This window comes from Arctopsyche grandis, chromosome 2 (assembly GCF_051622035.1).
Source record: "Arctopsyche grandis isolate Sample6627 chromosome 2, ASM5162203v2, whole genome shotgun sequence".
NCBI lineage: Eukaryota > Metazoa > Arthropoda > Insecta > Trichoptera > Hydropsychidae > Arctopsyche > Arctopsyche grandis.
In genome coordinates, this window is record NC_135356.1 from 8,982,605 (window position 1) to 9,118,041 (window position 135,437).

The 135,437-nt window shown below is 34.1% G+C and overlaps 4 protein-coding genes across 12 annotated transcripts; 2 read left to right on the forward strand and 2 right to left on the reverse strand.

Annotated features, from left to right (window-relative positions):
* Window positions 1–6,213: 6,213 nt before the first annotated feature.
* On the forward strand, window positions 6,214–16,791 carry Gk1 (Glycerol kinase 1). Of its 3 annotated transcripts, XM_077446266.1 has the most exons (11): window positions 6,291–6,386; window positions 10,009–10,240; window positions 10,311–10,499; window positions 10,582–10,732; window positions 11,180–11,190; window positions 12,089–12,223; window positions 12,451–12,699; window positions 12,774–12,943; window positions 14,681–14,816; window positions 14,903–15,786; window positions 16,138–16,791. In XM_077446266.1, exons 2-10 carry the CDS (start codon window positions 10,010–10,012, stop codon window positions 15,176–15,178), a joined length of 1,548 nt encoding a protein of 515 aa, XP_077302392.1. In that variant the 5' UTR covers window positions 6,291–6,386; window position 10,009; the 3' UTR covers window positions 15,179–15,786; window positions 16,138–16,791. The 3 variants fall into 3 exon arrangements, with proteins under 3 accessions (XP_077302391.1, XP_077302390.1, XP_077302392.1); XM_077446265.1 differs by lacking the exon at window positions 11,180–11,190 and having other exon boundaries at window positions 6,214–6,386; window positions 12,087–12,223; XM_077446264.1 differs by lacking the exon at window positions 11,180–11,190 and having other exon boundaries at window positions 6,214–6,386; window positions 12,087–12,223; window positions 14,903–16,791.
* LOC143922874 (uncharacterized) lies at window positions 13,549–36,273 on the reverse strand. 7 transcript variants are annotated; one of them, XR_013261658.1, is made up of 6 exons: window positions 36,113–36,213; window positions 30,766–30,842; window positions 27,248–27,337; window positions 27,124–27,158; window positions 25,239–27,045; window positions 13,549–13,853 (listed from the first exon to the last, which is right to left on the reverse strand). XR_013261658.1 is itself a non-coding variant. In XM_077446258.1 (5 exons), the coding sequence occupies exons 3-5, from the start codon at window positions 27,308–27,310 to the stop codon at window positions 25,338–25,340; spliced, it is 1,806 nt and encodes a 601-aa protein (XP_077302384.1). In that variant the 5' UTR covers window positions 27,311–27,337; window positions 30,766–30,842; window positions 36,102–36,273; the 3' UTR covers window positions 24,896–25,337. The 7 variants fall into 7 exon arrangements, 6 of the variants coding, with proteins under 6 accessions (XP_077302384.1, XP_077302386.1, XP_077302387.1 ...); XM_077446258.1 differs by lacking the exon at window positions 13,549–13,853 and having other exon boundaries at window positions 24,896–27,045; window positions 36,102–36,273; XM_077446261.1 differs by lacking the exon at window positions 13,549–13,853 and having other exon boundaries at window positions 24,899–27,045; window positions 36,113–36,253.
* LOC143922876 (D-3-phosphoglycerate dehydrogenase) lies at window positions 19,950–25,087 on the forward strand. Its single transcript, XM_077446267.1, has 8 exons — window positions 19,950–20,378; window positions 21,645–21,785; window positions 22,489–22,640; window positions 22,722–22,941; window positions 24,101–24,233; window positions 24,330–24,445; window positions 24,517–24,619; window positions 24,693–25,087. Exons 2-8 carry the CDS (start codon window positions 21,654–21,656, stop codon window positions 24,821–24,823), a joined length of 987 nt encoding a protein of 328 aa, XP_077302393.1. The 5' UTR covers window positions 19,950–20,378; window positions 21,645–21,653; the 3' UTR covers window positions 24,824–25,087.
* Window positions 36,274–48,311: 12,038 nt separating the features above from the next.
* On the reverse strand, window positions 48,312–120,618 carry LOC143922150 (uncharacterized). The gene is made up of 27 exons (XM_077445383.1): window positions 120,448–120,618; window positions 94,526–94,638; window positions 59,356–59,500; window positions 58,690–58,830; window positions 58,386–58,585; window positions 58,190–58,313; window positions 58,023–58,119; window positions 54,914–55,077; window positions 54,656–54,817; window positions 53,985–54,198; window positions 53,574–53,797; window positions 53,376–53,494; window positions 52,983–53,298; window positions 52,798–52,906; window positions 52,608–52,717; window positions 52,401–52,529; window positions 52,000–52,269; window positions 51,375–51,908; window positions 51,123–51,291; window positions 50,447–50,746; window positions 50,139–50,216; window positions 49,951–50,060; window positions 49,769–49,874; window positions 49,544–49,670; window positions 49,377–49,462; window positions 49,060–49,178; window positions 48,312–48,978 (listed from the first exon to the last, which is right to left on the reverse strand). Exons 4-27 carry the CDS (start codon window positions 58,777–58,779, stop codon window positions 48,694–48,696), a joined length of 4,242 nt encoding a protein of 1,413 aa, XP_077301509.1. The 5' UTR covers window positions 58,780–58,830; window positions 59,356–59,500; window positions 94,526–94,638; window positions 120,448–120,618; the 3' UTR covers window positions 48,312–48,693.
* Between the last annotated feature and the right edge of the window lie 14,819 nt (window positions 120,619–135,437).

Sequence of the window (135,437 nt, forward strand, 5' to 3'; positions counted from 1 at the left end):
AACAAAAGTTCAAGTATTTTCTGCATATCTCTGAACTATTAAATATAATAAAGTTTATTTCAGCTTCATGAGATGGGATGAGTTGGAAATAATTATATTTTTAAATAATCTATATAATATCTGTCTATCCACTATTAAAACTCCAATCATAGATCCATCTCCTAATCCTTAACGCTAAGCGTTCAACATGCTTAAGAGCTAAGCGTTCGGCATGAAAATCGGCAGTCACTATATATTTTGGATTTATGTTCCCCAGAAATCTTTCAAAAGAGCAAATGCTGAAAAATTCTCAAAAGTTGTTAGACTTTAGTAGTGATAACTGCTAATGGAACAGCGCTGGCTATACTTTCTGTCAGAACAAAAGTTATAGTGTGTTGTTGCAAATCACAGGATGACGTTGAGTCTATAAATATAATGTTATTATGGTTTGGTCTCTCTTCATTAGGGGAGTCGTGATTATTACAGTAAAGGGATTTTCTATAAATTTAATTTTGGCGCCTCCTATTCTCCCTATACATTGAATGTATATTTTCTGTAAGAAAAGAATTTTAAATTTATTATGTACATGTAGCTTTATAAAATGTTCATTGTCATAATATTCATTACCTCGATCATACTAGTCATTTTTCCACCTCTTTCATATAAAAATGCAGCATGCTGTTGAACTGCCTCCACCACATCCACTATACATTGAAATCAGTGGAACCCAATCACGGGAATGTTTATCGACTTGGGAACGATCCACCTTGAATTTGTTAGACCAGCATACAATGAAATCCATCCCGGCAAAAAGCTTTATGGATAAACCGTCATCTGATGTGGAACCCACGGGGTTATGTTTGTATTCTTTAGAAAAAATGGACATGATAGAGGAGGGGCAGTAGATGTTAGATATGCGTTCAGCTATATCAGCGGCTTCGAAGAAAAGTGACTGACTGACTGACTCATGAATGGATTATATATGTCGCGGTAGGTATGAATGCACACACGTCAAATGTCAAATGTAAAAATGTAAACAAATGTCTGTTTGTGCGAGAGTGTGTGTGAGCTATCGACGCGACACCGGTGGCGAGTATTAGTAACTAGTGTAGGACCCGTTGATTTCAACGGGTAGTTTCGAAAAGGAATTGAAACTCGAATAAAAATACAGTTAAAGATTTTGAATCGACTGGTTTCGGAAAGAAATTGATGCACGAATTACGAATGACAAATTACGAAGTGATTACGAATTACGAATTACGTTTTGTGCATCGCCGACGCCTCCGGCACCCCGGGGCCTTCGCCCCCGGTGCTTCCGTCGCTCCGGGGCCTTCGGCGCCAGCGCCGCCGACGCCTCCGGCGCCCGCAGCGCACCCAGCGCCCCCAGCGCCCCCAATGCCTTCGGCACCCCGGGGGCTTCGCCCCCAGCGCCCCCGATGCCTCCGGCACCCCGGGGGCTTCGCCCCCGGTGCTTCCGTCGCTCCGGGGCCTTCGGCGCCAGCGCCGCCGACGCCTCCGGCGCCCGCAGCGCACCCAGCGCCCCCAGCGCCCCCAATGCCTTCGGCACCCCGGGGGCTTCGCCCCCAGCGCCCCCGGTGCTTCCGTCGCTCCGGGGCCTTCGGCGCCAGCGCCGCCGACGCCTCCGGCGCCCGCAGCGCACCCAGCGCCCCCAGCGCCCCCAATGCCTTCGGCACCCCGGGGGCTTCGCCCCCAGCGCCCCCGGTGCTTCCGTCGCTCCGGGGCCTTCGGCGCCAGCGCCGCCGACGCCTCCGGCGCCCGCAGCGCACCCAGCGCCCCCAGCGCCCCCAATGCCTTCGGCACCCCGGGGGCTTCGCCCCCAGCGCCCCCGATGCCTCCGGCACCCCGGGGGCTTCGCCCCCAGCGCCGCCGACGCCTCCGGCGCCCCCAGCACCCCCGATGCCTTCGGCACCCCGGGGGCTTCGCCCCCAGCGCCCCCGGCGCCACTATGAAAATATGAAAAAAATGAAAAAATGAAAAAAATGAAAAAACTGAAAAAATGAAAAAAATGAAAAATATGAAAAAACTGAAGAAATGAAAAAAAAAAAAATTTGTTCCCCATACTGGTTGACGGTTGATCGTCCGTCACATATATACAAATATACAAATATATTTAGCGACAGTCCGTTTTTATATATAAACTAGTGTTGGGCCCGTTGATTTCAACGGGTGGTTTCGAAAAGGAATTGAAACTCGAATAAAAATAAAGTTAAAGATATTGAATCGACTGGTTTCGGAAAGAAATTGATGCACGAATTACGAAGTGATTACGAATTACGAACTACGTTTTGTGCACCTCCTGCCGCCTTTGCCCCCGATGCCTCCGTCGCTCCGGGGCCTTCGGCCCCAGCGCCGCCGACGCCTCCGGCGCCCCCGACGCCTTCGGCACCCCGGGGGCTTCGCCCCCAGCGCCGCCGACGCCTCCGGCGCCCCCAGCACCCCCGATGCCTTCGGCATCCCGGGGGCTTCGCCCCCAGCGCCGCCGACGCCTCCGGCGCCCCCGACGCCTTCGGCACCCCGGGGGCTTCGCCCCCAGCGCCGCCGACGCCTCCGGCGCCCCCAGCACCCCCGATGCCTTCGGCATCCCGGGGGCTTCGCCCCCAGCGCCGCCGACGCCTCCGGCGCCCCCGACGCCTTCGGCACCCCGGGGGCTTCGCCCCCAGCGCCGCCGACGCCTCCGGCGCCCCCAGCACCCCCGATGCCTTCGGCATCCCGGGGGCTTCGCCCCCAGCGCCGCTGACGCCTTCGGCGCCGCCAGCGCCCCCGGCAATGAAAAAAATGAAAAAACTGAAAAAATGAAAAAAATGAAAAAAATGAAAAAACTGAAAAAATGAAAAAAATGAAAAAAATGAAAAAACTGGAAAAATGAAAAAAATTAAAAAACTGAAAAAATTAAAAAAATTAAAAAACTGAAAAAATGAAAAAAATGAAAAAACTGAAAAAATGAAAAAAATGAAAAAAATGAAAAAACTGAAAAAATGAAAAAAATGAAAAAACTGAAAAAATGAAAAAAATTAAAAAACTGAAAAAATGAAAAAAATGAAAATTATGAAAAAAATTAAAAAAATTAAAAAAACTGAAAAAACCTGAAAAAAACTGAAAAATATGAAAAAACTGAAAAATATGAAAAATATGAAAAATATGAAAAATATGAAAAAAATGAAAAAAATGAAAAAAATGAAAAAAAAAAAATTTTTGTTCCCCATACTGGTTGACGGTTGATCGTCCGTCACATATATACAAATATACATACAAATATACATACAAATATACATACAAATATACAAATATATTTAGCGACAGTCCGTTTTTATATATATTATATTACGTCAATTCGGATGGGAATCAGATATGCCATCTGTCACCATACTAGTTAGTGGGGTCTTCGAAACAGTCAATATTACTTACAATATCATATTTTTGGATACAGGTAATATTGTAAGTAATATTTACTCTGTCGAAGGCCCCAATTGTTCATCCATCCAACTAATAAAAAGAATATCGTTGATAAATAAAATATATGTATTATTAAACATATATTTTATAATTTTTGAGGAGGGCTGCAGGCCGACAGTCCATTAGGACGAGTCGCCACTGGTTGTTAGGGTTAAATTTATAGAGTTAAACGTTGTGAATTCATTGTTTGATACATTTTCACTGCATGAATTGGTGAACATATATTTTCACTTGAAATATGCTTTCACTGTAACATCGATAAAAATTTCAATAGCCGATACTAAGTTTTGATTCAATGGGACGAACGGTGTTCAAAAAATCCCCAAAATACCAGACACACAATTGTACATACTGTGTCCAAACTCATCACGTTCGATGAAAACACTTATCTTATGGTGCGTACGCACCAAGCCAACGAACGGCCCACAGGCCAACTTTTAAAACCAGTAGCGTACAAAATATCGAAATAAAAATTAAATTTAAAAATTGAAATTAAATATCAAAATTAAAACTATTATTATTTTATTAAAATTAAATTCAAGTATCAAAATAAAATTATAATCATTATATTAATTTGTTTATATAATTGTCTTTGGCCAGGAAGGCGCATTGGGTTTACCTGTTAGGCCTTCTTGGTGTAAATTAAATAAAAAAATAAAAAAAAAATAAACAAAATAAAATAAATAAATAAATTAAAATTAAAATTAAATATTGAAAGTTAAAACAGAACATGCACAATTTAAATAAATTTTCGAGATTGACCTAAAATTAGATCATCAACAATCACATACAGGTAATCCTCGACTTTTGTTTGTCGAAGATATTTTGACTTACGAAGATACGCACTAAGATCGAAAAAAAATCAAAGAATTATTATTTTTACTTCCCCGTAATGCGCAGTTACTGAGACTATATCATGTATTAGTATGGGTGATCCAACGATTTTTGCTAACCCGGGGTGTTGTCGGTCACATCAAACGAATTTTTTTATTCTTCAATTGTTTCTCTCGTCGAAATAAATCAAGTAATTAAATCATTTCAGAGGTAAAATTTATCGGATAATGTGTGATTATTAATTTTATTTCGACGAAAGAAAAAAAACCCTTTGACAAATCACCGACATCCGACACCGCGTTTTTTTATGAATTGTTTTTTTTTTATCGTTCATCCACGTGGAAATACAGTAACATCTCGTGACGACTTAAACAATATTTTTTTTCGCTCGTAAGCAGAGAAATTATAATATTTCTCTGGTTTAAAATGCGAATCGTCGTAATTCAAAACATTGTTGTAATTCAAAACATCAACGATGATCTAATTTTAGCTCAATCTCGCTCTTTAGCTTGATTTTGATATTTAATTTCAATTTTAAAATTTAATTTTTATTTCGATATTTTGTACGCTACTGTGGTTAAAAAAGTTGGCCCAAAATCGTCGTTGGTTTAGTCCGTAAGCACCATTAGAGGTCACACTCTCAGACTTCGAAAAGAAAATCGAATAAATTGATCAGATCAGAGTTGTTAAAGCTTGGAATAGTCTTCTCAACAATGTAGTAAATTCTGAAAACCTTAATATTAAAAAAAAAACTAGAAGATTTTTTTAATTCTTCTTTTCCAATCTTTTCTGTACTTAAGTTTTCTTTTAGCTATTATGTTACCGTCCCAGATATTTTTATTCTCTTTCATCTTTCGGTATTTTCTTTTATTTCGTATTTTTTTCATGTTCACTTTTTTTTTCATTGATCTTATTATTGTTATGAATATTTTTGTTTTTATTTTGTTATTTATATTAAGTCCAAACCCCGTGGGTCTATCAGCTTTTCCGGCTTCCACATATATTATTTAATAAATAAATAATATTTAATTTTTGTATACCAAATACTGTGAGCAGACTTTCGTTCTAACATTTGGTGACCACTGACCACAACCGAAAAATAATCTGAGTATATTCAAAACTTAAAACACGTTTTGATGAAATTTATGGGCTTTTTTTGATAAATTTGAGGATAGATAAAATAAGCTTAAATAAATAGTCATCTCTAAATTCACATGTTAAAATTTCATAGTTTTTTGACATACATACAAACACGGGTTTGAAAAATCAAAGATGTTGAAGAGGATGATGTATGGAAGGAAGTTTTTATAAAATATGTATAAAAAACATCATAATTTTAAGAAGAATATTTGTTAATCGGCATTTGATTCTTTTTAAAAATATTTGAACTACCAATATTAGGATACATATTTTTTAAATAATGAAAAAAGAGGGGGGGGGGGGGTCATAAAAAGTAAACGGTTCGGTGATTACTGGTCACAAAGTCACTAAAATCTATGTATATAACGGAACATCTGGCAGCTGAAAAGTTCATCATACTAACGATAACTATCATACTAACGAGCACTTGAGTGCCAAATATTGCGTATTCACGATTTTAATGGCAAAAATTATCTTTGTGACCACCGCAATGTGACTAATAATCCAATTACCAGAGTAAACACCGGTTCTTTTTACATACCTCCTTTACGTTTTTTTTAATTAGCACTACACCACTGGTTAATACGTACATAAATTAAAAATACGTAAAGTGACATCTATTGAAAACATTATAAACTAATATTGAAACAAAATTTTGTTTGTATGATTTTTCATAGATGCTCTGATACACCAATCAATCAAAAAATAAACACATTTTAAGCTAAAAATTTTTTCCCACTTTGTCTTAAAATTAAATCATATGAATTTTTTTTTAATTTTTAATTCAGTAGCATAAAAAATATTGAAAATTTCAACACTTACACACACATTCAAGTGTGTACAATGTCCGCCATATTTCTGACAGTCGTTTAGTGGCTATCACACGATTAGGGTCTACTGTCACTAACATCAACCTAAACACGTGTCACCTTCAATATAAACTACAACACCATCGCCAGGTGATTACTATCCTCCAACTTTAAACCTAACTTTTAACCTAAAAACTACGTGAAATAAACTGTCATCTATCATAACAGATGTGTTATATCAGGCTCAAGGTCTTTTTTAACCGAAATCGATCCTTGACATAGAAGCCAAAAAAATACACCTTTCACCATATGTCAAAATCGTATAGCGAGACATTGGTCCTAAATATGGTTCTACCTTGCCCATTATTATGATAAATATTTTAATAATATTAAATATTATATTCACTAATTCAAAAGCAAGCATGGTCTAAGATTATTATATTTTTTTTTATACAATTTTTGATAATTTCTTAATTACGCGTCTGTTATCATTTGACGTACAATCCAAAATGTTCGACATGTCAGTATTGCCATTACATAAAAAATCGTTTAAATGTGTCATTTTTCATTTATCATTTTAAATCATTTTTCATTATTACGTATGTATGTACGGTTCGGTGATTACTAGTCAAATGTGAACCGGTCACAGGACAACCGGTCGCTCTAGATCGGTCACACGTGATCACCCGTCACACTAAAACTGGTCACGAGAAAACTGGTCACACCCTAAAATCGGTCACGAGAAAACTGGTTGACCGATTTTAGGGTGTGACCAGTTTTAGTGTGACCGATCTAGAGCGACCGGTTGTCCTGTGACTGGTTCACATATGACTAGTAGTCCATTTATCGTATGTACCTGTATTGAGTACCTAAAAACCAGTTACCCAGACACCAGGTTATATTTTGAAATATGTATATTAAGGTGACCATTCGTACTGATTTTACCTGGACTATCGGTTTTTTGGGTATCTGTTCCGGTAAGTCGTGAGATACCAGTTATACCAGTACATTTTATGTAATATTATTTTTTTATCTAATAGTTTGGTAAATATACAAAGTCTTCAGCGAAAAATATTGATGTCTCCTACAAAAATATTGGCAAATTAGTCAAATGTTGTTTCCATTTATCAGGAACAAATGCACCATCCAAAGGATTTTTTACTTTGCTGAACAATATATTGTCCAGTGATAAAACGAAATTCAATTTTGAAACCTTAAAATGTTTGCTAATCACTTAGTATAATTTTAACTAGTCTTGTGTAGAATTTTATAAAGGCCTTAAAGAAAATGAATTCATCTTTTCATAAATGTGCGTCCATGATTATTTAATCTTCGTTTAAATAATTTAAATGGTCACCCCAATGTATACAGACTTTCTGGAAATCAATTAAATTTTAATAATATTTCATAATTTAATTTTATAATTAAACATTGCGAACATAGTGAAATATATATATATATATATATATATATATATATATATATATATATATATATATATATATATATATATAAATATATATTTATTATAATTCTATAATTCTAGAACTATGTATATTAATTTAAAATTCAACTAGTCGATGTGGCCAGGCAATGTTTGAAATAGCCGGACTTCTTTTAATGGATGCTTCGGGCCCTGTAGTTAATGACGACTTTGTTAATTGACAAACAGCGATTAATAATAACTGATTAGTGTGCAATAGTAATTCCCCAAGATCAGATTCACATTAATAGTAGTTGGTAAAACTTGAAATATCATCATCATTTTTACAAAGAGTTATATAAACCCAGAATGCTTCTCATCCGGTTCCCGGAACGATGCACTAAAAGCACTAAATAGTAACGCACTTTCGAGAAGTCATAATTTTCAAAGGCGCTCAAAAGTAACTTACGAAATATAATTCCACAAAAAAAAGGTTAACATCCTCGGATAACATCCAAATACCCGTTGTAGTTTTTTTATGGAATTCTATTGCGTTAGTTCTCCTTAAACATCTTCGAAAGTTTGGTTGTCTCGATAGTGCAACTATCACGAGTGCATTTTTCCGGTCACCTTCCCATCCATAGCAGCAGCTACATCAGTCGTAATCGACAAAAGTTTATGTATTTTTTGTATTGGAAGTTCTGTTTGATATTAATATAAAAGACTTGAATGAATATTCATACATACTCTCGTTTGTCCCTTCATCGGTAAAATTGTTACCAATTATTCTGTAACAGACATATCTTGGAATCCCATTACAATAAATACACATAGCTGTGTGATATCAGTGACATCCGTCGATTCGTCGAATTGCAAGGATAGTGACCTGCGTTTATTAATATTTTATTTAATTAACTGTTTTAAATTTCTACTTGTTCTATGCATAACGGTGTTTCGCGACAGTGACAATTCTTTAATGGAAGAAATTATGTCAGATTTATTGTTTAAATTTTGAAAAAACAAAATTGAGTTTACATTATAAGCAATATCATATGGGGGATGGAAAAAATCATAAGGAAGTAATTTATATGAAAGGGAAACAAAATGTATCCACTTTTGTAAATTGACCACGGAAAAAATTGTACTGTATACATATATTATAATAATAATAATAGCTTTTATTCCAGACGATGGAGAAAATAGTGCAATCCCCAACGCCCATATAAATAATATATTTTTTTGATTTTTAAATGCTTTTTATTATTAATAAATTATGTTCACAATACATCTTATATCTATTTTAATAGCTACTGATCTACTGATCATTTTCTACTTTACAATTTTATTTTATTTGGTTAGTAATCATAGTATTATATTATTCTAATGTTAATGTACAGCATAATAGGAAAAAGAGCTCAAAAACCTATTTACAATAAATAATATATAGATAATAAAAAAGTATTGAAAAATAGTAAACAAAAAATAAATATATAAATATTACTAATAATAAATAATAATAATAATAATAATTAAATGTCTATTCAAGGCGTTCGGTGGAATAGTTCCATCCATCGAACATACAATGAAGAATGTAAATGAGAAGATGCGGCAGCAAGACGATAATTATGCGATAAAAATGTACGAAGACGTAGAGAGGCCGCTCTCATCTTGAGAATGGCTTCAAAGTGAGGCACATGCCCTTCCACAAACATTTGCGACGCGCTGCAGCTCCTAGGTAGCCCGAAAAGAGCACGGTAGCAGTTGTTGTATTGTACCTTTATCTACCTCATCGTCTCCCGCTTGTATCTGCTCCATAATTCATCAGTATAGAGGCTAGTACAAAAGGACATAAATAATTGTCTCTTAACCTCTACACTGGAGTGGAAAAACCAGCAGTCTAGCCAGCATATTTGCCCTTACACAAATAGCTCTTCTTTGTCTTTCGACGTCACGGTCATCAGAGAGATCCTCCGTCAGCAGGTGTCCCAGATACTTGACTTCCCTAACGGTTTCAAGATTACGCCCATCTAAAATAATGTTGGGGACGAAAAGAGGACCTCGACCGTATCGGAAAATCAATACCATGGCCCACTTATGAAACCGGACAAGTTTTTTTCTTGGCCACCCCTGGTATATTGAATGTTAATTTTTCCCATTTTAAATCACGTGCGTGTAATGATTTACAGCAAATAATTTTATGCTCCTAACGACACTCGTTCTTTTTTTTATCACTCTTATATGATATTTGGGTTAGATTAGATTAACAATAATTGTTCAAATATACTTACAAGTTTTCCTTTGACGGAATACTAACTTCAAAACATTACATTGATATCTATTTCTTTCTAGAATGAGTATGGGTCCTCTTGTAGGTGCTATAGATGAAGGGACATCGAGTGCCAGATTCATCTTATTTAAAGTCGGCTCGTCTGAAATAATAACATCCCACCAGATAGATTTGAGCTACATGTCGCCGCAGGAGGGATGGCTAGAACAAGATCCAGTCGAGATTGTAAATGTCGTCAACCAATGTATAGAGCAAGCATGTATAAATCTCGAAAAACTTGGAGGCCAAGTAAAGGTTTGTAACCAAGTCATATTCCATCTTCTGATATGTGCGTACATATTATTCATTATTGTTTTGCTTTCAGGATATTGTCGGAATAGGAATAACGAATCAACGTGAAACGACCGTGCTATGGGATAAAAACACTGGAAGACCGTTATATAATGCTATTTTATGGTCCGATATGCGCACTACGACAACAGTCAATTCTCTGCTGAGTTCCATACCGCTAAATCGCGATAAAGACTTAAATTGTGATCAAGACTATCTGAAGGTGATAGAAATTTGCTTATGAGTGTTTTCAAATTTCTTATACAATATATAAATTCATTATTTACTCTTTACAAAATTTACAGTCGATTTGTGGACTGCCTCTGATCTCATACTTCAGTGCTGTAAAAATACGCTGGATGATAGACAGTGTACCAGAAGTGAAGCAAGCTATTCTTGATGACACTTGCCTATTCGGAACTATTGACACCTGGCTCATGTGGAACCTCTTAGATAGTATTTACTATGATTACCTAATTTCATGTTCTCAGTAATTTCAGTGCCGAGATTATGTTTCTAGTCATTACTCGAATTTTAACCCTTTGCCCGCGGCAATAAATATAGCACACAAGCCCTGTACGCGGCACCTTTTTCGCGAATTTGGCAATCGAGTTTTCGACCTTAAATACAGATTTTAATATTTACTCAAGTAACCAGATATGATAATTAACACATAAAGTATTATTTTAAACAATAAAATACATAATATATCTCGTAGCTATGGATTAATTGTCAAATAATCATTCTTCATAATTGTATGAAGACGTGACGTCACTTAAACGAGGTTTCAGTATGGTTCCACAAAAGACTAATGTTGACTGGTATATATTCATTTTAAGCAAATTGAATAGATGGCATTCAACTCTCAGTAATATATTCAATCAATTTAGAACCTTAAAAAAGTTGAAATAGGCGTATATAAGCCTCAAAATCCCGTGCAAAGTTCAGAAATTCTATGGATGGCAGCCGCGCTACAGACTTGTCGCCCAAAGCTTCCATAGAAGACGGCCGCGGGCAAACAGTTAAATAATGCGCATTTTAGTTTTGTTCACTATCTTTTGATTTAATATGTAATTTTGAATTGAATCATTTTATACGCTGAAATATACGAAAAATTGTATTAATTCTAATCCATATACACAAGTGCATACCTGGCTTCACAGTCGAGATATGTTCGTGGAAGGCGAAATACCATACAATTCCAATGGGATCAGTTCCAATTATGTACATATTTTCAGATTTCTCATTGTTTTGTCTTGCTTTTTACTTCTTTTTACAGTTTTTTTTTTCAATTTTAAAGAGTTTTGCTATCAAACGCACAAAATCAAAACTAAATTTACTGGCTAGATTCAATATACACATTTTGACAAAGTTTTATAATATAATCGATTTCAGAATCATTACTGTTTAAAATAATAAGTCGCATCAAAGAATTTATTATACAATTCGGTCATACATATTTCCCAATGTGTGTATTTTTTGGCTGTCAATCAAAATTCAGTTATAATTTTAAAAGGTTATTATAGATACAAAGTGAATGCAGTATTTGTGTAGTTTTGTAGTAGGACATATAACTTCATACGTTCTCTTAATTGTTCTGCTGTATCTTATCTGTCTTCAACCTAATAGCTTTACTAATAATGCTTATATAAATGTATATTAATGTAAATTAACACGATTGAAAATATTCACGCCATGAAACTTCTTTGAGCTGGAATTTCCATATTCCGATCCCTTGTTCTTTAATTTCACTGTATTATTATTATATTATGCACATACTAATGCTACATTCGAAATGTCGCTTTTTCAGAGGTGCATGTAACTGATGTCTCTAACGCATCTCGCACAATGCTAATGAACATTATGACCATGGAATGGGATGACTCTCTGCTTCGCTTTTTTAACATCCCAAAGTCATTGCTGCCTGAAATAAAATCCAGCGCAGAGGTAGTAATGATTCTTAAAAAAACCTTCCTAAAATTGTTTTGTGCTTTTATATGTATTATATCATATTTAGAATATGTTTACCTTGTACAATGGTAAGATCTTGTTGTTGCTTTGTGAAATAAACATTTTGCGGACTGTATTTTTTGCTTATTGCGATTATATTTGCGTCGATCTGAACTCTAGGTTGAATCCCTGTACTTAGAATGAATTGAAGCGTTTACTTTCAGGTCTATGGCCATATCACAGATGGTCCTTTGCAATCGATACCCATATCTGGATGTGTGGGTGATCAACAAGCCGCTTTGGTGGGTCAACGCTGTCTCCGAGAAGGTGAAGCTAAATCTACTTACGGAACTGGATGTTTCATTCTTTACAACACCGGTCCAACCCCATATTTCAGTTCTCATGGATTGCTGACAACAGTCGCTTATCAAATCGGTGCAAAGGGAAAACCAATCTATGCACTCGAAGGCTCTGTACGTCTGTCTTGTTATGGCTAAACATGTGGAATGTATTACAGTTTTGATTTACTCTGTGTCATAACTTTCAGGCTGCCGTCGCAGGATCTGCTTTCGATTGGCTTCGGGATAATTTGCAAATAATCGTAGATGTGGCCGAATCGCAGGTCATGGCTGAGAATGTTTCCGAACATGGTAGCTGCGTCTTCGTTCCGGCATTCAGCGGCCTCTTCGCTCCATATTGGCAGCACGACGCTAGAGGGTGAATATATACAGTATACTCCCGATAATTCGTGCTAATTGTGGGAAAGGATAACACGAATAATTTAAAAACGCTTGAAATGCGTTAAAATATTTTTAATTGATTTAAATTCAATTGATAATTTCTTCTTCACATATATGTTCATTTGTAGGCAGCGGCATAGATTTTTAGTTCCATTAATACTAACCACCGAGAGGTTGCCAGGTTCTCTCCTGTGGGTTGACTGATTGAAAAGAATTCATTCTGAGTATTATCTGTAGTGCTGTTGGTCAAGTCGGTCGTTTCCAATTTATCTAATTTCATTGTTGAAACGGTTTCTCATAAAATTGGCTGAAAAACTATCCTACTCATTGTGACACCACTATTTGTGTATGATTTCAAAAATGTATACAAATATGTATGTACAAGTTTAATACCAGAGGCTACCTTAAGAGGGCTGTACATCCGAAACCTTAATTTTGTTGCCGTTCCTTTCTTCGATATACATATATATTGAGTGAATGCGACAATATATATATTGAGTGAATGCGACAGTTTCGCTTCGACCAGATAAATACATATTTTAAATCGACAAAATCGAGGTTTCGTATTCTTCTATTTCCTCTTCCAAAACTGGACCAATTTAAAAATAAATCATCATCGGTATGAGAAAAATATTTTCTGTGCAACTATGCGCGTATTTTTTTTTTAAATCGACCGTTAAATAAGCACGCCGGACTCTTTTCGTGGGTGTAAAAAAGAGTCGATTTTATAGATGTTTGGTAGCTCCTAGCTCATAAAAAATAAAACGATAGATGCATCCCAATAGTGGATATCCATAGAATATTAAAAAATAATTTCTCTAGTGCCATAATTGAGGAAGGGAGAAGTCTAATACGTTTGTATGGAAAAGGCACTGGTGTCCAGCCCTCTTAATACAGCATCTTGAGATATAAAAAGTTAGTCCATCCGCTATGCCACCTTTGCTAAAGTATAAATAAAGCTTCTTCCTCGTTTGCTCAATGCTGAGCACCGTGGTTATTGATGCCGTCTGGAATTTTAAGGACGTTACGCCACCACTCCTTCAAGTTCTGTGCCAAGTTGAAGTCAGTTCTTTGGTCTGACCATCTCTTGGGATACCGTCCTTCCCTCCAGCGTTACGGTGACTACCAGCCTCTTCAGACTCTCCATATTCTTCTTGGCCATATGACCAAAGTAGGAAAAAACCATTTCCTACAGAGTTGTGAAGAGTCTTTCTTAGACTGCCAGCTCTCTAAGAATCCGCATACATCGTCAACATCACATTTCGAATACATCTAGAATGTCCCTTTCTCTCTTTTTCAGGGTCCATGTCTCGATAAATAAATATGTATATCGAAATCCCTGATACCTAGTCGTGAATCATGTTCTAACCACTTCTTAATGATCATTATTTTCATGACCTTGTAAATTTGCCATTTATTCACATTTTAAGAATCCAATAAACCTCTTTCTAGATTTAGAAATGTTTCCTTTCACAATAGAATGAGCTAACCTATGACGGGTTAGTATGGTAATATTTTATTAATGAAATATGACATGGTTTGCATAAAATTTTTGCTACCATAAGGCAGTCATTTGTTTTCAGTATGTTTTATTTTATTCAAAATACTAAAACAAGTATTTTTCCCGAATTTTTTGAATGCCTTACATACTGTCCTTCCAAAATATGTCAAATACCATTATTATATTAAAACATTGTATATTTATTTTACTTAGGGTTATATGTGGAATGACCGAAGATACCGAAGCTGGTCATATTGTGAGAGCCACTATGGAAGCTATCTGTTATCAGGTTAAAGATATAATACTCGCTATGAACAAAGACTGCGGAATAACCGTGAAGAATTTGAAAGTATGCCTTTCTTTGCACGTTTACACATGAAATTAGGTTCTATTTAAATATTTTTGCTATACAATATTTGTGATTTGTACGTGTAGGTGGATGGTGGTGTGACGGCGAATAGTTTACTTATGCAGATGCAAGCCAACCTCGGTGGATTCAGTGTCACCAAAGGTGGTCTTGCCCAAAGCACGGCCTTCGGCGCCGCTCTTGTAGCTCAATGGGGTGTCGGCCTCGGCGATGAAAAAAGCAACCTGATAGTCAAAGACGGAGAAACGTTCCTACCTCGGCTAACGAAAGAACTCCGAGAAAAGAAGTACGACGAATGGAAGTTGGCCATTTCCAAATCGCAAAATTGGACTACCAACAATTAATTAATTAATTAACCAACAATTAAGCGTCACGTCGATGTTGAACAAATATATTATTTTTTTTATAGTTGCATTAAATAAAAACATTAAATTGCATATTTATAGAATAATTCGTAAAGAGACTTGTAGAGTGACCTTGTACCTTTGGCTTCGGGGCGCACACACGGGATATATTTTTAGGGGTGGTCCAACCTAAGAAGACAGAGGTTTGGGATTAGCTTAAACGATAGCATGAGGACAATCGAATTTGAATATTTATTTTCTTTAACCCTTTGAATGCTGATCGTCGTTTTGCTGACAAGTCCATCGGCCGATAGGCGTTGTATTTTGAGCATGTACAAAGTAAACAAGAATACTACCCGCTAAACCTCGCCATGTAGAATTGAAAAATGCATTGAAAATGGGTCGTGTAATCCGTGTCATTCATTTGTCAACGTTTATAAAGACGCGTTTGCACCGGATTTCTGAATTTATAACCATAGCAGAATTACCCGATGGAAATCTCTAACTGCCGAGTATTTTAGATTGTGAGCATTTAACAACAATGAAGAAGATGGAACTAGTTTTGGAAAAATACATTCATCAATACACTTTATTTTATATAGCAAGGGGTGCAGCTCACGGGATCGAATGTGAAATGCACGAAAAAACAAATATCGGAAGGCAAAGATCGAAAATCGAAAGATCTTAAGTCGAAAGATCAAAAAAAAGGGTGCATGGTAAACGGTACATACTCACTTAATTTGCGCGAGCAGGATACAAGAAGAACAGGCTTTTCCTCCCGTATTCTGCGCGCGCATATTAACACCTGTTCCTCTTGTTCCTGTTGTATCCTCCTCGCGCAAATTAAGTGAGTATGTACCGTTTACCATGCACCCTTTTTTTTTGATCTTACGACTTAAGATCATTCGATTTTCGATATTTTTTGTTACGTGCATTTGACATTCGATCCCGTGGGTTAGACCCTGTTGCAAGATATATTAGAGAGTCTAAAAACACCTTTACAAAACTCGAAATCCTCAGAATTGGATTTCTAAATAATTCTAGTTGGAAATGCTGGCGAAATTTTCAGCGTTGCGGGCTTTCAACAGAAAAGATGTCAGCACTCAAAGGGTTAAACAAAAATTAATAATATATTGATCAATTCTAATGGACTGCTCCCTTGTGGCTTAATTTGAAAAACTTTAGCTGTTAATAAAATGCAATATTTTAATAGACTTAAACGATGCACTATTGTTATAAACGAAAATTTTGATAGTAAATCATAGATATATGTATTTAGATATAACATAGATGAGGCATTGCAAATAAATTTGCTAGGAGAAAGCGGACCAAACAACGGGAGAGGGGGGGGGGGGGGGTGCAAGGGTATGAATGAAAAGAAAACCTTGTAAATTGGGAAGGAAGGCAAAAATGACAATCGACTTAGAAGCCAGCTACCTACTGAAAGAGTGCACTTTTTTGCGTGCACTCTTCAAAAGGGAGACAATTTTTCGAGCGTCAGGCTCCATCTATGTGAATCAGGGATATCATCAATAAAAACTTGTTAAATTGTTACTAGGATTTATGAAGTTTATCACTTTTTTCTTTTTATTTATGTTTGTCTTTGTCTAGGTGTTGTTCAAATGGGCTTTTCCCCTTTCGTATGTATTTTATAATTATTAAACATAAATTTTGATTAAAAATTTCGATGTTTATACAAATTTCTCATTGATAATTAAACAATAATGATGTATGGATAGAAGATTTATAAATTATGCTGACGATATTTTTAATCTTCCTAAAATGTGTTCTACATTGCCTTCAACATTATTTTTACGAAATATATACATCATGTAGATATATTTTTAAACGAGCATTTTTATTTTCTCAGATAATCCTGTTAACCTATAAACGTATCTTATTTTATTCATCAGTCAAAAATACACAACTAAAATTTGAAACATGATAAAACAATTTTTACTTCTAATGAATTCGATTTGTGCTTTGAACTCTTGATATAATATCTTACATATGTATGTTTGAACCTTGAATTGATCCTAACTTTTATCAGAAAAAAAGTCGAATGTTCAAATTATCAGAATAGTGATAGCGAACTAAATTCATATGGGTTTTCGAATCGTTATCGTATATTATTACTAAATTGTATGTAGACATCTGTACATGCTTCGATTCGAGAATCTTGCCTGATAATTGTTTTAAGCTATAGTAAAAAACAGGTTCAATTGGTTTCAACTTGTAATGTCGACTTGCAGAGTGAACAGGTTACAGTCGTTTGTATGTAAGCACAATACATTCAGAATATAATATATGTAAATTATACACAAATATGTATATACATACGTACATATGACCGTATGTATCAGATAAGATATTAACCAAATTTTTTAAAATCATTTAATAATAAATAATTTAAATTACACACAAGATAACCTTTAAAACTTTGATACTTTGAGATAAATTAAAATTATTCGTAAACATCATTAGTGAAAAATTTAATTTTGATACGAATACAATTTTACGAGACTATAAAGACTGACAATATATCCTCGCAATAGTTATTTATCGTATTATCAGGAATTTACCTTCATATTTAATCATCTATAGTTTATTTACTCTCGATATACAATATTTTAAATGGAGAAATTTTTAACCCATTAAAAATTTCAACTACATATAAATGTATCAAAACACTATTTTGATTGTATATGTATATACATTCGTTTCCATCGATTTTACCGATTATATTTCAAAATCATCGTAAAATGTTATAATGATACAAAAAAATATAATTTCCATAGCTGATATTTGTTACATCATGTCTAAAGCATACAGATATGTTTAGCCAGCAGTTTGGCTTAGTGATAGCGTATATATTTAGCATCACTGAGGTCATAGGTTCGTGTCCTCGCCACTGCCGGTTAGATTTGGGGGTTTTGTGACTCCAAATCGATCGTTTCTCTATCAGAGTTTGCCAATTTTATCTGATCATTGCTGAAACGGTTCCTGAAAATTGGTATTAAATCTAATCCTGTTGTCACAAAAATCTGCCTGTGTATAATTTGTATTAATTATACACAGTAATCTGAAATCCATAGATGTCACTATGATTATTATTTCTGATTAATTGTTATATTCTATATATTCTGATTGTATATGTATGTATTACTGTATTTCTGATTTCTGATTGTTTATGTATTTCATTAACGTACACCCGTCGCATTGGAGCAAATCTGTAATGGCGAGTGTGTATTGATTTGTGACAATAAAATAAAATATATATGTACAGCCGTGGACAAATGTATTAGGCCACTTGTAAAAAATACTTTTCATCCAAAATACGTATTTTGAAACAATACAAGAAAATCAGAGAGCAGCGGCTTCTTTCAGTTCTTCTTTCTGATCCTGCAACCCTGTAATCCAGCTTCCATCAAATGTCTTATTACGGTAAGTGAAGAAAATTTTGAATTTCATTCCCTTTTCACTTCTCCAGTTAGCTCAGAAGGTCTATTTTTGGGATTTTAAAAGACATGGTCGTTAAACTGAAATTTCGACAGTGCTCTCTTCTACATTCTTCCTGTTTTTGAAAAATTTTTCATAGAACCAATCTCACTGTATCCATTTAATATCGAAGCGATAATTTGGATGGAAATTTTATCTACCTTGACCTTTGAAAATGTTTTAAAATAATCTGCCCTGTTCTCTTCACTCAATTCCCGTGTTTTTGGCATTTTTCAATAAAAGAAGATGCACTTCATTTAAAAAAAAAACAGTAACCTTAACGTTCGAAACACTGATTTGTGACAAAAAGGACAATTTCGTGGTTTTTTTTTTTAATAATAAGCAACCCAAAGAAGAGAAAATAGTGTTAAACAATAGAGGAATTCTTAGTATGCTTAGTGGCTGTTTCAAATACCCGAATATTTTCAGTCAAAGCATTTTTTTCAAGTGATCTATTATAACATTTGTCCACGGCTGTATATATTCAAAATTTATGATAATGAATGAATGACAAAACTGACGATTAGATTTGTTGTGTACATTCTTACTTATCAGCGCGAGGAAATTCAATGGTTTACATAATATTTGTGTGAGGTTGCTTATAAGATTTTTACGAAAAACTTTTCATTTAGGCAGAGTAATTTCTTTGTAAAAACGTATCTAATTAAAAAAAAATTGTCTTCTTGTACATTTGTTTCATAGTAGTATTATTGTAAAGTCTGAAACTTTTCTGATAATCTTTTTAAAAAATAATCACTAGCGAATGGACTCTTATTTTTATTTTTATTTTATTTATTGAAAAATCAACAGACAACAAGATGTAGACATGCATAAAAACAAAGAGTAAATATATAATATATATAAAATCCGAGTCCAATTACAGATTTTTACAAAGATAATTAAATGAAAAAGGTAAATACAAGATAAACAAATGAAAAGGAAAAGAATGAAAGCTATAACACGACTAAATAGCACATTGCATTACTAAACTAAAGTATTAAAATATTGCTGGTACTATATCTGCGCCCGTTGCAGATATATTACCTGCAAGTAGCCAATAATTCGCAGATATAGTACCTGCAAATAGCCAATTATCCGCAGACACAGTACCTGCAAATAGCCACAACCATTAAAATATTGGAAAAAGGTTATAAAACAGAATAGAAGAAGAAATGGATCAATTGGTCAAGATTCTCTTGATGTTAGTCCTGAATTGATGTAGGGAAATACTGAACAGATCAACCTTATCAAACCTCAATAATAAAAATTCCAGCCCGAAATTATACAACCCTTTATTAGGCAGTTTGAAACACTTTTTCCCACTCAATAAAATGTTTATAAATCGAAAAATCGTCGTAAAAACGGGAAAATACATTAAATATTTTCGATTATTCCTAAAATTGCTAACTAAATTCTCAGAGGATTCCAACTTACTTTCATGAAAAACGTTTATCAGTCAAACAATGACTACACGAATAAAAAAAAATCTAAGCTATCACTAGAAACGAAGACAAAAATATATTCTGTATGCGTGTATCGTATCGAGATCAATCTTCTGCGCAACCCAATTCAACTGGATCGGGCAAAGGTCTACAGTTTGAGAGCTACTGAACCAACAACATGGGCTCTCATATACGTGGCGTTGACGAAATTAGTATAGAAACGACTGTCGTCGCAAGAAGGCTTCTGTGTCTACTCACGTGTAAGAAATTCAGCTAGCGTACTTTTTTATAAATGTATTTTTAAATTACATACCTATATTTTTGCGCAATTTAAAATACAAAACATAATTTCATTACGTTCACAAAAAATACCATTACGACTTTTATAAATTATTTACAACCATTTTTTGGAATAACTTTTGGAAAAAATTATCAAACATATTAATTTAAGTATTTTTTGTTGATTTAATAAAAACACTTTCAACTTTTGTTAAAAAAATATATTTTATTTGTAACTTTTCATAAAAAAAAAACTATTTTTGCCGGTTTCATCTTGTTCTTTTAGCCATTCAATGACCTGTTGCGATTAAATATAACTAGTTCTTATAGCATCAATCAGGTTCTGGATCGAAATTCAATTCTTTTACCTGCATCGTTCAGGCTGCTGTGGAATCCTTGAATCTTAAAAAAAATATATACACAAAATAAAACAAACCGGTTACGTAAAGAGAATGCAACAAAATCAACACACATGCACTACGAAATGTGAGTTGCTCCGCCACAGAAAAATGTCGTGAAAAAATAGTTATTTTATATGTTTGACTTATTTAATATTAATGCTATACAAGCTAGAGTAATTATTGCAAATTTGTTTTTCGATGATTAATTTTATTGAAAATTTACGATTGTGATTATGAATTTTTATTTTGATGTATTTATTTTGTCTTTTTGTTTTTTGTTATATATTATATTTTTTTTATTATTTCATAATTTTTATCATATTATTATTCTTATTATTTTGATATTTTTATTATACTGTTATTTCTATTTTTTTTTTTTCTTTTTGTTTTCTTTAACTATCTTACTCTATTATCATTTTTGTTTCTTATTTTAAATGTTTGAGCTTTTCTTTTTTTTACCTATATGTGAAAATTATTAATGGTTTACTTAACATAATTATATTTTTTTACTATCAATCTATGTAACTTAATAAACTGTAAATTTTCCAAATAAATAAATAAATATATCTAACAGTCGGTTCTAATCTTTATACTTTTCTGAAATAATACAAATCAACTTTTTAATCGTTGTATGACCCAGTAACTGTTATAAATTTTGATTGTTGTAAATACAAAGCGCACTTCTATGTACATTTTTTCAATCTTATACTAACCAAATAGCTTATTGCGATTGGCGATTTAATTAAAATAACAATAAATTTATCAACACAGCAGCGAAACTGTTGGATTGTTTACTCTGCATGTTTCTAATTTTTCCAGGTAAATATGTTGTTTTATTAATTACAGTGATTGAAGATGATTCCCATTATGTCAGTGTTGATTTCTGATGCTGTTGATAGCAGATGTGCCGACAAATTGGAAGAAAATGGAATTGCAGTCACCATCAAGACTAAAATGCCCAAGGCTGAACTTCTAGAAGAAATTAAAGTATAAATATAATGCGTATATAATTATTTCAATCATTTACAAATTATACTTTGTACTCGTTTGAATGATTTGACTTGTTGATAATTGTGAAAAATAGATAACAAATGTTCCAATTTTAACATATATTTATTTCATCATGATTAGGTATATTCCATGATGATGATAAGTTGCGATTAGAACGTCCTAGTTGTTTGAACGCCAGTATTGTTGACGTTGAAATGTAACAGTTGTTTGTTTAAGTGTTCTTCTCTGATGCAATGATATACTGATGTTTCGTACATATTTGAAAATATGCTATGAATGCGTACAAATGAATATATAGAAATCAATCAAATGACTTTATTTCTAAAATAAACAGTTAAATAGGAGATTTCCATTTACGTATTGATTATAAATTTGAGTAATTAATTTTACATTATGAGATTTCAGTATTAATTCTTCCATTATTGCTTTTCTCCAATCTCACAATCTGCATCCACTGTATTTTGCATACATACCAATTACTTTAATTTATGTCCATGATCGGTTTTTTTTCTTTCTTCTACACTTCATTGTATTTACTAACACACTTTGGAAACCAAATGAAAAATTTCAATGCATTCGAAGTAGTAAATATGTCTGCGTTTCAACAGAAATGTTTAAAAATATAGTAAAAAATGTTGTTAATTATGAGTGAATTATTTACTAATATATGTAATTCCAGTATCATGACGCTTTGATCGTAAGATCCAGTACTCAAGTGACTCGTGAGGTTATAGAATCCGGAAGCAAACTCAAAGTTGTAGGTCGAGCCGGAGCCGGCGTTGACAACATTGATGTCAATGCGGCTACCGAAAACAATGTATTGGTGTTAAAGTAAATGAATACTTTAGTTTTACTCCCTCAAATTCATATCTACTATACCAATTACAAAACATAATCGCTTTTTGACTTTAGTACACCTGGAGGCAACGCTATCAGTGCGTGCGAGTTGACTTGCGGCCTGATTAGTTCACTGGCTAGACACATTCCACAAGGAGCTGCCAGCTTGAAATCGGGTCTCTGGGAAAGAACCAAGTTTCAAGGGTCAGAACTCGATGGAAAAACACTCGCTGTACTCGGACTTGGACGGGTTGGAAAAGAAGTCGCCATCAGAATGAACGCTTTTGGAATGAGGGTATGTACAAATGTATTATATTTTCAATGCTTTATTTTCAATACTTATACAAATTGAATTATTCTTGTATTGTTATAATGACTTAAAAATTTATCAGATAACTCATAAACTCATAAATATAGAGATATATGTACAAGTCGTAGTATTTCCTATTTTATTTACAAGATTTTTATTATTTTTCATTCAACTTGACTGCACATATGAATGTATATATGTACATACATATATATGCAGGGCGAATTTTTCTCATATCAGTTTCAGGAAAATACATATATATCATATTTTCGTTCAATTTTAATAAAGTTATCTAAAATATAAGCTTTAGGACCTTTCAACTTCCATTATTCATTTTTTTACTTAAATGGCATACATATTTTTTTAACTACAATAGTTTTGTATGCAAATCATATATATAATATCGCGGTCTCCGTCACGGGCCTGAATGTGAAACGCCCGAAAATGCAAATATCGGAAGGCAAAGATCGAAAATCAAAAGATCTTAAGTCGAAAGATCAAAAAAAAGCGTGCATGGTAAACGGTACATACTCACTTAATTTGCGCGAGCAGGATACAACAGGAACAAGAGGAACAGGCTTTTCCTCCCGTATTAATGTGCGCGCGCAGAATACAGGAGGAAAAGCCTGTTCCTCTTGTTCCTGTTGTATCCTGCTCGCGCAAATTAAGTGAGTATGTACCGTTTACCATGCACCCTTTTTTATCTTTCGACTTAAGAACTTTTGATTTTCGATCTTTGCCTTCCGATATTTGCGTTTTCGGGCGTTTCACATTCGGACCCGTGAGGTAGACCCATAATATCGTTATTCTGTGTGTCTGTGTAAGATAACGCTTTCAATAGGAAAAAAATTCAACCGCGTGCGAATCGAATACAGGACATTTCTTTTAATTTTTATATTTAATTACTTAATATGCCAACAGCCATGCGATGATATTTCATCGGGTACAACACTAGTTATAAATAACTACACAGTTGATGACACTAATTTACTAAATAAAAATCTTTTAAAGGCTAATAAACTTTATTTCAATTTATTTTCTACCTTCTCTATAAAAAATGTGATAGGATTCGAAATACCAATAGAATGAAAATTTCCATACGAAATTGAAACGAATCTAATATGCATATTAAAAAATATTTCAGATCATTGGATACGATCCAATAGTATCAGCTGAAGACGCGAAAGCATACAATACAGAAAAAATGGAATTGGTCGACATATGGCCTTTAGCCGACTACATTACCGTACATACACCACTCATGGATTCTACGAGAAGTCAGTATATATTATATATTTAAATCGCATATATAATCATACACACATATAAGAATTCTTACTATTTTAAATATGTGTGTAACATTTTAATTCCAGACTTGATAAGTGCTAAAGTTCTTAGCAAGTGCAAGAAGGGTATATTCATCGTTAACGTCGGCAGAGGTGGTTTAGTAAACGAATCCGACCTTTTGGAAGGACTAAAGAGCGACCATGTATTGACTCAATGAACTTTTCAATCTTAAACAATATGAAATAAAGTTTAATATAACATTTCTGTATTTAGGTCGGTGGAGCAGCGTTGGATGTTTTCGAACAAGAACCACCGACAGATGCAATCACTCTCGAGCTGATTCAGCATCCTCGAGTTATAGCGACTCCTCATTTGGGTAATAAGGAGACTTAAATTTAAATTTGTATGATGCCATTTGTGATATTGATTAATTTCTGTTTACTGTATAGGTGCTTCCACTGCGGAAGCGCAAGTGAGAGTCGCCGTAGAAGTTGCAGAGCAGTTTATTGCATTGTCCGATGCAACAAAGACAGCTGTAGTGCAGATTTGTGCCGTCAATCCAACTATTTTGTCATCTTGAAAATGTACCCAGTGAAAACATGTTTTTATCGTCTGGCTAAATAATTCAAATGTTCCATTAAATAACAGCACTCGTGCAATAAAAAGATATGAGACTTTTATTTACACTTTTTATACCTATTTACAAAATAAAATTCATAATGTATACAGATAATGTGTATTTTATATATCGATTCATCGTTTAAATTGATAGAACTTGGAACGTTCGTATTATGAATAAAAAATGCACACAAATAAAATATTATCAAATTATAAATGCATCATTAAAAATATTCTTTAAATCGAAAATAACAATGAGTAAATAGCAAATTAACAATTACCATTCAAAACTATGTTTTTATTAATATAATATTTAGTAATTTTTCATAGCACTTAAAATTCAATATATTGCTAATTAACTAATTGAAGTTTATTGCATTAATATAATAACTTAATAATCTTGTATCGATAAAAACATTAGGTGTTAAATTAAACCAAACAATTGGGAATTATTTTAATGTCAAAAAACGACATAACTATTTTTTAATTTCAGATTCAATTTTATTTGTGTGTGAATTTGATTCTTTGTCCGAATCATCCGAGTCTTTTTCTGAAGTTGTATTCTCTTGTATAATTTTTAGTAAATTTGAATGTTGAACGTTGCCAGATTTACGTTTTGGTTTGCATTCGGGGCTTGAAAGATGACTACTATTTGAATTAGCATCAACTGGCAAAGCAGTGTTTGGTATATCTTTTTTGTTCTTATCAGCTAATTTGTCGTGTGCGTCGTAAAACTGTTGAAACGTTTCCAACAGATCGTTGTGAGCACTAAAATCTAGACCCTTTGAAGTTCCAATAACAGATTTATCTATTGCATCCATCACTGATTGGATCGGTTGCCTTTCCGTCGCGTGTTTCGTTTCTTCAGGTTTGGATATTGTTGATTGGATGATTTGTTTTTCTGCTGAATGGTTTTTTTCTTCAGGTTTGGATATTGTTGATTGGATGAGTTGCTTTTCTGCTGCATGGTTTTTTTCTTCAGGTTTGGATACTATCGGCAAACTTGCTGGGTGGACTTTCATTTCAGATACGGATTGTTTTACCGGTGCAGGCTTATCAAAGTGTTGAGATTCACTTTCTAGTAAAGCGTTTGTGTAAAATATATTCGATTTTAACGAAGAAATATTGTCGGAGATTCCCGGGTAAAATTCTTTGTCGTTTTGGAAAAAACTGTCAGATCCTCTACGTCCCAGCTGAGTATTGAATTGGACTTCTGTAGATTTCGGTACAGAATATATACTTTCTGCTTTTGAATCAAAGAAATCGTCTATGCTTTCACGTCTTTCTGCGATATTTCTCATATAGCCAACTTCGTCATTTTCTTCTACTATAGGTACAGTAGTTGAGGATTCCTTGGGTTTAATTTGTGTCCTAAGTAACGACGGACTGTTAAGAGTGTATCGAGGTTGTACAGGCGATTTCAAAGGCATTCCATGATGCTCTGTGATGTCCAACCCCCAATCGTTTAGTCCGTCCCATGAGTCATCACTGTCACTATTGTGTCCATTGAGTTGTAACTGCTCCAATAGCTGCTTAGGAGGAAGTCCGCTGAAATTCTTACATCTCCTCAGATAATTTTCTAACCTAGCAGCTGTTGTATCTGAAAGTGTTATCTTGCTGTCCGTCGGTAGAGAAATAACTGAAATCTGCCTCTGAGGTACCTTGGTGAACTCATTTTTCGTAGTTTTCGCGATGTTCTTTTCTTGGTTCTGCTTCAGCTCATCAATATCAGGTAGAGAGACTGTCGATAAGAACTTGGGCCTTGCTGGTGGAATCTTCTCCACTTCAGACTTCGTAACGGCCTTTGTGACATTGATGCAATGATTGTGAATAACTTTGCCGTTGACGATATTTGTGACATGGTGATGCGTTCCATCACATATATGAACCGGCTCTTTTCTAGGGACTATTATTGGCTCTTCAACCGGAATACGGTCTTCATAATTGTTTGTAAATGTTTTATCTGCCGTGTTAGCATTGGCAACCAATTTCACATGTTGTTTCTCTAATGTGTTTGTTTTACTTTTGTGCTTCCTTGGAGGGGGAACCGGAGGGTTCTTTATTATTTGATTTTCTATTTCTAGTAGCGACTCTGGTACTTGAAGCTGCACTTCTGTCCAGTCTGAAGTTTTTTTAGTAGGTGAAGACTTATCGGTATTGCTTACAGTAGACGTATCCAAATTTCTATAACAAAAAAAAATGAAATTAATAAAAGTAATCATAAATGTCTTGTATATCATATAATGCAATACAAATCCCGACTTGTTTTTTTGTTTTTTTGAACCACCGGGACACATCTGAAACATTAAATTGATCAATTTTAATAAAGTACACTTCTAAACATAAATTAAGTATGTACATAAACTTAAAATAAAACATGAAATACCCTGTATCCAAATAAACTCTTTCCTCCTTCTTCATTTTTACTTCTTCCAAGAAGGCCTCCCATCTTCGAACATCAATCGCCAAAATTTACCTAACAAAAGAAGAAAAAACAAATCAATTTAATAATCGTAGAATAAACTTCATACTAAATAAAATAGTATATTTGTTGGCAGAATTTTATAATTAGCATATTTAACTAAATAACTAAAACTTTATATGTATATTTATAAACATTCTGAAAATTCTAAGCCCCAATATCATACCTATGTAAAAGTATATTATTTTGGCACTCAAGATTGGGTGCATTTTGTGCAATTTGACCAAATATCAAAGCAATATTATGTTTATCAAATAATAATACAATCAATAGCCTACCAATAAATGCGTTATCGTACATTAGAAGGTGAGAATTTTGAACAGAATTAACCCAAAGGTCAAATATATCACAATGCCTATGAAACTAACCACAAAGTAGTGACGCCAGCATGAGAGTCGTTTTCAACGCGATGGACAAATATGAAATTTGCTGTTTATCTTTGTAAGATGTTGGAGAACGAGATTTATTTTAGAATATTGAACAGAACGCTTTTTTACTTTACGACGCTATTTAGAAAGTCCACTTGGAAACTCGGTTCGTATAAACATTGCGTGCCGGTCGTTGTTTATCTTACGAGTTGACCTCTAATTGAATTGTCACGTCTGAAAATGTCTTCAGGTTTGCTGAACGAGCCGCGTTAATCACTAATGAAAACTTTACAGTGTGTACTTATTTAGTCGTTCTACCTTATGGAATCAACGTTATGTAGTAAAATATGGATAAATAGTCCACGGAAACGTCGATAAATAATCCTCGGATCTTTATTTTCCAATAAAAAAAATGACCTGCATGAATGGAAACCCACTAACTAACGATTCTTTTAAGCCTTCAAATGAAACCTTTAATAAACGTATTGTTCATATTGTATTTTTCGCCGTAAGAAAGTTTTGCTTCACGCTCCGAGCGCCCTTCAGATTTTGCGCCCTTGGCAAATTTCCCATTCCCAATGCCTTGGTACGGTTCTGTATACATATGTATGTATATCAGCCACTCACCATCCACTGCTGAATGAAGGCCTCTCCAACACGCTCCCATTCGTCTCTGTTTTGCGTAACTCTCGTCCAAATCACCCCACACTTTTTCCTAATTTCGTCTACCTATCTTCCCTGCGGTCTTCCTTTTATCCTTTTGCATTCTCACTGGTCCACCTTTCGTCCATTCTTTAGCCACGTAGCCTGCCCATTGCCATCTCAATCTCTGTACTCTATCCACTATGTCCAGTACCCTCGTCATACTACTCACCAACGTGTTACGTTTCCTATCTTTCCTCGTTATGCTGAGCATACAGCGTTCCATACTTCTTTGAGTGCATTGGACTTTGCGTAATATCTTGGCGTTCCATGTCCAAATTTCACATCCACACGCCATTACTGGCAAAGCACATTGATCAAAGATCTTTTTCTTCAGACAGAGTGGTATTTTTTTGATTTAAAAACAACATTCATTCGTCCAAATGCACTCCACTTCTAATTTCACACGTCTCTTCATTTATTCTTCTGTACTGCCGGACATGTCTATTATTTGACCTAAATATAAATAATTATTTACTACTTCTACATAAATATTATAAAAAAGTCAAAAGGTTCCATATAAAAAAAATTAAAAAAAAATTATCTCATAGTATTCTAGATCATAGATAATTTTTTGGAAGAATCGCTAAGAACAAATTTTTGTCAAGACAAGAGCAATTTTTTTATTTCAATATAGAGTATGTAAGATTATTTAAGCTTCTAGACTAAATTTCTCCATTATACATAGAAAATATACCTCAATATCAAATAGCATTAAAATTTCACAATTCCATACATGGTATGCACTTCTGACATGTTGCTAAAAATACATATACATATGACTATTGAATCGTTTGAGCTTGCGCATTGAACTTTTGAATATATCAAAAATATTTATTGCATAATGAGTAATACAAACGTAGTAAACAGGTTCGTTCGCGTTAAATACCTACAAAATTACGATCTGCTCTCGAATTCAATTACTGTGACTAGAGGTGTCATCGAATGGCATACAAAACTTTCTCTCGCGACGTGTTTTGACGATAAACAAACGCGAGATCACCGGAAGTGCTCCGGATGCACCCACGTGAAGAGATAGACAGTTAATCACGTGAAGAGATATGATGTTTTGCACAAAACATGCATGTTTTGTGCAATGGGAAGTGTGTATGTACCTAAATGTGAATCACTGTCTATCTCTTCACGTGGGTGCATCCGGAGCACTTCCGGTGATCTCAGGTTTGTCTATCGTCGAAATAGGTCGCGAGAGAAAGTTTTTTATGCGATTCAATGACACTTCTAGTCACTGTAAGGGCGAAATCACCCCAAGAGGTACGCGGCACATGGCATTTTTTCGCACGTATCTAAAAGAAACCACGTACCGCGTGCCTTTCTGTGTGATTTCGCCCTTATGCGTATCGACCAGTTCGTACGGGAACGGTTGCGAGATAAACCGATCATCAGTACGATCTCCGAGCTGGGCCACTGCTGACATGGCTACTCTCTTGACCTCGAATCCACATGTTTTCGATTTTGGTTTGACCAGTTTCGGGGGCGTTAGTTACGTCATCGTCATGGGCGCGCTCCAATGAATAATAAACGTACCTGCATAGTTGGATGTTTCCAAATTTGAAAATAAAATCCTTATCGAAACGCTCCAAATCCAAAGTATACTATCTTTGAAGAGTTTTAGATGAGTTATAAAAATTTAAATAAATCTATCACTGTTCTGTTTCTCGGTTCTAATGAACAACTCCAATATGTTATTTGAATAGATGTTTAAACATTCTATTAACATACACATATTATAGCAAAGAAATTGTATTTTGTAGTTGAAAATGTAAGATAAAATATGTACCTAAACAATAAATTAGGAATATTCCTATATTGTACATCTTCACAAATGGGCAGTTTCTTATCAAAACTAACCGATATCATCTGATATCACTATGAATAATGAGGAATCAATTGCTTTTTAGTTACCAATTGAATCCACTGGAGAAATATCTTTGTCGAGATACTACATATGTATCTTAAATGGCAAACGACTAAATTTAGTATTCTAAATAGTTTTAAAAAGATTGACTTTAATTTAATGTCTCACCATTGTATTATAATACTAAAATGGCAATCAAATAGTTAGAAACAATAATGGGACACTTCATTGAAAACGTGTTTCAACTTTAAAATAAGTTTGTATACTTGAATTATTTAATTCAAATATAAATAAAATACAAACTATTAGAAGTGAATAAACATAAATATGAATAGAATAGAATGGCAAGTGCTACTTGACCCAAAAAATATTGCACCGATGAAAGGTGAATTTAGTTGTACCTACGTCATTATAGTGGAAGAGTTTTTACTTCTAACTTTGAGATATATTAATACAAATAAAACAATACAACTCACATCAAAATTGTGCTCATAAATAATGCGGAAAATTGGCCTGCAGTTTTCTTTCCCTTTCCTATTCTCATTCAGTGAATCTGTTGAAAATATACAAAATAACATTTGAAAAAAAACTTGATCTCAGTCGCATACAAATAGCATACATATGTATTACCAATACAATCGCAAGCAATTAAACACCAAAGATGTAATTATGTTTATGGTATATAATTTGGTGATCCGACAAAACTGCGCTAGAAATTGCCCCGCCGACAAACCCGCGCATTAAAATGCCGCGCAGAATAATCCGGTCAATGCCGCGCAAAACAAGACTGCATATTAATTTTAATTAAATAAAACAGATAATTTTTTAGGAGATAGGAGGATAGGAGAAAAAAAGTCTATTTGAAAAATAATTGAGAAGCACGGGTACGTCAGATTCATTATCTTCAACTTTATGCAAAAATGCAACTATTTTAAGTACTGCAAATATTGAACAAAGCATTGGACGTACTAAACTAAAACTACAAACATCATAAAGCTTTATGACTAGGGTGACCATAGACCATATTTCTCAGGATTCAAAATGGGACGCTCCGCAAAAAATTATCGTCGCCCCCCCCCCCCCCCCCCCCATGCAAAACAAATGTGTTGCACATCCAAAAAATTAAAAGTTTTCCTTTAAATAACCATTAATATTGTCAAGGAATTATATTTTTTTGAAAATGTACATTTCTTGTATACAAGGAAAATACAAACAAGATAAAATTTTATATGTGATGTTCATGTGCCGTAGGCTGATTTTTTTCTGAAACGTTTAAAATAACTACAAATTTTACAAAATGATATTCTCGGTTTCTTTTAATTGCAAAAATTATGTGCAACTGAAAGTCGAAAGATTTTTTTAATTTTCATTTCTTCTTTTGTTGAGTAATATCATTTTTAGCAGAGCGTACATTTCTTTAAAAAAAGAAAATTAAATATGTTATAATATTGTACATGTTATATGGTTATTTAAAAATAATTATAATGACAATAATAGCAAATGGGACAAATCAAACAAACGAAAACGACGGTACGAACGCAAAGAACGTAACGTCAAAAACGTGTACGTCACCCTATTTATGACGGTCTCGCGAAAGTTTCAATTTTACCTTTTGTCAGCATTTACTTTATATTCCGGCGTTTTTGATACCTTTGAAAAAAAATATTTTCAATTATTTTCATGGGCAATCGGAAACTTCCACAAAAGTGAAAAATAAATCCACCAATTAGGCTCTTGCAAAACTTTGTTTTGTTAATATTGCGCCCACGTCAGTCTGATGTCTAAATCATGAGTCAGTTTTAATTTTTATTAAATATATATAAAAATCGATATATCTGTCTGTCATGTACATATGCGGGAATTGCATGCGTTATTGTAGCATCACAACGCATGCCGGGTTCAACTGGTTGGATATCAAATATAATATATAGGAAGTTACTTTTGTCCTGCGCGGCTATGTCGGCACGGCATTATCGTTTGCGGCATTGTTGTTTGTGGCATTGCCGTTCGCGGCATTTTCGGCGCGGCTTTGTCGGGATGCCTATATTTTATTAAACGCGATTTTTTCGCAGATAGCAAACTTTCAAAATCTTATCAGTCATGTAATTCAGACGTACACATGTACATTTGTTCAGGGACATGTCGCATAATTACTATCAATGATCCATGCAAAGTCACACAGCGAAACGGTTGACGCGCAAACAATACGGTACGTAGAACGAAATGACCCGGTTTACGTTAACCGATTCAACCTTTTCTCGTCTCGGCGTTACCTCACCGAACGCAAATAAATATCTTTCCTATATGAATCACACGTTTCAATACATTATGTATACCCACATAAATAAATGCCGTGATGCGCTTATGAGTCAAATTTTATACTTATCCTCACACGGAGTGGACAAAATAAAAACATATTACGCGCGGAATGGTTGGCGATCGCCGCCATTCAAAATGGTCCAATTCCTCATCGCATACCGTTGTACAAATCTAAACCGATTTACTAAAATGATCAGATACGAATGTAAAACAGCCGGTTACATCAGGACCGTACCAAGGTAAAAGCAATTACCAGAGCTTATACTAAAAAAAAAATTCGCTTAATTTCAATACGTAAATATGGCATTACTAAATCGCAGATTGTGATAAATCGTATAAATTAGTCGCAAGGTAAATGTATTGTGAACTTTGACCGAAATAGAAGCACACTTGTGTGTACCGTTCTGATTGTGATTAAATTTAAATAAAGTGAAAAAAAAGTAGTTACGAGAACAGTGTGACTGTTCTCGTACCATCATTCACAATACCAAAAATAATCATTTGTGAGCGCAAGAAATAAAATTTGCATTCACCGCTAAATTTTGTCACACAAAATATAATATGTATATTGGGGTGACCGGAAAAATGCACTCGAGATAGTTGCACTCACGAGACATCCAAACTTTCAAAGATGCTCAAGGAGAATTAACGCAATAGAATTCCACAAAAAACCTTCATGGGATATTTGTATGTTATTCTATTGCATAAATTCTTTTTGAGCCCCTTTTAAAATTAGGACTTCTCGAAACTGCGCCACTATTCAGTGCAATTTAGTGCATCTTTCCGGGAACCTGTATATTGATAGGCTAAATTTAACATTAAAATTTAAAAAAAATACAATATACACCATTATCATTATTTACAGCCATTCACCATCCACTGCTGGATTGAAAGCCTCTACAACATGCTTGCATAAGTCTCTATTTAGCGCAAACAATTTACATCAATATATTATGATCGATTTTTAAATATAGGTTTTTCATTCCAAATTGATCCTTTTCATTTTGAATTGACATTGAAAAGGGCTGAATTTACAATGAAAAAGGTTTAATTTGAAATAAAAAAGGGTCAATTCGAAATGAAATCGGGTCAATTTGAAATGAAAAACTTGTATGTATTCAAATAATATAAGTTGCTTCATAAATGGTGGCACATGATTAAGTGCTTTTTAAATCTCCCCAGCCCTTCATTGCCACGTTACAATGTTAGTTACAAGTGTAACAAATGGCATGCATTTTACAAGTCAACATTTGCTTTCAGGTGCAAATAGAATTTGTACAAAAACAAGAAGCATGATGAAAAACGATCGCTTAAGATAATCAAATTTTAAATTGGAATCATTATTTGTGATTTTATTCTTTATCCAACCCTGTTTTTATTGAAGTAATAAAAAAAACCTTCCAATATATAAGTAATTATCACTAAGAACTAAAATTATCTCCATCAATGTAGTAAATTTTTTTAATTTATTTCAATGCTAAAATACCAAAGACATCATTGGGAGGGTTGGGGGGGGGGGGGGGTAAGAGGGCTTTTAAAAGATCAGGAACATGCATGTCATTTGATGAATCTAAATCAAATCGAATAGCAGAAACTGCAACAAGTTCAGAATATCGATCGGAAGCTTCTTCCAAAAGAAAAGGTTTTATTAAAAAGCAATCACAAATTTACTAACTTTTGCCCCCCCCCCCCTCCATCTAGGAAAAGCTGAAATGACGTCTCTTTAAAATACATACTGAAATTTTCCCAAATTTCAGTAAACCGGTGATTTTTCCGCTAATTGTAAACCCTAGATAAAGATTAGATTTCATCAACTTTCTAATGAGAATGCATTTACATACAGGTTCTTCATTCCAAATTGAATCTCTTTAATTTCAAATTAACCCTTTTTCATTTCAAATTAACCCCTTTTCAGTGAATTTGAGATGAAAAAGGGTCAATTCGAAATTTTATTTCACATAGATATATACCAGGAAGGCTTGACAGGAAGACCCCAATGCGCCTTCCTAGACAATTAATTGCAAGCAATGCAGCATTTTTATCACATAAATCACTGTATTTCGAGAAGCTAAAGAACACGAAATTAATTAATTAATCAATCAAGACATCTATGGATTTTTAGACTTTTACATAAATTTTTACAAATTGTATATATGTAAATTAATACAGAAGATTTGTGACAAAAATTAATTAATTGATTAATCCATCGAGACATTTATGGATTTAGATTTGTACATAATTTTTACAAATTGTACATATGTACATTGAATACAGAAGATTTGTGACAGCAGGTAAGATAATTTTTTTGCCAATTTTGAGGAACCGTTTCAACAATGATCAGATAAAATTGGCAAACTCTGATAAGAAACGATCGACTTGGAGTCACAAATATCCAAGTCTAACCAGTAGTATAGCGGGATCGAACCCAATAATCACTTGGTGCTAAACATGCTACCACTGAGCCATACTGCTGGCTAAAATAAAAGGCTTAATTTTAAATGAAAAAGAGTCAATTTAAAATGAATAATGGTCAATTTGAAATGAAAAAGGGTCAATTTGAAATGATATATATATATATATATATATATATATATATATATATATATATATATATATATATATATATATCAGTGGCGTGCGGTAAAACTCTCTCTCCCCCTGTCGTACTTACACACTTAATTTGCGCGAGCAGGATACAACAGGAACGAGAGGAACAGGCTTTTCCTCCCGTATCCTACGCGCGCACATTAAACAAAGCTGTATGACAAAAAGAGAGATAATTTCACCGCATGCCACTGATATATATTACATATACATACATAGTACCGTTTACCATGCACCCTTTTTTTTGATCTTTCGATTTTCGATATTTGGTTTTTCGACTTTTTCACTTTCGGTGCCGTGAGGTAGACCCATAAGCATACATATATTAAAATACAGAAATATATACATAGCAGTCTAAAAAAGGTTCTCCAAAAAAATATGTACATATATACATGTATGTATGTATGATAGTAAAAGTTAATCTAAATACTTAAAGCATTCAGAATTTCCGTGAATGTAAATAAACAGATATAAATTCAGACATATGTACAGAGACACAGAACGATTTTTTTTATTGCGTGAATATTATAGTCAGAGATCCACTGGTTTACCATCGCGCATCTACCTCGTGGCCTTGTTGACCTATGCGGTAAAACTTTGATACACACAGGTATGTATACAACATCACATACAAGTTACCTACATACATACATACATACATACATACATATCACCAACAGAAAAAGTATACACATGTAATTAAAAAAAAATACAAAACAAAGGCACTATGACACACATTGTACAAAAAATTCGCTTATGCAAAATTACTTTTAAAAAAAAAAGTTGTTTTTTTTTTTGTAAACCGCTATATTATATGCAAGGGTCGCTATTAGAACGAAGTTGCAGGGTTAGACAGTGGCGGGGCGGGTTGGAATTAAATCAAATTTACTTAAAGAGTACTTGCGAACTTTTCAGAGTCCCGCGTAGAGTGCGTTCGTTGCGTGCCAAGCCCGCGGTCGACTGTGCCCGTCCGACACGGACGAACTCCAAAAGGCTACTGCAGGCTGATGTCACCGCGTTCCGTCAGCATTGCATTGGTCCAAATTGATCGTTTCAAAGGCGTGACTTGAGTGAGTCCATGGTGGAGGGGGGGCCACCGTTTTGCCGCTTTGGGTCAACGATAATGTGTCGATCTGTCGATAGATGGTAATAGTTGACAGGTTACAACCAGGGACCCGAACCATCTTTTTCGTTCCGGTTCGGTAAAAAAATATATATCGGTCAGTTCCGGTTTTCAGTTTTCTTAGTCTTTTTTTAAAGATTAGCAAGTTAATGTAAATACAAACGGTGGCCTGTAAATACCAGCCGTGCCCTGAATTAACTCGACTTTTACCTGATGAAATACTCCGACATATACTGCCTGGTTCGCATATAATTTCGGACGGTTGGGCAGCGTACATCGTACATAACAAAAATTCAATTGATGACTGGCTTACCTCGAGAAAATAAACGAATTTTTGTATTAATCCACAAGAATAGTCGAAATGTGATTTTTCTAAGTGGAATTTTATTTAATTCTCATATAAAGACAATTTAATATATTATCCCTATTAATTCAATTCCGAATCGTGTAAATACGAGTAAATACTAATACGAGCTTTTAGCTCGAAATTTAAAATTAAAATTCAGCACACTTCCAATGAACCTTTTTAAACGAAAACAAAAAATAGTGTGGCCAGAACACTATCCCAATAAACATGTTTCAATAGAAAAAAAACGCAATATAAAATAGTATTGCCAGTGGGAAAAAATCCCAAGTGGAAATACGTACTTTTGACTTTTGATTTGAACTGGACGACTACTTAGAGAGATTTGAAAGCTGAAAAGTACTACAAATGAAAGGTAATATATCCGACTATAGATTCCTATATCCATTTTGAACAGGAAATTGACAGATTTTGAGACATCGATCGAACACAAAGATATAGAAAGATATATATATATATATATATATATATATATATATATATATATATATATATATATATATATATATATATATATATATATATATATATATATATATATATATATATATATATATATATATATATATATATATATATATACAGTGGCGGACTGGCCATACAAGCGAACATGCCCGATGGCATGGGGGCCCCACTATCTTTTAGAAAATATGGGCCCTCAGTAAAATTAAATAACTTTTTAACTACTTCACGTGTGTAAAAATTTATAGGATATTGCACTTTGGGACATAAATTTTGGGTATTTCAACAAAACAAATTTCTTACGACATACACAAACAACTAATACCAGCTTTAACAGCGCAAGGATCGGTTAACTTTTTTTATTAGGCTCGAAATGTAAGTTTCAACATTTACGTGGGCCCTTTTGCCGGGCCCATTTCCAACCTCAAGATTATGTATATACCAATATCTATGTAACGACTACCTACTGAAATAAAAATGGGAATAAACGAATTTCTGTGAATAATATAAACTGAATTGCTTAAATCAATTTTGATAGGACAATTCATTATCAACCAGCGATTTAAATTTACTTCATACTTTCAAAATAACATTTGATTATACATACTTCGACGATATAGTAAGATTTAAATACACAATTTTAAATAGTGGAAGAAAAATCCGGTAAACTGCCAACAGGAGTAAAATGTCACTTTCAATCAACGGGTGTTCACGAAATTTTATATATCAAGCATTAGGTTTATTATTATAGATATGAAATGTCAGTTCAATACGTCGAAAAGTTTCCGAGAAAAAAATAAAAATACCTCGATCTTATAGGGTAAAAGTACTACTTCCGGTTGAGATAAAAATAATTTTATATATACGAATACATATATAAAATAATAGAAAGATACAGAAACACACACTCAGACACACAGAGCCGCATTTTTCTATATTATGTAAACGTGATCAGTAGAGGTAGGATAGTCACAGTGCTATCCATTGTTCCATTGTTGTAAATCCTTTGTAAAAAAGGTTCGGCAAACCTTTAACAATGCATTTACAACCTTTGAACAATACGCGGCACCTTCTGGGTCCGGTGACTAGTGATCAGTGATCGATTCTGAGTTCGAATTTTCGCTTGTTGTTATTACGTACATATGTACATAGGTAAAGTGAAAAGACAATCGGTAGAAATTAAGTTAATTGATAGTTTTTTAGTGACTCAGTTTGATGGTCTATTTATTTTGTTGACCATGTGAAGATTTTTGGAAAAAATTTTTCGCCTGCGGCGCTTTTTACATAATATTTTTTTATAATGATTTTTTCAAAAATTAGTTATAAAATATGAAAAAAATAAGGGTATTTTTGAAAAAATATTATATAAAAAGCTAAAATTTTCATATTTTATAACTCAATAGGGGGTATGCAAAGAATATTTTCCATTTTTATTCCGATATAAAAAAGATTTTTTAAAAAAATATTCAATTTTGCATTCTTACCTAGGACAAGGGTTAAAACTAAATATACAATGTAATTTATGGATCTATGGGCTTTTGCCATTTTTCTTGTACCTAAATTTGTTTATTCCATTTTTTAAAATTCCATTTATTTTTTACCCTTGATTTTTAGCGTGATGGAAAGAAGACAATTTTGTTATATGGGGGGGAGGGGGGACAAATTTTTGTAACCCCGGGGGCCCCCTTTGACTCCTGGCATGCACTGATTTCAGTCCCAGTCCGCCACTGTATATATATATATATATATATAAATATATATATATATATATATATATATATATATATATATATATATATATATATATATATATATATATATATATATATATATATACAAAAAAGGCGACAAAAGCGATATCAAAAACTACCGACCCATTAGTTTACTTTCAGCGGTCTACAAGCTCTTCACGAAGGTTATTACAGAAAGGCTGAAGAATATCCTCGACGAGAACCAACCTATAGAGCAGGCAGGGTTTAGGGCAAATTTCAGCACAATGGACCACCTCCAAGTAGTTGGCGAACTAATCGAGCGCGCCAACGAATATCAACGGCCATTGTGCCTAGGTTTCGTCGATTGTGAGAAAGCCTTCGATACAGTTAGTCATAATTCAGTACTTAACGCTCTACAAACACAGGGAGTGCCGGAACCCTATGTGGGACTGTTAGCTGCAATATATAAGAATGCCACAGCTTCGGTTAAAATTTTTTCAGGTACAGACAGATTTAGCATAGGAAAAGGAGTAAGACAAGGAGATACAATCTCGCCCAAGTTATTCAATGCGGTGCTTGCGGGAGTTTTCAGGAACTTGGATTGGGATACAGCCGGAGTGAGCATCAATGGTCGCTTCTTGAGTCACGTTCGGTTCGCAGACGATATAGTTTTAATAGCTCGTGATTCAGCTGACCTACTTAACAGACTAACACAGCTGGACAGGGAAAGTAGAAAAGTAGGATTAAAAATTAACGTAGATAAGACTAAACTAATGTTCAATAGATATTGCATGCCTGATATATTGCGCACTTTTGATAGCCAATTTGTAATGTGTTCATTGATATATATATATGATATATATGATAATTGTAAAAAATTACAAAAATTGTACTATTCAATGCGTTAGTGCGAGGTCACATCGAGTATGCTGCCCTCTGGAGAAAGTCTGAAATGGCAGTCAGTAATAAAATATTTAGGAGTAACGTTCGATAAAAGATTGAGATGGGCACCTCACATTGAGGGAGCGAAATGCAAGGCGATGCGGGGTATATCCTCAATATATCCAATATTTAATCCCCATAGTTCTTTATCAACTCAAAATAAAATAAAATTATATCGCGCGCTCATATTACCATTATTAACCTATATGGAATAACGCCTCGAATATTAACCTTTCCAAGCTCCAAGTAATACAAAATAAATCCCTAAAAATAATTTATAATACACCCATATATACTAACTTGAAAAAACTGCATGCCATATATAATATTCCTTTTGGTACAGACATTACTAAGAAACTAACCAGTAGATTTTATGACTAATAACCATATTAACACACTTGTGCTGAGTCTCGGTGATTACAACAACACGTCTATACACTTCAGGTATAACACACAGATTACCTAAACACAATCTGCTTTAGGTCATCGAAATTTAAAGAGTCTTTAATTAATATTATGTATTACCCGGCTTCGCTCAGTATTTATAATATAAACCGCTTAAACATGACTAATCTAATAGTAAACATTTTACTAAAAAAAAAAAAAAAATTACAAAAAAAATTAAAAAAAAAAAAATCTAATTTTTTTTTGCCTTCTAGGGCTTCGCCCTTAGCGCCCCCTGAGCCTTTGCCATGCGGCTACGCGTCCTTCGGGGCCCCATGCGGCTGAGCTCCGTAAGGCTGCGCCCCATAAGGCTGCGCCCCATAAGGCTGCGCCCCATAAGACTGCGCCCCATAAGGCTGCGCCCCCTTCAGGGCCCCATGCGGCTGAGCCCCATGAGGCTGCGCCCCGTGAGGCCGCGCCTTCCTGCGCCCCCTTCAGGGCCCCATGCGGCTGAGCTCCATAAGGCTGCGCCCCATAAGGCTGCGCCCCCTTTGGGGTCCCATGGGCTGCGCCCCTCTGCGCTCCCTTCGGGGCCCCATGTGGCTGAGCCCCATAAGACTGCGCCCCCGCGGGGGTGAATCCATTGAATCGAAAAAAGTCAAATCGGCGCTATGAATCGAAAAAAAAATAAATCGAATAATTTGTTCGATGACGGCTGCGCCCCCCTGGGCCCCCTTCGGAGCCCCATAAGGCTGCGCCCCCTTCAGGGCCCCATGGGGCTGCGCCACCGCAGGGGTGAATCCATTGAATCGAAAAAAATCAAATCGGCGCCTATGAATCGAAAAAAAAAATAAACCAAATCACGTGTTCGATGACGTCACCGATCTACGGACGACGAACCAAGGATACATATAGGATACATATATACATACATACAAAGTCTCTTTCCAAATTATATATTAGATTAGATTAGATTAGATGTATTATATATGAACATTTATAAGGATTGTAAATGGGTTTTTGAGCTCTTTTTCCTATTATGCTGTAGCTGTTTACTGCTGTAGTATGCTGTTAACATTAGAATAATATAATACTGTGATTACTAACCAAATGAAATTAAATTGTAAAATAGAAAATGATCAGTAGATCAGTAGCTATTAAAATAGATATAAGATGTATTGTGAACATAATTTCGTAATAATAAAAAGCATTTAAAAATCAAAAAACATCGAGTATGCTAGTATAGTTTGCAATCCATTCTATAGCCGTCATTCACAGCGCATTGAATCAATTCAACGCTCGTTTACGAAACACTTAGCATTTACTTCACCTGAAATATCACACAGATGTCCCTATGACCAACGTTTAAAATTTTTTAAAATGCAGTCCCTAAAATCGCGCCGTACCTTGCTTGATTTAACTTTCCTCCACAAATCAATTAATAACGAAATTGATAGTACTGACATCCTAAATAATATATCGCTTTCTATACCCTATATACCTAATGTGACCATTTATTTTTGTCCTCAAAACGGGACATCTACCAATTTTTACGTAATAGTATGTGTATTCAAGAAAATGCGTATTTTTCAGTTTTTATTTATTAATACAAAGAACAGGAATGTTGATGAAGAATAGAAAAGAACAGGAATGTTGATGAAGAATAGAAAAGAACAGGAATGAATAATATAAATATAAAAAAAATATGTTGTTTTATATTTTTCTGATGAACAAAGTATTACTGGGTTTGCTTTTAAATAAGAATGAAATTCTTGACAGGATTTCTTAAAATTGATTTTAATTAACAACATCGCTTTAAGATCTGCGACTTGCAATTGCGTTTTTTCGGTCGTTCACAACTTGTTCATCTGTGAAAAGACTATTTCTAAGCGAATTAAGACTGGAAACATTTTTTAAATTGTTACCGTGTGTTGCTCTCTTTTTGAAAACGGGACATTTCGACGTCCCGAAGCTGTGCTTGGGGACAACGGGACAGGCTACCTAAAAACGGGATGGTCCCGTTCAAAACGGGACGTATGGTCACTTTATATATACCCCTCAACTAAAACCTTCCATATCCCTGTCTGTAACACTAACCTCGAATTAAATGCACCTATTGCAAGATTATGTAGAACCTATAATGAAGTAAACTCTGAACGATGTAATATAGATATTTTCAATGATTCCATTATGATGTTTAGGAAGAAATTATTATTGTAATCGAAAAATATGTCTTAATTGTTCTATTGTATTCTAGATTAATTGTTTAACATTTTAAAAATACATTTGGAATATACTTAAGTAATGTTGTGCACACCTATAATTGATGTATACATATACCAGAATCATAAATGTGTAAAGACTATATTGTGTTATGTATGTATGTACATTGTTGGTGAGCCTTTTTAAATAAAATAAATAAATAATGAGTTCATTGACAACTTGCGAGCTTTACATATAATTGTATTTAAATCGGAATTATTAATAGAATATTTGATTAGTATGTAATTGTAAAGTGTGCCACACATTTTATTCCGATGAGATGAGGAAAAGAGCAGTTCTCAATGGAAGCATATTTGCTTCATAATTAACATTCCGGTTTTCTTCGTCTATTTCGGTTTCCAACAAGTTGACAAATTTGATCATAACAACTTCGAATTTTCGCATGATCACAAAACTTCATCTTTTGTTACTACGTACTATAAAGTAATGAAACCCAACGAAATAAAATTTTTAAATAAATATCAGTAATTTAAGTATTTAATTTAAGCATTACATTTATTATAATTACCGAATTTTATCATAAATAATGGTTTGACAAGTGTATGCATAAAATTACATAAGTCGAAATCGAACGCCATTTTTAGGTATTCGATGTCGTAGTGAAGTATTTCTATTGATATAATCAACTCTCCCTTAAAATGAAATGAAACCAAACCTTATATTAAAATCAATACATTTTCAACGGAGAAGTCGTATAAGGGTAGTTTTCCCCCTCTGCCAACCCTTATTGGGCGCGTCGACATGTCCTCCGATTGGCCAGTCACAAGCGTGTAACCGCCCCCTTGATCCCGCCCTCACGAATGAACTTTCAAATCCATATATTATACTTATACCTTTTATTTATTTTAAATGCATTTACACGCATGCATTTCCGTATAAGGGCATTGAAACGTACACATGAGACGTTGTAATTGAAAGCGGCGGAAGTCCAATTTTCAGTTCCGAAAACATTATTTCTGTTTGACTCGATTAACAAATTGCTATCACTTCTTTTAATTCGATATGTCCAGAATCTCGGGAAAGCAAAATAGACGTATTACAGTAGGCCGCCAGTGTTTTTAAATATTGTTAAACGCCAAACATTATATTTAATATTTTGCGAGATATTTCTCGAAATAAAGAAAAGTGGACTTACGCCACTTTCAAATATAATAGTTCATATATACATATGTACAAACGCATTGTACGATTGATTACTATCACTATTTTCATTGCACAAAAATGATTCATAAATTTGTGGTCGTTTAAATTATTACTCACATGGCTAGGATTTGCAGAATTGAGTGTTTACATCCGATTGGATTACCTTTTTTCACCGCAATCATTTTTAAGTACATACTTATTTGACGTAATTTAATTCTTGGTGTTTAATAATGTGTAGTATTGATGTAAAATGCTATTTTTACATAAATATTACATATAAATTACTCAGCAGTGATTAATCACAACCGTCTCAGAAACGTGTGATAAATTATTTTTTTCCGAATACTTCGATACCATTGAATTATTCAGGGGGATAGAAAAACATTGTCTTTTGTTTTAAACTCTTCATTGCCTAAAAATTATAACTTAGAGCAGTCTTGAATAATGAAATATGGAGCCAAAACTTGACATATGTTCCTACTTGTGGGATCTCAAAAAGCGGTCTTCGTCACGGACCCGAATGTGAAACGCCCGAAAACGCAAATATCGGAAGGCAAAGATCGAAAATCGAAAGATCTTAAGTCGAAATATCAAAAAAAAGGGTGCATGGTAAACGGTACATACTCACTTAATTTGCGCGAGAAGGATACAACAGGAACAAGAGGAACAGGCTTTTCCTCCCGTATTCTGCGCGCGCACATTAATACGGGAGGAAAAGCCTGTTCCTCTTGTTCCTGTTGTATCCTGCTCGCGCAAATTAAGTGAGTATGTACCGTTTACCATGCACCCTTTTTTTGATCTTTCGACTTAAGATCTTTCGATTTTCGATCTTTGCCTTCCGATATTTGCGTTTTCGGGCGTTTCACATTCGGGTCCGTGAGTTAGACCCATTGACATACAGTTGACAATGATCGATAACGATGATTCTAATATTTGAAGAAATGGAGCATGAATTTTCTTGTTAAAACTTAGACGTTCTTTGTGTGTTTTATGATTACAGTTTACTCATTTTCCGACACTTGCAAGAATTACGCAACGTTTTTCCAAAGTAATATGCTCAAGTGGTTCGTGATATAAAACTGATTTTATCAGTAAATCTTATCATTAAAGTCGTAGTCAATTTGTGTGCAGTTGATATGCACATATATAATATCAGATAATTTAAGTACAATACTTTTCACTTGTGTATGTAAACAGTAAAACTATATCACATCTTCGAAGGTGCTGTCAAGAGAAAGTTAAAGATACTTCTGTAGGAAGAGTTGTTGTCTATGAACGTTGATAGACAATAGAAATTTCAAAAACTCCTCGAATTTATTTTAATCAATCAACTAAAGAGCAAAAGCACGCATTTCAAAGGACTTATATTTTAAAATACTTTCCTCTTGATTTGGGTTTCAAAATATACACGCGTATTTCCCTCTTATTAGGCAAAGACTATAAAATTAGTTAGAATCCCATCGGTTAATCTTTTTGGTGTGTTCAGCATTTACTGAAGAATGCTCTTGAATTTGTATTATAAAGGCGCAAACACACAGAATCGTGCGGCACGGCATACCTAGGTAGACTCCAGCTGAAAATGAGCGTGTCTTTATACAATTGCTAAAGATTTGTTCATACTATCCAGTGCACGGAAAAGACCACTTCTATTCAGTGGTGGATCAAGTAAATGGGGGGCCCCAAGCGTATTTGAAACTTGAGGGCTCCACTTCAGGAAAAAAAATGCATATTAAGTAATTAAATAACAAAATTTCTTTAAAGATGTTGAGAATTGGTTAGTCATCGAAAGATCAATGTACTAGAGGTGGGATCGGGGGGACAAAAACACTATACTTTCATGAATGAACTTGAAAACGTTCAGTCTCTCTTGTCGTCTGGTCGTGTTCAGAACTAAACGTTTCGGTTTTGTCTGTTTTTCTGGTTAATTTTTATTGTGATTAAAATTTTCAAAATATATTTCTCAGACAATATTTAGTACAAGGTAAGATTTTTGCACTACAAAACCGGTGAAATACCATTTAATGCCAAAGATATGTAAGTATATATGGTTCAGTGATTATTGCCCACAAAGTGCTCGCCCAAAAGTCACTAAAATCTCTATAACGGAACATCTGGCAGTAGAAAAGTCCATCATACTAACGATAACTATCATAATAACGAGAATTCGAGTGCCAAATATTCCGTATCCGCGATTTTCATGGTAAAAAATGTCTTTTGGGCAATCGCAATGCGTAATCCAATTACCGTGTATATGAATCAAGAATTGGTTTCTTTTGGGACATCATCATAATCTACAGCCATTCACCATCCACTGCTGGATGAAGGCCTCTCCAACACACTTCCACTCATCTCTGTTTTGCGCAACTCTCATCCATGTCACCCCGCACATTTTCCTAATTCCCTGCGGTCTTCCTTTTACCCTTTTGTATTCTCTCGGGTACCATTCAAGCACTTATTTTGTCCATTCTTCTAGCCACGCGGCCCACTTTTGGGACATAAAGGGCAATAAGTCATTCGACTTTTGAAAATAAAAGCTTTTGTCACCGTTTTCGTAACGATTGATTTGAAATTTACATATACTTTTATGTTGGTACTATCTCAGTAAGTTATGGTAGTTCTGTCTCAAACAATATTTCATTGTTAATTTTTATTTTAAGTAAGCACTTACATTCTACGTGAAATCAAACAAACATTTTTCGTTTTCCAACTAAAATAGATCTGTTTATATTCACTGTTTATATAAGCAATGCGATAGAATCTTGATAAAACTTGCACATTCAGATTTTCTTATATGGCGAATCTTGCTTGCGAGCTGCTAACAAGTACTAATATGTATTTATTCGCCTCACTTTGCATAATGAAGATAAAAAAACGATTCTAACTGGCGTCGATAAGTGTTAAATAAATATCATATATTTATGTATGTATATCACTATCAGTCTTATTCAATTCACACGAGTCTAATATCGAAATTATAGACAAAGAAGCAGTGTGATGAAGAATTTGACACAATCAGAACATAAATTTCCATGAGAATTTTCACATGCAGATATTGTGGTGGAACACGTTTTTTCTTGCCGAATCAATTTGCTTAAAGAGCTCTAGTTTTGTGTATGATTTTTATATAGTATTTCGACTCGAATGAACGTTCTTGTAAAGCGTCAATATGAATATGTTACCAGGAATAAAAATAATAACAGGAAAAATGTAATGAAACGATCGTTTATCATAAGATAATATATTTTTATGAGATTGTTTAAATGACTCATTGGCAGTTGTAATTAAAAATATTTAAAATGTATAAAGTATATAATATTTCTAAAAATGGAGTGTGAAAAATTTAACAAAGTAAAAAAACATGCATGTGATTATATATGTACACAGTAGTCACAGAACTAACAGTATCTTTTCAAATTAACACGCACCCCGATCGGTCAATCCATTAATGATCGTTGGCAGCATTTCCATAAATTTAAATATTATTTTTAAAAATTGTTTCATTAAAAGATGTTACGCCTATGAAGACTCGTGGAATTCTCATTATTTACATATACAAATCTATAATATAACGCAATATTTTTAGTCTCAATTATCATGAGTATATAGTATACAATATATATATATATATTAATGTATTAAACATATATGAGCCATTTTGAAAGTTTAAACATGAATGACGCTCACATGCATCTACCATTTAAAACCCAGCAATGATGTTAAATATACAATTTTGATTGCCGATAATATTATGCACTATTGAAATTCAACAGGGAAGGAATTTGTGACTTAAAATTTTAGGTTGATCCATACTTATACAATATGATTTTTATACCGAAAATATATATGATTTTTATGCTGAAAATTCGAGTTAATTCCGAAAAAAATATTTATTCCATTTATATTTTTTTTAATTTCATCATCTTGATAACACTTTTAAGATAAAATTGACAAATATACGAGTATGTACCGTAATTGCTTATACATATAGTATAAGATACTTTTTGTGGATTGTCAATCATATACAAAACATATTCAAAATAAAAAAGGCTCACATATACAATATATGAATTAGCGTAGTGCCCATTGACATTTATCGGGTGATTCAAATAAATCTTTTGAACACCCAGAACTCTTCACATACACGTGCACAAGTTTTTATATATCTTATATTATATTATGAGAACAAAATAATACCCCAAAAATACAGGAAAATAACTTTTACTATAATGGTGAATATTTTAAAATTTACCTACATATTTATTCTTACAATTAAAAATCTTAATACTAAGAAAATAAAACTTTTTAAGGTCAAAACTAATACAACGTTAGTTTTTTAAATGACCTATAATTTCAATGTGTACAATATTTAGAAAAATTTATGCAAAATTTGATAACGGCTTAAAAATATTATGACAAATTTAAAAAACAAAAAAATATTATGCTAAGTCATTTTAAGTATTATGCTAAGTCAATCTTGCTAATTTTCCAGATACATTATGTATAAAATATTTTTATGTAGCAACCATAAATAATTATTAATATTAAAAAACTAGAATAAACGAAAATTTCATAAAATTATCTCATTATTAATATATTTTAGTGTGTAAGTAAACCAAATTGATTATATAAACTTAAATATAAATCATTACTATTATTATATACATAAAAGATTTAAAATTATTTTTTGCCAGCTGCATTTAAAAAATATATAGAGATAAATTGATTATGCAAATAACAAATCGAGTTTAGATATTACTAATCTTGAAACAGTATAAAAAACATTAAAATTTCAAACAGTTTATGAAGTTGATTTGCACTTGGTTTACATATTATTTCCCAGAGTTAAATTAATGATAGTGGATGGGAAAGATATATAAAAATGAGTAAACAGTTCAAATTATCAGAGGCAAAAATCAACAGCACAAATATTGTTTAAACACTATTAACTACTACGTCTATTGTTAAAAAACAGGTAAAAACATATCAATATATATAAATTTCATTTCCAATGTTCGCCAACAGGCAAATATGATCCTTAATTTCATAATTGTAAACAATTTAACACCCTTCACTCGTATTTAACTTTCTTCGGCGAAGTGCTGATGTCGAATGAATCTCTTCGTTTGATATCGTCAGAGCTGGAAGATTCTTTGGATAGCACCTTATCCGGTCTGAGAGTATCTATGCTGGCGACAATTTTCAGAGCGGGTCCAAGTTTCATGGACATAGCCATCACGAGATGTTCGGGCTTTATAAGAACCAAAGCTTCACCGTCCACTTCTTGCACCGCAAAATCATCGGCGTATATTGCGCATCCTGGTATGTTCTTCACGAAATCGCAAACTTCGCTCACCTGCAAAAAAACCAATAAAGATCATTGTAGAAATGATATTTTCAGTCAATACAAGCATTTCGGGAGAAATTGTCTACTTACGCCCCACTGAAGTGTGCATGATTGTGGCAGGTTGTTTGCGTCATTACCGTTCATGTGACTCTCTTCTGGCACATTTGACGTTACAACGCCGTTTTCATATTTTATAGACGATTTCGAACCTAAAAGAGACATGTGTGATAATTACGCTATTTTTGTTATTTATACACAACTTTAAAAACTGATTGACGATTTACTAATTTGTTTCAACAAGGAAAGTTTAAATCTTCACTAGGCAAAGATCTGATCTCATCATTTGGAAAGTCTTTGAATCAAAAATTTGAAATGATACTTTTTACATTAAAATTAATATTTAATACCTTCTGATGATTCGGAATCTGATACCGAAGAAGCTACAGATGGAGACGATAAGCTCGATGGTTTCGGTGATAGGGGCTTACGTGATCTGAAAAAAATATTACGAAAATTGTCAAAATCTGGTCAGATTTTTTTGCAAATAGATGGATTTCAATAAACTTTACTATACCTGGGAGTGGTGGCGCATTTCTTTGTACTCTTTGCTTCTTTGTCGAAACAATCCATTTTTTCAGTTTCAGTGGGAGAATGCTGGCTTGTTGATGGGACCATATTAGAATCAGTAGACATTTTCCTCTCTAAAAATTAAATAAGAAAATATACGAAAATTATAACACTTGTCGACAATTTGTTATTGCAATAATTCAGGTATCATTAAATAGCATAAAATTTGTACCAAAAAATCGAAAAAGATTCTTACTTCTGCTTTTTCCGTCACCAAAGACCTTTTCATTTTCCTTGTCTTGTTTATCTGAGGACCAACTACGCAACGATTTGCTTACCTACAATCAAATCATATTAAAAATGTATACAATGGTTTTAAAATATTTTATTGACAAAAAAGCAGCATAAACTAACAGCAAATGGCTCTGCGGCTTCTTGAATTACAAAACCGTCAATCACATGAGTCAAAACATTCGGCCTAACTTTAGCTTGTGGAAGAAGTTTTTCAGCAGCTGAATGCAAGGCTGTAATAGATAAGAAATATTCATAATTAAAAATAATACAGAGAGAAAATACAGAGATTTAGTTAAATAAACACTTACACATATGAGGTGCTTTGACTGGAAGCGTCTTAGTTTGAGAGGGTTTAGTAGTCGTTGCTTTGGATACTGTGGAACTACCTAAAATTCAAAACGGAAGGCGTAAAATAATAAAATCAAAAGTGAATACATATTATAAATTAATGCGCGATAGCAAGATTTAAATAGCGTCAAATCGTTACATTTAATCATTAGCTCGCGGGCTGGAAACGATTCGTAATATATACTCCCGACTAAATGACAATGTTAGTACAGATTACAAACTACTCCTAAAGAATGATTTCCGTTTATTCAATAAAATGATGAAATACCCTTTAAAAGATGATTAAACGGAGCGTTGTTCGACTTCGGTTTGAGCTTAGCTTGTGTGCTGCTGACAACTGTTGTGTCTTGAGTTTGCAATGAGAAATGAGTTGAAGTTAGAGTGGTGGTGGTCATCTCCTGTTTCATGCTCACGTTAGTGACACTAACAGAGGATTGGGGAGGCTGACCAGCTCCATTAAATACAATCAAAGGAGGCTGAGACTGAGAATCATTCGTTATCGGAGACATTCTAGCAGAAGTGGAATTAATAACATTTTCTTGAGTGGTAGTGGCAATTTTTGAAATATCTGAAAGCATAAATGTTTATCTATTACTAAATTGAAAGGCAACAATCGTTATTGTCACGAGGCATCGGTGAAATATAATGGTGGATACCAGACGAAAGTTAATATAAATCGAAAAAAATAATACTTTTTGTATCGCGAATAAGAAAAAAGCGAACTGTCTTAATTTTGATTCATTCCAAAAATACAAGCCATTTTCTACCGTCTCAGGAGCACGATTATGCTTCACGTACAACCATTGAAAGTTCACAATATTTAATTCATATTATATTTTCAGTGAATAGTGACGTGACAATATGTATGTGTATGAGTCAAAAACACATGCAAAAGATGCACACGAAACACAACTAAAATGGTATTAGCTGTGATAGTTACTCACCGGTCACATTGTTCTGTGTTGATACAGATACTTCAGACTGTGTGGCGGCAACCATTTTCAATGGAGTTTTCATTCCAGGTGGGGTTGGTAAACTGTGATTCAGATTAGAACCTGGAATATTGCCTTGTATGGATGTGCTTATTTGCATTTGTTGCTGAGCACTTGTTTCCTGCATAAAAATATAAATCGTTATTACAAATTTTGGAATTGAGATTGTTCTAAAAACGTATGTAAAAATAACAAAAAAAATACCTTTGATTGTTCAGTTTTTATGGGTTCAAGTGCAGTATTATTTGAAGAAATTGCAACGACAGGTTGAACTAATTGGTTTTGTACAGATTGTTCAATTTGCATGGTTTGTTGTTGCTGAGCCTGTTGATTTTGCTGCTGTATTTGTTGCTGCTGTTGTGATTGTTGTTGCTGTTGCTGCTGTTGTTGTTGCTGCTGTTGCTGTTGATGCTGCTGTTGTTGCTGCTGCTGTACTTGTTGCTGTTGTTGTTGTTGCTGCTGCTGTTGTTGCATTTGTTGCGTCGATTGAGAATGTTGTGGCTGAGTTTGTTGAATTTGGGCTTGTTGCTGTATTTGCTGTTGAAGTTGTTGGTGGGGTTGGGGTGAAGGAGTTTGATTGGGTTGTGACAAGGTCAATGTTGGTTGAGCAACACCCATAGCATTTTGTAAACCATTTGAAGGAGACAAAACTTGCTGCAATTGTTGTCCCAACACATTTATGGGATTTTGGGGTGGATGAAGAGTTCCTTGAGGCGATCCCAATGCATTTTGGGGTATCTAAACATTATAAAGCACAGATAATAATCATTTAAACCAACAATATACATACATAGTATACAAAGTATACAAATTGTGTGATATCCTTTACCTGAGATGATAAAATTGCTCCAGGCACTTGCATAAGGGAGTTTTGTTGCGATTGCAATAAATTTTGTTGAGATTGAATCTGGTTTGAATTATTTTGATTCAGTTGTTGATCAATAATTTGTTGCTGGGTAAGTTGATTTTGTCCAATATTATTTTGCTGAGTTAGGCCAGTTATCGGACTTGTCTGCACTAAGCCTGCTGAAGTTTGAATAAGTTGACTAGCCTGGACCATTGTAGCGTTTTGTACTTGCAACGCATTTTGTCCCAAGGCCTGTAAATAAATATGTGTTACAAAATTTACTATTGACTATTGACTATCATGAATATTATAATACAACATTGTTGTATTTTTAATAAAATATTTAATTAATGTCTGACTTGAAAATAATTGTTGTTTTGAACCTGTGAAGACAATGACTGGGAGAGCATTTGTTGAGCTTGTTGAGAACCGCCTAAGCCGCCAGATGGACTTCCAGGTACAGTTGGTGTAAGCTGTCCAATAATGGTTCCAGGTGGAGCCATAGCAGTCAACTGAAATAATTGAACAAATTATAAGCTCTAGATGTAAATCAGAAGGACTACAAGTAGACCTTGTTTCTAAATACTGACAGGATTTAATTGCTGTACCATTGAAATAGGTTGGGAAATAGAACCCACTGGCATTCCTTGATTCATCGAAACAACTGGCATCCCGGTTTGTTGCATAGGAAGCGTCATGCCTAAAATAATAATAATACATTATTTAAAAGAATAATACATTATATAAAATAATATTCAATTATAAAAAGCGACAACCTACCTAGCATAGATTTCGTTTGAAGGTGTTGGTTTTGATTTTGCTGATTTTGTTGTTGATAATGTTGGGCAACCGCTATTTGTTGTTGAGTGTGTTGTTGAATCATATGTTGCTAATAATACAAATTAAATTAAAAAGTAATACTAAAATATTTATTAAACATATAAATCTTGTCATTAGATATTAACCTGGTGTTGCAAAACAGCTTGGTGTTGTTGAATAAGAACAGCTTGTTGCTGTTGCTGTTGTTGTTGCTGCTGCTGCTGTTGCTGCTGCTGTTGCTGTTGTTGCTGCTGCTGTTGTTGTTGTTGTTGCTGCTGTTGTTGCTGTTGTTGTTGCTGCTGCTGCTGCTGCTGTTGTTGTTGGGTTTGTTGTTGTGGTTGCTGTTGTTGTGCTTGTTGTTGTTGTTGTTGAATAGCTTTGTTATTCAACTGTTGAGCTTTATCTGGAGTCATTGTTTCAGTAAGAGTAGTCATCTGACCAGCAGAGTTCATGACGAGCATTCTAATGAAAAATGAAAAATTGTTAAAATTACAGTAAAACATTTGGAATTTTATTTTAAAAATTGAATGTCCACATACGGTTGTTTCACAGATGGTTGTTTATTCGTTTGGTTTGCAGCATCTTGTTTCTGTGCAGTCGCGGGAGGACAAGCACGTACGGCAGGTTTACCCCGAGGTTTCCCTTGCTTACCAGCAACCTAAAAAATTAAACAAATATTTAAATGTCTACTAATGTGGAAGATTTCTTGTAATTTCGGCAAATTTGATGTATCAAACCTGATTTTGAAGTTGACCTGCACCAGTTTGAGTGGAGACGCTACTCGCAGTCATAGTACTAGCAGGACGGATATTCGAAGAAGGCACAATGTTCGACAAAGGACGTGGCCCTTTGGTGTTCAAATTGTCGGATGGGGCACGAGGTTTCGGCGTGGTCGGACCTGCAGGCTGTTGAACTGTTTGCATTCCACACGGCAAATTCAATGCCGCTGAAAACACCAATGCTAATAATATTACGGTAAAAGTCAATTCATGTGGCGAATAAAGTCTATCGATATATGAAACATGCAAATAACACTTAAAAAAACTATGTATGTATTTAAAATCTAATAATTTGAATGCAATACAAATTTAAATCTAATAAGCGTCTAAGAATATTATAATCTAGAATATAATATGAAAAATATTTACAATTATGGGAAGCCGTTGGTATTGTAGAGGTAGTCGAAGGTTGGGGCGAATGTTGAATGAACATTCCTTGCGGAGTCCCATCGGGTTGACCAGTTCCTCTGATGAAGATCTGATTCGGCGCGATAAGCTGCGATGCTTGTATTCCACCAGCCCACATCTGGGGAATTGTTCCACTCAGCTGCCACGGTGCAAACTGAACTGCCTGTCCTCCAGCCTGAAATAAACATACCAAATAAGTTCATACTATAAATCAAAAGACATAAGCTATAACTTGTCAATACCAGTCTTTATATCGATTTGGGGATGGTTAGTTTCGAAGACATCAGTTCTGGATTTTGACTAAATGAGAAGCCAAATCTAAACGGGAAATGAAGCATCTTAGAAATGGTGGGTGAGATGAGAAGAGTTTGTGAATGAAATATGAATTTAATAAAGACTTTTGTTGTTGACACGTTTTAATCGTGGTCGTAATCAAGCGTGGCTCGTGCATAGGGACCCCAACTAAATTGGTTTTGTATAAACGAGCAGAAGCCTAAAGAGCACTGGTCGTAATTGAAATTATTAAAGCTTCACTTTGAAATATCAAAATTGTTTAAAATTGTCTTTGAATACTATGAAAACACTTTCGGAGTATGTGTATTTGTATTTGATAAGTTATAGAAAAAAATTACCTGTAAAGGATTCAAAATTTGAGCATTAGGTTGACCTCCAAGAACCGCTTGGGATACTTGAACGCATTGCTGTTGTTGACCATTTTGACCGTTACCCGCTGTGGATCCCATCCCGACGGCACCAACTTTCTGCATCTGAACTTTTTGTCCACCCATTGGTGACTGGCGAAAATACAAAAGCGTTAAAAGAAATTCTTGTCTGGCTTTTCCGTATGTGTTTACAAATATTTCAAGCAAAATTTTTCAACATTTGCAAACCTTGTGCATTTCTCCAGCTTTAGATTGACCGGGTATACCGGTTGTGACTTGAGAATGTGCAGGGAGACTCTGCTGCGAGCTAATTACACTTAACGGTGATAAAACTAATGTTTGATTTTGGGAAGCCGATTGTGTTGGGATCGTAGTGTAGCCCGGAAACGAAGCTAAAAATAATATAAATTCAAATTTATACATAGCACTGAAAAATAATAAATTAAAAATTAAAAGTTCATAGGAAAATTGAGAATGACGCTCCCCTTATGTGATTTTATTTTAATATTAAATACACACTTTGTTTATTGGTATGTTAGAATACAAATACAAGTTAATTTTATTTTTTTAATTGAACATGCAAACGTGCAATATATCATACATATGTATATAAGTATCAATAGACATCCACATTTATTTAAATATACTCGGATGCAGTGGCGGCTCGTGATAATTTTTAGTGGCGGGGCTGCACTGAAAAGATGTCTAAAAAATGTCACCATAATTATTCTATCATATCATAACAGGACAAAATAAGCACAATTTTTGGCGTACGACCACTTACATGTGGATTTAAGTATTATTGAAAAAAAAACTAGCAAAATTCACCACCCATTAAAGGGGTGCGTCCAAACGCGATGAAGATTTCGAAAAATACGCTGGTACTCCAGTAAGATTGCTAAAAAAAATTCGTGCTTGCTGGTTTCACAACGCGGATTAAAAAAAACCCCAAAACCTTTCAAAAACTTAACCCCCTAATTCGTAACGAAAAACATTAACCTGTTGACAGTGCATCGATACATCGGTTGTTTCATCTGCCATAACAGCTAGATTTTTTGAATTATCTGTTTCATCGTGTCCCCTCATTGGCATTTCAAATTTACGGCAAAATTTAACGCAATCAATAATTTTAAATAAAACATCCCGATTTTTTTTGACGTTTTCGTTATGCTTATCTATTTCCCGCCGACAAGCTTCGCTTAAATGGGTTTTTATGTTAGCCGATCCCAAAATCGTGAGATTACACACATTTTTTAAGTGTTTGACACTTCCCTCGTGTTTTTAAATTTATCGTTTAAATGTTTTAAGTCAATAACTCCTGTTTTCGTCCAAGATGCTTCGCCTGGCGACTCGCCTCCAAACAAAAGACACGGATAACAAAATAACGCGTTTTTTTCTGTACATCTCGTTAACCAATTGTATTTTTTATAAATGTCTGGATTAAATTTTCGCGAGTAACTAAAAGATCTACTAGTTGCAGGCTGTGAAATAATTAAATTGGGCGTGAGGCAGCCTAATGCTTTTATAGCGACTTTTTCGGTAAGTTCTAGTCGCGAAAAGTGCAAATTTTGTAAATATTTTACTGAATTCTTTTGTTGTTCCATTTTTAAAAGAAAAAAAATCTTAATATATTTAAATAAAAATTACGAGAAAAAGTTAAACAGATTTGAAAAAAGTTTGCTGTTATCAAAATGAAAACGACTCACCGAAGATTTGATGAGGGCTTGTACACAATCAATTAAGAGTAACGAAAACGAATAAAGCTGTGATCGTGTGATTCAACTTATCAAATGTAAGATCAAGCGCGCGAAATCTGACAACTGACAGATGTCGTTTAACAGGCGAAGGCTGCCGACTGTCCAGCCCAAAAAGGCAGAGTGAGTGAAAGAGAAAGAGCTATCTGCAGTTGCAAATAGCTCTTTCTCTTTCTCGTTCCGAAGCCCCGGGCTGCGCGGCGTTCAGCGCGGCGCTGTAACACTTTACAGCCAGTACAGCAACATTTTAATTCATCTGACACCATACAAGTTAGTGGGGTCTTCGAAACGGTCAAAATTACTTACAATATCACCCTTTTGGATATGAGTGATATAGTAAGTAATATTTACTCTGTCGAAGGCCCCAATACTTCATCCATCCAACTAATAAAAAAAATATCATTAATAAATAAAATATTAAATGTATTATTAAACATATATCTTAGAATTTTATAGGAGGGTCTGCAGCCCGGCAGCCCATTAGGACGAGCCGCCACTGCTCAGATGTTTGTAGAACGAACATTGTCGTGAGTTTCATCAGAAATGTAAATCCTTTTGTGTATTTAAAAGACTGAATGCGTAATTTATTATTTAAATAGTACAAACATGATAATATGTGTTTCACCTGGTACAAACTGGTAGTGGTAAAAAAATGGTATTATGAAGCATAAGTAGGTGAATATGAATAATGAATTTAAAAATAATTATATAAGTTTATTTTATGAATGTAGCTAAAATGTATATATTATTTAATGCTGATAAGGTCATTGACATAAAGTTAATTTATATAAAATTGAAATGGTTGTTTAAATTACTGAAAAGGTATATTTTTTTATTTTACAGGACGAGCACATACGTAATTGTTTTTCATGCACTTTTATCTCGATAAGTGTTAATTTCAAAACAACTTGAAATTAGATAAACGAGCACGAATACATAACCAAAAATAAATTTGAAAAAAAAAAAAACAAAACAAAAGATGTGATAATTTTTAGCATTTTTTTTCCTAGACAAAGCTAATGACAAAATAAATTTGGACCAAGTTACAAACCTCAAATAAAAAAAGCAATTCGAAATTAACATGAAACTAAAATTGTCGATAAAAAGACAACCATGCTATAATCAAATACCATAAACATACACTTTCACCAAACAAAATCGACACCGAAATAAAAGAATCACATTGTAAATAAATCATTATTTATTATAAACAGATAACGCAAATGAAATCAAACACGTTCTGAAGCAACAAATATCTCTTTTTTCCTAATTAATTAAAAAACATTATATATCATTTGCCAAATAAGAATTTATAAAAACCTTGATCCTGATACGTTAGACCTGAAAAATTTACTAAACAAATCAATGCCAGTACAGTTCTTTTAACATATCTTTAAGAGCGATTCTAACGTTACGTTATTTCTAATACATATAATTTTCCAAAAAAATTACACTGCTATCAGAAGACTTTCAAAAGTATACTTGAAAATGTAGTTTATTTTATAATCAGTGAAGAATTATTTTGATTATATGATTTTAGTCGAATCCTCGCTATCAATTAATAATAATAAGATTTCACTTACATGTTTGGCCAGCTTGCAAAACTTGTTTTCCCTGAGCAGTTGTCAACATGTGAGGAGCAAGTTGTCCTCCAGGAAACGGTTTTCCAGCAGCAATAACCTAAAAAAAACATTCCAATTTAATGCAAAATTTTCATACTAACATTTCAATACCCATTTAAAAAAAATACCTGAATCTGTTGCGGATTTAAACTGGGATGAATAGGCATCAGAATCTGTCCTTGGGTATTGCACAAATGCTGTAAATAAGGTTGCTGAATCAGCTGCACTCTACCTTGACTCCAATCAGCCGCACTGAAACAGAACATGTCGATTATAAAATCCATTTTAATTCCAAATTTTAGTTCGATCGATCGATATATCTACCTGATTTGTTGAGGATGTTGTCCAGGTGGGAGGCCTTGTATGGAAGCCATGTTAGGGAACCCCGTAGCTGAGGTTTGCTGGTGCTGCACAGGCGGCAAGCAAGACGGCGGAGCCATGTTGGTCATCCCGGCCGATGAAACCGGTGTTTGTAAATTACCCTGTTGATTTTGTTGCTGCGGCGATTGCTGTTGAGTCACAACCTGGTTTGCAATCATACACATTTAAATTCGTATGATTCACAAGTTCACGGTTTAAAATATTAGAAGAGTGAAAAGAAAAATGATAGGTATACATATGAAATAACCTGGTGCGTGGAGGACCCCATCGAGTTCGGGACTGATGCCACAACTGTTTGATGCTGTTGGGTTTGCGTTGTATCATGTTGAGCAGTCATTTTTATCGGGGTTTAAAAGTAATTTCAGTCTTATTAACTTCAGATATATAACTGGAAACAAAAATTATATATAAATATATAAATTGTATAATGCTGCAACAATGTTAAACGATGAGCAAATATGTATATACTAAGTGCATGCTAATAGAGCTCTTTGAAAAGCCGAGTAAGTAAGAAATAAATTTTATTTATTTGATTAAAGGTAAAGCAAGTATCCCACATGTACATACGGTATGCAGTATGCAGTGAAAGAGTAAATAACCTTTATCAGTCTGCATGTTTCAACGAGTAAACATAATATATGGATATGCTTCCATGGCTTTAAACATGATACAAAAAGAGTTCCAACAAAACTGAATCACTTATTATGATCAATCAATAGAAAGCTATTTCATATTAAATGAATGCTTCTTTCTATGTATTTTTTTGAATCAACTAGAAACTTTAAAATACATATTAAAAGTAGAATCTTAAATGTCAAATAATTATATCAATGAAAGATCCATACAATATTGGGTAGCAGCAACTTGTTTCATCAAAATATTATATGTATATAAACATAAAAGTAATACTCACCACTTATTCCTAAATTTATTAAATGTATTTATCCAGAACTAATTACACAAACGTCAGTTTATCTGTAATTCCATTCTATTATTAATCAAGTCGTTCAGAAACGAATGCATGAAAGTTTTTCAACGACCCAATCATTATACAAAATCTGCAACAAACAAAACGTGACAATAAGATAAAGAGGGACAATTAAATTATAGATACAACATGAAAATCACGGGTCAAATCAATACCTTGAATCGAAAACGCAAAAATCGATTAGAAAATTATCTATCTACATATGTATGTAGGTTTAAAAGTATTTAAATAACGCGCAAACACACAGTTAATTAAGTGATATATAAGGACGGGTAACGGTCGGGATTATCGAGGTGTGGAGGTTTCAATTACATCAGCACAAATGTAAAATTCAATACTGACACTTGAGACAGTCATTAAAATCACTCTGATTGGGTAGATATCAAATACAATCAACGTGCATGTACCGTGTGATACATTTTATATGTTCAAAACGAAGCAATCGTTTTCAACGGTCAAAGGATGTGGGATATTATTCATGAGGAACTGATAAAGAAGGTTTAATTAATTTTAGCAGATAACAAAAGCAAAATGCTAAACGCATAAAGCACTCCGTAATATGTACATAGGTTGAAAAATTCCAAAAACGAAGACTCATAATCTACACTCACATATTCGAATTTGTACAAAAAATTAGATTTGGAATATTCTTAGCACACACTGATTTGATACCATGTAGATTAAGCTGAGAAGAATTTCACAATATGAACCATTTTAATAATACTCTTTTGTATGGAACTCATGGAATCATTTAAATGAAAAAGCCTACCGATTGGAACTCGGATATGTATAATACAATAGAAGCTTTTACAATACATTAATCTACATCTCCATCCTCAAAAAGCCGTCACTTTCAGAGAAACTCTCTACAACAGGTGGAAAAAGGATTTTGTACTACTTTCGCAATATTGCCAGCAAGGATGTGGAGGGTCTAGAGAAGCTGGTAGTCACCAGAACACTTGAGCGAGAGGACGGCCTCCCATAAGATAGGTAGATCGAATTAAAGAACTGAAGGGATTGTCCCTAAGCTGCTTTCAACTTGTCACAGTAGTGGAGCCAGATTGTCCACATTTAGTACGTCTTTAAAGAAATTGATTCATTTCATTGACTATTGGCGAACTTTAAAACCTTTATTTGTTTTGTATTTTATACTGAAAATGTGATTTATCGATAAAAACGAATTTAAAAAGAAAATTTAATTTTTATTATTGAAAATTTTTTCCTGAAAATGAGATGTGTTCTCGAAAATAAGGGCGAAAACACACCGGATAGTAGGTGGTACGTGTTTTTTTTTAAATAACGCATAAAAAACGCAGCACCCTTAGCCCATATACATGGTACAGAGACCTAGTTTTCGGTGATATTTTATCCTTGCTTGATACTCTGCACGTGCAACTACATCAGAATTCGGTTTAGAGAACACACCCTGTCACAGCGAGGAGCAAACGGACATGTCGTTCCGTACCACTCGGTGACTTTATATTTACTTATTAATTAATTTATCCCAGAAAACTTTATGACTCAAACGTATTTATTTAATCTAAAAACATGGGTCATATTTGCTGAGTATATATAGCCTTCACATAAACTGAACTGAAATTGCAACCATATACATAAACACATTTTACAACAATAGGTATGTACATATTTTACAACTAAAATTACGAAAACAAGTTACGTACATACATATTACGTACGTACATACCTTCGAATATAGACAGCGATTTTCCGACATTCGACAACTTGACAAAGATTTTTTTGCACAAAGTAAAAAGCATACTTAAGTCTGATTAAATTATACACAACGACATAACATTATACAAAAAAAATATATGGAAAGTTGCCAAAGTCGGAAAATAGCACACAAAGGTTGGATCCTTTATGTTTAAATACAAAAAAAAAATCCGCACCGGAAAAACACGTCTATCGCAAAGTGGACTATGCAAGCACATTTCGCAAATTAAAAAGTCGCAGCACAAACTCAAAGTTGCATACAGCATCGCAGCAACGGAATGAAACAAACATTCACCCCCAAACTAGACGTATATATAACTAAACCTCCCCTACTATGATATAAGGGTACATACACACACGTATGCACGCATTTGAACCACCCCTAGTTAAGGGATTTCTCGCTATACATATATATTGCAAGAAACTCCCCTATACCAAAACGGCAATGTAAACGCACATATATATACACGCATACATACATATATAAATTATATAAAAAAAAATTCAAAACAATAACATGTTCAATTGTATAAAATAAAAATCGCAAATTATTCAAATAACCTATTGATATATTTACATGTGTGGTAGTGTTGTTATCAATTCTGCTGTCAGACAAGCGATCAACACAGACGTGCGTCTCGGCCGACGTCTGCCGGCAATCTAACTAGTGGTCTAGCGGGTGGCAACACTGGCCGCGCAGCAATCCGCCACCCCCGCAAAATTAATTAAATAAAACTTTCCCCCCCTCATAAAGTAAGAAACGGCTTGAATGAGAAATGCCTAAACAATAGACGATTTTTATCAAATATACGTCAAGTAAATAAACGTCAAACTTATATACATCGAAATACACAGGAGACAAAAATAATTATACACAATTTATGTTCGCAAGCAGATTCCTATACATAATTATATCTAAATACAATCAAAATGGAAAAAAAACGCAATTATAAATCAATTCACAGCTAAAATAATGAAAAAAAATATATTTTTAATAATGAACGTAATTTTCCATCACAATTATTGAATGTTTTTTTAACGCGTAATTATATCATGAGTGATTATCAAATGCTTTTCACGAAAAAAATGGTTCAATATTGTCAATTTCTAGCGAAACCCATACTTCTTTGCTTTCTTGATTTGAACACTAATGAAGCGGTCTATTGTTATTTGAAAAGCATCCATAGCCCGCCTAAGTCTAGTGATTATGAAATATCGGCTTCGATGGACGCTTTTCGCAGAAAAACGGTTCAGTACTGACAATTTCTAAGAAAAACCATATTTTTTTGCTCTCTTGATTTGAGCACTAATAGAGCAGTCTATTGTTATTTGAAAAACATCTATTGACCGCCTAAGACTAGTGATTATCAAATATCGGCCTTGATGGACGCTTTTCGCAGAAAAACGGTTCAGTACTGACAATTTCTAAGAAAAACCATATTTTTTTGCTCTCTTGATTTGAGCACTAATAGAGCAGTCTATTGTTATTTGAAAAACATCTATTGACCGCCTAAGATTAGTGATTATCAAATATCGGCTTCGATGGATGCTTTTCATATAAAAACGGTTCAGTGCTGTCAATTTCTAATAAAAACCAAGCTTTTTTACTCTCTTGATTTGAACACTAATGGAGCGGTTTATTTTAATTTGAAAAGTTTCTATCGACCGCCTAAGACTAGTGATTATTAGAGGTAGGATATTCACAGTGCTATCCATTGTTCCATTGTTGTAAATCCTTTGTAAAAAAGGTTCGGCAAACCTTTAACAATGAATTTACAACATTTTAATAATACGCGGCACGCTCTGGGTCCGGGCTTTAGTAATTATCTACGGGGAATTCGGGCTGAATTAAGACGCAGTCACACATAGTGGCACGCAGTACGTGTTTTTTTTAGATAGTTTTGCACATGTAAAAAACCGCTAGCACACTTCTCACACCCTGAAGTGTTTTCGGTGATTCGTATTTTTGAAGAAACGTAGGAGAAACTTGTCGAAATAATAAGTTCGTAATAATTAACAATTACATGAAGACGCGCCTTTCCCAAATGGAAACCAAGAGCATGTGCACGGCGTACGATTACGTGTGTTTGCGTCTTTAGGCTTTCCCACTGTTCGTCACATTTAAAATAGAACAAGATGTTGTTTTTTTTTTTTGAAAAATTCAAACTATTTTTAATAAATATTACAGTAAATATACATATGTTTATATAAGACGATTTGATTCGTGATTTCACTTTCAGAAACTACTTATTATTGAAAAGATATATGGCGAAGTATAGTTTATACAGTATCATAGATACATCTATGGACAAAATCGTTAATTACATAGGTACATGCGTTTTATAATATCAGCAAATTCAAGGTGCTATAAACTCGAATTTGCGAAAGATGTAAAATACGAATAATATGATATCAAAATGTCATTATATATGATATATTTTGCGAAGTATATACCCTCCTAATGGACGAATCTCTGTTCGCTTTCATCCCCTCTCACGGAATTATATATTATAGAAGCTCGTATTTGCCAAGGGAGGAGGGCTCCGACTAATATCAACCCTAAGTACTTATGTACTGTAGGAAGGGGATAGACGGGCTCTAGGCGACTAAAAAACTCTACAGTACATACTATAATACCAACGAGGAACAGATAATCGATGGTTCAAACATTTCCACCAACTGAAAGGGAAACAGTCCACAGCATCGTAAGCTCTGTCGTGTGTTAAAAACAAGGGATTTAGTCATCAGCAAAGACAGGCTAGTCATTGTTAATTTCTTTGGAAAAAAGTGTTTCTACAAGCTTTTCTTGCTCTCTTGCTTTGATACTGATGGAACAGTATATTGTTATTTTACAATTAGCCCGACGAGAAGCCTATCTTTAGTCATCAGTCTTTTGATTCCGAGTATGTGGGAGTTAAAGCAAAAATAAAATCAGAATAACTCAAAACACCTTTCGAACCACTGGCAAGCATTTCTATAAAAGGAAAAAATGGAAGCCAAAAGCATTCATTCGGCATTGGACGGCTTGTTGAGAACCATGACGATTTGAAACGGATGGGGAAGGAAGAGAGGGAGGTAGAGGGACATGGCCGACGAGGGACCATATTGAAATTCGTATTTAAAACATCGGCAATAATAAAATGCCGGCTGCCCTGTCCGAGGAGGGGTGGTTTTTTTTTTAAACCACCAAAACGAGACAAAAGCTGCAGCAGCGTGGTAGTGGCAATGGGTAGCTACAATAGAATTGTAGTAGGGGCAAAAACAAAACTCGAAAGACCCCACAGTGCGTATTCATTAAAATTATCTCCCCCTTTGGATTTTCGGGTTTGAGCGTGCGCCAGCAGTTGCCAAGCGAAAACAGCCCCAATGGCACACCGGTCCGCCTACGGGGTAAGCCTTTACCAGTGGGGAAGGTTCCCCTCGTTGTAGCAGATGAGCTCTGAGCTCCAGCCCCTCCTCTGCCTCCTGTGACCGATCGGAGACTTTCCCCCAGCTTTGGGGTGCCCCCTCGACACACAATGGACGAGGGTGCGAGCGCATGCACCGAGGGGAAGAGAGAAACCTAGGCATACGTAGGGGAGACAGGATAAAAAAAAGACAGAAAGAAAGAACGAATGAAAAAAAAAGAAAAATAGAACCCTCCATCTAAATGCACGTTGGAGGGGTGCTGCTGCTGCTGCTGCATTGTAAGCGCTCGACATTCTGACGATGCATCTTGAGCGTACGGAATTGGAAGCAACGACAAAAAAATGCATATTTGATGTGTGTAGTAGACGCGGGGCACGTCAAAGCATCATTTCGTCTCCATTTTGTTCCAAGCGACGTTTTGGTAACAGCTGTTGTATTGTATGTTCGTGGAATGCTCAAAAATAAGCATACGTACCACCTCCCAGAGTTCATGTTTACGAGTCCTTTGTATCAGACGGCACAAATTTAGAAAAACCGAAAGGAAATACATATACATATATAGATACATACTCATTTACTCGGCTAACAGATCCTACGGATGTGTTACATATAATATGGATTATAAACATATACAAGATGCTGAATTTGCAATGAGAGGGTCACGTAGATAGAAGAACGGAAGATGGATGAGAAATGCGCTCGAATAGTACCTAAGAGAATGACATGATGATACAAGTGTCCGATTAGATGGATGAGAGTTGCTCAAAACAAAGACGATGCGGGTTGGAGAGGCCTAAATCCAGCAGTGGTTTGTGAATGGCTGTAGATGACGATGATCAGTAAAGATCGACGTTCGGAAGATGCTCTTCGCACAGAAAATGGTTCATAATATTGTCAATTTCTTAAAAACAGCCATGCTTTTTTGCTCTCTTCTTTTGAATACTGATGGAGCGGTCTATTGTTATTTGAAAAGCACCCATGATCAGACGTAGGCAATTGTAAAGTAGCATTCCATCAGTGTTCAAAGAAAGAGAGCGAAAAATCTTGTAAAACGTTTTTCCTAGGAAGTTAACAATAGTGACCCGAACCTTAGCCTAAGGGCGCAGACACACAATGAGGTACGCGGACAGTTTTGATGATGATCTGATCTATGATATGGTAATCCAAGCTATAAAAAACCCCCTAGATTGTTTTCGGCGATATTTTAACCTTGGATTGACGTAGTGATCGATAACGGTGATTTCCACATTTGAAGAAATGTAGAAGATTGTCGAAATAATAAGATGAGGATACGCCCATCACAGCTGAAGTCTACTTGATCAAGCCGTGGCGTACGATTCGATGACGTAGGCGGATGTTGATGATACAAAATGTGGAAAAAGTCTCTTTACAACTTATTTTTTATATATAATACATATTTAAATCACTCATTTCAATTATTTGACTTTTTTACATCATGTGTGAAAAATTAAATCAGTGAAACATTATATTGAATGCTCGTACAATTTCCATATCTGTGATATCATATTTAGTCTTCATCGATGGTTCTTATCTCTAACCGTTTTTGCTGTGTTGTGTTTGATGATCGAATTTGTTTATAGCTTATGCACAGTGTTGATGCTAATGAGCCAGTTCTAATCTCATAAAATATTTTAAATCATCTATTTGTGCGTATTGACGACAGATTGATTATTTTGCAGCAACGAAGCTATACATTTTATGCGTAATGAGATCGTGTGCGGTAAATGAATCGATGACTTTATATTTATCCGTGAAATATTAAAAATGAAAATGATTCAGAAACAAAAATAATTCGTTTTTATTTTTCAATAATAAAAGGACTTGCCGCAATCTGTATTTACTATGATAGAGTCGAATGTATTTTCAGTTGTAATATATTCCAACTGACGATTTCAGTCATTCACATTTCAACTAGTAAATTATATCTCTATAAGCGCAAATACACTTTCAATAATGTGTGCCAGTTGTAATATAACAGTTGAATTTTGACAGCTCCGATGTTTTCACGAATGTTTTAGAATTCAATAATGCGTTAATATTTGCGAGGTATTACGAATAATGGTAATGGAGTACCGCATTACGAAAACTCCAAGAATGTGTTCAAAACAAAAATGTGACTTTCCAACTCAATTTACTAGTCAAGTGACGTTTTAACGAAAACCTAACTTCTCCATCTAACCTGGTACCAACTAATAGTGTACATATGTATATATACACATAAATGCAAGTACCTATAAACATATTATGGATGATGAGAGTACTTTTTACGACATGATGAATATATAACCAGTTATGGGCATTGGTATGGCGTCATTGGATTGCAAGCAGACAGTGCTTTTGAAGTGTAAATATGATGACGGTCGAAAGATTGGATTCATTCATACACATATCACGTTTTGAGACAATCGTTGCGAAAATCTGGAAAATCGTCCAACGATATGTCACATTCGCTAAAGCATAGTTATTGTCCGCTTGAACTTAAGTTAAACATCAACGGCAAAAAATATACGTATTATTATATCAGTCAGTAGTGAAAAACGGTCACTGCCAATGGTATTTCTATAGGTAGTGATAGGTAGTGAAGTTTAGTTCGATATATGTAATATCAAAAATGAACATTTACTGCATTTGAAACGCAATGTTTGAAAGTTTGTTTGTATATGTCTTTAGATTTACATAAAGTTTGTTTATATATTTAAATGGTACGTACTTATTTTAGTACTTATAAGTTATAAGCGTTTTTGCATACACACTTTCATACATACACACCTTGAGTGTTTCATCATATTTTACCACGTTTTGAAATAGACAACGAGACGGCAAAATCGGCGAAAATTTTAACCCAAGCAGAGCTTTGTACATTCGAATGATCATTGAAACAAACGAGCGGTTAATTTTTTTATGTTTATGAATGAGATGTACTTAAATCTTCAAACACGTTTCTTATAGCTTTTGGTGAATTGAAGGTTCATTTTTCTTCTTTTCATGTACATATGTAAGTACTTACATATACGAATATATAAACCAGTATTTTTTTCGTCGTCCAATACACTTGTTACTTGATCAAAGCGGGCATTATTATCCCGCCGAGTAGCCTTTAAATTTTATTAACGAGCGAATAATTAAAATTTGCATAATTATCGGAAACTGTCGTCTAACGCGTTCTCGGAACACCGATGACCCCACTAGTGTGGAGAGAAAGATACGCACTATCGTTTAAGATAAAATATATATATATATATATATATATATATATATATATATATATATATATATATATATATATATATATATATATATATTATCTTTAGCGGTCAATTCAATATGATTTATAGTATGTCACATTGTGATCCATCACAGCAGGTCATAATCGTTGTGTATTACATATTTATAAATTATAACACGAAATACTAATGAGTCATTTATATAATTTGACACGCAAATATGTATATTTATTATGTATATTATATAATATAATAGGGAAAAGACCATTGATGTATAATACACTAGATCCGTGTTATACTTGTCTCCCTATTGGCGCATGCAAAATACATGGCGCATGCACAGTGTCTCTTAGTAGGTAGGCAGGTATCGCTGCATCGTAGGGAAAAAAACCCAACTTCCCCGGTAGTTAAACCCCCCGCACCCCTCAGTGAGTGAAGACAAGATCTCCGACCAAAATAACACGTCTGGGCCCATCTAGTGTATATATGCATGTACATTACAATGGAAAAGACTTTATTATTTTGTTTCTTATTTTCAAAAAAAAATCAAGCTCTTTTTAAGGTTGAGAAATTTGAACTTGTTTCGTTATTATTATATCTTAACCGATGAACTATTAGTTCCAATAACTATTAGTTCTAATAAGTATCCGATGAACTATTAGTTATTATCCGATGAACTATTAGTTCTAATAACTAATAAGTATCATAAATTTCAGGGCTGCGGAATCGGTGTCGAAGTCGCGGAGTCGTAGCAAGCGGAGTTGGAGTCGTAAAAAATCCACCGACTTAGACTCCTTTTACTTATTTTCTTTAATTACTACTAGAATGTGTCAACTAGTCTCTAATTTTAAAAAATATTGTTAAACTAAAGCGGTTATAAAAGAAAAGTCGTAAAAAATAAAGCGACTCCGACTCACTTTTACTATTTCTTTTATAAATGGTATTATGGTATGTGTCAACTAGAATCTCTAATTTTTTTCAAGTAAATCCAATAATGAATTGAAATTTAAAAACTACTTTATAAAAATCATGAAATTATATTACATTATAAATAAAGTCGTTAAATTGCACGTATTTTGATGTGTTTTAACCAAAACCGATTGTTTCCTCCATCTAATACTTTTTTTATTCTCATTTTTATTGTTATTTTTTGTATTAAATTGAATTTTTTGTGTATGAAATTCATACACATACCCTATGAATGCATTTACTTTTTATTTATACCTATTTCATTACCAATAATGTCAATTTTTAGTGTTATTTCCTTTAATTTTTTATATTTTGAAAATTGCTATTATTTTTATCACTAACAATTTTATAAGCTGATAAGAATAGTCGATAGTCTTACTTAAATCGTTCAAGTTGGAGTCGGATTCGGTATATTTTGAAGCGACAAACCCAAATGAAACACACACAAATTACCAAAACACAATTTGGTTTAAATCGTAGACTTTAAAGAGTCTTTAGTCAAAAATAACAAACACATGTATAATATGTATTATGCACACGTTTTTTTTTCCAATTATGACTTTAACACTAATATTAAAATAGCACGATAAACAAGAGGAAAATAATGTGTAAAACAAATAATGATCACCGGATGAGAAGCTATTAATTAATCTTATATGAGGAATAACGCTTTTAAAATTCAAAATTATTGTTTTCGAAAAGTGGATTTATAACGTAAAAGTCACAATATACACTACTTTCAATGTCCAAAATCGATAGTAACAACACATTTCGCTCGGAATAGACCATTAATTGATTTCAATAATTCACAATATTTATTAGACGTTCGAACACACGGAGTGCAACGTGTTAACTGCAACGGCATGCAATGTGTATGGTTTTTTGTGTCGACTACATCAGTGGGCCACTGGGTACGACTATCAGCTGATACCCCATACTTATAGATGTAATATAATACATGCATATATACGACTAAGTATATATGTATGCATGCGCCCGCAGTCGCATACATATGCATATGTATCTTCAGGTAGTAGCGATCGGATGCCCTCAAACTCAGCCAACAAATATTTCGAATTTTATTATTTTTAATTAATGGTTGGATTAATGAAGGGAGAATATGGCTCTTTTCAACGAGTGGTTGCGATAAAGTCTTAGGAAAGTTTAAAAGAAAGCGATGTCCAAAGGTTTAGGTTAGGTTAGGGTTTGGGATCCGATAGTAAAGGTGCAGACGCACGTGGTGGTACGCGGCATGTGTTTTTTTATTAGAAAGTTTTGCACGTGAAAAAAATGCGGGCATGCCTAGTCTGTGCCGTTGCGATCTTCCCAAAACTCACCCCGTGGAATGTTTTATGTGATATTTTATTTCTGTATTGACAGTGATCGATAATTGTGATTCCCATATTTGAAGAAATGTGGAAATAATAAGATCATACGAATTAAAAATGACGGGAAGACACGCCAATGAGCGAAAACACACAGCGATGCACGTGGCACGTGGTTTTATTTAGATACTTTTAAACATATTTTATTTTATCCACGGAATGCTACAAATTTGCAACAGTTCCTTTAATATATGTATTTTTGTTCGAATGAGTTACAGTCGAAATAAAATAAAATATTTTTTCTATTCAGGTACTAAGGAAAATGATCTATTCCAAAGACCGTCTACGGTCTAATTTAGAATACCATGATATAATATAATGAATTCAATTTTTCTAAATTTGAAATTGTAGATTCCCATAGTAGACGAACAAACATTCATCTTTGTATTAATTTTAAATACATTATTACCCTTGTATGATTTCTTTCATATTCCCTATTATATTATACAAAAAAGTTAGCGTAAAAGTATATACAGCCATGAATTTTAGCTAGATGATTAGCGTACGACTGAAAATAATAATACGCATGATTTGAAGGATTTCTTCGGTGCTGATTGGATATGATTCAGATATTTATGACTCCAAGTCAATCAGAGTTTTTCAATTTATCTGATTCCATTGTTGAAGCAGTTCCTTACAAATTGGTTATACCTTTATTCGTCACCATTGTCTGATGGAATATAGCTTCAAATTTATATATAATATATAAATATATGTATATGAATGTAGCAACCTGTCATGGCACTATTATAAAAATGAAATGTTTTATTTACACAAGCTTTTTTATTTTTAGAATTTTTGTTCCACTTCTTAACGAAATTTGACTAATTTTTGATAACATTCTTGGTTACATAAATAATGACAAAAAAACACACACATAAACAATGATAACGCAATGTCAATAAACTGTTATGTAATGAAATATATAAATCAAATATGTATATGTAAATATTTAATGTAAACTTCTTCTTATCCGTTTTAATTTCAAATTTAAACATACATTATATTATAAATCATTAATAAGCTTACTATTAATATGCATATATAGGTATATGGGCGAAAACACACAGCGATGCACGTGGCACGTGGTTTTTTTTTTAGATACTTTTAAACATTCGAAAAAAATGGGCCGTGTCTTGCACATATTCATGGAACGCCCGGCACGCTCCGCCCTAAAATGACCCCTGGAGTGTTTTCGGTAAAATTGTATTGTTGCTTGACAATGATCGATAACGGTGAAAATTTGAAGAAATGTAGGAGAACTTGTCGACGTTCCACGTGCCACACGTTTTTGACGTTTTCGCCCTATAGCACGACTAGCTACATTGATTATTATTATTAAAACAATGGAATATTTTTATTTGGTGTTTTTTTTTAATATAACGAACAAATGGACAAAAATCTTTATAAAACTTAAATACATAAAGAACAATGTATGAATTTTCGTCGTTAAATTTCAATTGTCCAAAGGCATGCAGCGATCATTCCAACAGTTACCTAAGTGCAAAATATTACAATCGCTTGACAATCATTGGACCATTGTCATCGGACATAACTCAAATGTTCAAAAGGATAAGTTTGAGAGCCACAGACTCACACTAGGGGGTGAACAAACACACAAACGCACACGAAGGCAGTCGACGCGCAAACACGAGATGAAAGTACAAATCCCATGTACAAAAACCCAAGAGATGAACGCAAACGAACAAGGATCCTGTAAGCCCAAACATTATATAAAATACACCAAGTCTTTCTAATTTACCTATAAGAAAAGAAAACACGAACCGAACGAAATGATCCCGAGTGACCTGAAGCTGCCTTTTTTGGAAGCGATCTCACACGAAGATCCGAAATAGGACGACCGGGTGTTAAGCGAGCACTTTTCGCCGTATTAACCTCGTTAAAGTGTCGTCGCTAAATAATATTATCTTGAACGCCATTTGCGAAACGACCCTAACGAGTGAATCAGATGTATGTAGGTGTTAAAACGCGTACACGTAAGAAAAATACGCTCGGCGGGTTTGTTGCACTCGCTGAAATATACAAAAACAAACCCATCCCATGCGCAGAACACGTCTAGACCAAACGTCACGTTCAACTTGGATACTTTTTTAAGTCAGAAGCTCGAATTTATCCGATGAACATCAATTACACGCAGAAGTGTCTCACCTGGAAGGATTCGTTTCACACGGTAGCGTGAACACGCGCGGATAATCCGATCCGCGTGAATCGATGTATAAATTAGTCATTGTTAATAACGCGTCGAGACGTTTCGAATATCTATTTAACGATGCCAGTCTCCTTCGGTTCAATGCGAATATCGCTGAAAAATATTACCTTCGGAGAATGTTCTAGCAGTCTGTTTACGGAAACGTCTGAAGAAAATACCTGGCTGTCGTTTTATATGATTTGTTTTTGTGTAACTCAATTCTAAGTATTTTATTTGGATTTTTTTCATCAAAAAGCGTAGGAGTGGTCGTATTCGCTTCACCAAAGTCTTCGTCGTGTTGTATCGGTCTCCGTTACCCCGCATGACTGCTCCAATATTCACATTGAACTTGGGACAAAAATACTGAAATTTGGACCATTATCAGTTATCACTAGAGATAGGCGCGGGATCGTGGCATTAGGACAAAAAATGGGACCGAACGAAAAAAATGGGAATTTTAGAGACCGAACTAGGCAACTACTTAATTTTTTTTCACAGAATTATTATAATTTATAAAACTCTTCTATCACTTACTCTCGCTCTCAGCCTCTCCCGCACAACAACTTCATATGTTTATCTGACACGTGTTTAACCATTTGATCCCAATCTATGGTATCAATTTATGATATTTTAGATATATAAAGTAGGTAAATTAATTAAGATATTTTTACATATGAGTACAATATATGTACACACAAAAACATATACTTATCATAAAAATTTATCACTGATAAATTTTAGTTGATCGGCAGTGGATTTGCTGCCATAAAATAGCAATACACCTCTCCATTGTTTGTGAAAGCAGGAGAGCAAAAAAAAAAATGGTTGACAATAGAAATTGACAATAGTGAACCATTTTTTTTAGCCGTCGAGCATCTTGTCCGTCGGTCCTTAATTAGAACATTTTTTGAGAAATTTTGATTCTTAAAATGCTAGCACTACTTTCTACAATGTAGTTATGTAGTTTAGAAATTAAAGTTTTGATGTTTGAAATAATTTTAAATAAAAGTTGAAAATGAATAACTTTTGTCAACGCCTGGGCCATCGACATATATATTTTTTTTGTTTGCTTGTTCGCTATGTAAACCAACAGTCTTCAATTTAAAACCAACAAATTGAATAAACATTGTATTTATTTCATCAGTAACTTCGTTTGATTTGGTCAGTAAATGTATGATCGGTCACTGACTGCATTTGTTAAAAAATACTCCAAACAATAAACGGGTTAATTTGCATCACTAAAGTTACTGACCATTTAATTTGTTGCCTAGCTCGAAATTTGTTGTATACTAGCTCGAAATTCCTTTATTTCTTAAACTTTTATCCAACTTTCGTCTACCCAAGCAACGCCAGTCAATTCACCTAGTTTTAAATATACACATTTTAATTCCTGCCTTTTTAAAAGTGCACTATTTCTTACATTTCCTGATATATATGTAAATTCCTAAGCTGGTTGGAAATTTATCTATCAAGATTTTGGAAAATATTTTTTTTTTTTAATTGAATTTTAAACATTAAAGCTGGATTTTTAATACTTCGATACAAAAGTAAGTACATTTTAAGTGAGAGAGAGAGAGAGAGAAAAATCATCGACAGGAATGTCTCGTCCAACAGTGAATGCTTTTAGGTACCTAAGTGTGGTATTGATCGCCTGTTTGCAAGAGCCCTACGTACGTATATTGTATGTATGTAGTAGGTAAAAGCAAAACCACAAAAGCAGCAAAATCCCACAAAAAATCAGGTATAAAGATAAAGATAATTTTAACTCATAGAATGTCGTCACGTTGAAACTACTTTCATAGCAAGCAGGTAGTCGGGTTGATTGAAAATAGTATACAACGCTATATGGTTTCGTTAAAATTTTCAAACACATTTCAAAGTACTGACAATTATCTACATTTATAGACTATTTGAGAATTGAATTCAGTCTTCAAGTAAAATTCCCGTACGTTTGAATAAGAAATATTGTGTCGCTAATGAATAATGTATGTATGTGAAATTTCATACGAATATAAGAAACATGTAAGAAAAGTTACGCACGGTGGTGAAAATGACGTAAGTGTTCTGCATCCAAGAGGATGACGTAAATATGTAGTTCATCGTTATTATCCAGCAGAGGAAATTGTCATCGAAGAGACTCCTTACGATGTTATGTGCGCAAACTAATTACAAAGATAAAAAAAAAAACAGAAACGGAATTAATCTATATATATAGTAGATATTCAAGTTGTAAATTCGACGACACTTTTCGGTGATTTATCCAGAAAGATTAGACAATCCGAAATATTTACATAGTAGCAGAAGTATATTTGAAGCTGGAGACGAGTGGGTTACAGATGTGGCATCCGAGAACGTGGTAATTACTTTTAATAATTTATTATGTGTCGTCAGTAATACTTTAATAGAATAAATAAATATAGTAAATAAATACAAAAAACAACGCTTTAAGCGTATTGTTAAAATATTAAGATTTACGAAAATTTGTTTATTTTAATAAAACTAGTTGCCTCGTGTACGTATTTGTGTAAGTACTTGATAAAGAGTAAGCATCATATGAATAAGTCAGTGGAAATCTTCCCGTTTTTAACGCACAACCTTACTTACGTGTGTGCAATCGGAATATAATGGGACTATGTGACGTCATATCGAGTCCCCTTGTTTCCTGCTCGTGCACACATCTCATTTATTGTAAATAGGTTTTTGAGCTCTTTATCGTATTATGCTGTAGATTAACATTAGAATAATATAATACTATGATTACTAACCAAATTAAATTAAATTGTAAAATAGAAAACGATCAGTAGATCAGTAGCTATTAAAATAGATATATAAGATGTATTGTGAACATAATTTCGTAATAATAAAAAGCATTTAAATATCAACACATCTCATTTCACGGACGCACGCTCATATTTTTATATACATATTGTATTAATGATTCTCTGTAAATTTTTTGCTTTTATCGACCAGTGATTAATTTAAAGAGGTCATATTGTTATAGAAGAGATGTCGCTAGCTATCAAAAATAACTGTAAATGAATTTTTTCCAACACTATTTCCAAAAGAATTTACTGAATTCATCGGGTGAATGATAAAATTTAGTGCTATTTACTAAATTTATAGTGTAAATGATTTGATTTAGTGCCATCTCGTTAAATATTGAAATCTGATTGATGAGCAATTCAGATCAGCTAGGTGAGTGACAATTGGTCTATTAGTATTGTAATGGAGGATTACATCGCCGGTCGAAGACTTTAGCTTATCGATCGCGAGTGGAGAGGAAAGGGCGCTTTAGGGTAAAAGGGGGGCTGGGAGGAAATGAAGGTGGGTGGAGGCCAGGCCCGTCCTTTGAGGAATTTAGGTATTACACTATTACAGGCATATAAGATATAAGCTCACTAGCGGCTAATTGGCCTAGCCGCTAGTGCGGAGCGCGGCAATAATGTCCGCCTACGGCTTACTGGTTCATTTAATTAAAACCGATAAACTAAAAACTAATAATAATAAGTAAAAATAATCCCTAGATTTACACGGCACTCGCTTTGCGCGATTCAGTTAAAAAAATCAATAAATTAGTCACTTCCATTGGAAGGATTGTTTAAGACAGGAAGTAAATTATTGTGTGATTTGGTCTTGAGTCATACATATGTATGTGGGTGATACAAAACAGTCAGCTCTCAAATAGTAGGCATTAACATAATTTGCAATTTGCAAACCCTTCTGCTTTGCATGGTCATTTGACAGCTGAAGTCAATTTAGAGTAATTGGTATTTAAAGATGCAATTTCACTGCCAACGACGTGACGTTATAGGATCGCGCAAATGTACGTAAATCTTACAGCGTTCAGAGTTTTTTTTTTTGCACTTAATTCTTTTGGTTATTACTAGATTGCGGATAGACACCGTGCTTTTTCTAGGAATCGGGGCGGTTTAGCTCTATTTACAAAGCTAGAGTAAAAAAAAAAAAACGTTTGGCGAACCTTTAACAATGCATTTACAACAATTGAACAATACGCGGCACCCTCTAGGTCCGGGCTTTAGTTATTACTAGTCACCGGACCCAGAAGGTGCCGCATATTGTTCAAAGGTTGTAAATGCATTGTTAAAGGTTTGCCGAACCTTTTTTACAAAGGTTTTACAACAATGGAACAATGGATAGCACTGTGACTATCCTACCTCTAGTTATTACACACTCCGGTCAATGTGTCAATGACCTGTACTGTACCTAGCAACGTCGAGTTATCGGTATCGTATATTTATTCATAGCGTACAGACACGTGACGCAAGATAGTTGATTATACCTAATTCGGTATACAGATGATTTACACATCAATGAGAAGCATGATCGGTATCATAGAGAGGAAGATTAAAAAATATCACTGCTATTATATTAATCATCATTTACAGCCAGTCGCCATCCACCGCTGGATGAAAGCCTCTCCAATACGCTTCCATTTGTCTCTGTTTTGAGCATCGCGGAATTTTACGCTTTGCATGACGGAGTCTACATCCCCACCACTAGTGGGGGCTCGTCATATGCTCCATCTCTATGGCACAGTCCATAGTTGCATGTGTGCGAGAAGTGTTTCCAAGGAGCGCAAGCGCTCCTTGGAAACACTGCTCACACACGTGCAACTATGGACTGTGCGATAGAGATGCAACATATGACGAGCCGCCACTGCCCACCACATAGACCTATGTAGGTTAACATCGATTGAAACAAAAGTATTCGGATATTTGTGACTCCAAGTCGATCGCTACCTGTCAGAGTTTACCAATTTATCTTATTGTATTGTTGGAACGATTCTTATAATAAAAATTGGCAAAACCATCCTACCAACTGTCATCACTATTTGAATATGATTTCAAATTTATAATTTTGTATATTTAAAAGTCTAATACCATTATTCTCGATCCGGAGCAATCCGTAATGGCATCATGAGAAAATATTTTTTTTGTAAATAAAAAAAAAAAAAAAGATTTAATTTAGTTAGTAATTAAAAACCAATTTAATTTAGGAGATACTCGAAAAAAATGTTTAAATAACCATATTAAATCTCATCGCTTATTTGAGGAGTATTTTTGTTTTACAAAAAGTTCAATATGAAATATGGTCAATACTAATAAATCAAAAGAAATGTTGGTTAAATTAGATTTTAATTCTCAAAAATTTTAGGCGCTCGTTGATTTTCAATAATCCTACGTACAAATTATGTGAATTTATAACACAATGTGAACTTTTACCTCATTACTAGAGATCGGCGTTGCGTTTCCATTTCCCAAGAAAAAGGGTTTACTATTGTCAATTACTATTGTCCTACAAAGCTAGAGAGCAAACAAAAAATGTTGACAATATAAATTGACAATGGTGAACCCATTTTTTAGAAACCGACGGCCGTCCCTTAGTCATTACTAGTCACCGGAGCCAGAGGGGGGCCGTGTATTGTTCAAAGGTTGTAAATGCATTGTTAAAGGTTTGCCGAACAATGGATAGCACTGTGACTATCCTACCTCTACTCATTATCAAGCTTCGGCACGACAGTGCTATTTTCCAGAAAATAAGGTTTGCCTATAACATAAAATAAGGTTTGCCTATTTGCTCTCTAACTTTGTCAACCCACAAAGTTAGAGAGTAAAAAAAAGGTTAACAATAGAAATTGACAACAGTGAACCAATTTTGCATGCTGAGGCCGATCTCTATTCATTACTAAAGAGCGGACCAACTTTGCGCCGTTCTTTGTTCATTGTTCATTTTTATGATGAACCTTTTTTATGCTCCCTAGCTTTGTAGTTTGCCCTGTTTCCTGGAAAATAGACCCAAAATGCCCTATTTCCTAGAAAAAGCAAGCTTTCGGTCCTACCTCTATTCATTACACACAAAAAAATTACAAAATTTTGCCCATGCGGTAAAATTTCTGCACGTTGAAAAGGTCTTACGGTGAAATGTCCGGACACGCTATAACCCTCTAACAGCGGGGCAAGCGAGCAGAAAGTATTCGTACACTACCAAATTGAGTGCTGCATAACCCAACTTAGATGAGATCCACGGTTATTATGTGCACTACATCTTCACCATAGATATAGAATGCATAGATACGCCCTGACGCTCTAAGCCGATCACCCTTTTGGGGCACGCAAACCCAAAGGAAAGTAAAGTGCATGCACACTCTCTCTCAGTAGCTAGTTAGTTTCTAAGTCGGAAGGTCGATTGAAGTTTTTCGAAAATGCCAACGTATTCATTGTAATTGTGTTACAATTACTCAATAAAACATAAAAAGGCGGATGGCATCACATATCAAAAGTAAGAATTAATATATAATGTCTTCAATAATAGTATAATGAAATATCGGCGCGATGTATGTAGTGTTGTATGCAGTGATTGAACAGCGGTCGACAACCTCTGCCACAGATGTCTCTAAATGCACACGTATGTATATCGTGTTGGCACTGAAGGAAATTCAGAAATCGACATTAAGTTTAAAACTACAAACAATGAACTAAATATTAAAGTTTCAGCTTTAAAATTGATCCTTGTGGAAGTTACTAATATTTAAATATTGTAATAGTTAATGATGGTTTTATTATAGTTACATACATTTGTAGTTTAATATAGTGTGTATAGCTAAATATTTTTTTCTTAATATGGCTTTATTAGTTTGGTTTACTGTCACGCGGAGTGTCCAATAAAATAAAGTTATAAATAAAATAAAACTTCAGTGCATGTACATACATATATACATAAACTGGTTGCTAACCACTGCCGACCGCTGCGTCGAACTTTTTTTTCACCACTTCCCCGCTAGTTAAACCCCCCGCACCCCTCAGTTAATGGCGACAAGATCTCCAACGAAATTTGTATGTAAAGGCATATCTATGTATTCTATATCTATGATCTTCACCTAACAGTGGACGGCGAAAGACTGACGTGGACGATGATGAGTCATCATTAGAGGTAGGATGGTCACAGTGCTATCCATTTTTCGGCAAACCTTTAACAATGCATTTACAACCTTTGAACAATACACGGCCCCCTCAGGCTCCGGTGACTAGTCATAATCGATGACGATGAAACCAATCATTACGACACGAATATGTGTTCATCGGCGGCCCTGGCAGACAGCTGGGGGAGGGTTGGGGTGTCGGCCTTACATCGAGACGCGGCACAGCAAGGCACGGCGAGGGTTAATGTGCCGTTACCCTTGAAAAGTGCATGTCCCAGGGCAATGGGGTGGGAGAGGGGAAAACGGCAATCAATACACAGAGGCGGTCCTGCCCTTCCAAGCGCCTCTCCGCAGCATCCACCCCCTCTTTGGGAGCAAGGGCGCAGGCGCGAGTGGCCCCCGCGAGTGGTTCACTGCACCACTGCCAGGTACAACCCAGATACAAGTACGTGAATGTTGGATGTTTTTATGCACACCTCTGCTGGCGAATGTCAACCCTGGGGCGACGGGCACTTAGGGGCGTTTTTGGCATGCGGCTTTGACGAACTAAGGCGGAAGAGGGTTCGCAGCCGACAAATCCCGATATGAATTACAGTCACAAGGATGTACCCTCCTCCCACTTTGAACCCGCTCTCGTAATTCTCCACGAGCTTCCCTAACTATGGTTAGTGTGCGAAAGCAGAAGCTACAAAAGTACGAAGAATGTACACGTGTACTGATATATATTTTAATATTTGTAGGTACTCGTTCTATTCACTTGCAATGAAAACCAAACACAACTTACATTTACAAAGTCTAAGTGTAAGTTTCATAAAATCGTAAGATCATCACATGGCCACAAATATGTACAGATCTTTTAGCTGATGGAGTCTTATCTATTAACCACTTAATCGCCATAAACGCACCGGTGCGCGCTCCTTCGTATTTAAGGCACAAATTTTGGTTTCTTCACAGTGACATCTTAAAATATCATGTGATACTAATGAAATTGAAAAAAGTCAATATTTTTCGTTAGTTTGTGATATATTCAAGAGGTAGTGTCAAAGGTTGGCACTAAACACATAATAAAATAATCAAATCGGTTTCGACAAACACGTGGCGATTAAGTGGTTAATAACTTGAGGATGCGTGTAAATTGTATATCGGCAGAAACATCGTTCGGCCAGCAGTAAATATTGTCTCGTTTTATTACATGGTACACGTGTAGGTAGAAAAATCAATTAATTACTTTAATATTTTAATATAAAAAATAAAAAAATTGCATTTAAAAAAAAAGACAACATAAATTTAAATCACAAATCTCCATATAAGTCAGAACGTCCTCCGAATCCACGTTGGTACATCATCGCCGAATCATCAACAAAGTTTATTATAAGTGTCTAATTAGTCACCGAACCATTAAAACTTCTGTTTCTGCCGGTATACACAATCGTCACGCCACAAAATGCACGCATTTGTTAGCAACACGTATGTATTGGTAGCAGTGTTTTTACACGATGAGACTTCGTCAAATGAAAGATCTGTACGTAACATAACTTTTTTCTACCTACATTCTATGTAAATCTAAATCAATTGGGTTGGATACGTAGAGAAACAAAAAAAAAATCAACATTTATACACTAGTAGCCACAGTGTAGTGTTCTGGTAGAGGCTATTGCATACCAGTAGAGAGATCGTGGGTTCAAGTCCCGCTAAATACGCTGCTGGCGAGATCTTGTGGTTATTAAAAATACAAACTACTAGAGTCTTTTAGATTTTTCTAGCTTAATTGTTGTGATGGATCCAATAAATAGAGATCCTCTCCCTCAGTTTTTCGCAAATTCGAATTATTAGCACCTCGAATTTGTTGAATCTTATAAAATGCTACCTACATATTACATGTACTTCTTGCAAATTTGCTGTGTATCAAAAAAAATCTTGATGGCCTATATATGTCTCTATTGTATGTATGTATGAAAAATCTTTAGTACTAATGTACCAGAATAATCTAACCATATTTGGGGTAATTCCTGTCATTAGCACATATGATGTATGTATGTATGTAACCAGGCGTAGATACATGTACATATGTAGATACTAGTGAAATGGACTCAACTTGGATAACAACGACCCAGGCCAACTATCAATATAAAATCGTGTATTTACTTACAGCTCACTCTTTATGCATACATACATACTACTAGTGTCTGGCGCACTTAAAAAGTGAGTACTGTCTAAAAAACTGTAAGCTAATAGACCACGCATGCGCAGTGTAACTGTGACGTAAATCCACTAAAACGGTTACCCCTTTATATGTATGGATATATAAATACTAAAGGGCGGACGAAAGTTAAAAAAAACCTTCAAAGAGCATTTTTTTATTGTACCGTCTCCCCTCTTAATTGACACCTCTGATGCTACATATAAAGGTCCACTTATATCTATACGGAAAATTCCTGTAGACACGCGACGAAGAAATATCATCAATTCATTATCTATGGACGTATTCATATATGTGAACACGTCCATAGGCAATGTACTAACGATATTTATCCATCGTGCGTCTGCAAACATTTGCTGTATATCATAAACTAGTGGTTTTACCCGGCTTCGCTTGGTAATTGGAATATAAACAGCTTAAACATGGCTAATCTAATAGTAAACATTCATTTGTATTTTTATTAAATTTATTTGAATCGAAAAAAAAAATTCAACGATATCGTATCGCCGTCATAGAAACTTTGATTTGTTTTCGATGCTACCACCAAAACCTTACATACTGACAAAAGTGACAAAGTCTCTTTCGAAATTATATATAAGATAGATGCGAGGATATCGATTGATATGTAAGTTTCATTTCATCACAATTCACTGCTGGATGAAGGCCTCTCCAAAAAGCTTCCATTCTTTTCAATTTTGTGCAACTCTCATCCGTTTCCCAATATACGTTTCCCATTTTCGTCTACCCATCTTCTTTACAGCCTTCCGTTCATCCTTTTACATTCTTTCAGGTACCATTCTAACACTTATATTTAGTCACCGGAGCCTGAGGGGGCCGTGTATTGTTCAAAGGTTGTAAATGCATTGTTAAAGGTTTGCCGAACAATGGATAGCACTGTGACTATCCTACCTCTACTTATATTGTCTAGCACTTGTCCCAACCATTGCTATTTCAATCTCCTCACTCACTCCACTATGTATATCCACTACCCTTGTCAGACTTCTCACCCACGTATTCCGTTTCCTATCTCTTTTCGTTATGCCTAGCATACAGCGTTCCATGCTTTGAGTGCATTGGACTTTGTGTAGTATCTTGACATCCGATTTCCAAGTTTATTGTATGAAAAATGGTGACTAAGCAAAACGGTGTCTACCTACATATATATAGGTAATAAGTACTTAATACACAGTAGTAGCACTTTAATTACGATTGAGAGGTTTCCAGTGCGAACAACTTGAAAATTTTACTAAAATATTTCTTATATGTATGTATGTATACTAGAATGAATCCATATATACAGTCTCTTATCTCTTATTTTTCAATTAGTTCATGAATTATTATATTTACATACTAACATATACATATACAGTTTATAATGCGAGAAAAATTGGTTCGGTTTGATCAACTTGTCAATTGATATATGTAAATAAACAACGACAGTTGTTTGCTTATACAAAGTTATTCGTTATAAGAGATAAATAATCACAGCATCTTGAAGCTAACTGCGGAGATGATGTTACGAATATACACATATTTTTATGCTAGAAATGTATTCATACATAATTTGTATGATTTGTGTATTCATACATAATTTGTATGATTTATGTATTCATACATAATTTGTATGATTTTTCTATCATTGAATCAGGTTTTTTGTATTATATGTACATATCTTATTTTCTGATTGTACGAGTAATGATGGCACGTATGTACGTAAAATACAACAAGAGAGTAAATTAGTGACTAATGAACAACAACACTCATCATAGCAATATTGACTCAAATTGAATTTCACAAATGAGCAAATAATGATTTACAGAAAACCTTATACATAAATCTGTTCACAAAAGATATATTATACTTTAGTCAAGCACCATCAATCGGCCGTTGTAGCTGGCAACAATGGGATATAAAAATTCTCAACGTTCCGTACTAAAATACGATAGATGAGACACGAAGGACTTCAACGTACGAAACTAGTCGTAAAATTAGCCGAGAATGAGTTACAACTTTAGCAAAAACTTTAGCAAACGTAAAATACAATTCGCAATGAACTTTTGACCCTAGAATGTGTGACATGAACTTCGTTGTGTGAAAACATACGTACCTAGATATGTGTTTTCATGAAGTGAACGTACGCGCGTATGTATGCAAGTATAAACCGCGTGCAGAGTGAAGCGACGCAGCACGATAGAAATACATATTCCATTTAAAAATAAGTATGGTTATTATTAATAACCATACCGTTTCATATAAAGATATTTGAGAAACCGTTTTTGGATTCTCTCAATCTTCAATGAATGAGTTATATGGGTAGGATTCCATATAATGGAAGAAAATTCTAGAATGCTACGTACTAAAGATTCATAAAGAATTTTAAGCACTAACGCACTCTGGAAAGGTTTACTTACTCGTAGTAAAAATGCCAGCATTTTTGTGGCTCGCAAACAAATATTGTCTATGTGTCGTTTAAATTGAAAATTATTTGAGAACAAGACCCCCAAATCACAAAATTCATCCACAAACTTTAATTCAACACCACTTAGGCGATAGGGACAAATCAAGCGACTTGAAGATCTTGTCACATTGAGAACACAGCATTTTTGAATGCTAAAAGATAATTTATTTTCGACAGACCAACTTGACAGTGCATCTACATAAGTCCAACTGGAGAAGGGCTGCGTCACTATGAGACTTAACTGTCTTAAAAAGTTTAAGGTCATCAGCGAATAAAAGATAGTCTGAATACTTAATTATTTTTGAGATGTCATTAATGTAAATTAAAAAGAATAATGTCCCTAAGTTGAACCCCTGATGTACCCCAGAATGTGAAATAAACTCACTTGAGGAATTGGGGTGATAATAGACAAATTGCCTCCGATTTTCAAAGTAATTTTGTATAAGTTGCATCAAGCCATTTGATAAACCAAAATTTCTTAACTTAACAAACAAAACATCATCATGGTCCACCATATCAAAGGCCTTCATGAAATCAGTATATACTACATCAACTTGATTTCAATATATATAGTCAAACATAGCAACGTGCATTGCAGACATCGTATAAAATGTTACGATCAACAAACGTTTATACAACAATCATCCACAAAGACACATATATGGAGAGAAACCGGGCGAACCTTGAAATATAACATAATAACTCAAGATTTCGCGAGAGAAATCGAAAGGGTAAGCCAATTTTGCAGGAATCTTTTCAATGAAAATCAGAAAAATTGGCAAACTCTGATAAGAAACGACCGACTTGGTCACAAACCAAGGTCTGGCAGCAACCAGTGTGACTCGAACTCATAACCACACTGATCATAGCAAGTTCTGCTAACCACTAGTCCATGCTGCTGGTTATATACAATATTATATCTGAGCCAAAAGTGAGTATTGGAATCAATAGTCACATGTTTTTTATATTAAATGTGATTTTTTATTGCTTTAAAATACGTATAATTAATTATAAAGCGAATTTTAAGTCCAAGAAAGACATTTTTTTCTCGTTATATTATGTATCCATTAGGTCAGTTTTATATTTCACTGCGTTTACAAGGATTGGTTTTCAATAACGATATTTTTTCAACATACTAATTCAAGTGGTCATCATCATCATCATCATCTACAGCCATTCACCACCCACTTCTGAATGAAGGTCTCTGTTTTGCACCACTCTCATCCATCTCATCCCACAAATTTTCCTAATTTCGTCTACCCATCTTCCCTGTGGTTTTCCTGTTACTCTTTTGCATTCTCTCGGTTACCATTCTAGCACTTCTTTTGTCCACCTTTCGTCCATTCTTCTAGCCACGTGGCCCGCCCATTGACATTTCAACCTCTTAACTCTATCCACTATATCCACTACTCTTGTCATACTTTTCACCCACGTATTTCGTTCTCTTTCTTTCCTCGTTATGCCAATCATACAACCTCCCATACTTCTTTGAGTGCATTGGACTTTGTGTAACAACTTGGCGTACAATGTTTCAACGTTTCACATCCACACGTCATCAAAACCACAAGGCAAAACACATTGATTGAAGATCTTTTTATTCAGGCAAAGTGACATTTTTGATTTAAAAACCGCATTCATTCGTCCAAATGCACTCCATGTTAATTTTATAGGTCTCTTTATTTCTTATTCTTTACTACCGGACATGTCAATTATTTGATTTTAATACAAATAATTTACTACTTCTACTATTTTATCATCTAATGAAATGCTATCATCAGGCATGCAAAATAGTAATACTACATTTTGAGTTAAATACTGCAGAAGCCAAAAATCGATAAAAATCACGCATTTTTTAAACGCTCCCATCTCATAAATGAGAGGAAACAAACAAAAATCATTGTCATATTCGAACTCAGTAGGTCAAAATTAATAAAAATTGATCGTTCTCCGCTCTGTTATTTTTTTGTTGATCAGTGTATCGAAAATGAAAGCAGAAATTATTTTTGTGCCATATCCGTTCAGCGAATGTGGCTAACGATAGCGGCACGGAACTCCGTTGAAGTTTTCCCATAACACAAACTTTCCAGCAAAGTTACTCGATGAGTTGCAGCAGTATAAAATATATCACTTCTGATAAGAACAGCTATGTATGTATATGAAAAAATTGAGAAGTTAAAAATAAATCCCGATAAATTTCAAGGATTAATCCCCCCCCCCCCCCCGCAAGCGGTATGCGTAATATTTCGAGAGGCAATTTATTACTCACTTGCAAACATACGATTAAATTGATTACGTTGGAATACATATATGCAGATATGGATGTATGCAGAATATAATTGCGCACTAACGAGTTGACCAAGTTTTCATTCATCTCGCAAATTATTTAATGTTTATAACGAGCATCGTTACGATAGGTAACCCTTGACGACCTGTATTTATACGACTTCTTTGTTCAAGTATATTTAAGTGGATTTAAAATTGTTTGGAAATGGTGAAGATAGCTACAGCGTAGCTCACTGTTAGAACTAGTAGAGAAGTCGTCGGTTCAAGTCTCGCCCGGAACCGAGTAATTATTCCATTCATATAGGCTGTTGGCGATATCTGTGTGGTTATTAAAACCCAGATCGACCATCTCCTGCTAGAGTTGACGATTAGATATTTAGCTTAATTGTTGTGACGGACCCAATAAATAGGCATCCCCTCCCATCTTGTTGATTAATATAAATATGCTCCCTCCATACTATGTAAAATGTATTCTCGCAAATTCGCTGCATATCGAATTTGTTGATTCTTGATTATACCAATTTGTCTATAGATGACTCATGTTAATTAATTTATTTTTATATTTATATAAGGAAGTCGTAATAGGTAACCTCAATGTGCCTTCCTGGCCAGAAACATTTGATATAATTATTATTAGTATTATACAAAATAAATACATATCAATTAACATCCACGAAGACATTTATGGTTAAATTTGTAAATTTGCAGCATTTTATACAATTCAGCGGAATTCGAGATTGCTGAAAAGTCGAGATTTTGCGAAAAAGTGGAAGTTTCAATGAAAATCAGATAAATTGACAAACTCTAAGAGGCAACGATCAACCTGGAGTCACAAATCCAAGGTCTGGTAAGCAGAAACTAGTGGGATTTGAACCACTTTGTTCAAAGCATTATATGCTTACCCCTACTATATTCTGCTGATTGTTCTATTTTATGTAATGTTTAGAATTTTACAAAAAAATCTGATGACAAGTGTCGCCTTGGAGCAGTCTGTCACGGTACCTATGGTAAAAATATATGAATAATTAAGAAATATATGGCAATTAAGAAAAAATAAATAAAACCCATTATTAATTTGTATTTCCGATTGACGTCAGCAATTTTTTTTATGTAAGTGGAAACATTTCTTGTACGTCAAAAAACACATCTTTAGACATCGGATGGTCATTAGAGCAATGGCAAATAGTAAAACGCCGTTTCAATAGTGTTCAAAGCAAGGGTATTTCAAAAAGTTAATAATAGCAAAACCCTCTTGCCCTAATTATCCTCCTATATGTGTATAGTATACGTCATATTATTTATCAGTTAAAAATACACACGTAAAACCCTCAAAGGAAAATATAATATGTCTCTTAACTGTCAACTTCTCGTCTAAAAAGTTGCTTGTTACGATCGAGAGTGGCTTGGCATAGCAGGCGAAGCTATGAGCGATTTATCGAGCAACTGATTGCTCGACTTATATTCTGAGAATCTTTTATCGAATGAAAATGATTTTATTTTATCAAATGCGATTTTCGGATCACTATTTTGTCATTTTACTTGTGTATTTGTGACGTCAAATTAACTATATAATATTTTGAAATTGTTTGAAAAAAATATTATAAATTGGATTTGAACTAATCAAAGAACGCTATTAAACGGACCGACTAGATAATATAAGTTAACGCGTTTAATCAAAAAAAAAAATACAGGATTTTGATAATTAATTTGACATTTTCAATTTATTGAATAAATTAATAATATATGAATAATATTTACATATAAGAATGTATTAAAATAGCCCATACGAAAATATTTCATCGGGCCTATCACGAATATTGTGTAATTACGGCGAACTTTTTAAAATAAAAGTTGATTAACTAATTAAAAAAAAACTTTGAGCAAAAGTCAAAGCTCAAACAATGGTCCATTGTTTAACATTTTTATATGGAATCCTTTAAAGACGGTGTATTATACTCTTTTATGAAAGTTTGTGAACATGTTTTATTTGTGAAATACGTTTACATTTGTGGAAAAAAAATGTTTTTCATCTGTTTTCACGATGATTTGATTTTACATTTGTATTATTGTGAATAATGTATTATTATGAATTTGTGTAAATTGGAAGACAAGTTGCCCGAAGTTAAAAAATAATCTATGGGAATCTGCAGGGCAATGGATTGACGAATTGCTGTGACAAATTGATCCGTAAGTGGATTCTTTGATAAGACAAGGCGTGAAAGAACCCCTTCTCTCGACAGTCATCTCACTTATGTATGAAGGGGTAGATGTTGGTGTTGATAGTTCATACTATCACAGTATCATTAACAACCTAGAGTTCATAATTTGATTAAAGTTTTAATTTATGGTCAAAGTTTTTACTACACTCAAAAGTTTTCCCGTGGGATAATCTCCGCAGACCGGTCAATAGAGCGATAGTTGAAAGCCACAAAAAAACTTCTATATATACTGATCGCTCTTAATGTTTCCGCTTGGTAGAGAATTTACCGTCATCAATTGAAAATTTATTTAATTAAATAATTAATGTTTCTATTGCTGTTTTATATTTTTTACATGTAGGTAGGTAGGTAGGTAGTTTTACCATTTTTCGTATTAAACAATTAAATATAAATATATTTAAAAAGCATTAGGATCGAACACATGACCGACGACACATTTATTTTCATTTTTTTTATTTAATAACTTGATATGCCAACACCCATGAAATGATATGTCATCGGGTGCAACGCTGGTTTGAACATTATTTCAAAAATTTTATTATCTACTAGCTGAACCCGAAATGCGTTGCAATGCCAGAATAAGGCATGCAATTCCCGTTCCCGTTTCGAGTGACGGTTGGAGCTCTACTAACGTCTCTTCAAACCAACTGGTATCGTGGTTACCAACTAACACATTTCCTTGACTACACAATGGCGTTTCAAACTTTCGCGTCGCTAAAATCGTAATTACGAATATTATTATTAAGAGGTTTTTTACCGTTTTTTTTTCACAGTAATCTTCCCAGACATGCATACAACAAATCCTGAAATTCCATCGTAATCGGTTGAGGGGTTTAGGAGTCTCTACGAGACAGACAGACAGACAATTTTATATTATATTTTTTTATATATATATATATATATATATATATATATATATATATATATATATATATATATATATATATATATATATATATATATATATATATATATATATATATATATATATATATATATATATATATATATATATATATATATATATATATATATATATATATATATATATATATATATATATATATATATATATATATATATATATATATATATATATATATATATATATATATATATATATATATATATATATATATATATATATATATATATATATATATATATATATATATATATATATATATATATATATATATATATATATATATATATATATATATATATATATATATATATATATATATATATATATATATATATATATATATATATATATATATATATATATATATATATATATATATATATATATATATATATATATATATATATATATATATATATATATATATATATATATATATATATATATATATATATATATATATATATATATATATATATATATATATATATATATATATATATATATATATATATATATATATATATATATATATATATATATATAAAAAAATATAATATAAAATTGTCTGTCTGTCTGTCTCGTAGAGACTCCTAAACCCCTCAACCGATTACGATGGAATTTCAGGATTTGTTGTATGCATGTCTGGGAAGATTACTGTGAAAAAAAAACGGTAAAAAACCTCTTAATAATAATATTCGTAATTACGATTTTAGCGACGCGAAAGTTTGAAACGCCATTGTGTAGTCAAGGAAATGTGTTAGTTGGTAACCACGATACCAGTTGGTTTGAAGAGACGTTAGTAGAGCTCCAACCGTCACTCGAAACGGGAACGGGAACGGGGATATATATATATATATATATATATATATATATATATATATATATATATATATATATATATATATATATATATATATATATATATATATATATATATATATATATATATATATATATATATATATATATATATATATATATATATATATATATATATATATATATATATATATATAGATATATATATATATATATATATATATATATATATATATATATATATATATATATATATATATATATATATATATATATATATATATAGGCTATCTATATATATATATATATATATAGATAGCCGGTCTCCGTGACGAGACAGAATGTTAAATTACAGAAAACGCAAATATCGGAAGGCAAAGATCGAAAATCGAAAGATCTTAAGTCGAAAGATCAAAAAAAAGGTGCATGGTAAACGGTACATACTCACTTAATTTGCGCGAGCATGATACAACAGGAACAAGAGGAACAGGCTTTTCCTCCCGTATTAATGTGCGCGCGCAGAATACGGGAGGAAAAGCATGTTCCTCTTGTTCCTGTTGTATCCTGCTCGCGCAAATTAAGTGAGTATGTACCGTTTACCATGCACCCTTTTTTTTGATCTTTCGATCTTTGCCTTCCGATATTTGTGTTTTCTGTAATTTAACATTCTGGCTCGTCATGTAGACCCATAGATAACATATGCATGTAGATGTCTCGCTTATTTTCTTATATGTATTATTTGAATTATGCTTATATGTATGTCTGGTAATTTTCTTATATATAGTATTTGTATTATGCTTATACATATGAGTATTCTGTTATGTCACTGGTCAATATGCAAATTAATAAAATAAAATATGTATGCACATACATTCATATTTTTGTATGTGATATATAATTCTCGTCGTTGAAAACACTCGAATGCCCGGGGCTGTATAGAATTGACTGCTCAGGTATTGTGAATTTAATATTACCTGGAAAATACGTATGCTTATTGTGAAGGAAAACATTTATTTTCAGCCGTTGCTAACCAATCAATCCGTTAGTTACACCCTTGAAACAACCTCGATTATTCCATTATAATTATCCACACAAACGTACGTATGTACAAGTATACACAGGCACATATTAAACACCATCTTCAAACTGGGATCGTTAAAATGTGGACCGAGACAGAATATAGACATTCCCTGTTTCGGTTATCGACTTTAGTATTGACTGAGGTAGTCTTAATAAATAATATTTACATAGACGACTACCACTATATATTATGCATACGGACAACTTTGCCATCAACTTGAGCAATATATTCACATACTTGTGTGTAATACGAAAGTGGAAGTGAGCGTTTTCAACTTTTGAGACGATACACCTGTTGCTCCAAGTGGAACGGTCCAAATATTACTTAAAAACTACGCGGAAGAAAATTGTATCGCATCATTCGTGAAAATTCAAGTAGAGTGAGGCGAAATGTCTCCAAGTACAACAAATTCACTATACATGATAAAAGTCTAAGTGATTCATTATTACTGAATGATGATCAAAGATAAGCTTCTCGTCAGGATTGTAAAATAGCAATAGACGGTTCCATCAGTGTTCAAAGCAAGAGTGCACTCACTTGTAGTGACCATAGGTATTGGCGATTATACCTTTTTTCCAATATGTGAGCCGTTATATATTGGAAAATATTAAATACAAGTTTTTGCGTTTAACGATATTTAAAAATACTGGTGGCCTGTAATACGTTTAGAGCGAAAACACACAACAGTGGTATGGGACGTCACGTATAAGGCTTCTCGCTGTGCACGTGCAGAATGCATGTTTGGGAGGTCGCACGTGTATGCATTCGAAAAGTTTTTCCTACTTTTCTTCAAATATGGGGTTCGCCATTATCGATCACTGTCAAGGAAGGAAAAATAAAAGGATAAAATATCACCGAAAACACTCCAGGGGGTAACATGAATATGGGCTAGGTGCTCCGTTTTTTTCGAATGTTTAAAAGTATCTAAAAAAAAAACACGTATCATGTACTCTGCTATTCCGAGATTATTCCGAGACATATCGAATTAAAAGAAGTGAACAATTTGGGATTTAAGTCAAACAGAAAGTGTTTTTGGAACTGAGAGTTGGACTTCCGCCACTTTCAAATATATCGGCTCATATAATATAATGGTAGATTAGGTAAAATTTTTGAATGAGGCGCAATTCTAAGGACACAGACACACAGATTCACGCGGCATGTGTTTTTAAAACATAGTTTTGCACGTGTAAAACACGCCTGATCTATGCCAGGCCAAAATTCACATATTGGAGTGCTATCATTAGACTGCGGATAGACACAGTGCTTTTTCCAGGAATCGGGACGGTTTGGCTGTATTTACAAAGCTAGAGTACAAAAAAGAAGGTTGGGCGAACCTTTTACAACAATTGAACAATAGCATTTACAACAATTGAGCAATAAACGGCGCACTGTGGATCCGGCCTTTAGTTATCAGTAGAGTACGGATAGCCAAGGTGCCGCTTATTGTTCAATTGTTGTAAATTCTTTGTAAAAAAGGTTCGACAAACCTTTAACAATGCATTTACAACATTTGAACAATAAACGGCACCTTGGTTATCCGGGCTCTAGTTATCAGTGGTGTATTTTCCTCGTATTGACAGTGATCGATAACGGTGATTCCCATATTTGAAAAAATGTAGGAACAACTTATGTATGTCATTGTTAATTCGTACGAAATAATAAGATCATAAGAATAAACAATGCCATGAGTACACGCCCACTCACAGCTAGAGTCTACCTAGGCATGCCATGCCGTGCCGTACGATTAAGTGTGTCCGCGCCTTAGTGCTGCAACATTTACAACAATATTTCGGGCGATTTACGACTTTCCCATTTTCTTGTTTATCCAGTCAAAACGGATCACAAGAAATTCTCCCCTAAATTACATTTATATAATGTGTATGTATGTTGGTTTTATCTATATTTATATATGTATGCTATTTTTTATTTATATATATATATATATATATATATGTATATATATATATATGAGTAATTTATCTTTATTTATGTGTATTGATGTGTTTATGTGTATATGCATGTATGTTTGTATGTTTATGGATGTATGTAATGTATGTGTATATGTATATGTATATGTGTATGTATGTATATGTATGTATGTATGTGTGGGTATATATATATATATATATATATGTATATGTATATATATATGTATATATATATATATATATATATATATATATATATATATATATGTATGTGTATATGTATATATGTATGTATATGTATATATGTATATATATGTGTGTATGTATATGTATATATGTATATGTATGTGTGTATGTATATATATATATGTAGGTGTGTATGTATGTATATGTATATATGTGTATTTTTATATTTATGAATGTATGTATCTGTATTTGTGTATACGTGTAAGAATTTGTGTATATATGGATGGTATACATATATGTTTATATAATTGTCTTTGGCCAGGAAGGTGCATTGGGTTTACCTGTTAGGCCTTCTTGGTGTAAATTAAATGAAAAAATAAAAAAATAAAAAAATAAAAATAAATAAAAATAAAATAAAATAAAATTTACATATGTATATATCTATACAAAATGTTTTCACCAAAATATATTTAAAAAAAAACCCACGAAAACGTGATCTATTTTGAATTAAGATTAGTCATTATCTCAAGATGTACATAACATAAGTTATGAAACTTTTCGAAATATTAAAATAATTTGGCGACAACGCTTTTTTTTCTATTAAAGGTAAATGAATAATATTATTTGCACATTTGTACATATGAACTTTTTAAGATAAGCTTATTTATTTATGTACATATGTATGTAGGCATCCAAAGTAAATAAATACCGATTTGAATGAAAATACATGTGTATTTCCTATTAAATAAAAAGAACGACAATATGCTTGTACTTGAGACCAATTTACATATGTAAACTCTTGTCTATAGGGTCGATATTGGTATGAATTGTCGCAAGTTGCTAATTAAAATAGTTAAATAACGACATCACTTATTTACATACGTGAATGTTTTTACGGAAGTCTTTTTTGTATTTATTTACAAACAGGTACTATAGGAAAATTTTTCTCAAAGATAAAGTTAGAAAATTCGACTGATTCAAACTCGGAATCGATCACTGATCATGTTTTCATGGTCTAAGTTGATGTTAAAAACGAATTTATATACTTTTATATACAAAAATTCGCGCATAGGTTTCACACAAAAAAATCAGTTAAATACCTTCATGAAAAATTTAGGGTCATGATTGTTTTTATGCTGTCGATCTGGTCCGTAATGTCTCCGACGAATCCACACACTAATGACGAAGATATACGATGAAAGTCAATTGAATCCTGAAATAAACGTGAAACTTTCCGTTACTTGCGTGTAGGAGAAAAATATCGCAAGCACGCAAAAAAATCGCATCAAAAATATTATACCAAGTTTGTACACATTATATTATTAGCAAGATAATAATATATAATATAAAAATTTGTAAACATCGCAATAGTCAAGAAAACAAAAGTTCAAATGCAACAACATAATATTCAATCAAATAGTGATTTGTACATACATATATAAATATACAAAACAGCTATATCAATTATACTTAATATTTAAGGTCAATTCATACTGGCACAGCACATACCGGCAACCGCACTTAAATAGCAGTACGAAAAGGATTCTTTAGTACATTCTATATGGACACATTCATATGTTCCGAAATTTGTACGCGGCGTAGATGTAACAGCAGTAGCCGACACAATCTATTCATATTATACAACAGTATGTCATCCTAATGTATCGAGCAAAACCGGTTTACGCATGAAGTGCACTATTTTCGGAAACGTCATATTGTGACAATATTGACTCGACGATACGACGCAAGCAACTGTATTGTATATGTAAGCCGATTTTGCCTTGCACTCGGCTAAACTTGTCTAAGCGTGTGGTGCTGTATAATATGAATAAAAGTATGTAGTATTTTCCGTGCAGTTCTGTGCCGGGCTGTTGCTATGCAGTGCGGGATAGTATAAATATACCGTTATACGTATTTTAATGTCATCTTATTACTAGAAAGTAAGTGAAATGTGGATATTAATTTCCATTGTTCCATTTTTTTACGTACATATACACTTTATACTTTTCAGGGTATGAAAGTTATACCGTGTATATGATCAATTATACTCGAAGTATCTTTCTTACGAATAGCAATCGTACATTTTTCTGCCTACTGTCCAGCTACATTTCTGGAATGAAGAGTTTGATGTAAAATCACAAGACTTTTTTTTAGATAGTTTTGCATATGTAAAAAACGCTAGCACGCCTGAGCTATTCCAGGCCAAAATTCTCCCCCTGGAGTGTTTTTGGTGATATATATTCCGTGTATTGACAGCGATAGATAACGGTGATTCCCATAATTAAAGGTATGTATGAAAAACTTATCGAAATAATAAGATTGTATGAATTAACATTGCCATAAGACACGCCCATTCACAACTGCAGACAACCTAGGCATGCCGTGCCGTACGATTCTGTGTATCTGCGCCTATAAAGCTTCAGTGAACCAGATCTAAAAGCACTCTCGATTCTCCGTCAACGATATAACGAACACTCTCACGTTAAATGTGTAATTGTAATTTGCGTAATAGTATACAATTGAGAATGATGTAACGGTTTATAAATTACATATCTATCTGAAATATATATACACAATATACATATGCATATGTATGTATGTATGTATTTATATTCATGATTATATCGCATAAGGTTTCTTGCTACAGCATCTGCGGACAAGCAAAGTGACGCAGGCATACAATATTATACATACATACATGCATGTACATATGTAAATAGGTAACGAAAATATTATTTCTCCTCGATACTAGAATTTCATGTTTATGTTGTTTTGCAAAGGAAGCCTGTGAACGTTAATGTTCGATGTATTCAATAGATACATTTTTCCCTTCGACATTATGTCAACTTGTCAGAGAAAATGAAGCATCTCTCTGGTATACCGTATTGTTCCTTTTTGGTACGTGTATACAAACAATAGATCCAGCGCTCTTAAGAGGGCTGTACACCTGAAACCTTTATTTTGTTACCGTTCCTTTCTTCGATATATATATTGAGTGAATGCGACAATATATATCAATATATATATTGAGTGAATGCGACAGTTGCGCTTCGACCAGATAAAACGTATTTTAAATTGACAAAATCGAGGTTTCGTATTCTCCTATTTACTTCTCCAAAACTGGACCAATTTTTAAAAAAAAAAAACATTATCGGTATGAGAAAGATACTTTCTGTGCATCTATCGGCGTATTTTTTTTAAATCGACCGTTAAATAAGCACGCTGGACTCGTTTCGTGGGTGTAAAAAACAGGCGATTTTATAGATGTTTGGCGGCTCCTAGCTCCTATAAAAAATAAAACGATAGATGCACCGAAATGGTGGATATCCATAGCATATTAAAAAATAATTTCTCTAGTGCCATAATTGAGGAAGGGAGAAGTATAGTACGTTTGTATGGACAAGGCGCTGCTGTCCAGCCCTCTTAAAAGACAGTGTTCGAATGACCAATATTAAACAGTCACTACGTAGATAATTTAAAATTATTATACATGCGTGTTTTTAGACGATAAAAGTAATTGTCAACGTTATGTTATGGACAGCAAAACTTACAGTAATATTATTAAAGACCTTGCATTGAATTATATTGTAATAATATTATATAGTTAAATAAGAAATAATTAAAAAAAAATAAAGAAATTATTTTACGTCCTTGCAATGTTACAAGAGAACTGTCAAACTGACAGAAGGCTCACTACTAGAAGTAGGATAGTCACAGTGCTATCCATTGTTCCATTGTTGTAAATCCTTTGTAAAAAAGGTTCGGCAAATCTTTAACAATGCATTTACAACCTTTGAACAATACGCGGCACCTTCGGGGTCCGGTGACTAATCATAAGTTATTACTAGAGGTAGGATAGTCACAGTGCTATGCATTGTTCGGCAAACCTTTAACAATGGATTTACAACCTTTGAACAATACACGACCCCCTCAGGCTCCGGTGACTAGTTATTACCTAAGTGTTTTAAGGATTATAAAATAAGAAATAGAGATATCCATAGTTATTATCCTACAAATAAGAACAATTTAGTTAAGGAATAGTAAGGAAAAAGAAGACAGCTGGTGTTGTCTTTAACAGGGGTGTGCTCATGTACAATGCCTTCCCTGAGTGCGTCAGGTCTTTTAAGACCGTGGATGCATTTTTGCGAGGTGCGAGGAGAAACGTATGTGAAGGACAGTGCATATACATTTTAGAGTTAAGTAATTTAAAATTAGCTAAATTACTAAAATTATACAAATAAATACTGCCTACCTAAACGAAGAATACAAGAACGACCTCAGTCAAAAAGCCACGACTCCACGAATCGGACTCCGATTCCATAGCCCTAAATAGAAATCAGGTTACAACGAAATGTCATTATCAGAAGTTGGACTTTCACTTTCAAGTATGCTACTGGTATGCACCGAGCATGATTCTAGGATTGAAAATGTATAATACCGTAACTTTGAAAACATTTTAGCATTTCAAAAGTTATAGACGCGTACCACAGCGTCACAGCAACTCTATACAAGAATATAGAATGGGAAACCATAGCACATTTCGTCTGCGACCTGCAAGGGTGTTTTTATCGATTTTGTACAGCAGCGGGAGACAGAAAAAAAAACCAACCCCATTTCAAGCCGGACTCGTTAGGATTAGTCCAGGGCAGTTCGAGATTCGATCCCATTTATAATGCCGATAATGAAAGAACGAGACACGTCCTGGTGCACTCGGCGAGTGCAACGCTACTCGCCAGTTCACCGACCCCCAAATCGTGCGTGGTCAAAATGCACTTGAACGGAAATTTCAGCAACACTGTAGTTACAATTGTCAACACGTGCTAAATTTTTCATTCGAAACATTATAATATGTACATACATATACGCATATATATATTAGAATGAACAAAAAATATCTATTTTTTGACTACTCTACTAAAACTCAATGGCTACGTCCACACTATCGATATCTACACCCGATATTTGCGAATTTTTCCATAACCAGTTCCTAAATAGCAACCACAGGTTGCAATATGGGAACTGGATATGGAAAATTCGAGAATATCGGGTGTAGATATCGGTAGTGTGGACGTAGCCAATAATGCTCACGAACATGATATACATACATGTATTTTGACATGTAATGAGTTCTTTCTTAGATTGTGAATAGATTTTTGAGCTTTTTTTATTATGCTGTTTGTGTACATATGTATATATGGTGGCTAGATTTAGAAAATATGAATACGGGACATCTCGATGAGAATATTTTGGTAATAAATATATAATAATGAACCAATGCCATTGATGTCTTTTTATTATATTTTTTTTGCATTGTGCACAGGCAATGTGAATAAATAACTGCACAATTTTAATAATCCATTTTTTTTTGTTTTTCTATCTCGACAATGAAGAAACAATTGGTCTACTATTTGTTAATGCAATTAATTTTTGAGTATTTCAAAATACAAAACACGAACAAAAAGTAAAAATCAAATTCTATCGACAGCTATACGCACGAACAATGTTATTTTTCTTGACCAGAATGCAATGCGAAACTGAAACAAAATATGATTGGCCATCGCGGGTCGAACGGGGTCAAACTTTTGTACATGCATAAGTACCAAATACCATCATGAATTGAAAACACTGTGCGACAACCCCTGCTACTCAGCTCTTCCACTGCGGAAGCCGCTATAGCAGCTCCGTCATATTTAGATGTTCCACTTCCCAATTCATCGTGCAAAATCAAAGAGTTTATTGCAGTGCATCTCAATATCACTACTGCTTTACTCAATTCAACCAGGAAGGTCGACTGTCTCGACATTATACTGTTAGAGAATATTGACTTAATTAAGAGGTCTTTTTCGTTTTCTTTTTATTCTTTTGTAAGATATAAGCTCTTTATTCTTTATTCTTTTATAAGATATACTCGGCCGTTTTTTGAACTCTATTGAGGTGGTTTTTCTTGATAACATCCAATTAAAAACTTTATATTAGTTTAAAGGTTTTATACCAGTTTCTCAAATAATTCAAGCGAGTTTAATAAAAACTTGTAACTTCATCACAAAATTTTCTGAAATATTTTATGAATATTGTTTTTTACTAACAATTTACTCGAATACGGGACATTGAACTATCCGGACGACCTGTATCGGGACAGTGGGACAAAATGTTAAAAAACAGATCATGTCCCGCAAATACTGGTCACCATAATACATACACTACAATTAAAATAATTTATACTATTAATAATAACAAGTAATGTATAATAATAAAAAGGTTCAGGAGCTAATAAAATATGCCAAAGATGTATTTTGAACACGCGTTTTATATACACGCTTTTTAATATTATGTCAAATTGTTCGAGCGAATGAATTATAAAAAATAAGGTGGAATTTTTTTCAGAAAAGTTATTACCGTCTTTTTTAAAGCCGTCTCTTATAAAACCGTCTACGGCTTCTCGAGAGATTTCCAAATTCCGGCCAGAATTCGTTTGCGAATCAGACAAAAACGTCTGGCCCGCAAACGAATCTCTACAAAAACTTCAAAAACATAAATTTCAGTAAATTTATATACACATAATAGAATGAAAGAAAAGATTATGTGAATGAATGAATGAATGAAAAATTTAAATATGTATTTAAAATTTTGTTAAAAAATTTAAAAAATGAGGATCACCATATAAGTAAGAGTACAATGAGATTAGATATATTAAACAAACAGATATATTAACCAGCTATATGGCTCGGCGGTTGCGTTTATGTTTAGCACCGAGAGGTTACCAGGTTCGATCCCATGCTGATCTTTAATACTGCTAGTCAGACTAGGATATTTGTGACTCCGAGTCGATCGTTTATTATCAGAGTTTGCCAATGTATCTGATTTCAATGTTGAAACGGTTCCTCCATCAAATTAGCAAAAATCATCCTACCCGCTATGCCACAAATATCTGAATTTGATTTATGTACAATATGTAAAAAAGTATGTACAAGTGTAAATCCATAGATGGCTCTATGGATTAATTCATTGTTAATTTCGTGTTCTTCAGCCTGTCGAAATACAGCGTTTTATGTAATAAAAACGCTGCAATATTTGTAGTTGTCTAGGAAGGCGCATTGGGGTCTACCTGTTAGGCCTTCCTGGTATATTCGACATAAACTGCCTGGTTCGCATATAATTTCGGACGGTTGGGCAGCGTACGGAAATATTCCAAATTCCGGTAAAAGTGGCTATAATTTCATGGATCCAAATGATAGTGAAATACGTACGCAAAATGTGAAAAATATGAGGATACGTGTGAAAAGAAAGATGAGGGCTCAATTTGGCACAACGCGTGCCCATTTTGATTCATATTTAGATGAATTTGTATTGAAACACAAACGATTGCGTGTATATATCCCATTCGCAATTTGTGGAATATTTCCGTACGCTGTATATGTCTGAGTGTTTCATCAGGTATAAGTCGAGTTAATTCAGGGTACTTTTACCTTAAAAATAGTAAATTAAATTTCACTCCCATATAAAAATGTGTCTGATATTTTTATGTAAAACAACATCCATTTAATATTCACCACCGTGAAAGTCTTTACGTATGTATGTGCTTTCAAGAACGAGGGGGGGGGGGAAACTTTATTCGTCCTTGAAAATCAATCTACCGATATCTGTCTCTTTCTATAGAATTTGAGCCTGGAGAGCTGGATTTGTTTCAAAACTTCGGCTGTTCCAATACTGTGCCGTCTAAGCGAAAACATCCGAGATACAGTAAACAAACATGTGCCACTTTCGAACATTAATTTTAATGACAGTGTGTGGACAAGCATTTTCAGCAATCGAGCGCCACCAAGCGTCGATCGGATCGATGACGATCATCGGGCAAGGCACTGGTACCACGAGGATGCCAGACACTAAATTAACTCTTATGTTTGGGGATTAGAATCAAGGCACCAAACAACGAATCAGGGATTGGGATTTTGTTGCGGTCGACCACTATACCTGTCGACATCGGCCTTGAAGCCGTGCAGGTTCAGAGACCGCGACCACCACTTCATTGGACCAGTGATCTCGAACCTGCGGTATATGATCTCTTACTTGTCCATTTTGGATTATAGTGAATCTTCGTATGTGGAAATTCTTTAACCAAAATAGCTACACGGCTATACGGCAGGCCTGTTAAACTTTTTAAGGTCAATGGAATAATACAAAACAACTTTTGGGTACCTCGAGGGTGGCAAAACATATATTTTTGAGATAATTAACCATTGTCATATAAAATATTTGTCAATATTTAGAATATTCTCATACTTTTATTTTATTTTAGATGCGGGTCCATGAAAATATTGGTCTTAGATCTAATGGGCAGAAAAAGTTGTCGGGAATAAAATTCTCTAGGCAGAAGGAGACAGAATTTAAAATTTTCTAGAATAGGGGGGGGTCTACCTCACGGGCCGGCATGAGAAATGCCGGAAAACGCAAATATCGGAAAGCAAAGATCGAAAATCGAAAGATCTTAAGTCGAAAGATCAAAAAAAAGGGTGCATGGTAAGCGGTACATACTCACTTAATTTGCGCGAGCAGGATAGATCTGATGGACAGAAAAAGTTGTCGGGAATGAAATTCTCTATGCAGAAGGTGACAAAATTTAAAATCTTCTAGAATAGGGGGGATTGTGAATTTCACCCTTCGAAATCATTAAGGAGTGTTTCAATGGAAATTAACATATCCTAGAAGCAAGAGAGGTGAAATAAAGCATAAAGCATAAAGACGTCTTGTATATCTAATATATAATTTCGAAAGAGACTTTGTAAGTATGTATGTTTGTTTGGTTCGTAGAATCCGTGACGTTCAATTTAATAAAAAAACAAATGAATATTCAAATAATCTAATATATAATTTCGAAAGAGATTTTATAAGTATGTATGTTTGTTTGGTTCGTAGAATCTGTGACGTTCAATTTAATCAAAAAACAAATTAATATTCAAATAAATTTAATAAAATGTTTACTATTAGATTGGCCATGTTGAAGCGGTTTATATTACAAATACCGAGCGAAGCCGGGTAAAGACACTAGTAGACTATATTTAAATATATATGAACTTTATTTTAGTAAAATTTAATTTGAATTTGTAATATTCATAATATTCTACAAACTTTCGATTGGGAAAATCGCATTGAGACAAAATGTGATTTAAAATTTTCAACTTAATCAAAGAGTAAAAATATTGAGGCAATTTTTATATGTGAAAGGAGATAAAACTTCTGACGAATGGAATTTTATTTTTGTTATTAATTTAAATGGTAGGCATTTCACACATCAATAACATAACCTACCATTACACATAGACATACACATTTTCCAAAAACAATTAAAACACGACCATATAAATATTTAACTAAAATAACAAACACAAAGCAAAAATGTGCAGTGTCACTGGAGTGAGCGACTTGGCAACTCAACGGACACACTCTCGCCTCTTTTCCCTTTTGTAGCCGTAAAAAAAAGTGTACAAAGCTGTTATGAGACAATGACCAACAGCTGATTTAACTGTATGAGAAACGCGCGTGATCTCTCACTACAAATATAAATTCATTATATTATATACATATGTACGTACATACACACAATACTCAAATATATGTAGTGGGGAAATTTATTCACGAGCGAAAAGTTAAATTTTCGAATCTTATTATAATTAATAACTATAAGACATACAATTCGCAATAGCAGAAATTAGCTGGGGTCACAAACCGTTCAAGATTTGCATCTCATCGAGTGAATATTGAATATTCAAAGACCGTTAAGTAGTAGATGATTTATTACGAGTAGTAAATGCGTTTATGCTGTACGAGATGGTTCATTTTGTACGAGGATAAAAATTAATGCAAATTCTTCATGTCGAATGGTTTATGTACATCGTAATTTGTACGATTTGTAAAAGTCGAACTAATTGATTTTTTTTTGTACCTACATAAATAAAATATGCGCTTTCACAATAAACTACAATATAATATGTACCGATTGTAGAGCTCAACTGGTTAACGAATTCGACTCCACTAGCCAAATTTAGGTTACTAGAGGGCGATGAGATATATTTTCTTTACTGGCAAACACCATAAGGAACGGTTTCAATGACACCATATCGATTTGTATTTCACATAAAGAAAAACATGTGACAATAATTGTGTATAGGTGTATTTTTAAATCGGTATTAAAGTTTGTTAACGCTAGACGAACAAAAATTAAATTGAAAAAATAAAAAATTTACATGTTCAAACAAAAGTATCGCAAATTGTAATTAAATGTTAAAAGTACTTTCGTATGATACCATTATTCTCAAATACGCAATTTACAGTTTGAAATCCTGCTAGAAGTTTAGCAGCTCCGTAGTTCGTACAAGTTTTAATTAAATACTGCACTAAAGCCGTACAAATACATCTGCAATTAAATTTAATGTCGCAGGCTATAAACTGCATGGCTCAAAACTTCATTTACAAATTGAAAGAAAGTTTCAAATGAAACCTTAAAAAGTATCGAATGCCATTGCACCCGTCACCTGTCGCGCAAGGTGAGTTAAAACTGATACTATATGTATGTATGTGTGTACTCCAAAAATGTATTCAATTTATGTATATGGTAATATGTTTAAAATACTTAGATTATTAATGTATGCGTATACATTTAAAACCTGCATGAGTGCATCTATATGTTAAAGTTAAACCCATTTCATAAAATTTCTATCATGAAAATTTTAAAAAATGTCCACGAATTAATCAGTGTAGTAAAACACTTTTTTTGATCTTCAGTAAGATAAAAGTTCTACTTCCGGTTGTTGGATTTTGTTAGTATTTTTTCTATTTCTTAAAATCACTATGAATAGTATATCAAGAAGATACAACATAGTTAAAAGGTCAAAATAAAACTTTTAAAAAAAATACTACTTCCAGTTTACAAATCCTATTCAACACTTTATAAACGATTTATGTACATAAATAAAGAATACAAATATAAATTTTCAGCTCGACACGTTCATTGATATGGAAAAAAATCGTATGGTGATAACATTTTTTTACTTTTCTAAGAAAAAAATATCCTACTTCTGGTTTTTTATTCATATGATATAGATACAAAGATTATACCGGAATATTCTCATAAAGTGTGCATATATTTAAAAAAAAAAAACGAAAAAATAGTTCACTTCCGAATATGCTACTTCAATTGAAAAGTTTTCATCAAAACTAAAACTAAAAATAAGGAGTGAAAGTACTTCCGGCTGAGGTAAAAATATTGAAAAATTATAGTGTGTTATATTCATCATACTTATTTTATTACACGTAAACTTGTTTTAGTCCAATCCGTTTAGGTAATGATTGAATGCAAAAACTAATAATTAAAATCTGACGAAGCGAGAGGGTGGCAGAAGGGCAAATAAATACGGTAGCTTACCATTAGATGTGAATATATATTGTTTTGATTTGATGTGAATATATATTGTTGACCAAACTCCGCAAAATGTTTCAAAACGATCGGAAGAATGTAGGATATCAAATCCAAATGCTGTCAGACGAAAGAGCGAAGTGAAATATAAAAGAGGCTTATAAAAGGGGGAGATCTACATATAAGGGCGAAATCACACAACGGTGCATGTGGCACGTGGTTTTTTTTTATTTTTTTATTTTTAAATGCTTTTTATTATTACGAAATTATTTTCACAATACATCTTATATCTATTTTAATAGCTACTGACCATTTTATATTTTACAATTTTAATTTAATTTGGTTAGTAATCACAGTATTATATTATTCTAATGTTAATCTAAAGCATAATAGGAAAAAGAGCTCAAAAACCTATTTACAATCCTTATAAATGTTCATAATACATCTAATACATAATATTAATTAAAGACTCTCTAAAGTCGATGACCTAAAGCAGATTGTGTTTAGGTAATCTGTGTTTATACCTGAAGGGTATAGACATTTTGTGTTTTTTTTTTTTTTTTTTTTTTTTAGATAGTTTTAAACATATAGAAAAATCTGACGTTCGTGGCACACGGTGGACTGCGACGTTTCAAAACGACACTTTCGACCTATGTCGTTGTAATTGTATGGTAGTATTTACCCTTGCTTAACAGTAATCTATATACTAATATACGAATATGGAATACACCGTTATCGATCACTGTCAAGTCAAGCAAGGATACAATTTTACCGAAAATGGTTCAGAGTTGTTTTGGTATAGATCACTGTCAAGCAAGGATAAATACTACCATACAATTTCAACGATATAGGTCGAATGTGTCGTTTTGAAAGGACTATCCCATGCATGCGTGCCATGAACGTCACATTTTTTCTATATGTTTAAAATAATCTAAAAAAAACCATGTGCCACATTCAACGCTGTGTGATTTCGCCCTAAGGCGAGATACCACACCGGCAGTGATGTAGGGCTAAATAAAAAAGTACCAGGTCGGTGTTTAATTTTTACGACCCCCCCTCGCTTTTTTCGTTACTTAAAAAATATGTATCCTAATATTGGTAGTACAAATATTTATAAAAAATCAAATGCTAACTAACTTGAAAAGTCATTTAATGTGGTCTGAATAAGGCTTATTATTTTTTGCAATATAATATAATATGCAGTTCTGAAAATTGTCAGATGATTCGATTTCGGCATCATTCGAAGTGTCTATAATTTTTTCAAACGGTTGTTGTTGGGCTGTTTTTAAAATATTTTCTGCACTCAAATGAGCATTTGAGTGAGGATACACGGTTGTAGTCACCAAATGTAAAAACGAGAGTGTGCTCACAATATTTGGTATAAAAATTTTTATATGAAATATAAGCAAAAATATTTTTTAATTGTACTCGAAAAACAATTTTTATATTAAAGTACCAGGGCGGCGACCCGACTCAAAAAGAAGTAACAGGGCAGCGACCCGACCCGACTACACAACTGCACACCGGTCGGATGAAAAAAAAAAATAGGACGTAACGATAAACTAAATTTAAAATTTATATATAAGCTAGATAAGAATCTATTACCCAAATATTTTAATAATCATATAGTTATGAATAGAGATATACATAATTATAAAACTAGAAATAGGAATAAATTAATTATAGGTATAGTTAAGAAAGTTAAAACTGTAGGAGGTGTTTTCCACAGAGGTGATCAAATATATATAGTGCCCTTCCTGAGAGCATTAGAGGTGCTAGTAACATTGGTGCTTTCTTGAGGGGTGTTAATGAACGTAATTATATATGTAAGTTTAGATGATACAGCTTGCTTCACAAGTAGCAAAAAATCAGACACTATTCTTAAAAATCTTGAATTTGCAATTAAAACAATGACTGAACACTTCACTAAGTGGAAAATTCAAATTAATCAAACCAAAACAGACGCCATATTCTTTAGTGTTAGAAAGCATAAGCCAAGTTCAGATCTGAAAATCCCCTCTGGAGAAAGTCTGAAATGGCAGTCAATAATAAAATATTTAGGAGTAACGTTTGATAAAAGAATGAGATGGGCACCTCACATTGAGGCAGCGAAATGCAAGGCGATGCGAGGTATATCCTCAATATATCCAATATGTAATCGCCATAGTTCTTTATCAACGCTAAATAAAATAAAATTATATCGCGCGCTCATATTACCATTATTAACCTATGCTTCACCTGTATGGAATAACGCCTCGAATACTAACCTTTCCAAGCTCCAAGTAATACAAAATAAATCCCTAAAAATAATTTATAATACACCCATATATACTAACCTGAAAAAACTGCATGCCATATATAATATTCCGTTTGTTACAGACATTACTAACAAACTAACCAGTAGATTCTATGACAGAATCACTAATAACCATACTAACACACTTGTGAAGAGTCTCGGTGATTACAACAAAATGTCTATACCCTTCAGGTATAACACACAGATTACCTAAACACAATCTGCTTTAGGTCATCGACTTTAGAGAGTCTTTAATTAATATTATGTATTAGATGTATTATGAACATTTATAAGGATTGTAAATAGGTTTTTGAGCTCTTTTTCCTATTATTCTTTAGATTAACATTAGAATAATATAATACTGTGATTACTAACCAAATTAAATTAAAATTGTAAAATATAAAATGGTCAGTAGCTATTAAAATAGATATAAGATGTATTGTGAACATAATTTCGTAATAATAAAAAGCATTTAAAAATCAAAAATATTTTGTTATAGTATAGTTGTTAGTTTAAGTTTTAAATTGTTAATTGTAAATAATTCATTAGCAATTTGCTATTTAATAAATAAATAAACATTTCAGTACTTCATACCAAGTTTCAGTTCGATAGGATTAGCAGTGTTCGAATTTTCTCACACAACACATACACATATTATAGCACACACATTAAAAAAAAAACCACTAACACTTTTGAATTCTGACAGAAGAATGCAAGGAATTGCGATTTTTTTAAAAAACTTTCAAGAAATTATTATTTTCACGGTACGGGCGTAACAGTCGTATCGATTCGTTGCATAAAAATAGCACGCGCGATCGCGACGATCGGGCAAATTGTACGCACGCCACGCGCGCGTTGCTATGAACACTCGATCTGAGGACGCGCACGCGAGACAGAGACGCGACGAGAGCGCGCGCATGCGAGACAGAGATGCAGTGCGCGTCAGCTGTGCAGATAACGGGGGACTAGGGGTGCGAGAGGGACGCACGATATATCAACCCCGTCATAGGGATTTCAATAGAGTGATGGCAGACCATCAACCACGACGCCAACAACACAAGTGCGCGGCTACCTAACCTGTTCTTTAAGTTCCATTGCGTCCAATTGGCCTAAAATAACACTAGTGTCCCCAGTGTTGATTATTTTTTCCTCCTCCCTTTAGAAACGCACATGCACATACATGCGCACATATAGAAACGCATCGGTTGATTTCGACGCGATCGATCGGTATTGTTAACGTTGTCATTATTGTCCCGTTACGCAGATGTGACACGGTCGGATATGATAAGTGAGCGCTTTGGTTTTGTGATAAGTAGAGGTAGGTGCCTACCCAATCCATACCACATGTGACGTTCACGATCGACGTTTACCAATTTGGAAAATGTACACACGGTGTGTATGGGTCGGTTTATGTGTGTAGTTGATGTTTTGCCAAATGTAAATGTTTACATTTGTTGTTGTTGTTGTTGTTGTTGTTGAATACTGCACGCTTTATTGAACGTTTAAATCGTGACTCGATCATGTCAGCGATGATTTGACGACTATGACAAAATTTTGTGATCACTAGAAATTTCGAACTTGGAATCGCTCATTGGTCATGTTGACATGATTGTTAAAAATGTGTGTTTTGGAGATAATTCGAACACCGTTAATCCTATCAAACCGACACTCAATATCAATTATTGAAATGTTTACCAACCCTCTGCAAATTTTTTTAAAAAATTCAGAAGTGGTAACCTCCCATTATAGGTTTGTTTTTTATATGTTTGTGGATTCAATTATCTCCTAAACCGATCTATGGATTAATTAAGCTGAAACTTTTTCGCACGTGATAGGTATGATGAATTTCATACAATATTATTTGTTAAATATTTTTATCTCAACCGGAAGTAGTTCTTTTACTCTAGAGTTTAGAGTTTTCCCTGTAATATTTCAACATATAGAACTGAAATTTCATAACAATAAGTTTCAGCTTAATATCAAGTAATAATTTATTGAATATCCGAGAACCACGATATATGTAAATTGTCATGACAAACCGTCTCAAATTGGAAAGCTTCCCTTTTTTGTTAACATTATTAGAAAAAAATGTTATAACCGTAAAAACAGTTACTATCAATAGATAAAAAAGAGTTGAAATCATTATTCAAGACAATTTATAACCGTGAAGTACCTAACCAAACAATATCTTATTTTAAATGGCATATATTGGTGTTTTTATTGTACATTTTACTTATATATTTATGACATGAACTATTCCTATTAAGTCTACATACGTTTACATTTTTTCTATTATATGTATATGTGCTAATTTATGACAGCATTCAACCCAAGACAGATTGTGATAAAAAAATCGATATTTTCCACTATTTGCGAATTCCGGTATCCTACATCATATATATGTATAATAATAATACACAATCAAACCACTATTTTCTATTCAACTCTCATTCTGCCCCACAAAATCATGTATTTTTTCAACTTACTAAAAGAAATACATATCTATTGAATAAACATGAAAATCTAGTTTTAAATTTCACCGCACAAAACAAGTACCTACTTACGGATTCAATCTTAAAAATTTACAACATTCAACGTTTCAAAACACACGACCAAAGTACTTACAAAATTTAAATTCAAACTCGCCTCTTTATCATCGCATCTTTCGTGAGTATTTTCACAGAAATCCCATACACGTTTACAACCACAATACACACATACAGAACCAACCCTACCCAGGAAACAGATTATCCCGTCGCATCCCTGCGAGTTTCGCCGTACAGGGTGAGGTATCGTCAAATACGTCCGATCGATTCAATAATAAATATAAGCATGAACTGCAGATACTCATTATATTATGTGATTTTATAATACATACGTATACTCAAGTATGTGAGCCAGTACGGAAAGGAAACGGGTAAATATTTTAGTATTTCAGTGGCGTACCACGCAACATCGATCGCTTCCTGTCAGTTTGGTACATCCGTCCAGGGTTCGCTACCCCTGATACTGGGCCCCAGAGACATACATAGTGGAAACATGGATATACTCTTTGTGTGCCAGAGTTCACACACATGTACATATGCGTCTGTACATCTCATTCCATTTCGGAATGCGAATCTCAACCAGTGCTTAAAATTGTAAACTTATATGTAGGTGCTTCCGCGTGTTGCACATAGAACTACTTGAGAAGTGTCACGCTATTTACATAAGCAACAATGAAAAAAATACGTACTTAGTTGTGATTACGCGACACACATACTGATAAGAAAGTGCGTAACGCGTCAGTTCAGTTTCCGAAATATCGACAGTAAATTGTATAGAAGAGGGCGAATCTTGTTTTAATCATATTTGGGGACCGCGCATACTACAAATTTTAATCATTTATGAGTATGTACATATATGGCTACTTATTGTTTGCGCTTTTTATAAGTGAAAATTTTATCATTTCTTTTTAAATAACGGTTAACAACAACAATTGGTTGTTCTAAAACATTGACTATCTTTGTCTAACACCCAAAAAAATTAAGCCGATCTAGTATGAGGCTTACCCCGCACTCAACTCGCATTGCATTTTGATAAAAAAATATATAGCATTGTACGTGCGTAGCGGTCGGTAGGATTTGACTTTAATTTTTTATTAGTTTTGAGTTCGTGCTTCGTATTTTGAAATATTTACATTAATAAAATTTTAATATAGAATATGTTGATATTATTCATTTATATTTACGGAATACGTATATATTTTGTATTGATGGAAATTCATATTTTTTAGACGGTAAAAGTAATTATCAACGTCAAGTTATGGACACCAAAACTTACAGTTATATTATTAAAGAGATTGCATTGAATTATATTGTAAAAGTATTATATAGTTAAATAAGAAATAATTAAAAAAATAGGGAAATTATTTTACGTCCTTAAAATGGTACAACACATTGCATGAATGCAACAGCATTGACTATAACACTTGCAGTCGATTGACTATAACACTTGCCGCACTGTGATGTCTAGCGAGTGACCAGGAATTATATTTTATTTTATTTCGCCAAATACATATAATGAATACAGAGTCTTCATATTTTATGTATTCCTCATCAAAACCTCCATGATTCGAATTGTCATTACGAAATAAAAAAATAGATGAATATTAACAGAAATAAGCCGCTTTGACACGTGCCTCATAGATTCCAGAGAGGGGGGATTCAGTACGCTACATTCAACATTCAACATGAGAATGATATCTGGCTTGGAATGACGGCTCTGTTTCAGCAACTATTTTTAATTTCTTGAATTAATTTAATATTATTCGACGTTTTTAATACATGAGAAAATGATTTTTATAGCTAATTAGAATAATTAAACTCGCAGATTTTGCATTATTTTAACTTCAAACACATATTTTTAATTGAACGCTTGGCGTCCAGCATAGTGGTTAGCGGATTTTTTTTAGCGCACAGGCGAGTGTTAAGCAAACGTATCACGTTTTATTTTCCTTTCTTACTGAACTGCCTTACCATGATAGACTAGCGATAGTACCTGTATATGCACACACAAATGCATTCATATTGGTATTATAATAATATTTAATTTCGCCAGCTTAGTGGCGAATAAATGATTGAAAATTTTACAAACTTTTAAGGCGAAAACACAGAGATGAACGGAACGGCACGCGGTCTTGGCTTCAAGTCAAGAATGGGCGTTCCTAGTTCACTATTAATTCGTACGATCTTATTATTTCGACAAATTTCTTCTACACTTATTCAAATATGGGATTTGCCGTTACCGATCGCTATCAAGCTTATATCAATAAAAGGACAAAATAACACCGAAAACACCCCAGGGGGTGATTTTGGGACAGGGTTTAACCCTTTGAGTGCTGACGTATTTTTTGTTGAAAGCCCGCCGCCACGCTGATAATCTTAGAAATCCAATAGAAAGCAGATATAAAAATTGTAGCTAATCCAAACAAACCCTAGATAACTACCGCCGGGAAATCTGAGTGCTGTAAACTAGACTCTCTAATATATCTTGCAACAATATAACATAAACAAAAGAAGTCTATTAATGAATGTATTTTCCAAAACTAGTTCCATCTTCTTAATTGTTGTTAAAATGTAATGCTCACAATCTAAATGCCAAGCCACAATCTAAAATACTCAGCAGTTAGGAATTTCCATCGGGAAATTCTGCTATGGTTATAAATTCTGAAATTCCGGTGTAAACCAGTCTTTATAAACGTTGAAAAATTATAGACGTGGATTACATGATCCATGTTCAATGCATTTTTTTTTTCAATGCTACCTGGATAGGCTTCAAGGGGTAGTATTCTTGTTTACTTTGTACATGCTCAAAATACAACGCCTGTCGGCATTTTTCAGGCTCGTGGACTTGTTGGCAAAACGCCAATCGGCGTTGGTCAGCATTCAAAGGGTTAAAAGTATCTAAAAAAAAAAACCATGTGCCACGTCCCTTTCTGTGTGATTTCGCCCTCAGTCCCCTCGTTGTGAAGTTACGCCACGCTATCGCATGCGAAAGCAACGCCACAGTTTCTCAAGATAAATAATCTCAAGATCTATAACGATATGTTTTTTACCCAAATGCATTTTATCGACACTAAAATCAAATTGAATTATATAACGAATTCCTCATTTGAAATTCAATCGATATCAACATTGGCCGAAGCTTAATTGCCTACAGCCATACACCATACTTATTTATACACATGCGTGTGTGTTTGAGACCCGAAAGAGTTAACTCTCAAGGGCGAACCGCAAGTCCGTTAGTACCTACATATGTGAAATAATAAAGCCACCAACCACAGCCAGGAGGAATGACCTGACAACGTTCGCGGAGCAAACTTTCATCCCACTGCAAAACTTGTACGAACGAGCTCTTATATACTCGTATATTTTATACATGGTAGGGCGTTTGATAAAATTTGAATTCGAGTTTAAGTCAAAAACTTTGTTCGATTTTTTCTCTAACCAAAATCTATCAACAGAGTAAAAATATTGAAACTTTTCCACAAAAAAAAAGTATAAACTATCTAACAAAAACTTGCCCCTACAGTAGGGCTGCCATAATAGTCGAGATGTCGACCAGGACATTTGGGAATTGAATGATAAATGGTAAAATTGAAATCCCAAGCTTGAACCATTGAACCATTGAAAATATTAAGCAACTTGTGATTATTTTAAGATTACTGAAATATGTTTCAACTGATGCGGCGTCACTGAAAAATTCATTTTTTTGTAATTTCCTGTCAAATTAAATATATCAATTATTAAAAAAACTTCAAAATGGTCAATTTTTCATTCAAAATGGGGAAAGATATCTTTGTATTTATTATTTGTCTTAAAAATTCTGGTTTGTCGCATCCATTCAATATTGAAATTTGTAATGACGATTATGGCGCCCCCATATTTTGAAGCCTGCGACCGTTGGTCCCTTTGCACCACTCGGTGTATACGATTAAGTAAAGGCGCTCTTCCACCGAATACGTTGACGCAGACGTATCGTTTTTGCCCATACGTCGCGTTGACGTATGTTCTGTCGCGGTCGTCAGTTGCGATACGTCTGCGTCAACGTATTCGGTGGAATGGCGGCTTTATTGCAGATCACACGGTGAAATTACCGTAAACCAAGCACAGAGACACCAAATTAGCACACTTCTTTGAACCCTACCGGTCCTTGCACCTCACATTCTCACATTTCCTTAGTAGTTTTTAGATAAATAGAATACAGGGACAACTGACTCGTGGACTGGGGATACAGATCTACCGGGACCGGTCTACCGTCCCGGTATGGAAGCCCTACACTATAGTAGTCGAATGGTCCGAGTTCGATGCGTTATTATTTAGCCAAATGACCGAAAATATAATTGTGTACATCATTCATTAGTTCAATACAATGTACTTGCTCATAAGTTCAATCGAATGTGTTTGAATTGCATCGACATTGTCCAACTACGTAATTACCGTCGATAACGACCGAGTTCACTCGTGTGAATTCGAAATATAAAATTGCATCATGAATCTTTCATTTGCCGACGTCGTAACTACGCCACCTAAAAAATTCTGACAAATAAAAATAATAGCATATAGAAAACCGCGCAAATATGTGTACATATTGGTAAACGTGCGCGTTTATACATTAGACCGGACATGTTTGATACATTGGGTATGTGTTATCGGGGTCCGTGTTCTCAGTGGGAAGTCGCAGGCGTTGTCGGAATCTGTGTTCTCGGGGTCCGTGTTACCGGGGGGCCGACTATTGAGTTGTTTTATTGCATCGACAAGTACCTATCTAAGGAGTTAATATCACAATAAACATTCGCATGCGCATGTGTACTCGACAGAGCTACTTGAGCTGCGCTGCGCATGCGCATGACTGAACTCCGCATGCGCGGTGGCATATGCGAAGTCACATACAAATACACTCATTCACTCATTTGCACGTTGGCGAACGGGAACGAACGCCGTACAATCTATTTGTATCTTAGAATCCATTTCATTTTTCATTATTGATATTCATAATTAGTAATTCTGCAGATGAATTATCATTACCTCTCCGTATATATACCTACTTCTATATTATATATTTTTTTGTTTTGATTAATTTATCTCATAAGCCTCTCTGGACTGAAACTTACCTGAACTAAAAACCATATATTTTTTAAATACGTATAGGAAGAATTGATTTACAAACGTTTTCATGCGCAGAAATATTGCATTGCACGTTAAAACTGACGCTTTCAAAAAGGAGAGTAAAAGGCGACTCTTAGGGCGAAAACACAGCGATGCACGTGGTTTTTTGTTAGATAAATACATTTTTTGTTAGATACAACGCATTCGGTAATTAACATATAAGATATATATATATATATATATATATATATATATATATATATATATATATATATATATATATATATATATATATATATATATATATATATATATATATATATATATATATATATATATATATATATATATATATATATATATATATATATATATATATATATATATATATATATATATATATATATATATCTTATATGTTAATTACCTAATGCGTGCGTGTGCAAGAGGTACTCCCTGTTAACACCATGCTCCGTCTCTCGTTCTCCACTTGGAATCGTATATCGTGGAAAGAGACGCGGCATATCACTTCGTTCATATGATCGACCGACAAAAACAAAATAATTTTCAAAAAAAAAAAAATTTAAATTATTAATTCCATTGATCCGAATTGTGATATTTTACCTAGTGCACACAGACTACTAGTTTATATATAACTTTATTTTAATTCGTGTATCAATTCCTTTCCCAAACCACCCGTTGAAATATTAACGGACACACCACTAGTCTCATATATAAAATAGGTTTGTAAACAACGAGAAGGGATCGAAATAGGAACGTGTGGGTGTGAGATACACGGGGTATCGGAGCGAAAAAATAGGAGTGGGCGAATCTACAATATGCATACGTAGTATACAAATGATAATGAGAGGATGTGTATTGTACACCAAAGATATAGTTTATCCAGAGCAGTGAGTTTCTAAATTTCATATTAATTTAACCGACCAAAAACTTGATTGTCCAGTTTACATCGACCAAAGATTCCAGAAAGGTCTGCTCTTATATACTAATAAAATTTAACTGCTCAACCAAAAATTCAATAGAATTTCATCATAGACAACAACTCTTCTCATCTTTGTAAAAAAATTGTAAAATTCGTTAAAAATCCAGTGACTACGACTTCGATTTTTAAATAAATAATTAATTACTAACAAAGACTAAAGCTTAGACCGCACTGCACTGCAGCCAAATATTGTTTCTGTGAAATTGTGTGAGATAAATAGCACTACAAGTGACGCTTCAGAGTTGCCTTTAGTACCAACTCTGACGTGCTGCGCTGCTTCGCTGCAGCGCAGTCGCCTAGTGTGTTCCGACTTTGTCATATGTTTGCGAAGAGTTACTCTCCAAAACCTAATGTATGCAGATCTAAAACGCATTGTTTCTATTTTTGCTTTTTTCTCACGTTTTAGATATCCAATTAGCCTATGTATATTCAATAAGCCCTCTAGTCGTGCATAACACAAGTCAGGCTTCGAACCGGAACTGAACCGAAAACCGGAAAACCCGACAAGCACATATGTATGTATACGAAATAAATATGCTATTTTCTTTTTTCATTTAAAACATTGTCAAGTTAATTCAAGACGCAAACAAATCTTTCACGATCGTTTGACGCATCTTTACATATTTCTCATAGTTATAATCAGTGAGCGGCGCTAGGATGCGCCAGCTCGAAATAAATGGGTTTCTTTTATTAATTACTATTGTTAATCCTTTTTTTTTGCTCTCTAGAGCAGCGGTTTCCAAACTGGGAGGCGCGGACTATTGCCAGGGGAGGCGCCAAAACTTTTTAATAAAAGAATAATTTTCATACCATAATATCTACAAATAAATAAAACTTCATATCGTTGCTTAACAGTAAAAATTCAATGCATGAATGTTTATTTTTATTTTCCTTTCATTATTATATATACATTTAATTCCTATAAAAAATTATCCGGAGAGGAAGATTTTAAAAATTGCGCCTTTGCAAACGCTCTGTTTTAGCTAAAGATGACCATTTAATTGCATATGTTCGATATGTCGCGGATAATAATATATTAGAAGATATATTATTTTGCAAACACATTCTTGGGAAGACCACATCCATTGAAATTTTTAATATAATAGACAGACAATTTAATATAAAAATAAATATATGTACGTGTTCGTATAAATTTATGTTATAGCAAAACCTTTTTATTATTCTGTCTATTGTAGAGTTCAGTATTTTATTTTTTAATAAAGGTTTATTATTTAAAACGTGTCTATATTATTATATCTATTAAAAAATAAAAGGTAGGGAGGCGCGAAAAAAAAATTTTTTTTTAGGGAGGCGTAGTAGCATAAAGTTTGGAAACCGCTGCTCTAGAGAGCAAAAATAAGGTTAATAGAAATTAACAATAGGATCCGGTTTCAGCGCATTTTCGTGCCTATCTCTAGTTAAATCTATAATTAAAGCCCGGACGCAGAAGGTGCCGCGTATTGTTCAAATGTTGTAAATGCATTGTTAAAGGTTTGCCGAACCTTTTTTACAAAGGATTTACAACAATGGAACAATGAGCGGCACCTTGGCTATCCTACCTCTAGTTATAATATACTAGTGTTTTACCCGGCTTCGCTCGGTATTTGTAATATAAACCGCTTAAACGTGGCCAATCTAATAGTAAACACTTTATTAAATTTATTTGAATATTCATTTGTTTTCCTACGAACCAACAATAGTTACATACAAAGTCTCTTTCTAAATTATATATTAGAAGAAGATATTATATGATTTTATAAATTTACGGCTATACTATGCGGTGCAACATAACCATTGGCTTCGGAGCGTGGCACCGGGCTATCATACAAGTACCATAAATCGTTCCAAATTGTGGTAGAAAATAATTTTTAAATACAAATAAAAAAAATTTAAATTAATCGAAAACCGATATAATCATTATTTTTTTCCGGAACCGAGCCGATATATATATATTTTGACTTGAACCGAAACGGAATAAAATTAAGGTTCGAAGCCCTGAATATATGTAAGTACATATACTAATTTTTATTAAAAAAATCGATTAAATCCACAATACTATATCACAAACATAGATGACGCTATCCAAATTGGTTTAACGCCAATAGACGATCGGCATCATCCACAAATGGATGGCGAAACTTCCTATTCAAATGTCTTTCAAAAATCGTTTTCTTTTTGTTTCGTAGAGTCAGCCGATTTGGCATCTGTAAGGCCCATACTATTCCATTATATGCGTGTCACATGGGAGAGAGTATGGGAATGGCATGGCTATGTGTATACAATGGAACCCCTCGGCCATACAATTATATGTATGCAATTTATATACGTATATATATTTACACACACACACACACATGCATTGCCGCACATGCCACCCACACGGTGAATAAAAAAAACTACAGATGTGTATGTGTACACACATGGATGTGTTTGTCGGAAACGCCCAGCACGCCGATAAAGCGCGCGCAACGGATGGGAGCAATATGCGAGCCATTTTGAACCTAAAGACACGTGGGAATACGGGCGTTTATTGCCCACGCGTACGACCACGTTCTATCATAGGCCCGCGTAGCACCGAAACGCCGACAGGTGGGGTTGCCGAACGAACGGTGAAAATATCGAGTGAACGTACGCTCCGCAAGCGAGTTTAGCCTTTACGACCTCGTCCGTCTACAATTACGATCGCATACTAATCTTACGACGAGCGTAAAGGAGGAATTTGATTGCGCGAAGGAAGCCGGTGGTCACAAACACCACGCGATCTCACTTATGAGCGCTCAACATTATACTTACGTTATTCCTATGTTGTATGAAAAGAGCTAGCGACCATATTTAACATATTTACGCGCGTGTATATATATATATATATATATACATTCTCAAACGCTTTAGAGTGAATTATATGTGTATTGAGAAAAGTCATTATTATTTTGATTCATATCTTAATATAATACATATATGCGAAAATTTTATAAATGGTTTAATTTAAAAAAAATTATGCATGCTTGATATATTAAACGTATTGGACTTCTCCCTTCCTCAATTATGGCATTAGAGAAATTAATATTTTTTAATATGCTATGGATATCCACCATAAACCTCTTAAACGTTGCCGTTTGTTTATCAAAATAGAATGAAAAAGTATACACTCCTCAAAATATTTTGATGATGAAACCTATCATGAACTTCGTATCCATTTTCGGGAGAATGATATGTAGCGTAATTGACTTCACACTGTCTTCTTAACCCTAACAATTTAATGATCGCTATAGACGTCATGCGATAAATACCAGTGATGTAAAAGGTGTGATTTACTATTTAAAAATACTTTAGGTGTCAATTGAATGAATATTACAGTATATATTTAGTATCGAAAACTCGATTTAAAAATTCGCTAAAAAAGTACCGCGACAGTTAATCCGGGGAAAAGGTTAAAAACATGATTCTATACAGAAATTTTAAGTCTTATTTTATAATTTTCATAAGCGCCTCGTGACGGATACGATATTAATACTTTTTTTCATACTTGAAACAAGATCGCGTTTCGCATACCATGGGGCGAGCGAGACAGCATGAGACGCGGCGCGCGCTATGGTGGAGAAGAAGCGAAGTAGTGTTTTGTTTCGATTCCCATGTAAAACAATGTTTTTCTACAAACAAGAATATTCATGCACCGGGCCATTAACTTTCATTAATTATACTTACTCTCAGTTCGATTTGGTGCAATCGCTTCTATAAAGTTATCTATATATTCTGTGATGTAGTACGAGTATGTTTATTACATTTGGGGGATGATTCGACCCTTTGACCCTCTCCCTCGGGTGCAGACTCGAACGCGAGACGACATTCAAGCATTTTAATACCAAATTTATGCATCTCATCGGCATGATTACACACGCTTAAAATAAATTATATATAATTTACCGCCCACAAGTCGACAAAAATAAAAATTAACAAAAAATTAACTACCCTCGATAACAATATATTGTAATAAAAAAAAATACAAAACGGCCGGATAGACAGCCGACAGCGAGGAAAAAAAATAAAGGTGTTCGTATAATAATAAAATTTCGTGTATAAAAACGAACGCGGTCTCGTCTACCTGGCATAGGGTCTAAATGACCCTGAAGCTGTCCTATCCTATGTCATGGGAAGACACACGAAATGTTTTTCATTATTTTATGTGCCTTTTTTTCTTTTGGGTCGCCCTCGGCAATCTATCCCCCTTCCACACATCTCAACGGGCATTTTACACACGCGGTGTTCGTGTCTCGCTCGCACGCATCGAAACGACACGCGCCAGAACGAAACAGCAACACTCACACTAATAAAAGAGGGCCGACAATACGCCAAACCACCATATTGAATTCAAAGGAAACTGTGCGCGCGCACACAAAAAAAAAGAGCCCCCAACTATTATACTTACATTTATATTTTTTTTTTGTTGTAATAAATAAAATAAAACAATTCGCACAACAGCAATGATGTATGCATGTAATAAAATTGGCAATTGCGCTCAAATTGTATGTTCTGTGAAAAAATATAAATGATACGTAAAATCGTACGCATGGTAAATGTTGATGTATGTCAATAGACGCGTGGTGCCATCTATGGGTCGCCGCTCTCTATGTTGGTAGAATAGGACCGTGTCCAATGTCACTTACCTTGGGTGTTTCCAGCATCCTAAATGAGTTCCTCGGTAATACTATAGCACGAAATAATTCGACATAGGTGAAGTCATACTAATGTGGAGTCGCTATTGTCAGTGGCAAGCAATGGCTGCCGATTGAAGAGTGAGGCAGAAGACAATCGTGCGCGCGCCACGGCGCCGAGGAACTGAAACGAGGGGAGAAGACGTGCACACGCAGCCGGCTCGAGGCTTTCGATTGGTCGAGACGGGGACCAATCAGAGAGCGGCGCACGCTACGAATCGTATGCAGGACGCCACGACGCCTGCGCGCTCTCTTCCGTCCGCAAGGCTTCTGACGCGGACCGAAACCAATTATGTGTTAATACAAAGTGCGGCCAATCGGTAAAGCGCATGGGGGCGCCGGCTGGGCGACTTTGTCCCGCCGCCAAGGGGGACTCCCCTCTCCCCCGCCCACCCACTCGTCTCCCCTATCTCCGATTGACACCCACCACCAGCCTCATTGTTCACCGAGGTAAATGTATCGCCCAACAGAGCTATTAATTTGGTGTTTTCATCTAGCAGTATAGAGGACGCTGGGGTCATCGAAAGCTTACCATCTGTACCTATGTACATACCTATGCAAGGCCGCGCCTACCATGTGTACAAATGTGTGCAAACCACACAAGCGGCTGAAATATGAGAGTCGAAAAAATGATATTGTTTGGGTAAAAGTGAAAACCCTCGACAGGGCGGAGACCGCTAGGTCGGAAGGGAGGCTCCGTCGACCCGCTCCATCCTGTGATTGGCTAGTCTTCGCGATGCCAATAGTATTGCCGTGCCCTGAATTAGCTCGACTTTTACCTGATGAAATACTCGGACATATACTGCCTGGTTCACATATAATTTCGGACGGTTGGGCAGCGTACGGAAATATTCCACATGCTGCGAATGGAATATACACGCATTCGTTTGTGGTTCAATACAGATGCATCTAAATATGAATCAAAACGGGCACGCATTGTGCCAAATTGACGCGTCATCTTTCTTTTCACAAATGTGGATGCGTGGATGAAGCGTCAATTTGGCACAATGCGTGCCCGTTTTGATTCATATTTAGATGCATCTGTATTGAACCACAAACGAATGCGTGCATATTCCATTCGCAGCATGTGGAATATTTCCGTACGCTGCCCAACCTTCCGAAATTATATGTGAACCAGGCAGTATATGTCTGAGTATTTCATCAGGTAAAAGTCGAGTTAATTCAGGGCACGGCAATACTATTGGCATCGCGGAGAGTAGCCAATCACAGGATGGAGCGGGTCGACCGAGCCTCCCTTCCGACCGGTCTCCGTGACGGGCCGGAATGTGAAATTACCGAAAACGCAAATATCAGAAGGCAAAGATCGAAAATCGAAAGATCTTAAGTCGAAAGATCAAAAAAAAGGGTGCATGGTAAACGGTACATACTCACTTAATTTGTGCGAGCAGGATACAACACGAACAAGAGGAACAGACTTTTCCTCCCGTATTAATGAGCGCGCGCAGATTGACTGTCTTCTTCGGACCTCAGTTGCTTATGTCGATAATGTAGTGATGGTGGTGACAATGATAATGAGTTACCAGTCTCCGTCGCTGCGATGCGCCAGCGCCAAATGAATGGGATCCTTTTGTCAATTTATATTATTATCTTTAAAAAAAAAAGGTTATAGGTTAAAGGTTAGGAAAACAGAAACCCATTTATTTCAGCGCAGACGCATCACAACGCTAGAGACTGATAATGACATCAGATGCGGCCCAAAATGGTTAACTTCATCACCAAGTGTTTCATTGAATATGAAAAATAACTACATATCTAATAAATATCTAATAACAAGTCTACATATACTCGTTGGATATCCTACATTGAAATCTATATAATTTTAGAATGGTTATTATTAAAAATATAATATTTTATTTAAAAAAAATTTGCCCGCGGCGTAACCAAAAGCATTTAAATAGATTTTTAATGTAAATAATATGAAATGAAGGGTAATCAGTTTTTTTTTTACCTACAGCGCATGCAATGTTGTATTTTCAAAATTCTAAAATAAGTCCCCCCCCTAATAAAAAAAGGTTCATAATTATTGTTTTCCCGACTTGGAGGGGCCTCAAAAGTGCAATAGCCTATAGTCTTTCTTAATCTAAATCTGGCTCTGTCTGGATATCATTATTTTTCAATACTTTTGCGCACTACATCAAAAAGATTGTGCTGTATTGAAAGTGTTTGTATTTTGCATGCGCTTCTCCATCCGCTACTTGCATCCGCTACGTAATCCCCGATTATGTAAAAAATCATCAATAAGGAACGAATACTCATACGATGACAAATTACAATACAATACTCCAAAAGTGGTGAATACAAAAAGGTTTCTCTACGAAGTTAACAAAAATCAAAAGCATATTGTTTAATAATCCCAAGAAGATTTTGGAAAAAAACGATTAAAAACAGTGAATCAAATTTTCATAATTATTTGAAAAAATCAAAAAAAAAAGAAATTTTTATTTTCAAAGTTTTAAAACATGCCCCACCTCCCCTACAAAAAATTTCCAGATTTTTTTCAGCGCCCTGGTTCGCTGTCTACGTCCCTGCTCATTAGGTTGTGGAATCGGAGTCGGAGTTGTGAAGTCGTGACCTTTTGGCCGGAGTCGAAGTCGTAGAGATAATTTTTATTTATTTATGAATTAGTGGTCTATATGCACACTTTTGTTCACTTGATAAAAAAAAAATGTTAAAAGTCGGAATTCTCGAGAGAGTGGACCCTTTAGGCTCGGAAGCGAGGCTCGTTCGATCTGCTCTTTCCTATGATTGGCTACTTTTTGCGATGCCAATAGTATTGCCGTGCCCTGAATTAACTCGACTTTTACCTGATGAAATACTCCGACATGTACTGCTTGGTTCGCATATAATTTCGCACGTTTGGGCAACGTACGGCAATATTCCACATATTGCGAATGGAATATACACGCATTCGTTTGTGGTTCAATACAAATTCATCTAAATATGAATCAAAATGGGCACGGGTTGTGCCAAATTGACGCCTTATCTTTCTTTTCACACGCATCCACATATTTTCCACATTTTGCGTATGTATTTTATTATCATTTGGATCCACGAAATTATAACCACTTTTACCGGAATTCGAAATATTTCCGTACGCTGCCCAACCGTCCGAAATTATATGCGAACCAGACAGTATATATCGGAGTATTTCATCAGGTAAAAGTCGAGTTAATTCAGGGCACGGAAATACTAGAGTACTCGCAAAGAGCAAAAAATGACAGGAAGGAGCGGGTCGAGAGCGCCTCGCTTCCGAGCCTAGAGGGTCCGCCCTGTCGAGAATTCCAACTTTTACCAAAATAATTTTTGAAATCTATGACATGAAAAGATCAATCACTCCTGAGCCAATTCGATTCGATTCGAACTAATATTCAATACTACGAATCTAAGAAGAGCGATACTATATATAAAAACGGACTGTCGCTAAACATATATATTTGTATATATGTATGTGACGGACGATCAACCGTCGACCAGTATGGGGAACAAATTTTTTTTCATATTTTTCATTTTTTTCATTTTTTTTCAGTTTTTTCAGCTTTTTTCATATTTCTCATTTTTTTCAGCTTTTTTCATATTTTTCAGTTTTTTTCATATTTCTCATTTTTTTCATATTTTTCATTTTTTTTCAGTTTTTTCCCGCTTTTTTCATATTTTTCATTTTTTTTCATATTTTTCATTTTTTTCATATTTTTCATTTTTTTCATATTTTTCATTTTTTTCAGTTTTTTTCATATTTTTCATTTTTTTCAGTTTTTTTCATATTTTTGTGCTACGGGCGCCAGAGGCGTCCGGAGCACTGGGGGCGAAGGCCCCGGGGGCAAAGGCCCCGGGGTGCCGGAGGCATCGGGGACGCCGGGGGCGAAGGCCCCGGGGTGCCGAAAGCAACGGGGGCGCCGGAGGCGTCGGCGGCGCTGGGGGCGAAGGCCCTGGTGCCGAAGGCATCGAGTGCGCTGGGGGCAAAGGCGTCGAGACGTCGGCGATGCACAAAACATAATTCGTTATTCGTATTCACTTCGTAATTTGTCAATCGTAACTTCTAATTCGTGCATCAATTTCCTTCCGAAACCAGTCGATTCAATATCTTTAACTTTATTTTTATTCGAGTTTCAATTCCTTTTTGAAACCACCCGTTGAAATCAACGGGCCCAACACTAGTTCTATATAATTCGAGTTTGAAGTGACGTAGGTAAACACGAATGCAAGCTCGTACAACAAATTGGCCAATATGGCGGCGTTGAAGAGAATTACAAAAAAACAAAACAACAAAAAAAATAAAAAAAACAAAACAACAAACGTCAGTTGACAGAATGCGCATGCGCATTGTCGTTGTAGCCTCTACATCAGTGCTACTCAAACTATGGTCCGCGGCCCAGTACGTGTATCGGCGGTAGCCGGTCCGTGCACAAAGAAGTAAAATATTAAAACATAATATTATGATAACATTGCATCATCTCAAGACAAGCCCTAAAAACTCGAGATTATTCGGGATACTATGCCAAGGTATAGGCGCGGATTATAAAAGACTACACTGTTTGTTAAATGACGACTTTTTTTGATTCAGACAATATGATATATGACTTTTCTTATAGATTTATGCCCAGTGAACACGAATCCGGTAGTAAAAAATGTTGATTGGCTCAAGATTCTGAGATATATGTGTTTTTTAAATAGCGCGATTTTTCTATATCTTGGTGTTGTTCGGTCGATGTCTCAAAACATGTCAATTTCATGTTCAAAATGAATATTGGATTCTATAGTCGGATATTTTATCTTTTATTTGTAGTACCTTTCAGCTTTCAAATCTCTCTAAATAGTCGTCCAGTCAAATCAAAAGTCTAAAGTACTTATTTTCACTTGGGATTTTTTACCACTGTTAATACTATTTTATATTGAGTACTTTCTATTGAAACATGTTTTTTGGGATAGTGTTCTGGTCACACTATTTTTATTTTCGTTTAAAAGGGTTAATTGGAAATGTGCTGAATTTTAAATCGGTAAATTTGCGAGCTAAAAGCTCGTACTAGTATTTACCCGTATTTATCTAATAACTAGAGGTCGGAATCTGAAGGGGCCGGACACGTGCCGCCTATTGTTCAACTGTTGTAAATCCTTTGTAAAAAAGGTTCGGCAAACCATTAACAATGCATTTACAATCTTTGAACAATAAACAGCCCCTTCAGATTCCGGACACTACTAATAACAAACAAGCTCATGTTTCATTCGTTTTTTTTTTCATTTTTCATATTTGTCTTAGTGCATATATGATTTATAGATATTGTACGTCTTTGAATTCAATAAAATAAATTTTACTACTTATATTTAATATTATTTTTATTTGTAATATGAACAAATTTTCACTCATATTCATATATAATTTTTCGGTCTCCGTGACGAGCCAGAATGTTAAATTACAGAAACGCAAATATCGGAAGGCAAAGATCGAAAATCGAAAGATCTTAAGTCGAAAGATCAAAAAAAAGGGTGCATGGTAAACGGTACATACTCACGTACATACTGACTTAATTTGCGCGAGCAGGATACAATAGGAACAAGAGGAACAGGCTTTTCCTCCCGTATTATTGTGCGCGCGCAGAAAATGCACCCTTTTTTTTGATCTTTCGACTTAAGATCTTTCGATTTTCGATCTTTGCCTTCCGATGTTTGTGTTTTCTGTAATCTAACGTAGACCCATAATTTTTTTATTTAAAAATATGGTGCTGGTCCATGAGAGTTACGTAAAAATAAATGCTGGTCCGCCAACTGAAAAAGTTGGAGTAGCACTGCTCTACATACATATGCACCTACATATATCGTTAAGCATTAGTAAAAAGTGTACCGAAATAAGCCTTTTATATAATAGGATACATACATGAAGCCAATAAAATTTACATATTTGACGTAACGGACTTGTTAAATATCGATCTGTATTCAATTTTGCCTAAACATGGACAAAAGACAAAGTTATAAACACTGCATTTCAGATCTGCATATATGTATGTATGTATGTTTAACAGTGGCGTAGCTACGGCCCATCAAAGCATCACGGCCCATGCTCGACAAGGGCCCAAATTTTTGAATACTCAATACGAAAAATATATTATTATCCATCCAAATATATCGAATATTGAAACAGAACAGAACAGAAAATGACAAAATACTTTCTCACATATTCCAACAAACGCCAAGTAAGTATGGTATTTATACTATTTGATAAATATTTGATGCTATTTTTGTATAAGCTAAGCTGCGTATGACACATTTAGTTATACGGTCAGTTACAAATGAGAGTAAATTTATTTTATAACATTATTGACAAGTTAAAAATAATATCAATTTTTGCGTCAGGGCCCAAAATTTCTAGCTACGCCACTGTGTATGTGTGTATGGATATTGCGTATTGTGATTGGTATAAAATTCCCGTGCAGTCACGTTCGTTGGTAGCATATTACATACATATATGTACATATGTACATACATATTGCGAAGGATATTTGTGACGTCTACATCATTCGATCGTTTTCTATACGAGTTTGCCAATTGATCTGATTTAGAATTTGACTCAAAATTTGACTATACCATTTTCTATGATTACAACCACTATCTGATTATGAATTCCAACTTATATATGTAATAAATTTATACAGATATGTATAAGTTGAAGACTATCCTCGAAGAAAACCAACCTATAGAACAGGCTTAAGGCAAATTTCACCACGATGGACCAGTCACCAAGTAGTCAGTGAACTAATTGAGCTCTCTAACGAAATAATTAAGAATTATGAAACACAGAGAACTAGAACCCAAATGTGGTAATGTAATATACAATGTATATGTATAAGAACGGTTAAACTTTTTTCAGATACAGATAAATTTAGTATAGGAAAAAGAGTAAGGCAAAGAGACACCATCTCTCCTAAGTTTTCAGGAACTTGAGTCACCTCTTGAGTCATCTTCGGTTCGCAGACAATATACATATGTATGTAATATTAATATGTAGCTCGCGATCGAGCTTACTTACTTAACAAACCAACAGGGAAAGTAGGATTAAAAATTAGCGTAGATAAGAACAAACTAATATTCAATAGTTATTGCATGCTTAATAGCATTTCATTAGATGGTAAAATAGTAAAAGCAGTCAATAATTATTTATATTTAAGGCAAATAATAGACATGCCCGTAGTAAAAAAGAAGAAATAAAGAGACGTATGAAATTAGGATGGAGTGCATTTGGACGAATGAATGCCGTTTTTAAATCAAAATGCCACTTTGCCTGAAGAAAAAATCTTCGATCAATGTGTTTTGCCAATGATGAAGTATGGATGTGAAACTTTGAACGCCAAGTTGCTACACAAAGTCCAATGCGCTCAAAAAAGTATGGAACGTTGTATGCTTGGCATAACGAGGAAATACAGGAAACGGAATACGCGGGTGATAAGTATGACAAAGGTAGTGGATATAGTGGATAGAATGAAGAGATTGAGATGGCAATGGGCGGATCACGCAGTTAGAAGAATGGATGAAAGGTGGAGAATGTAAAAGGGTAAAAAGAAGACCGCAAGGAAGATGGGTAGACGAAATTAGGAAAATGTGTGGGGTAAGATGAACGAGAGTTGCTCAAAACAGACGAATGGAAGCGTGTTCGAGAGGTGGATCGTGATTGGATGTTAATGATGATGATGACGATACATATGCATATATAATACAATTTTGGTGCGCCTTAACGCAAATAGAGTGTCCATTTATCTTTTTCATTTATCCGAGCATCTTGTCCGTCGGTCTCTATGAATTAGACACTGATTATGACCTGATGCTTACTAAACTTTTTTTTTCAAAAATCTTTTTCCAAAAATTTTTTTCCAAAAATCTTCACATGGTGAGCAAAAATCGACCATCAAACTGAGTCACTAAAAAACTATCAATTAACTTAATTTCTACCGACTGTCTTTTCACTTTGTCTATGTACATACATACATACATATGTACGTAATAATAATAGATAAAGTTTTGTGATCATGCGAAAATCGGGATTTCGGGGAGGGGGCCCCTATCCTATATTTCTATATACATGGATGTGTCTAGATTAGGAATAGATTTTATATTGGGAAACTGTTTAAAATTGTGTATTTAAATCTTACTATATCGTCGAAGTATAATCAAATGTTATTTTGAAAGTATGAAGTAAATTTAAATCGCTGGTTGATGATGAAACGTCCTATCAAAATTGTTTTAAGCAATTCAGTTTATATTATTCACGGAAATTTGTTTATTCCCATTTTTATTTCAGTAGGTAGTTGTTACATAGGTATTGGTATATACACAATCTTGAGGTTGGAAATGGGCCCGGCAAAAGGGCCCACGCAAATGTTGAAACTTATATTTCGAGCCTAATAAAAAAAGTTAACCGATCCTTGGGCTGTTAAAGCAGGTAGTAGTTGTTTGTGTATATCGTAAGAAATTTGTTTTGTTGAAATACCCAAACTTTAGGTCCCAAAGTGCAATATCCTATAAATTTTTACACACGTGAAATAGTTAAAAAGTTATTTAATTTTACTGAGGGCCCATATTTTCTAACAGATAGTGGGGCCCACATGCCATCGGGCATGTTCGCTTGTATGGCCAGTCCGCCACTGTGTATGTACATATATCAAATACGTGGTGTTGTTAATGTTTTATGTATGTCGTGACAACTAATAAAAAGCAACGCCAAAGCTAAGTAGCGATATGTGGTTTCATCGATTTTATGGTGATGTCGATGTTCCCGTCTAAATGCATTATTGAATTTATACAAATCTCATATTATTTTAAACTAGACCGTGAGAATTCAATATTTTCCATTGTTGTATTATACAAGTCTAACCTTAATTTAAATAAGGTCGCGTGAATTTAAATAACGTCGATTTTTAGAATTCTTGTCTATTTACATTTACACAAATGCTATAATTCGTGTGGGGTCAGATATGTATCGTCTCTAAAGAAGTTTTGGGACGAAAAGGATACAAAACGTTTTAAAATGCATGAGAAGGTCAAACAAGCAGCAGGCATGTACAAAAATAAATATATCAGTTCACTTACAGATCAAACCGGCAAACTACGTACACTTTTCGACACGAAAATTGGTTCAAAGACAAGATATGACTTTTCTTATAGATCTATGCCCAGTAAACACGAATCTGGTAATGAAAATTTTTGATTGGTTCGAGATTCGGAAATATTTGTGTTTTTTAAATCGCGCGATTTTTATATATCTTGGTGTTGTTCGGTTGATGTCTCAAAATTTGTCAATTTCCTGTTCAAAATGAATATTGGAATCTATAGTCGGGTATTTATCTTTCATTTGTAGTACTTTTCAGCTTTCAAATCTCTCTAAGTAGTCGTCCAGTTCAAATCAAAAGTCTAAAGTACTTATTTTCACTTGGGATTTTTTACCACTGTTAATACTATTTTATATTGAGCACTTTCTATTGAAACATGTTTTTTAAGATAGTGTTCTGGTCACACTATTTTTGTTTTCGTTTAAAAGGGTTAATTGGAAGTGTGCTTAATCGGTACAATTGCGAGCTAAAAGCTCGTTCTATTGTTTACTCGTATTTACACGAATCTGAACTGAATTAATAGGGCTAATTAGTTAATTAATTAATTAATCAATTGCATTTATATTGAATTGTCTTTATATGAGAATTAAATAAAATTCCACTTAGAAAAATCATATTTCGACTATTCTTCTGGATTAATACAAAAATTGTTTATTTTATCGAGGTAAACCAGTTATCAATTAATGATTTAAAAAGCACAATCTCCGAATCTCGAGCCAATCAACATTTTTATTACCAGATTCGTGTTCACTGGGCATAGATCTATAAGAAAAGTCATATTTCGTTTCTGAACCATAAAAAAAGTCGTCATTTGTCGAACAGTGCTATTAAACATTGAAAAAAGGCTTTCAGAATAGAAATCATACGTGGAAACCAATGATAATAGAGAATCAGCTTAGATTGTCCAAGTTAATGGTGGCCTGAACATTACAAAAAGCGAGATCTTAAATACAGTTAAACAGGCAAAGAACGTAAAAGCTGCTGGACCGGAGTACAAATGTGTAGAATTGCTCAAGTTATTGACTGATGAATGAGCAGTCTCTGTCTAATTAGGTTTATTCAACGCTATATAGAGAACGGTTCGGTGGTTATTCCGCACTAAGCGATCTTGCACACGTCACTATAATCTAGATCACGGAACATCTGGCACCCTAAAATTCCATCCGTCGAGAGTTAAACACGCAAACTATCAAACTAACGAGAATCCGAGTACCAAATATTCCGTATTTAGGATTTTCGCGACAATTTGCGACATGATTAACTGGTTCAATTACTATCGCAGATAGGATTATATAAAAGAGATATTTAGGTCATTTTTAATCTCTACTGGAATCAGACTGCCATAGTATAGTACGTGTCAAACATGACACAGCAGAGAGTATAAAAATATTTAAGGGAGTTCGTCAAGGATGTGTGCTCTCACCGCTATTGTTTAATTTGTATTCCGCAGTTAAATATTATTGCTGAAGCCTTGGAAGACATGGATTCCGGAATTAAAATCAAATTACAAGGCAAACTCTGATAAGAAACGATCGACTTGGACAAACATCCAAGTCAAACCAGCAGTATATTAAAGATTAGCCCGCGATCGAACCCAATAATCTCTTGGTGTTAAACATAAACGCAACCACTGAGCTCTACTGCTGGCCATATAAACAAGAAGATGAATTTAAATAATGTCGATGTTTGGAATTCTTGTCTAGTTATTAAAATATAAAATATTCAGCCACATATTTGAAAATAATTATAAAAGCATTCGCCACAGATAAAAAAATTCGGATGTGACCAACCTTTCTAAAATGTTATAAATATGTATGTACATAATTTCAATGTAGGGATACCCAGCGAATGGAGATTCGTTATTTGTGACGTATTTAGTTCGTTTTTTTTTTAATAAATTCTTGTGATTTTCTCCAGAAACGAGTCTTTTCAAATACCATGGGCTACAGAATTTTACTTCCTCTACCATCCCCCCCTTTCTTTTCCTTTTGCTGGTTAAGAATATATTAATTTTTTTAGTATTATAACATTTGGAAATGAAGAAAATTAATTAAAGGATTAAATAAAAGCCGAAAACAAATTGTGAGCTGCATACATACATACCTTTACCTTTGTCCCATATATAATTTAATTCGAAGGAATTATAATTTACACGTCAAAAAGGGCTTTCAGATGTTTTGTTTGCAAATTGCAACGCGCTTTCGCGAGGCCTTACTACAATAATAAGGTCAATACGTTGCTATAAATAGTATAGAAATAAGGAAAAGGAGACCAGGAAACGAATAAGATGAAGTACCTTCGAATGAATGTTGTATTCAAGTCAATAACATCAATTGTTTCTGAAGTTTCTGAATGTATGTATGGATGTGAACTTGGGCAAGAAATGGGGATAAAGTTCAGTGTACCCAAAGTGGTGCAGAATTTTACACAAGACATACCTAGCTGGTATACATATACATACATATGCAGGTAAATACATACATATATACATTTAATATTTACAAGAAAGTCAAAAGGTGAGTCAGATCATAAAAACCTGAACATATTATAACTGAAAAGTTTTCCAAAGCAACCGAAGTAATTCAAGTGTTGTAATGGTAAAAGAATATTTTTTTATAAACGCTCAATTAACAATACTAAATATTTAATCCTTTCAACCTGCCATTGTCCCTCTCTCTTCCAGAAAAAGTCCCAAGTCACTATTATATGGACGTTTTATATAATATGATTAATGTAAGTAAAGGACTTTACTTACCGAGCATTTGTCAATATTTGACTTCTTTTTACTTGATTTTATGACAATGTGAGCCTGAAATTGCATAAAATAATTTTCATTGGGCTCAATTCGGTTTTGATTATGTTCATGTATGAGCCGCTATATTTGATAGTAGCATAAATCCATTTTTCTTTATTTCAAGAAATATTTCGCCATTAAATATAATATTTTGTGTTTAATAAAATTTGAAAATACTGGTGGCCTGTAATACGTGTATTCTGCTTTTCCGAGATTCTGGACATATTGAATTAAAAGAAGTGATAACAATTTGTGAATTAAGTAAAACGAAAATAGTGTTTTTAGAACTGAAAATTGGATTTCCGCCACTTTCATATACATATATCGGCTCGTATCTTTATAGTGTTTCAATTATTCAATCAACTCAAAATGAGATTAAGACGAAACATTATTATAGTTAAAACGTTATATATAAGGACATTCTTATTTTCATCGTTATTGTCTGATCAGGAAAAAGTTTTACGATTAGGAAAAAATTTAAATAAGTCGGTATTTTTCTTTAAGAGAATTTTATAAATAATTCGCATTGATAACACGCATTGATCTGTTTTACGAAAACAATATATTTCAATAGTAGCACTTAAACTAAATAATTTGTATGAATTTTGATGTAAGATAAGTATAAACGATTACAATAATAATTTGTAATAATATAAGTTGCGTATCAAAGCACTGTCAAACAAAAATTGTTATTGTTTGACAGTATATATTTTTACTTTATTATCTCAACCAGAAGTAATACTTTTACTCTAGTGAATCGAGGTTATGATTTTCTCAAAAACCTGCGTATTAAACAGAAATTTCATAACTAGAAGTTTAAATTAATACCAAATAACATATAAATTTTTGTGAAGATCCGTTAACCGAAAGCGGCAGTTTACTCCTGTTCGATTTTTTTTCCCTTATTTTTTCGACCCTTTATATATGCGTGCTCTTTACGAAAAAATTCCAATATAATCCTTGTATCAATTTCAAGTAAATAAAAATAAATGAACAAATTTGATACACCGGAAGTGGAATTTTTTCCTATTAGAAAAATCACAAATTATGTGAATACACGATTTTTTCCACACTACTGACGTATTAAGCTGAAAATGTATATTTGTATTTTAATGTACTAACTTAAAGTTGATACGGTTTTGGTAAAAATTCGTAAACCGGAAATAGAATTTTTTTTAAAACAATATTTCATTATTTTATTTTGACCTTTTACATTATTTTTATCTTCTTGATATTTTATGCTTATAATATTATAAAAAATTTGAATAAAATCCGACAGCCGGAAGTAGAACTTTTGTCTTGTGTGAGTTTCCCTACATTGGTACTTAAACTTTTATCGAAAATGCTTTTATAGCCGATAGGTGGGAATGTGTTTGTGTTCTTCATTATCGAATTTTGTTATTTATTCTTGTTATATTTCCGATTTTTTTTCCGCGTCGAATGCTTTTATAATTATTTTCAAATAGTCAAATATTTTATTTTTTTACTTCTGAAATAATTCCCACCCCACGAAAAAATGTGCAGATTTATTTTTTTCTGTTTTGATCCTGAGAAAACGTAACCTCGAATTTTCTTTGATTTAGGAAGAAAAGTTTTGAAATAAGTTTTTTTGGTTGAAAATCTTAAAATTGTTAGTTAAAGAGATAGTATAACCGTATAAAATTATTTATCGAAGAAATTTATTTTCCGATTTGTCTGTTGAATAAATCGCTACTAAATTATACCTTTTTTAAAAAACAGAATCAATATTTTTTTTATATTCATTTTTTTCTGAGAAATCACTGCATCTGTTAACCCTTCAGGTAGATTATATGTACATATATACGTACATATAATTGGTGATTTTTCCGTATCCACAGGATGTTTCAGAACACTTTGCGGACATTGATTATTCTGGACAGTTTTTCCATAGAGCTTTTCCATAGGACGTGATTTTGACGTTCACTGACTTTTCCAGACAAAAAATATTTTTCATATTATATAAAAAAAATGTAAGAGATTAGATTGTAACTTCCGAACTACTCAGTTATTAGCGGAATAATCAGTATATGGAGATGTATAAGATCGCGTTCGCGAAAATCTTCCAGAATAGTTCGTGTCCATAATTATCCTGTACGGGAAAAACTGAGAACCATTACACATATTTACATATATGTACATATTTATGTATGTGAGTGATATACATACATACAAACACTTATACAATCGTTTACGAGTATTGTAAATTTACGAGTATAGTAAATTGTTTACGAGTATGAAATTATTTATATTTTTTGAAGATATTAATAAAAGAAGATGAATATGTACATACATATATAGGAAAGAATATATACTATGGTATTATTATAATTTGATATTTTTTGCACGGTCGTATCTATCGCAATCTCGTTATCACTTATCTACACAGATTACACTATCTTATCGTTTAATTATCTATGAGTGGAGACCCACTTCAAATAATTTGATATCAATGGAAGTATCCCCTCTACCAAACACCTCTCCTTCCACCTTACTTTTAAATTCGCTACACTTAATTGTGTAAAAATAAAACAGTGTATTTGGAAGGGCATAAAACATTCTCCACTCCCCTATTCGATACAAAAATGACAAAAAGGGAGAGCTCCCTTCGCCCTATTGGAGCACCCCATTTGTCGCTTTGTAATTTCAGATGGAACAAAGGGTGAAATAGATGATAGCTTACCAGCATATCGTCAATTATTTTCACACCACAATAAAAGGTTAAAAAGCATTTAGCGTAGGTAACCGGACGTTTATGTCGAAATTACGTATGTATGATATTTAAATACTATTGCAAATTAATTATCGTAAATATTAAGCAACAAATCGTTTTCCTTGCGTGTCGCTATTCCGTCTTGCGATAACAATAAATGCATATATATATATAACTAGAGGTAGGATAGCCAAGGTGCCGCTCATTGTTCCATTGTTGTAAATCCTTAGTAAAAAAGGTTCGGCAAACCTTTAACAATGCATTTACAACATTTGAACAATACGCGGCACCCTCTGGGTCCGGG

Bases quoted from the DNA above. Each gene is read 5' to 3' on its own strand.
- Gk1 (XM_077446266.1), top strand. From the start codon at position 10,010: ATGAGTATGGGTCCTCTTGTAGGTGCTATAGATGAAGGGACATCGAGT. The intron at 10,241-10,310 runs GTTTGTAACCAA...TTTTGCTTTCAG, and splicing joins AACTTGGAGGCCAAGTAAAG to GATATTGTCGGAATAGGAAT. The intron at 10,500-10,581 runs GTGATAGAAATT...CAAAATTTACAG, and splicing joins GTGATCAAGACTATCTGAAG to TCGATTTGTGGACTGCCTCT.
- LOC143922876 (XM_077446267.1), top strand. From the start codon at position 21,654: ATGATTCCCATTATGTCAGTGTTGATTTCTGATGCTGTTGATAGCAGA. The intron at 22,942-24,100 runs GTATGTACAAAT...AAAATATTTCAG, and splicing joins TGAACGCTTTTGGAATGAGG to ATCATTGGATACGATCCAAT. The intron at 24,446-24,516 runs GTATTGACTCAA...TTCTGTATTTAG, and splicing joins AAGGACTAAAGAGCGACCAT to GTCGGTGGAGCAGCGTTGGA.
- LOC143922874 (XM_077446258.1), bottom strand. From the start codon at position 27,310: ATGGGAGGCCTTCTTGGAAGAAGTAAAAATGAAGAAGGAGGAAAGAGT. The intron at 27,159-27,247 runs GTATTTCATGTT...TTAATGTTTCAG, and splicing joins AGAGTTTATTTGGATACAGG to ATGTGTCCCGGTGGTTCAAA. The intron at 27,046-27,123 runs GTCGGGATTTGT...TTTTTGTTATAG, and splicing joins TCAAAAAAACAAAAAAACAA to AAATTTGGATACGTCTACTG.
- LOC143922150 (XM_077445383.1), bottom strand. From the start codon at position 58,779: ATGACTGCTCAACATGATACAACGCAAACCCAACAGCATCAAACAGTT. The intron at 58,314-58,385 runs GTAGATATATCG...GTTCTGTTTCAG, and splicing joins CAACATCCTCAACAAATCAG to TGCGGCTGATTGGAGTCAAG. The intron at 49,463-49,543 runs GTATAGTAAAGT...TATTTTTTTCAG, and splicing joins AAATGCGCCACCACTCCCAG to ATCACGTAAGCCCCTATCAC.